The sequence below is a fragment of the Podarcis melisellensis genome (assembly GCF_964234715.1).
Source record: "Podarcis melisellensis genome assembly, chromosome: 3".
In the NCBI taxonomy this organism is placed as follows: domain Eukaryota; kingdom Metazoa; phylum Chordata; class Lepidosauria; order Squamata; family Lacertidae; genus Podarcis; species Podarcis melisellensis.
The window spans coordinates 65,524,304-65,657,791 of NC_138530.1; the positions used below are offsets into that span (position 1 = coordinate 65,524,304).

General features: G+C 41.8%; 4 protein-coding genes and 1 long non-coding RNA gene across 16 annotated transcripts; 2 read left to right on the forward strand and 3 right to left on the reverse strand.

Annotated features, from left to right (window-relative positions):
* The first annotated feature begins 10,822 nt into the window (after positions 1–10,822).
* On the forward strand, positions 10,823–51,427 carry HDDC2 (HD domain containing 2). Of its 4 annotated transcripts, none has more exons than XM_081905488.1 (6): positions 10,823–10,975; positions 12,345–12,466; positions 14,048–14,150; positions 16,558–16,626; positions 17,482–17,620; positions 51,407–51,427. In XM_081905488.1, exons 1-6 carry the CDS (start codon positions 10,931–10,933, stop codon positions 51,409–51,411), a joined length of 483 nt encoding a protein of 160 aa, XP_081761614.1. In that variant the 5' UTR covers positions 10,823–10,930; the 3' UTR covers positions 51,412–51,427. The 4 variants fall into 4 exon arrangements, with proteins under 4 accessions (XP_081761614.1, XP_081761612.1, XP_081761611.1 ...); XM_081905486.1 differs by lacking the exon at positions 51,407–51,427 and adding an exon at positions 22,216–22,490; XM_081905485.1 differs by lacking the exon at positions 51,407–51,427 and adding an exon at positions 19,740–19,890.
* On the reverse strand, positions 21,231–53,570 carry TPD52L1 (TPD52 like 1). Of its 3 annotated transcripts, none has more exons than XM_081905482.1 (8): positions 53,403–53,570; positions 34,807–34,922; positions 32,425–32,573; positions 29,736–29,837; positions 25,899–25,913; positions 24,685–24,723; positions 23,658–23,718; positions 21,231–22,044 (listed from the first exon to the last, which is right to left on the reverse strand). In XM_081905482.1, the coding sequence occupies exons 1-8, from the start codon at positions 53,422–53,424 to the stop codon at positions 21,913–21,915; spliced, it is 636 nt and encodes a 211-aa protein (XP_081761608.1). In that variant the 5' UTR covers positions 53,425–53,570; the 3' UTR covers positions 21,231–21,912. The 3 variants fall into 3 exon arrangements, with proteins under 3 accessions (XP_081761608.1, XP_081761610.1, XP_081761609.1); XM_081905484.1 differs by having other exon boundaries at positions 53,327–53,427; XM_081905483.1 differs by lacking the exon at positions 25,899–25,913 and having other exon boundaries at positions 53,403–53,566.
* A 76-nt stretch (positions 53,571–53,646) lies between these two features.
* On the forward strand, positions 53,647–76,033 carry LOC309366712. Of its 4 annotated transcripts, XR_014166846.1 has the most exons (5): positions 53,660–53,768; positions 64,055–64,165; positions 72,703–72,847; positions 75,177–75,328; positions 75,917–76,033. It is a non-coding gene; the product is annotated as an uncharacterized lncRNA (long non-coding RNA). The 4 variants fall into 4 exon arrangements; XR_014166847.1 differs by lacking the exon at positions 72,703–72,847 and having other exon boundaries at positions 75,197–75,328; XR_014166848.1 differs by lacking the exon at positions 72,703–72,847 and having other exon boundaries at positions 75,251–75,328.
* Positions 58,611–80,468, reverse strand: LOC309366698 (uncharacterized protein). Of its 4 annotated transcripts, none has more exons than XM_081905464.1 (12): positions 80,382–80,468; positions 80,062–80,147; positions 79,055–79,188; positions 76,858–76,948; positions 76,082–76,160; positions 75,838–75,952; positions 71,074–71,258; positions 63,982–64,136; positions 63,241–63,403; positions 62,109–62,267; positions 60,825–60,992; positions 58,611–59,392 (listed from the first exon to the last, which is right to left on the reverse strand). In XM_081905464.1, the coding sequence occupies exons 4-12, from the start codon at positions 76,944–76,946 to the stop codon at positions 59,192–59,194; spliced, it is 1,314 nt and encodes a 437-aa protein (XP_081761590.1). In that variant the 5' UTR covers positions 76,947–76,948; positions 79,055–79,188; positions 80,062–80,147; positions 80,382–80,468; the 3' UTR covers positions 58,611–59,191. The 4 variants fall into 4 exon arrangements, with proteins under 4 accessions (XP_081761590.1, XP_081761592.1, XP_081761591.1 ...); XM_081905466.1 differs by having other exon boundaries at positions 80,093–80,147; positions 80,382–80,434; XM_081905465.1 differs by lacking the exon at positions 80,382–80,468 and having other exon boundaries at positions 80,093–80,375.
* Positions 80,469–84,428: 3,960 nt separating this feature from the next.
* On the reverse strand, positions 84,429–121,440 carry RNF217 (ring finger protein 217; the record flags this gene model as incomplete). The annotated part of the gene is made up of 6 exons (XM_081904765.1): positions 84,429–89,942; positions 98,697–98,768; positions 105,013–105,214; positions 112,246–112,410; positions 118,886–119,119; positions 121,429–121,440. 6 exons carry the CDS (start codon positions 121,438–121,440, stop codon positions 89,863–89,865), a joined length of 765 nt encoding a protein of 254 aa, XP_081760891.1. The 3' UTR covers positions 84,429–89,862.
* Positions 121,441–133,488: the final 12,048 nt, after the last annotated feature.

Below are 133,488 nucleotides of genomic sequence, written 5' to 3' on the forward strand. Positions count from 1 at the left end.
GTTAGCCTAAAGGTCAGCCAATTCCTATTATCTCAAGCAATTATGAATGCCACCAAATGCTTTTCAGCTTGAGCTTTGTGTCACTGCTTGCATTTGCCTGGTTAAGTTAAGTGCAAGCAATGGATATGATTCATGTTGAATCATTCTTAAAGCATTGCCATAATCTTCTGAATGTCACCACTGTGACTTGTCAGTACATGAGGTACGCTGTAATGCAAGACATCTACGTGCCAGTTTATCAAAATATAAATTCCTTCTGGCAGAATCATTTGTCTGCCAAGAGCCTTGAAATATATTCTGGGATCTTTGTATATAGGAAGAAAAATTTGGTACACTGAGGAAACTTTTTTTTTTTTTAATGGTCACTTACCAAATGTGTTATGCCCACCGGTTGGAGTAGTTGGGAAGGGAGGAGAGATAGCAGACAGAGCTAGGCGAAAACAGGGCACAGCTCTCTTGAAATGCTTGAAAACAGTCTAGCCGTTCAAAAGCTAAGCACCCACTGCTTGATGATTGATAATTGGAACATGGTTTCTTCAAACCATGGCAAGCACAGTCAACTGCTGTTGCTATCCTTTGTGTATATGTGTGTGTGCCACAGTTGTTTACCATTCTTGGGATTGCTTTGAACGCCCAAAGACTCTAAAGCAGAGGCAGCTAATGTGATACTCTCCCCACATTATAGACTACAATTCCCACCAACACCAACCATCATGGTCAACAGTGAGAGATGATGGAAGTTGTAGCTCACAACATCTAGAGACTGGAGTGAACCATATTGGCTACCACCGCTCTGAAGTTTCGTAAGAGGGTTGTCTGGAAGTTAATGGGTGCTTAATACCCAACCTAATAATCCTCATTTGTAAGATTGCTGTTCCAACCAAACATTGACAAGGATTGCTAGAATAAGCGTAAACCAGCCAGGACCTAGGGCCCAAGTATGAAGGTTAGGATTATATATATTACATACAACAATGTTCAAAGTCATCCATATATTCATATTTAATAACCAGCCTTTAATACATCCTGTTTGGTCATTGTGAATACACTTGACAAAAATCTTATTAAGTCTTCCTCTTGGTTGCTCTAAAGAACATTGTAGAAGTTAAGTTTTGGGGTTTTTTTAAAGGGTTACTATGATAAGTTTAGCATGTGATATTCTTCACATTCTGGAATGAGAGGGTTTTCCTTCACAAAAGTGACAGCCAAGAATCTCAAATCTAGAAAAGCAGAAGAGCAGCTCATGACCAAAGGTGCCTATTCACATGTCCCTGATTTCTTTCCATCATATTTAGTTTGATATTTAGTTAGAACGGATTTTTACACATTCAATGAGGTACATTTCCGGGCAATTCACTGCTGGCTGCTGGTAGCATATATCATAACACCATGTACTTGACAGTAAGCCACATAAGCACTGCTGTTTTATTGCTGATGAATGCTGATAAAAGTGTTGTTCTGAATTATTCTCACATGAAATAAAAGCAGATATGCTTTCTGTGCACGGGGAATTACAGTACGTTCTGCAGTGCTCTCTACAAACTGGACACAATGTTTTGTTTTTATAAGTAACAGATGCTCACAAAACACTGTCTGGCAATCTAGGCATCCCCCTCCCTTCCCTTTCCTCCCCTGCCACATCTCACAGAGATAACACATCTCCTAAGCAACATATGCTTTACCATGGGGCTTGCTGTATGGAATGGGAATGTGTAAGTGCCATGGGCAGTAGTACTGTAATGTGTGGCACAACTGCCCCTTTCCCAAATGCAATTAATTCTCCAGATATGGATTTAGGCCCATGTGGTTGATTCTTTAGGGATGCGGGTGGTGCTGTGGGTTAAACCACAGATCCTAGAACTGTACGCTGGCTCCCCCGGCCAATAAAGCAAGATGAGCACCACAACCCCAGAGTCAGCCATGACTGGACCTAATGGTCGGGGTCCCTTTACCTTTACTAGTTGATTCTTTAGGAGGTCGCTGAAAGTTCCCTTTCCTCATCAGTTGCAGACCCTCCAAGTGTCCCTGTTCTCCAGGAACAGACCCAGATTTACAGAAGCTGTTCCAGTTTCTTATTTGATCCCAGAATTTCCCACTTTTCCTTAGGACATCCCTATTTTCATCAGAGAAATGTGCAGGGTATGCAGATGCCAAGGTAGGACCCAGCTGGTGTCTGTGAGCTCCCAAAAGGGCCTTTCATCTACTGGAAGCCCCCACTAACTGAAAAGGAGGAGGAACCAATTTTTGCCTATTCTCTCTTCTCCATGCCACCTTTCACATTGCTCTGGGAGCTGCAATGGATTTTTACTTCTTGAAATATGGCAACTCTAGAATACACAGAAACAGCCTCCCCTCTTCTTCCATTAGTGGAGGCATCCGCTGCGTCAAAAACCCTTCATTGAACAGAAGGGCAGAGCAGATTACACAAGGAATACTTTAAATAACCTTGATTCTAGGGTCCACATATTTTACTGAGGGTGAGATATGTCTGCATCTGTGTATAAGCTCAGCTTTTCATTTATCATTAAAAGGAAAAATCAGCACAGTAGGAAATCTCCATGTTGACATACTCACATTGGCGGCTTAAAAAAAAAATCTAATCGGGGAAGGAAATGACCTTACAAGTACAATTTACAAGGCTAGGTCAACAGCCTCCACTAGGCAGCAGCCAGGCATGATTGCCTCCTCATTCAGGAATTTTTACTTCTTTCTAGGATTTTAATCTAGTCAGCCACTTGCAACCTAACAGTTCCAACAAACATTGTCCTCACTCATTTTGGTTTAGAGCTTTTATTGGTTTTACTCCATACCCCCATATTCAGATGATCCAGTATGACCCTCTAGCCACACCCTTTAAAAAAGGTACTATTTGCTTTCAAAATGTACTTTTAAAAATTTTAATTGGGAAAAGATGAAGAAAAAAAAATCTATTGTTTTAAAAGTTTTTATCTCATTATGGGCATTTCCAGACTGCCAATTTTATTTGGATGGGATTAAATTCAAGTTGTGCACCTATAGTTGATTTGAAGCTCTTGCACAACAAACTTGCTTCCCCCAAAGTTCAGACTTTTTGTAATATGGAAAGTGACGGGAAAATCTCCTGCAAAGTGTGGGATATGACCTGCTTTGATTCACCATCTTCTAACCTCCCCACAGACAAATAAGAATGAATGCTCAAGAAACAGACGACATTGTCTAATCTCCCTGCAAACAAATGAGGATCAAGAAGTAGAATTGTGCCTCTTGAGCTTATGTCAGAGGAAAGCTTTTTTTTTTTTTTTTTTTTTGGACAGAAAAGACAAGGCCCATTTCTCGCTCAGGGTGATGCCAGCATTGCCCCAAAATGCTATGACAGTTCTACTTGTTCCTATAGCAACTTCATGAGAAAGGCAAGTATTGACATAAGCGCAGAGTCCATTTTCACGAGCTTCAGGGTTCATGTTGAATTGTGTTGAGCAGATTTGTAAAACAGCCTTCCCTTCAAAAGCCCAAAGGATAATCACACCCTAGAGAGATCTGTGCAAAAGCCTCAAAAAGCTGGTTTTTAAGGAACTGTCCAGTTCCTTAACTATCCCAGAGGTCATAGTCAAGAAAACCTCCTGAGCTTTGGAAGCAAGGGAGCACTACGGTCCCTGAGCTGAGCCACAGAGAAGTCGCTCCAAGTGACTGCTTGCTGATAAAAGCCCTGGAACAAGGCCAATATAAAAATAAATGATGGCAACCCTACTGTTTTAAAGTAAGCCATCAAAGTGAAAATTGTCCCATTTATTGTGGCTGAAAGTTTGCGCCACCCTAACAAGTTTCAGGTTTGTGCAAAGATGCTATCGGTCTGTATGTTTCATGGGATCATTAGCAACCCTCACATTGCCAATGAAAAATATACTGCTGGTGGAGAATGCTGAAGAATGAAGGTTAAAAGCTCAAAGAGGCTGAGGAAAGGAAGAATTCCAAACCGTCACTGTGTGGCAATATTGGGGAAGGAGCAAAGGGTCTCCAGAAATGTGTTACAGCTGCAATTTTACAGCAAGTCCTGGAAGAAAGAAATGCAAAACGGCTGCTATTCCACAGAGAGTGACATCTAGTCCTTCGAGCAACAAGCAAATCGCTTGAGTGGTGTTTTTAATTTTTGATTTTTTTGGTAATCTAGGGACTAGGTGGAGTTTACATTGTTTCATTATACAAAGAGGGTGCAATTTGTAATGACCAGCAGAAGGAAGAAAATCTACCCTCCTCTTTATACAATTTCTAGGTGAGATGGGAAGGGACCTGATGCAGTTTTAAGAAAAAACAGCTTAAAATCCAGGGAATCCTGCATGAGAAGGACCTTCTAAATGAGAAGAGACAAGTTGAATAGATGGATTATAGCACTGCCTGCTTAGCATTATTTGATCTTCTGCTATGAAAAAAAGGGGTTCTTTGCATTTCAAAACATCCAGACTTCTGAAAGGATAGCAGCACTATAAACCATAAGCAAAACCACCTTTTAAAGAAACTGCTGTGCATTCATGTGGCTATACTTGAGTATTTATGATGAACTGGTCAAGAGATTTTTATTTAAGTCAGAACAGAGAATGTCAAATATCAGGCCCAGTTTGAACCAGTGGATAACAGACTTGTTTTGCTACAAACTGCTCTTGCAGAGAAGCAGTGTCATTAAGTTCCCCTTCTCCCCACTGACCTTGAAAAGTGTTTGAAAATACAAAAACATTTTAGAAAATATGCACATACATTTGAGATTCTAATGATTTGTCACCTGAGTTCTGGATCTCATTGTCCAGTTCCCCCCCCCCAACCAAAGAAATAGAACAAATGTATTCTTTAAATTATAAAACAACATTCTGTGGAGCATTATTTTGGTTTTACTCGTCACTGAAAAATCAGCTTCTATTGAGGGTTTTCAATTTGGGTACAAGGAACATTAACAGGAAAAAATATTGACTAGTTGTTCCAGAAGTGTACTGTACTAGATAATGTGAAGTTAAAAAGTTTCACTGACTTGCTCACCCCAAAATCTTTTTCTCTTGCTCAGCAAACCTAAGACATGGATATCATATTTGAGGATCCATATTAGAAGCAATTATTCAGCAGATCACTGTAATTAAATTAAATTTATCCTGCAGAAATCCAGTGCTTAACAGCATATCTATTTTGAAAGCAATGCCACCATGGCATGCAAGGCAGACCAGAATGTGTTTGTGTGTGTTTATTATATATACATATTCATTGTATTTTATATTGCCAATGGTGTGGGTTTGGTTTTTTTTACAAAAAGAGCAGACATAAAGCAGGCACAAACTGTTCCTAGCTCCTTGATAGGTAATCTAATGTAAAATGAAGTGACATATACTAGAATCTAGCTGATGCTCCCATGAGACCAGACCAAAAAAAAAAAAATTCCTTCTGTCTCACAGCGGAAGGTCGTGATACTTTTTAAGCAGGCGGCAGCAATCCATGACAGAATTCATCATGATAATGAATTGTTCTGTTGGCAAAAAGAAAAGAGAGTTTTGTGGCACCTTAAAGACTATGAAATTTATTGTGGCGTAAGATTTTGTGGACAACATCAGATGCATAAAATGCTATCCTCTGCTGCAGGCACATTTATTTATTTATCTAAAATATTTATACACCGCCTTTCCTTTAAATTCAGAAGGCTTTGATCACAAAAGAAATGGCAGCAAAAATACAAAATAAAATATCTGCCAAGAAGTCTGGGCAAAGTAGCGAATACAGTCAACTGTGACCAAAGGCAACCGTAAGCACGGTTGGCGGAAGAAAGAATTGTAAGCAGTGAGGTCGGAAGGAAATAAAACATAGAAAATTACAGACGGTGATAATTATGTTTTTAACATTGTCGATTTACAAAAAAAGAAAGAGAAAAAGACAGAGGTGCTGACATGCAGCTGCGCCAATCCGGTCCGCAAGGGACAGCGCTGAACCCCTTTGGCGTCTCCCGCTCCAGCGGCTTCGAGGCAGCAGCCTGTGGGCAAAGAGCGCCACCTGTCGTCGCGAAGGAGAATGGCCCGAACCCATAAACACCCAGCAGAAACTCTGTTCCGCACATCAAATGAGAAGCATTAAAAGACCACAATCCCCTTTTGTTTTGCTTTTTTGCTAAATGGTTGAACGGTTGAGGGGAGCAAGCCTCCTTCCATGAATCATCCACAGCATTCATGCACCGTCCAGGCCAATGCCCGATGAGCAAAATGTATTATTACTGGGCTTCATTTGCACCGTCCGCCCCCCTTTGATTGTTCCCAGGGGGCGGGGGGGGGCGGACCTCCGGCTTCCTTGGGGACGGGGGTGCACAGGACCTGGGGGTGGGGTGGGGGGCTAACTTCTGAGTCGGTGTGCCTGGGGATCAAGGTGCTCACGCTAGCAAACAAGGCTCGTTAATTAAATCGAATGGAAACCCACGCTGCCATTCAAGGAAACGGAGTCGGCTGGAGACACAGTGGCTGGGTATAGATAATAAAATCATTATTATTATTTCAGTATTGTTCTGGCAACGTTGCAGACAGAAGGTGACCTAGTATACAGAAAAAAGCAATCAAATACAAAATAAGACAACCTTCGCTCGGGGTTCCACGTATAGCTCTGGTGGCAGTGACCCAGTAGTGCTTTATTCAGCTAAGCAGAATCAACAACAGCAAAAATGTTGGATGGGAGACTACATGGCAATCACTGACTCCTGCTGGCTATAGGTGGTATTTCATCACCTTTTGTCTCCACCGCAAGGAGAACTTCAGCCCTCCAAAGCGCAGAGTTAGCCCTCTTTTGGATTCACAGAAGCAAAGTTTCATTTATTTATTTACACCTGTGTTCCAGCTGTTAAGAACTTACTCTTCCTGACCCACAATTCAACCTCCTGAGTGCAGAGCGCTTGTGTACAAGGCTCATAAGACACTGGACAGGGCTTAGATGCAACAGCTGTATGGTACAGCCAGGACTGCATTTCCTGTTTACTGACGGGCACTGGTCTCATCTTGCTGACAACCAAGTGTCTACCAAGATTTCAACCCTGCTGCTTTGTGGTCCCAGGCTTTGACTCCTGTTCACAACCAACTGCTTTCTTACCTATGAGTGTCTGTCATAGCAGGTGGTTAATTTATTTATTATAATTTATTAAATTTCTATACAGCTCTTTATCCAAGGAGCACAGGGTAGTTTACATTTTTAAAAATAAAAAAACACACCATAGTAACAAATAAAAGCAATACCCCTTCACAGTTTGAAAGGCCATAGATTACTTAATTAGGAAAAGGCCTAGGTAGGAGAAGAGAAATGTTTTTGTCTGCCAGGCCAGCTTCCCTGGGGAGAACGTTCCACAAACGGGGAGCCATCACAGAAAAGGCTCTTTCTCTTATTGCCACCACCCACCCACCTACTTCTCACGGAGGAGGCACACGAAGAAGGGCCTCATTTCAAAGAGCTGCATCTCTGAGAGAAAGCAGGATCTAGTGCAGTGTCATAGATGGGGCTGGTCCACCTGTAAGGCATGGTAAGGTGACTGCTTCGTACAACAGTATCCACAGGGGCAGCAAATCCCCATATAAGTCTTTATGGGATGTCACTCTCATAGCTGTGCAGACTGTGGAGATCCACCTTGGTCATCTTGATCAGCAGGCAATCCCCCCTCCCCTGTTTCTGATGTAGATCTTAATCCACCCCTTCTTCTCTGGCAGGGAAGGGAAGTTCCGTTTTGTGGTTCACCTCATGTGCCAAAATGTCTTGGGCTGGCCCTGGTCATAGGCCATTTTCATCATCAGGCTGCCATACCCCTGCACAGAGCAGGTCCTCCTCTTCCTCCTCCTCCTGGTTGCTGCCTGTTCACTCTCCTTCTCCCAAACATGCAAAATCCTTCTGGGTGAGCTGAGCAGGGGTGCAAATGGGGCCCTGTGGGAATGGGCAAGGCGGTGGTTACAGAGCAGTGGTTACAGCAGCAAAGAGGCTCTGTGAAGGATCTCAGCATCTACAGGAGCGCTTCCACGTGGGACGATGACCTGGCAGAAGTTGACCAGTCCTTACAGTAAAACTGGCACTGCATACACTTGTTCCCTGTCCCCCACCTACTGCTGGGCAGCCGTCCCCATTTCCCTTCTGCTCATCGCCACTGTCCTCTGCCTCCTTGTGGGCATCTGCGCCAGCGGCAAACGGGAGAAGGAGGAAGAGCAGCAGCTACTACCCCAGAGTGTGTGAGAGAAGGAGGCCGAGCCACTTTTACTTCATCACCTCCTGCCTCTAGCTGAGGTTTGGGCGGTAGAGAGAAGAAGCCCGAGGAAGACACAACAGTGTGATGTAGTGGTGAGAGTGTGGGTCCCCAGGACATGAGAGAGACCAGGGTTCAAATCCCCTCTGGGCTATGAAGCTCACTGGGGTGACCTTGGGCCAGGAACTGCCTCTCAGCCTATGCCCACCTCACAGGGCTGTTGTGGGGATTGAAGGAGGAGAGGATCATGGAGCCACCTTGAGCTCCTTGGAGTGAAGGTGGGATATGTATGCAATAAATAATAACGAGAGGGGCGGGGAATAACACAAAGGGAAGAATTCTCTGGGAAAGCCAAGCATCACCCTTGACAGCCCTAACTGCTGGCTGCCACCCCACACCCTCCGCACCCCACTGTGCAAGGCCCTGCCTTGGGCTCTGCTGTTGACCAGCAGCAGGAGAGACAGAGGGGAACAGGCAGCAGAGGCAGCCCAGTAGGGCCTCCAGGGAGGTGTGGTTTTTTTGGGGGGGGGGCTCCAGGGAACAAAACGGGAGAAAACAGGGCTCCAAGGCAGCGCAGCACAGCTGACTGCCCCCCCCCCCCGTGGACATCGGTGGAAAAAAGCAACAGAGTCAAAAATGACTCAGTTGCTCCACTAGGCGGCGGCAGCAGGAAGGACTGGCAGCTAACACCTCCAACCCCCCCCCCCCCGGGGCTGGGCGATGGGTGGGTTAAGGAGCTTTCCTGCCTCTCAGCAAGGCTTGCACAGGTTTGGAGGGGAACCCAATTTTTTTTGGGGGGGCGTGTTCGTAGTTAATTATTCTTTTCAGCAACTGATGTCGGTTGCATGGCAGTCCGGTTTTGCTGTAAGAACCGCAAACCTCTGGGCAGGTCACGAACCCCACATGCGCAAGTGCTAAGGCCATCCTCCACACACACACCCCTGCTTTTGCTCCACCCTAACTCTCTGCATATTCGATTTTGTTCATCAGGCTAAAATGCAAAAAATAAATATAGTACTAAGAGTCTTATGCGCTCAGGTAATTCCCAATTCACGTAATGCTACATGCATTATTTGTATGGGTATTTTAACGCACAGAAAGATTATGTTCTACCATGTTGCTGTGATCTGTTTGTAAGCCGCTTTGGGATCTGTTGAATGAAAAGTCGCATAGAAATAAAATCCATCTATCCAAACCCTTTGCATATTTTATATGGTCTTCCAAGCGTGTGTTGACTTACAACACGGGTGGGTGTTTTTTTTAAGGGGCTTGAATTGTGGCGGAGCTTGTTTCCTAATTAAATGTTCTTATACTTGGCATGCTATTAACATTACTTTGTTAAGAAGTTGGTGGGAAAACTCGCTGAAGACAAAAGGACTTAAATATGCCACAGAACAAACTTCTCTCGCGTAAAACACTGTGGCTTCGTTGCAGTGCGCATGTAGTCATCCATTTGCTAAGCAGAAACAGCCCCGGTCTGTATCTGGATGGGTGCCTACATGGGAGTGCAATGTGCTGCATAAAAAATTCTCCCTTTTGCGGCAACTTTTTCTTCCTCTTCTATTTTATACAATTGGCGTTTTAAACACAGTGCTGGCAATCCAATATTTATATCAGGCTAAAATGCAAAAATTAAAATACTTTTTTCTCTTTTTACCGAGAGTGGGGTGCGTTCGGGCAGTTCCTTTTTTATCACAGTAGGAGGCGCTGTGCCAATGTGAGAAATAATGACTATTTAACGGTAAAACAGTCCTTTTTGTATGTTGTTATAATGAAGCCTCCCTTCCCAGCTGAGGGATCCCCGCCCCCTCCTGCTTGCAGGCAAGTAGGAATGGGATTGGCGGTGTTCCGATGGGAAGGGAGGCATCCACCGCCCACTCTCGGCCCTTCTTCTCTGCCTTCCATGCCTGACCCACCGCGCACCGCTTCCCCACCACCACCACCACAGAACCACAACTCAGGGGCTGCCCAGCCTCATGGAGACTGGAGATAGATGCCTCGGAGGAAGGGAAAACGAGTTGCTTGAGGTCGAGGCTGCAGCCACCCCTCTGCCACTGCCATCGCTGCAGAATCAAGGTCCCAAATGTGTAGCAATCAATTAATTAATTAATGCGTTCTCGGAGTCATTGAAAAAAGTCTGGTAACCTTAGGTTATACGCGCCAAGAACCTTGGCAGAAACAACACGATCCCCCCCCCCAAAGCTTCACCTCGAGCACACTGGAACTTCAGCAAAATTATGCACACGCTTCACTTCATTGGGTGTTTTTGCTGCGGACTCGCAAGGGTTTAACCACATGCTACGAAATATCTACAGAAACCAGGAGGAGGAGGAAGGAAGGAAAGTGGGGGCGGCTGCCTCGGACCCTCGAGAGGGAGGAGGGGAAGCGAAACTCCTGCTTTTGAAAACAACGTCCTATATCCTTAGAGAGGAGAAGCCACAGAGACCTCCGAAGGGCTCGGGCTGGCAGAACCGGTGCAGAGGACGCCTCGCGCGCATCCCCACGACCAAGGCTTTCACGCGTGCGTCTCCATAGGCTAGCCGGCGTTCGGGGCCGTAACGCGTCGCCGACCTGCGCAACTGCCAATGAGCAGCCGAGTGGCGCAGGAACCTAAGAGCCGAGCCTGTGGTGTCGTCACTTCCTCCCCACCCGCTCTTGGGCAGGCAGGCGGGAGGCCGCAGCTCCTGCCGCCTCGAGGCTCCTGCACTGGTAGTCAGCACCATGGGCAGCTTGCTGCAGTTTCTGAAGTTGGTGGGGCAGCTGAAGGTGAGCAGAGACCCCGACTGGGTGGTCGAGAGCAAATGCGGGGGTGGGGGGCGTCAATGCACCAGTTTTGCCCATCTTCGCGGTATCGTTCCCCAAAGGGGCTGCTGCACAAAACCCCCACGCATCTCCTCACCCCCCTTTTTAAGCGTCGATTAAGACTGCAGTCCAAACCCCACTTACCTGGGAGTGAGCCCCATTGAATGCGGTGGGACGTACCTCTGAGTAAGCATAATAATAATGAATTATTTCTTTATACCCCGCCCATTAGGCTGGGTCTCCCCAGCCACTCTGGGCTGCTTCCAACAAAATATTAAAAATGCAGTAGAATATCAAACATTAAAACCTTCCCTAAACAGGGCTGCCTTCAGATGTCTTCTAAAAGTCAGGTAGTTGTTTATTGCCTTGACATCTGATGGGAGGGCATTCCGCAGGGCAGGTGCCACTACTGAGAAGGCCCTCTGCCTGGTTCCCTGTAACTTGCTTCTCGCAGCGAGGGAGCCAGGCAGAAGGCCCTCGGTGCTGGACCTCAGTGTCCAGGCTGAATGATGGGGGTGGAGATGCAACTTCAGGTATACTGGGCCGAGGCAGGGTTAGGACTGCAGTTTGCAGATTTTTCCTGCAGCAAATCCTGTTGAACTCAGTGGGATGTACAATTAGACCTGCGTAGGATAAGGCTGCAATCCTAATCACGCACTTCTGCTTAGATTAGACTTGCTTAGTACAAAGGTGCATACGATGCTTGCGCCTGGTCACCTTCTTAGCCAGCTGAAGGACTTCTGTGTTCTGACTCTGGTTTAGGAACCTGGAGACCGGATAGCATAGAAATAATAAGAAATCTGTTGCAAAAGGGGATGGTGGTAAATCCAAGGGACACTGGAGGAAAAGTTGGCCGGCAATGAAAGTGAGGTAGTTTACAAGTAATAGAAGGCCGAAGAGCAGAGAGGGCTTATTAAAGAAGCAAGGGGAAATGGCAGTTGGTGGATTTCCTAATAAATTGCCTCTGTTGCCTTGAAGAACCTAAAGACTGCAGTTAGTAGTTCAGCTTTGCAGTAAGCTTAGTAAGATAGTCGTTAATAGGATACAGGCAGGATCTCTCAAAGTTCAGCATTTCACACCCAGTATACAAAACTATCCACCTGGGGAACTAGGAAGTAAATATTTTATTTCCGGGGCACAGGTGCTTATAGGAATACTGCCTTGGAATGATTTTTTTTGTCTTTTAACAATATTTATAATCAGTAAGCATGACTAACAAACAGTCTGTTAAATGTGGCAACTTGTGTTTCTAAATGGCAGCTGGGTATAAAAAAAGAAGATGCATGCAAGGCTCCCCCCCTTTGACAGTATTGCTTAAACTCTTTTTGACTAGAGAGTCCCACGGACTGGCTGGGTATACAGAAATGTAGCAAATCCAGAGAGCGTTTCAGACCATATGTACAGGATGGCAATCATGGCTATGGTAACTGAAGATAAAGCACTTAATAAAGACAGGTATGTATACTGATTGCAGTGGGTATCTTTAATGGATATGGGGGACTGCACATTGTGGCTTCAGTTTAGTGAAAAGTAGCTGCACTGAAGTTCCATTCTTGATGGGATCAAGTTAGTTGCAACTGCCTTATTTTACTTTTCATTGGATCCAGGTTTGTTTGTTTATTTGCAACACTGAACCATCAGTATTGTACGCTGCCGAACCACACAATTAATAGACAAATAGAAGTGCTGTTTTAATACTGCTTGATTGCATCAACTCCTGTAACTATTATTTAGGTGGGTCAAAAAGGGTTGACAATATTTGATAATCGTGGCTTAATTGTTGTGCTGTTAAAAATGCTCCATCATCACAAGTATATCTGATTGCTTGATGGAACAATCTCTTCTCCCTGACAACCCTCCCCCCCCCATTCTGGGGGTTCTGCAGATCCACACACCTTGAGCCAATCTGAGGGCAGCACAGGGAGAAGAGGGAAGAAACACTAGCAGAAGTCCTTGTGTGGGCTTCTGCAAGCTGGGCCAGCTAGCTGAATTCAGGCCAATATTAAAATACCATAATGTGAAATTTCGGCCATTCCTTAATTTTTGAAAATGAGTGTGTGTGAATTTGAGAGAGTTCCTTGCCCAAGATAAAGGAGAGCTGTAGCCCAGGTCTAAGCCCAAGGGTGTATTCCTCTCCCCTCTCATTGCCAACTTTCCAATATGTGCTTCTTTCTTGGTGGAATGTGGAATTCACATCCACCAATATGATTGAAGAACTTCTGCTGGGTAAATTAATATGTAATGTAAAGCTGTGCAATATTGTGATTGTAACATAAAATAAGTAAATCCAGGCAGGTTTAAAAACAGAATAAAATCAAAAGTTAAATCTCGATTTAACTGGTGATAGCAATTATTTTGCCAGGCTTAGTACTGAAATTGTCAGGTTGGTATATTACTTACATCAAATACCTTTTTATCATGACCTATTTAAACTTCAGAAAGTAGTGAGCAAGCTTTTGATTCAGAGAACTCTTCTTCAGGCTAAACATTTTATTATTGTTGCTGTTGAATAAAAATGTTTCAGAACCTGAACCTGATTAAAACATTTGTAGCTCTAAAACATCTTTTCCTCTTTATTTTGAACTACATACAGCTTGAAGAGGTAAAGGTAAAGGGACCCCTGACAGTATTTGGAAGCTTTGTCCAGTGGTTGCCATCAATTTGATTTGAATTAATTTTATAATGAAATGATTTTAGAATGTTGTATTATTTTATTGTTGTTAGCCACCCTGAACCCAGCTTCGGCTGGGGAGGGCGGGATATAAATAAAAATTATTATTATTATTATTATTATTATTGTCTGAAAGTGACATTTTAATTGATATTTGGTCCTGATAGGATGTTACACTGCTGTTATTTTTGATTTTTATTGGAACCAAACTTAAGGTTAACATAGATATTTAAGGAAATAAATATAATTGCACTAACCAAAATGAATTGCAGAATAAGTTGAGAGGATGCAGAGATTGTTATACAATACTATCTTTCGTAGTTGCCTTTTAATAATCACGTCTTTAAATATTTTCTGCTTCCCAGGTGCATCCGGTTAGCTCTGGTTCACGATATGGCTGAATGCATAGTTGGTGACATTGCTCCTGCTGACAATGTTTCCAAAGAGGAGAAACACAGACGAGAGGAGGTCAGTACGGTGGCACATGTAGCTTGATGGTCTACTTGTAAAAAAGAAAGGACCAAGATTAGTCTGTAAAGTCTGAAAGATCCTTAGAACAAAAGAGTCTTGTGGAAAGTTAAAGACTAACAAAAATATTAAGCCGTAAACTTCCATGGATAGTTTACAGCCCACTTCATCAGATGTATGAAGTGTTATCCTGCGTTGCAGGAATATCTATACAGGCAAGAGATTGTTAGCAGTGAGACCAGAAGGAAAGGAAATACAGAAAAGTACAGACATCAGTTTCATTATTAACGGAAGGCAGTCACAAAAAACACACATCACTGGTAAGTTAGTCAGCACACGTAGTGTTGTAAAAATCTATTGTCCCAGTTCAGTCCACAAATGAACTGCTTCATAATGGTAATTTGGCAGTTTCAGTTTGCTGTTTCCTTTTGAAGTTCCTTTGTTCCAGTATGACCACCTTAAGGTCAGTAATGGCACATCCAGGGAGGTTAAAATGTCCCCCGCTAACACTTAGATACTGCCATTTCTGTTATCTGAATTGTGGCGTTGTTCTCTTGAAAAGAGGCTGGCTTTTCCCCCCGTGTAGAATGCAGTTGGAAAGACACACAGGGTTCAGCCTCATGATACAAAGCTTCCATGGGATTTCTGTTATTTGAATTTGCACCAACTTCATTGATGTTTTCTGTCAACCCAGTTGAAGACAAAATTGTTTTTGTGAAGTTGCTCTAATAATGAAATTGAACAGATTCAGGGTGAGTAGTGTAGAATACCGGTCACTAGAGGGCACAATCTTATATTTTACAAGAAAATATTTCTTACAGGAAAAGCAGTCTAGTTTGTGGGATTCCATAGTGCCTTTCTTTCTAGAAGGGAAGATTCAAACATATAGGCTCTGTCATCAGCTGACATTCAGTTGTCTATCAGGAGAAAAGTAGATGGAAAGTGACTTATTTGAAAACTTCCTACCTCTCATGAAAACTGATCGGCATTCTGTGCCAGGAGCTGACTTGTCAAAGGACGGGTAAAGACTAGAAGGCTCTGAGATATAAACTTGTTATGTGTGAAATATTTAAAGTAAGGGGCACCACACACAATCTGTGGCAGTGCAATTCGGTGAAAATGGCAGGTGTTTCAATCATTTGCATAGTGGATCCCTCTCATTCATATCCATTGGTGCTTTTTGATGATCTCCAGAGGCCATCCTTTGCTCCTTCCTTTACCCCTTTATAAATTATACGCAGGTTGAAAACAAGTTGTCTGCTGGGCAAGACTGTGTTCCTGCTTGCTATAGTGAGCAATGAGCATTGGAGAAGGGACAAGGAGGCCTGTAGTAGCTGCCTCCTCTCCCACTGCTTCAGGGCTTTTAAAGTAGGGGTGGGGGAATTCAGGCTGGGAAGGGGGCAAATGCAGTTCTTCCGGCCTCCCTGACTGGCCCTAGCCCCAAGGGCAACCCTACCTGGCCGTGCTCCCTCTCCCCCAAACACTTGAGTGTTTTTACCTGGCTGCAATGTGCCCTTGAATTCTGATCATGCTTATTATTTGCCTAGATGGTGCGTAGGGAGGGGTGTGCAAATGGGTGTAGAAACCAGCCTACTGTGCAGAAATAAAATTCACATTTGGCTTTGGCCCTACACACCACCAGCATGTGGCTTTCATAGGAGTGTCCAGCCTGGGCTGAAAAGGGGACAGTCAGGATGTCCAGGTTAGCAACCAACGACCTTATTGACTCTTTCCCATGGGTGGTCTTTGGAAATCTTTCGTAATATGGCTCCCTGAGTGAGGCCAGAATTTGGCATCCATAAATGGATCTTCTCAATTTTGTGCCCTCTCGGCTCTGCGCCCTGTACAGGGAAACCACCTGCATTGCCCTAAATCTGATGCTGCTATTCCCATATCACCTTTGTTGTTGCGTAGGAGCTGAGGCAGCATGCGTCTATGTGGGAAGGGAGGGCTCCATTGTGTAGCTTATGCATCTACCAGTGATAAGTTACATCAGTTTCCAGGAAAGGCAGTGCTGTGGGAACTTCTTCCACAGAACTGAAGCTTTTGATGTTCCTTTAGTTGCACAGGAAGAAGCTGGCAAGAGGGTATCCTGCATAGTGCTTGGATTTTCAGATTATTGCTCTGAAACACATCTCACTTGCTTTGTTGTGAGAAGCACCAGATTGCTTAATAGCTTGCATAATTTTCTTCTTTTGGTTAGTACTTAAGATGATGAGGGATGAACTCCATTATGGAGGGAGGTGTGTGCATGTGATCACATTCTTTTTACATTCACCAAGGCCAATCCTTGCAGGTTTTCACTGCCAAGGTGTGTGAGAGCAAGAGAATGCAGCTCATCTCTGCCAAAAGCGGGGAAACAATCTTGGAGTGACACCAAATAAAATGCAGGATTCTATTTTTCTAGGAAGCTATGAAACATTTGACCCAGGTGCTGTCTGAGGAGCTGAGAAAAGAAATTTATGAACTCTGGGAAGTAAGTTTTAAACATCTAAAATTGCTTAAATATTAAAATTCATTTTTTCCCTAAATAGGTATTTCTCTCTACTAAATATCAACTGTAGATCTAAATAATTACTGTTTTTTGGAAGCATTCTTGGTGCAAAGCAGGCTACCAAGCTAAATATGGATATGTTACAGGGAGCACTAGGGAGACAATAAGCTTTCTGAGTTTGCTGCCTGCCTGTTTTTATAAAATCCAGTGGGGCTGTCATGCAACTGAACGCCATGGCGAGCTGCATTGGACTTGGGAGTGGTTTGGAGTAAGGTTTGCCTGAGGAGACTTAACATATTTTGTACTATTGCAGTGACTTCTGCCATAGGATAAACTCTAACCAACTGAGCTATCCAGGGTGTCAGTTGTTAGAAAAAAATGGTTGTAACCATGTAGTTTTGATTTCAAAGTAGAAGCTGGTGTGTGCTTACCAGTAAAAACTCAAAAGTGGAAGCGGATGGATCTCCACAGGAAACTGGCATATTAGAAAGCAAGAACCGGTTTGAAAAAGAAAGTATTTGACAAGCATGTCTAACCAGTAGGAAATTCCTGTGTTCTGCAGTGAATGCATTTCATTATTCAGGTGTTATGAGAAACCTGTTGGCAAGGTATTGGTTTGGCTGATGCTCTCTTCAGCAGCAGCTAATGAGAATTGCTTCTGGACTCATGAACACGTAGTGATAGTTCTCAATATTTGGCTAGAAATCCTTTACATGGGTTAGACCAGGGGGCCCAGAAATGAACTGCTTCCCTTGTACAGCAGTGCATACAGTTGCATTTTCTGTGATTTTTTTCCTTCTCAGTAAAGTGGGTTACCACCTTGCACACCCCTATTAGGAATATGAACACCAGTCAACTGCAGAAGCAAAATTTGTAAAAGAGCTGGACCAGTGTGAGATGATACTTCAAGCCTTGGAGTATGAAGAGTTAGAGAAAAAACCTGGAAGACTTCAGGACTTCTATGATACAACGGCAGGTAAGACATCCCCCTCCTTTTTTTTTCTAAACACTCATTGTGTAGCTTGGTATTATTTTTATAATGGAACCTGCAACAAACATTTGCAGAGTAAATGGAAAATGGTGTTCCAAACAGCCAGACATGCCATCTTAATTCCCACCCCCACCCCCACGCTAATCTTTTCAACCTTGGTGCTCTTTTTTTCTAGTAGCACTGTTTTGGCTACATAGCTGCCTGAAGTCAGCACCCAAGTTTGCTATTAATATATGTTAGGGGTGTGCAGTGACTCTGTATCGAGGGCTGAATAGTGAGGCAAAGTGGGGTGATTTGGGATGCTTTTCCACTCCCTGCATTGAAGCACAATGCTAGTAACTGCTCCCCCCCCCCCCCGAAGTTGGATCAGGGTTCCCTCAAGGGGACCCTTGTTTTTGAGTATTGCAGCTCTGTGTTTTCCTGCATCTCTGTTTCTCTCGGCCAAAACGTTGCCTGTAGAGCACTGAAAAATGCCACGTTTTACTTTATTTCTATTAAAGCACAGCAGTGGAGGATTCTTAGAAGCAAGTTAGAAGCTTCTTCTTTTTTTAATCCTACATTGCTCTGCTTTAGTGGGAAAATAAACACAGCTCTTCAGGGAACTAAACCGCCTCATATTGCAAGGCCTTATTGGAGGACATAAACAAGCACTAGAAAGGAAGGTGTGGAGTTCTTAACAAACAGAATATACAAGGAAGAACACCTGCCAGTTGCCCTCCTCTTACTTATGTCTCTCAAAATTTTTCTACTTAGGAATTTTGGGCTTTTATCTGGCCTAATAAAGGTTTTCTTTAATTCTGATGAGCACCTCTGGGTTCTGTTTTTTTTGTGTGGGAAGAATTGCAGTTCAGTGGAGGAAATAAAATCCCCTTTGCTTCCCCAATGAAAAGCCTCTATACCTATGGCAAACATAGTCTATTCTGGAGGCTTGCCTGTTGTCTGTACATTTCAACTGCTTTTTTTAAGACGGGGGAGTTAAGAGTCCTTTTTAGAGCATAGAGTGACTGAGTTAACAGACTGGAATTTTTAAAAAGATAGAGATGCAGTGCAAATTTTAGAGGCCAGTGCACGCTCCTAACATATATAATGGTATATAACTATAATGGTAGAAAATTTTTGAAGAGAGAGCCAGTATAAAATAATACTAAGCCCTTGGTCTCAAACACCCTTTCATTTGCCACTTGCTTTGAAGATCACAATCATGCAAAGCACCCCAATATAATATGGTTTTGACTAGTATTGGCTTCACCGGCCTATTCACTTGGTGGGCAAGTGGGTTAAGCACATATACTTCAGCTATGGTTGAATTACACCTTGTCCTTCTGGGAATGATGAAATTCCTCCTTGTGATGGACGTTCTCACACAGGGAACTGGCAGGTGCCATTTCTATGATGGCAGTTGGATGCATTCCATTGTTTTATTTGAGCTGCTTCGAGACTTGTGTTACAGGAGAGGCAGGAATAATTTGAGCATCTGAACCACCTTGGGACCTTATCAACACAATGAACTCAGAAAGTGTCTGTGAGCTAGAACAATGACTAGGAAGTTCCATTATTTCCCCCCAGTTATGACTCCTGGGGAAGTCCTCCATCAAAAAGCAGATTAGATAGAAATTGATATAGAATAAAACTTGGGGTGAGTCCATTTAGATAGTGAGCTTGCCCCTTCTCACTTGGAGTGCAGGTCGACATTAGAATCACTAACTGCTTTTGATTCTCTTGTGGGTTTTTGGTAATGCTCAGTCTACCTAACACTTTCACATGACACCCCCCAAGTTTCCTGAACCATTGATGGTCCCCAAATCCTGCTTTGAAAGGCAGGAAGAATGTTACACGCTGCTGCTTCATGCTGCCACCTGGATGCCCTGATGCTTCAAGGATTAAGGAAATCACAGGGCATGAGCATCAGGAATTTTCCATACTTTGAAATGTCCCTTCCTAAAACTATAATAGGGTAAGAGCAGCTCAGTAGAAAACATGAGAGGCTATCCAACATAACAAGAACAAGCATTTCTTGTTGAGGAAGGTGCTTTTATCTCACTGCTATATTCTTGGTACATAGCAGAATGAGAAAACATGTTAATGGTGATCTCTTGATCTACAGGAAAATTTAGTCACCCTGAAATAGTCCAGCTTGTGTCTTCCATAAATACAGAAAGAAATACAAACATAGATGCAGCAAACAAAGATCGTCCATCTTGAGTCACCTTTCAAATGTTTTCAGCTGTATCTATAATAAATTATTTTAAAATCTCTACTGCGTGTTTGGTTGTGCAGTATACTACCACTGGAATACTATTCGTTTACTAAATACATTACTGTATAGAAAAATAATAAAAAGTAGGGCTATATGATGTTGATAGTTTTATAGGAGTCAGTTGGGCCCTTCACACTGTTCAGTAACGTGTAAATTCAGGTAAGTAGCCGTGTTGGTCTGACACAGTAGAAATATATAAGAATTTATGATTATTATTTTTTTAAAAATTGTCTAGTTGCACCAAGTTTTTTCTTGGTATGAGCTTTCGTGTGCATATCTGAAGAAGAAGCAAACTTAGTTGGTCTCTAATGTGCTACTAGACAATTTTTTATTTTTTTATATAGTCATATGTGTAAATTGGATACAAAAAGGTTTCTATGGTTGCTTCTGAGATAGGCTCAGTGTACATGCTAAAAGAAAGCTCCTTGTGAGAAGACAGTGCTGCCTTGCAAGCTTGGACATGAAAACCCAAAATATCAAGATTCGATGAAGCTGTTCATGGGGCCTACTTTATTGAAACATGTACAAATCAAAAAAGCCTACAGCAATGTCCACCCTCCATTGAATCAAACACAGCAAATCTAGAATAAAAGGAGGAGGTTTTAGTAAATGAGGCAAACCAATACTAGACGTCCCCTCCCCCAATGTCCAGTTCATGGGTGTGAAAGCCAGTAAAAGCCCCAAGAGTTCAGACCAGAAATCACTGAATTTGGTTTAAGCATTACCTTTCACTATGCTGCGAACTGCCCTGAGATCTTTGGATGAAGGGTGGTATACAAATTTAAATAATACTAGAGGCTTAGCTATTGTGGCAGTTTGAAGAATATATAGCTTACATGATATTCTAGAATTAGGGTAAAATTTGAAAGTTGTCAAAAATTTGAAAGTCAAGAACAAAGTTAACTTATGCTGTAGTTCAAAGAAACCAGTTGATTTAGCTTACTTTTTCCTCTTAGGCTCTTGTTTGTGCACGGGCCTGAGGTGCATGCAAGGTTTCCTGCACCAAGTAGTGGGGAGATTTCCAGCACCACCTCCCACTCTGCTCCAGAAAGTCTCCCAATCCCCTAAAAGAGCAGGAAAAGGGTAATTTTTGCCTCTTCATCTGTTCCTCCAAGAGTGGTATCCTGTGAATGGCATTCCACTCACAGCCACTGTTTTTTCCCCACATACACAGTCCTCAAGGATGCAGCTGTCCTGTTATTGTGGAAGTCAGCAAAAAGTGTCATTGTACTTTTTGTAGACAGTAGCTAAGAGGTGCTTAATATATAAATCCTCCAACTCTTTCACACCCATATATGCTTTTTGATGCTGAAAAATCAAGTTTACAGACTCCTTAACTAGAGGAAAAGCAAACTGTTTATTAGAAACATAAGTACTTTTACTGTGGCAGTGAAAACAGATAGAAAGGGAAGAACAGTCTCTGTGGAACAGCGGTGGGTGGGTAGGCTGGTGCCTCAGGACAAAATGGCATGTCTCGTGAAATAGCTGACCTTTAAAATAAAGCTAGCTGAAGACAGAAGCAGGTAGAAGAAGGAAGAGGAACCAAAAGATTTGAAAAGTGAGTATTTAAGCAATATATTATTTGAACAGAATGTTCAAAAATTCAGTATATAACATATATACACATATGGACAAATCTCTAAGAGTACAACATTGGTAAAGCCATTTTCAAAAGTGACGAACTTTCTTATAGAAGCTGGATGTGTAAAAGCATTTATGAAGTTAAGACTCCAAGCTTGTTCCCCAGAATAGGACTCGCTTATTTTTTTCCATGCAATCATGTATGTAGGCAAGTGACCACATAAAGAAGTACTTAGAGTTAACTGGATAGTATATGGCAAAAGATAGCGATCATTTCTGGCTTATCACAAAAAACACTGTGGTTCACTCTGGGTACTGCCTGCTTTACGCTAATGTTTCAGCATACAGTCATACTCAATCCTGAAGCAAAAATAAACGGCTTCATGTGTGAATTGGACCCGAGACATGGGATGGAGAGAATGATTAGCATCCCTTCAGTCTAGCATTGAAGCTCCTCTTCTGTTTCTGGGAGTCGAGTGCTCACAGCGGAACTCTGAGCACTGGCATGGGCAGCAGAATTGAGAACCTCCTCAAAACTTCCTCCAGTATGGCTCGCACCTCCAACTTTGGTCTGAAAGGAATGAGCAAGGGCAGTCAGTAACTAACATTCTGCTAAACAATTTGCCTCAATTTTCTTTTTCATTCGCAAGCCAAATAAACTCTTAGGACTATTATAACTCAAGGGGCTCTGTAACCTCAGTTGCAAAGAATGTTAATTCCATGTTGTCTTTTGTTTCCTCAGCTCTCAAGGTAGCAGATTATAACTATAGCGTTAACTAAAGGCAAGGGTGGTAATGAATGTTTAAAATGGTTCCCTTTGTACTAGATGCTAGAAGTCAGTGCCAGATTGAGAATAATGTATTGATATGTACTGACTTCCACAAAAAAGGTAAGAGGCAAGCTTAAAATAAAATGTTGAATATGAAACAGCAGCAATTTGCCCAAGGTTAACTTCCAAATATACATTCTGTTCTGTGTAATTTGACTCAAACCATAATAAATCTATATTGTTCTTTATATGTGGGAAATCGCTCAGTTTATGAGTAAACTAAATGCCATGCCAGTTTGGAATTCAGCTGGTTATCAGTAACATGGGAGAAGACAGCAAAGCTAGTTGGTTAGGTGCTCAGATAAAATAAAAGTTGGTATATGGTGCACTATTTAAGTATTTGATTCTGATAAAGGCCGGATGAACTCTTGACAGCTTGACGAGTTGTATTGAAAAAGCAAGGGGATTTCAGAGCATGAACTTAGTGCAGTCCATCTTGCCTTTGGCACAAGTGCTAGCGGTGACCAATCTGGCATTTTTTTTTTATTCTCTTAGGCTGCACCATATTTGTCACATTTAATCTTGTCCCCCTGTCTCCCAGATGACATTTCATGATCACAGACATTTACTTACTCTTAAATATGTTTAACTTCTCAACTCAGGCCAGTATCTTTTATAAGCCTGCTTAATTTTTAAAAGTTATTTTGTTTAAAATAATCTTTTCAATTAGGAAAAATATTTCCTGAATAGAATCTTTATTTTTAGTAAGCATAAAATGTGGGTTATTAGCAAATGGCGGCTGCTGTGGAAATTCCTTCATCTTCCTTGGTGGTCTTATCATTGTTTGGTTTTACACCTTTTTACAGATAAATAATCACAACTGACAAAGAACAAACATGCACTACCAAGCCAATGCTCATATTATATGTGAACAAACTATTTTGAGAAGTGTGGGAGGCCCAAGTATATATACTCATAGAAATTAGATTAATCTGTGCCTCCTTAGCCTTGACTCATAAACATGAGCCCAAACAGGAAAGTCTTAGTGCTTCTGGAATGAGTTTTGGCTTGACCCTTCAGGAGAAGAGGGCATCACAATGTGACATAGCTACCAATGATAGGTTTTGACTGTGTTGCCGTGGTACAACCATGAAGCTGCTCTACTGATCTTAAAGCTCATGATGGAACAAAGAATAGGAAGTTATTTCTTAGGTACACAGGGCTTAAAGGGAACACTGGTTTCTGCTGCACTGATGATGTACAAATATGCACAGAAAATTCCCTGGAAGTGTAGGAACAATCACGGGTTCATTTTAGGATAAGGTTTGGACTACCCTGGCTTCAGTTATTTTCAGTGACACACCACAAAAATTAGCTAGTCCGGTCATAACCCTTCCCTCAATTCTAATCCATACCTTAAGGCTTGTGACAGTGGTCTCAACCTTTTCTTCAAAGGATTTGAATGTAGGAGAATTCCTAGAATAAGGTATAACAAAGAATAACATGATAGTCTTACGCTTGTTCATGTCCTTAAATGCTTCTGGATGTTTGCAGAATTGGGTTCTGATAACAATGGCTTGTGACGCCATCTCTGGCTTCTAATTACCACCAAGCTAAGGGTCAAACCAGCTGCAACATTATTTGGCCATGTGTGTGTTTAATGAATAGCCAGTGTGTGGATACCCGAGCCATATTGGGATCACAGTTTAAGCTTCAAGTCTTAGGTCATGCTATGATCCAATGGAAATCAGGCACAAGAAGGCTTGATCCTGATTAGGATGCCTTGGGGGGGGGGAAAGGGTTAAAGCAACCCATGTTCTTAATCTGGTTAAAAAACAGCCAGCATAGGAGGCCTTAAACAGCCACCATACAAGACCATATGACATTTGGCCCTAAGGAGGTGTTCTTTAAAACTACATATGCCCTTCATATTACTTCACATTGACTAATGTGACACCTGTTTACCTTTCTGATAAGCTACAAAGTCCTTTCCTGACAGGGCTTTCTACGGAGCACAACAATTACTCCAACTTGCCTCCCAGCCAAGGAGAAAGGACTCTGGTTAGGAAGGAGAAGGTAGACCTGGCCCTCCATTTCCTACCATCCAAGCAAAGTGGCTCATAGCCATAACTGTCTGCCAGCTGAGGCAATTCACAAATGAAAACTGTGGCAAAGCTTATTGGAAATATATTTCAGTGAAATCTATGAGAATGTGGATCAGGAATCTGACTACTCACACGTGAACAACAGAGAATGGTCAATGGTGCCACATTTGAATTTCCTACTTTCTCTATGAAGAACACTTGAACTAGAAGGCTGATCCCAAAGGGTTATGACAATTTAAAATTCAGTACTAAAAACAAATTACTGTCACAGTAATAGTGTGAAGCCTGAAAACACACATTCAAAGGTCAGAATAAGAAGGTGATGTGGAACTTTTACCTCATAGCAGGCATACTTATGGAATGGCGAATAGAGTAACTGCAATTGAAAAACATGGAAGAGAGAAAACATAAAACTTTATAATATGACAAATACAAATAAAATCACAATTGCTGGCTAATTTAGTTTTTAAGTAAGAATTTCTGGCACTCTTACGTCCTGGAAAAAAGCAATCCTGAAACTTACTAAATTAAGATGTGCATCTGTTAAAAAGCCTGAATCAAGACTCAAATGAACAATCAGCCTGCTTTGTACATGGGAGGCACAGTTGCAACTGAAAATTGTTTCCATCTGATGGCTATAACTTGAGTAGCCATCTCACCTACTCACCTAATGGACTGTTCCTAACATGAGATGTCTAGACATCACCAGTCAACAAACTGAGAATGCAAGAGTGTGGGTGGGTGGGTGAGAAGGTAAGGCACAGATGGCAATATTTCCAGTAGTGGAAGAGAGTAGGTACTTGCAGATCAGTATTTATTGTCGAACTTGTACTTCCCAGTGATTAAACCTGGAAGTCTTCAATTAACCATAGTTTCCTATTTTGTTTGGAACAAATTAGAATCTTCAACCACACTTTGAAGTTGTTTTAAAAATCTTGGCTTGTTCCAGTTGGGAGCAGTAGGATTTATTGAAGATTTCCAGATTTAATCACAGTGCACTAAGAAAGGCGATGGCAATGGGTTGATGTGTAGACATAAGAATCTTCCATAGGATAAATAATAAAAGATTGCGGATATTGTTATTATTTATTGAATTTATATACCGCCCTATACCCAGGGGTCTTAGGGCGGTTCACAGATCAAACTTTGGGATTCAAACAATTGATGAAATTAATTATTGTGCTATGATAATACCCACTCTCGGAGAAACAATCAAAAAACAATTTTACTGAATGTTTAGTCCTTATATTTCAATCTTGAGTGGTGAAGGGACGATTGTTGTTTGGTAGAAATGCATTTTGAAAGCCTCCATTATGGGAAATTTGGTCTAATCTAATCAGGAGTGCATTAACAACATTCTGAATTCTATCCAAGGTTTTCTTCAGGGTCTTCAGCAATTTCTTCACTGCCTAATTAAACTATAAAATCAAGATGTCCCGGTTGAAATAATTCAAGTTTCTAATCTTGGACCACAAATGGAGGAAATCATGCTGTGTCCTTTTCCATAAAACAGACTATGCCAAATGCAGCAGCAACATGCATTTATCTTACCCAAGTGAATGTGACCTGGAACAGCAGCATAAGGAAAAAATTAAGAAGAGTTAAGCACTGGTATAATTACAGATCTCACCCCAACCCCCAAAATCCTGAACATGGAACACTCAACATCAAGCACATTTTAAATGTTTAAATTTAGCTAAGTTGCTAACTGTTCATGCTCTCTTTGGAAACCTGTGAAGTTTGTAAATGTTGAGCTTGTTTCCACAACAAGTCACCAGCTGCAATTTCAAATTGGTTTGAAGATAAGCACATAATCCAGTTTGAAAACTAGCCCACCAAAGAGCTGTGTCAATTAAGCATGAGATTCTAAGCAATCTGTGTTTGTTACTGAAGCCTTTGTTTCAGGCACAATGGCATTCAGGCAGAACAACATAACATGAATAGCCCTGACTCACGACTGCCTTAAGAGAACTGGATAGAACACCTATGTATTATCCATTAAAACTAAATACCAAAAGAAGAGTGGTCAGAAGGCCAAATAATGATAATTTCTTTTTAAATAAATAACGCAAGTGGGAAGAGGGAGTAGAAGCTTCAAATAATTGCAACCCCTGGACTTCTGCGTTTCAGCTCTATCAAATCAATTGCAACAGATGCAACTTAATGGTAGTGGGACCAGTTACTTGCAGCTGATAAAATCGGATTACGGAGCAAAATTAAACACAAGGGTCAGAAAGAAACACTGGGAATTGTTTATTGTATGAAGAGCAATGGATCAAGTACTGCTGCTGTGAAACAGATAAGAGAATCTCTCTTTTTCTGTAAATAATTTTTTATTAATTTTCAATAAAATCCTCCAATTAAGGTAAGAGAATCTCAAGCAAACTCCATTTTAATGAACAGAAGTACAGTAGCAGCCCCTGGTGGACCACAAGCCTGGCAAATGTAATACAACTGAATGTGCTAACTGGAGAAACACAACCCAAAAGGCAAAACCTTGCTAATTTAAATTAGATCAACTGAATTCTCTGATGATGCAAGCTCGGTCAAGTCCTAAACTTGGTTGCTACTTAAATATTGTGCCATAAAATCTTGTAAATTGTCTTCCACTTTTACTGTTGATTTTTTATATGTCACTAAAAAGCATATTCCTTTTCTAGACAGACTACAACTTTATAGAGTTGTTCTCTTGATACCTTTATTCAGTACTGTAATGAAACAGAGAGACATGGAAGGTACAGATGACATTTGACAAGTGGCAGCTTACCGTGGCGAGCATAAAACTGGTTGGTCTTCATTAACCTGTCTAGTGATTAGAATTCTACCACACATCAGGGGCATAGTAAAATATAAACTATAACCACCCAATGAATTCTGCACTCCCATTTTTCAGCTGTAGTGGGAACTACACATGCAAAGAGGGACTGTGTAATTCCCAGTGCTGGAGCTTTGCATCTAGCACTCATAGTTGTATATGCTATTCCAGATACTGATTTTATAAAATTTTAGATACTGATTATTGCGACGAGAAGGCGGCTGTTTTGGTTTTAATAATATATGTACTTCCTGAGCATTCAGATCTATGAGTTGCCATGTCCCAGGCCTGATTAGCACTCTTCATCAGGTTTTATAACAAGATGCTCCAATGGATGAAGACCCCAGCCTGAGGGCTTGGCATGAAATAAAATGTACACCCTTGTATAATTCACATACACATAACTGCAATACTGTGCACATTTGTTTGGCAGTAAGCCCCACTGAACTGAGTTAACATGCAGAGCACTGCACTACAGAATATTAAGCAATTGTTTGCTTCTACATTTTAAGTACTATAGATAGCGTTTAGCACCTCTTTTTACTTCAAATAATAGTGAGCAATTATCTGAATGTTTGTACGTGTGGCACAGCCCAAACTTAAAGACACAGCATTGCTCTGTAGGACCACAGCATCTAAACACCTAACGAAGTTAAGAAAGTTAAGAAACACTAATCAATTCAACATAATAAGAAATAGCTTCTGCCCTGAATTTATCTTTTAATTCCCAGGCTGATAACCAAGCTGCAATCAGCCCTCCAGCTTTCCTGCAGAATGAGGCTGGCACACAAATTCCTTCCAAACTACTGTGGACATTTCCCTTACAGGAAACAGAAAATAATCCCCTTTAAAAAGCAAGTGTTATGCCTAAATCAGCAACTGTTATTGTCAAGCAGCTCTTCAGTGATCAAGCAACTTATTAATGAAGTGCGCTTAGACAATACAACATTTCTGATCTAGCCCTGTTTGCAATTTCTTCCTATTTTATTACTGCAAGGGGTATTCAAACATGAAATAAGCATTTTAAACTATTTGTACAAGAGAAAAATTATTCCTATAAAAATGTTACACTCTAGCTTTTAGTCTATAGGGAAAAATAAATATTCTAACATCACATTCCTGGGTTTTTTTGCTTATGTGCATGGGTGTGTGTTTGTGGTGGTAGTGAATAGACAAAAGATTCTCTGTAGTACCTACCAAGTACCAAAGATTTGTGCTAACCAAAGAAAACCTTAAAATGACATGGAAGCAAAGGGTAATTCGTCAATGTACACACTGTGTACAAACAGCATCTCAGCATCTTTTTCACTCATTATTTATATGGCACCATCAGTACACATTATTATGCATTACATCAGTATTCTTCAACCTTGGGTCCTCAAATGAGTTTGGACTACAACTCCCATCATCTCCGACCACGGGCTAAGCTGGTCTATTGGGGATGATGGGAGTAAGTCCAATAACGTCTAGGGACCCTATGTCGAAGAAGAGTATACACAGATAAATTATCTACACCCCAAAGAGCAAGCAGTCGGAAGAGAAAGGAGGAAAAGAGGGAACATGGCTAGGACAAGGTCAGCAAGGGACAGCACGAGCAAATGTAGTTCATAACTGGTTTTCCTTCAGTTGAGGATGAAGGTGTTAAAATGGCAACACGCTATTCAATTAAATAGAACACTCAGTCATTTGCACCTGTAATTACAGAAACCCTAGGAATGCTCTCCCAATTCCTTTAAAGTCACAAGGAGGTTTTCCAATGAAGTCAGTGAAAAGAGGCCAAACTAGGTGTAACTTAAATCAGGATTAGAATTTGCTCTTTTTCCGTTTCTTAGCTAATGACGCCAAGGCATTCAGAAGATTGGTGGTTCTGTGGAAGAATGTGTTTAACCTTTTATCCTGTACCCTCCTACCCTCTTTCCCAATGTAAATCCCTCTATACCACAAATTTGCTGTTAGTTCCAGCAAGTGAGGAAGCAGACACAGTTGCCTTGCTCCCCTGAAAGCAGGGAGATCCTTGCTACCCTACAAAGGGAATAATCAGCAATTGCTTCTTCCTCCAGATTACATTTTGGGAATGAATACTTTGAATCTCTGAACTAATCTACCTTTCCTTGTGTAGAGCATTCTGTTGAGTCAATGAAGGGAGATATGGATAGTTTGACAAAAGTCTTTATTAACATTCCTTGGGAAATTGATAGAACAGTAAAGCTGATTTATTTGTGTTTCAAGAATAGCTTCGAGGCACGCTTCACTCTTCAAAACATTTCTCTCTCCAAAATCCCCGTTCATGAAAAGAATTAGGGGGATGCAATTGTTGTATCCCTGCTGATGTATTTTATGGCATTATTTAGAAGATGGAATTCCAACATGTAATCTCCCTGGTTTCTCTGGTAATGTGCCAGGATTTAAATCAGGAATACAGTTTAATAAGCTATCATTTAGTTCCTTTGTGATAAACAGGAAAAAGTCGCCTTAGCCAGGATTCAATGTAAATCTTGCAATGCTGGGAATTAAAGAACTGTGGGAGGGTGGGATTTAATTTTCTCCCAGAAATTAAATCAAAACGTCTGTACCTCATATCCCCAAACTTCTTGCTGATGACTGTTCCGACATTGCTGAAAGCTGCTGTTGCCTTTTGACCTGCTTGACTCAGAGTCTCTTGTGTCTTCTTGTATCTAAGAATTAACAATTATTACAGTGTAAGCAAGTACCCTTTAAGTTCAAGGCATTTGCTTCTCATACTGTTCAAATCAGAAATCCATTAGAATTGTGACTGCTGTACACTAAAATCATCTGCAGGAACAGCACAAGAGAAGGCGGTGGTTTTAAAATAGCTTACCAAACGCTAATATTCATATATGGGAGTTAAGTGTATTTTATATGGCCCAAACATAAGCTACTTTACCCATAGAGAAATTGGTAGAAATAAAATAATAATATCAGGATGTACCCAGAATTGCCAGGGCATATACAACAGGAAAAGACAAGTCTCCAACATTAAAAGTACTTTGCTGCATATTTCTCTCTAAAGTTTGTTCCTATTCTAGTTAATACATTTTTATACTGTAAGCCACCCTGGGACCTTACGGTAAAGGGCAGGCAATAAATAATACTCATAATCGCTACTACGACTATTAAACCTGTATGTGAAGAAGCATTCAAAATATTTTTACCCTTCTACAGTCTGATGAGCGAGAATGTTGAGAAAAATTCTAAATTCTACTACTGCATTTTGCATAATATTTAGGATGGCTCCAAGATACACGAAACAGAAGTGAATAGCAAGGTGCATAACTGGGACAGTGTCCTTGATCACCAAATTTCATGTTTTTTCTTCCTGCTTAGAACTGCAAAGCACACCACCATAGGCATAGTCAAGCCAATGGCAGACCACCAGTGCTGGCCGGTGGGAGGCATTGAGCCTGATGGATCACAAGCTGTGCAGAGTGTTGGAATTCTGATCAAGGAAACCCAGTTCAAATCCTCACAAAGCCATTACACTCAATGGATGGTGACTGGTAAACTGCTATCTCACAGCCTTACCTACTTCAGAGTTGCAGGGATAAAATGTACCAGAGCTCCTTGGAGGAAGGTGGGGACACAACTGTAATATGTAGGCAAATAATGATAAGCCATTTCAGTAATTTTGCAACACTGCAATTATTATTCTAGGGTTCCTTGATAGTATCTAGACCACAGGTGCGTATCTGAAACAGTTTTGCTGCTTCTCCTAAGAGTCAGATAATGCAAAGAATGCTTCAGCCACAATCCTCTTAAATATGCACATGGCTGATTTATGCAACATGCTTTGACTTGCTATGCTTGCATTCTTCATCAGGGTTGCTAAGCTTTTTAAAATTCAGAGGCTACCTATTCAGCTACTAATCTATTTGCTGAGTGTGCATTTTCACAGTTCACCTTCTCTTCTGCCTGGAGATATATATTTAAGGTACTAGCCTTTAAAAAATGCCATTAATAATATATTGTTCATATTTTCATTACTACTATGAAATAATAAATGAACAAAATGGCATTCAAAAAATAACTATTCAGATTTGCACATGCAGCTGGTACAACCATCACAGTAGAAACCAATGAACAAACGTTACTGCTTGTTTTCTTTAAGCCAGTTCAGGATTTTTTTCTATTATTAGAATGAAGATGACTGCAACTAAAGTTCTCTCTCTGTTGAGTTCTTTTCCTTGTGCAAAATAGTCAGCTGAATTTTATTCAGGTTAGATGCAATGAAATCAATGGACATAATTGTGTTCTTTAATTCCCATGGGTCCACACTGCATAAAACTTAGCTGCATGCTGTACCATGTATAGTTTCCATCCTTGGAAGGGCTCCAGTGTGCTGTGACCAATATATCTTTATGTCTGTTGTGAATAGAAAGAATGCCAGCTCCATCATGTCAGCAGTGACCATCATTAACGCTGGATTTATAGTAGCATGGGCAGTTCCTCTGCATAGAGCACCCAACTGAGGAGACACTAATTGTTATAGTAACAATATAGTAACAATTGTTATAGTAACAATTGTTATAGTAACAACAACAACATCATTTATACGGTGTGTGTGTGCACACCAAATTTTGTCCTTACTCAGGGCGCCATATTAGCAAAGTCTTCCCCTGCCGTCATCCACACAAAGTAGTTCAACAACAATGGCCACCATGTTAACATGGCAGTGTCCACCTGTTTACATGCTGCTACAGCAGTTATATTAGAAAAGAGCCACTTGTAGTAAGCATACAAAGTATGGTGGCTGCAGAGTCCATTGCACATCAGGATACTTTCAGCCAGCCCACTTCTCTGTGCTGACTACAAAAAAGGGGGGGGGGCATCTGAACCATTCATAAAAAAGCAAAGGAAGTCAGGTGGCAAGAAAATAAAATTCATGTATGCTACCTGTAGAATAAAGCATGCAAAGTGACCCCTTGAAGGTGTATTTAAATAGATTTCAAATTACTGGAGACAGCAATGGCAACAACAAAATGGCTTTGGACTAAATGTACTGAATTATTTGCCATGTGTGTATTACATTATATCTCCAAAGAGTTCAGGGTGGCACATTAACTGGCTTTCAGTTTTATCTTCAGCAAGGATGGGGACGAAGGCAATGCAGTGAGCTTCAAAGACCAATGGGACTTGGAACATAGGTCTCTTTAAACAAAGTCCAATACATTAGCCATTGCACCATGCTGCCTTCATAATGAGAGGAGTACAAAGGAACAGGATGTGCAGAAGGTTTTTACTTACGCAGTTGTAGTTTGCACATCATGCCAGCCCTTGCTGAAGTTCTGTTTCAGTTCATTCATCAGGTTGATGCCAAGCTTTTGTTTTATTTCCACAAGATGCTTCTCTTTTGCTGCCAACACTTGTCGCAAAGTTGCAATTTCATCTTCAAGCTGAATAGAATTAGCAGAAGAAAAGTGTGCATTATTCCTCTTCATGATAAACGTAAAATGGTTTTAGGTGACGCAATGTCTTCAAGTACAAAAATGCCATGGTATTTGAATCTTTAGACCTAATAAAGTAGCGTCAAAATAATCTCACATGTATTTCATTGCTTTTCTCATTGACCTATGGACTACTAAATCTACAAATATAAAAGACAGAAATGGCCAGGCTAGCAAACAAGTTAGGGGCAATGTGTTTGCCTGCTCATTTCTGGATTTATTAGCCATAATGGCTCAAAGTTTGTCAGGCAATGAGCTGCACAATGTCATGCGCAAGGATCTGTACGTACATATGTACTGAACAGATGGTTAGGAAGTAATTTGCGTCTTTAAGGAGAGGCAGTGTATGTAAAATAAAAATGGCTCCCATCAGTATAACCTAGAAGAGACAGAAAAAGAGCCTAGTTAAAAAACATGGTGGCAAAGAGAAAGCTATTTTCTTTGTGTTATTATAATAAAACCAATTAAATATAGCCTTACATTTCATCTGATTATGTAAAGCAGGTTGTAAATTGGGAGGAGTACAACACAGAAGGGCTTGGGTGGGTACAACAGTCACTTCACGTTGTTTTTACTGGACTTAGAAAAACTGATTAGTCCCAGTTTAAAGAAATAAACATCTTCAGCTACTTTTCTATTATTGCAAATGTCTCATTAAATAAAACATTGCGATGGATTATACAACGTTTAGTTTCATTTTCAAATTGTAATTCTCCAAGGTAGTCTCTTCAGAGACATATTTATCTTATGATGTGAAAAATGTTAATTCCATACACAGATAGCCCTTTCTGGACTGGGCTATTTTTAACAGAATTAAGACGAGCAACTTTGCTGTCATTTGGGCATTGAGTGCAATTTATACATATGAATATTAAGTTGCAGAACCTACGTTTTCATGGAGAACTAACTGCACAGAAGGTATCAGCTATATACACAGCAATAAGTTATAAATTATCTCCCCTCAGAAGCTACTACATTTTGAATTATATGTTGAATTATGTTCCTTAACATCCATGAAAATCTTCACATTCACTGTACTCTTTGTGGATTATTCAAGAAACAATACAATTGGGAAAATGCAGTTGGGAACTGCAATACAATTGGGAAGTGGGGAATCATGGCTTTGGGGGAAATCTTAAGATGGGAATGTGACAGTTCTAAGGCTTTTAAGGCAATGATACTGGGAAATATTTTCAAAGGCACTGAAAACCAGTAGGCAAACTACTCCCATTGGAAGTACAGCAGCCACTCCAAATAGAATGAATTCATTAGAGCTCCAGAAACTTAGTAAATTCTGAAAAATTCCAAGCATTTCAAAATGCAAATCCCCAATGCATTTCCTTTGAACAATGTAATTATATACCATTTGAATGCTGTGAACAATTTAGGACAGTCTTGTGATCTGAGCCGACCTAGATTCCATTAATTGCTGTGACTACAAACAATACGTATTGTGGGATGTGCCTGGAGGATGAAGGCCTTAACCTCTGCTCACATCACTGAAAAGGAAAGACTGGGGGACAAAGACTTACAAAAGTGAAACACAAAATAATTTATGCCTGCTTTTATGACTCGAAAAGGGGTGGTGGAGACTTAAAAATGAAAGAACAAATACAGTATTTTCAAAGTATTACTGTATATTAATCAAAGAAACCTCATTTGTATATTTTGAACTGATGAGTTTATTGGTCACATTTATATCCAAGCTCTTTCTTCAAATAACTCAAGAGTGACATACATGGAAACACGGAATCACTCCATTTTATTCTATTAGACAAACTGTACGGCAGAAAAAACTGATACATGAAAGTTGCCCAAAGCACTTCATGGCTGGACAGGGCACCCCAAATTTTGGCACACTATCCATTCTAGTGCATTGGTTACGTTCTCAATGAATCCATATGCAAGAATGCTCTTGTTTAAGGTAAAGAACTACCTGGATAGTTATTGCCCTGCCTCCAATTACGTTTTATTAGAAAAAGGTTGAACTCTGCTCAATCCATGCAGGAACCACTTCACACATATGGTGGTAAGGCATACAGTCATGGTATTGGTATTCATGCAATTGCTTTTATAGCAATGTGCCCAAGGGGAATTGCATGGGAAAAGATTGGCATCAGCTGTGATTTCCAAAACCAGCCCTTAGTTTAAGATGATATATTCAGGAGACAAAGAACGTTACCTTGACAAGTTCAGCTTTTAATTCTTCTTGCTCTTCTTCAGAAATCATGTTGGTAAAATCAACATCAGTGACCATGTCTTCATCTACTTCATGTAACACTTGTCTTTCCAACAGACCTTTGAAAGTAAGATGACAAGTTTCAGGGATTTTTTTCCTAGATAGGAAATGCAAACTTGTTAAACAAAACAAAACAAAACAAAACAAAACGCCTTATGCTTGTTCAAATCTCCTTTAAATCTTTTTTTTTCTGAATTAGTAAGGATCTTAACAAAGAGGGACCATCATGTAGAAGAATAGCAAATGCTTTGTGTGCAGAATGAGTCAGATTTGATATCTAATTAACAGGTGATTAGGTTCCAGAGGTGGAAAAGACCTCTGCTTGACAATTTGGAAATCCATTGCCAGCTTCAGCACTGCTACTGCCATTTTCAGCAAGCAACTCAGCACCAAATCATAAAACAAAGCAAAAGAACAGAAGCAAAACAAACAAAAAACCCAGAGCAGCCAACGTCTAAATATTTAACAAGCTGAAATAATGTATATGAGATACACACACACACACACACACACACACACACACACACACACACTCAAACAAGCAGCAACAAAAACATCAGTTTATGTCAATTGTACTGGAAAGATGTAAAATTAGGTCTGATTATCAAAATATCTTTGGGGACTTCTTTATTTGATCCACAATGACTCTTTATTCCCACTTTAGAATATGTACAAGGGAAAACAGTTATGTACATCAGATGAATACCAAATCCCAGCTTGCAGAATATGAGAGTGCAATTGCCCTCCTGTCCCACTTGCAGGCTTCTGCTAGGCATCTGTTTGGGCACTGTAAGAACAGAATGCTGGACTAGATGGGCCTAGATCCAGCAGGGCTCTTCTTTTGAGCCAAGTGGATTATCACACATAGCTCACAGCATGTGCACACCAGTCTTTCGTTTCCAGAAAGGCCATTTCAAGTCACAACACAATCAATTGGTACAGGAGAAATAAAAATCCATATGAAAGAGCTACCGAAGCACCAGTGTACAGTCTACATTGTACAGTCACCCAGAATATAACCACAATGTTACCTTGCTGGAAAATGTGGTGATTTGAATAATGAAATATATACCTTTTAATTACCACTTATATACATGGAAAAGCGAAACACATTGTTGAAAATAAAATTATTTTATTGAGAGCATCCACTCTTCTGCTAGGAGATGTTATAACACAAGTTTTGTCACAAAAAATTAGTGGGAACCAGGCTGGATAAAAATAAATTTTTTTATTTAAATCAGTTTTTTTATTTAAATAATTTTTTAAATTTAAATTGGATTTTAAAAATAAAATGCTTTTGGAGGAAAAATCTTTCTAAAGATGGTTTTCTATTTAAGTTACATTATAGTCCAAAGGCTATTAACATCAGGAAATAAGGATTAGTTTAAGTTTTTCATGTGTGCTAAAACTTTTTTTAAAAAATTGTTTAACTGCATCAGTTAACAAATATGGATACATATGCTATAATGTTATTGTTTTAGTTAAGTAAATTGTTTAAATTGTTATTAAGGAAATAAAGTACAGCAGAAAAGTTGTCCAAATATAAACAGTTAAATTATGAAACCTCACCATAATTTCATAATTATCAGTCTATGTATTTCTAATAGTATAACCAAATCAGTAATTTTTGATATAACTGTAAAAACTGCTCTGAAAATGTATTATTCCAAAAATGAAACCTTCATCTGGTTGTAAATATTAAGATGATACCAGCAAGAATGAGTCTTTCTGTAAAAAATGATTTAAACGCAACACAGAATAACTGAATCTAGGATCTTTTTACATGCACAAATATCATCTGCACCCTGTCCTCCACGCTCCATAGACAAGACCTAAAAGTTGCAATCTATTTTATTTTGTACATAAAATATACTTGAATGATGTACCTAGCCTCTTAGCTTCACATGACATTTCCATTTACAACTTGTCAAAAGAAGGAATATTCTCTTTAAACAGACCTGTGTAAACTGAACATAGAATTTGTTCTATACTCATATTCTTACTCTCCCTTTAAAATATGCTGCTAAGCAACAAGCAGCCCAGTTCCCAAATGTTGCCATCTGCGTGTATATTTCTTGTCTTGACCTAACAGAAATAAGAATGTCATAAGGACACCATAGCACCAATTTGGATGTATTGGTATTCCTAATATCCACAAAATGCAGTTCTAACACACAAAATATGATTCTTTTTATCCTTGTAGCAATCTATACCTTCTGTTTCCATTTAAGATTTCTGCAATTTCACCACCTTGAAAGTAAATACAGCCACTTTTCCCTGTTGTTATTCTATCAGTACCAGCAAGCTGACATCCATTTTCTGTCAAATGGACCGATGATCATGTCCAGCTGGAAACTGAGCCAAATATTTTTAGTTATTTGTTCCTTGTAAAAATGAACCAATAAGACAGATGAGGTGTGTCCCCAACTGATTCACCCCTACAAATAAATAATCTCTAGACATTCCTATATAAACCCTCGGAAACTGCAGGTGACATTTGTTCAAACCCAATGAAGGTGTATTATTATTATTATTATTATTATTATTATTATTATTATTATTATTTGTGTACCGCCCTTCATCCATAGGTCTTAGGGCAGTTCACAACATAAAAATGCAAGATAAAACATACAGAATACATAATAAAAACAAAAAACCAATAACCGCCTTTCCACAAACACATTTAAAAGGCCACAAATTGCAAATTAGTCAAAGGCCTGGTTATAGAGAAACATTTTTGCCTGGTACCAAAATATATGTAATGAAGACACCAGATAAGTCTCCTTGGGGGCATTCCACAAATGGGGAGCTACTGCGGAAAACACTCATTCTCATGCTGCCACCCCCGGATCTCTCGTAGGAGAGGCACATGAGGAAGGGCATCAGATGCTGCTCACAGGGTCCGAATCAATTCATATGATGAAAGACAGTCCTTGAGGTATTGTGGCCCTGAGTCATTTAGGGCTTAATGGTCAAAACCAGCACTTTGAACTGGGCCCAGAAACTAATTGGCAGCCAGTGCAGTCGGGTCAGGATCAGTGAAACCATCTTGCCCTGATGAGCAACCTGGCCACCAAATTCTGCACCAGCTGAAGTTTCCGAACTGGCTTCAAAGGGAGCCCCAAGCACAGTGCATTATAGCAATCTAACCTAGAGGTTACCAGAAACTACATGACAGAAGTTACGCTGTCCCTGTCCAGATATGGGCACAGCTGATGGAAGGCCATGGAGCCTCAAGTGACAACAAAGGATCCAGAAGTACTCCCAAGCTATGTACTGGCTTCTTCAGAGGGAGTTGTCCCATCAAGAGCAACACTCTAGATATACCTTTGATAGCTCCCAGAAATCAAATGAGCCATAATACAGTATTCCTCGAATTTGAAAAATCTTCTTTTGTGAAGTCATCTTTTGTCCCCCAAATCCCCAGAATTGTCTTCAGTATAACATACCGTAAATATGCTTCTCTGCAGCTTTATACCAAGGTAGCTTTTCTGTTGCTCAGTTTCAGAAAACTTAATAATAAAAGGCATCCATATGTCACAGTGCAAACCTTTCTAACCTTCCTCTTGCAAGCAACAGATCAGAATACTATTCAAACATTCTTTGAAATGCATGACATTATGCCTAAATAGCTTTTTATGCAGCTATTTATTTCATAATGATTAGATTCCAGTAGGAAGTACAATATGTAAATGGATGGCAAACAGGAAGCACTTAGTACAAAACACTACATTCATTTCACACTTACTAAGACATATGGTATTTACTGAAATCTAATGCTCACCTTTTTTGGCCAAAATATGTTGCGAAAATTAAGGGGTGCATTAGATTCAATGGCAAATTTACAGTACATTCTCAGCAAATACTTTTTTTGGTTTCATGGTTCTGAAAATTGAGGTGTGCATTAGATTTGATGATGCATTAGACTCGAGTAAATACAGTATTTCTAGGATCTAGGACTGGCAACATGTTTCAAAGCCTAGATGCTAGGCCCAGATATCTATGCACCTGATCAATTGAGGGCTCAATATTTTTCAAGTTCTACTGTTATGATATTGCTTCATTAATGTATTTTAATGCAATGATGACATATGGATAACCAAATTGTCACTTTTCAAAGCCAGCCACTTTCAGTCCGGCTGCCACTAGCCTTTCCCCCACTCCACACATCCACTTTTAAGACATCTAGCCACCAGGAAACCTGAACAGAAATTCAAAAGGGGAGGAGTTGAAATCAGCACACCCAAGTCACTTGAACTATTTGTTTCTATTGTACTAAACTGATCTGCACTGTGATTGCGTCAACAGCTTAGATCCTCTAGATCTGCTGCAGTGTTGATTCTAAAGAACATAGCTGCCACAGAAGGAAAGGAGATGCCTGGACTGAGTATAACAGATCATCATCAACATCATCATCATCCCTATGATGACAACAAAACTCCTTCTAAAGCCGACAACACTGTGAGGGGCAAAATAGAATCAATACCCTTGCCGATCACAGCAGATCACACAGTACTTCTAAAGCCAACATGGCTCCCATCAGGTGGAATGGATCTCTGAGTGGCACGATCCTTCCAAGAGGGTATCAGTAGTACAGTTACAGCATTGTATCAATGGTGCTGCTAATATTCCTCTTAACAGATGACCATATTCTAAATGGCACAAGACTTCAATCCTTTTAAATACCTTGAAGCATGACAATAGAGTTTACCCATCACTGTGACAATGCGATTGGGGGGGGGGGATATCTCTCCAGAGCTCCAAAAATGCCAGCAAGAAAACCTGTCTAGATTTGAAACAATATGTCAAGCACAAGTACTGTGCTGCCACTTTTCATTATCCAGTATTTTCAAGCCCATAAATAATTCTGTGCCTCCCAATAATCATGCCTGCACCAGCCGCAACTTGAAGGCCTCATACTTGATCCCAGTCTGAAAAAACTCAATTCATACCACCACATGTCAGTCTTTTTATCTGGACTATTTGGGAAGGTAAACGAAGCAACGAAACAGGCAGGCTCCTCCTTTCTCAGCAGCAAGCTAACTTTTGGAGAGTGTAGAGATGTAAAAAAGATCCTCCTATCCCCCCTTAATCACATATAGGAAAATAAGCAAGTGGAATAGATTCCTTCTTTGGTATGCCTTTTCGCTAACCACCATCATAACTGGAAGATGTGATAAGCAAAAATAGAAAATAAATTTCAGTGCACCAGTCTTGGAAGCACCATCAAGAATGCAAGCCCACCTCCCAGGAAAAGAAATTGCACATGTGTGGAATCAGTGATTTATGGATTGTGACCCTCCTGATTACAGAAAAGAAGCTGTTTGCTAGGAAATCCTTTATCTTTGAACTTATTTCTTACTCTCCTATTTAGTTGTAACTGAGGGGAAAAGGACTGCCATCTAGCCTTTTACCTTGACATTTGTATTCTGTTGTTCTCCAAAGAGTTAAAGTTTGCATAGATCTAAGGTAATTTTTATCTTCACACCAACCCTGTGAGACAGGTGTGGCTGAGTGCATATGTGATGGGACGATGAGCTGCTTGTGCGTAAAATGCAAGTCCCTCAGAGTTTGATCAGGTTTTCAAACCTCTGCCTGTGACGGAGCCCCTCCAGCATGGCTGCGTCAATCACTAGTAGAATCCGAAAGTGGCTGCTTTCGGAAACGTTTCCAACATAAAAGCTCCTTAACGGAAACACGTCGTCTGGCCTCTCGGCGTGACAGTTTCCGTCGAGGTGTGGGTGTCCCTATAGGAGGTCCTGAGACCTCCCCACTGGTTTCGCTTGAAGCGTCTCTGAGCCATCCCTCCGACTCACTTTCCCTTGGAGTTCTTGCTCGCCCTCTACTGGTTCCCTCTTCCGCTGCTACTGCTCTCTCAACCTCAGGGAGCCTTTGCACCTGCGGCGCTTTAGATGTCAGTTCCCTGACATCCACCTCCCCTCCAGGGCCCCCTTCACCCCCTCCCGTCTCCTCTCCTACTGGCGGTGAGGAGGTAAAACCCCTGAAAGAACCTCCCTCATCTTCCGACGTCGCGAACACTTCCTTCCACTTGTTGCTGTTCCTACTCTCTAGGTACTCTTCGTCATCAGAGTCCACTCCATCTTCCAACTCCGACTCCGCGAACCCTTCCATTTCCTCTTCCTCATCGGTGGTGCCGAAATACTCCCTCCTAAACCTTGCTATAGGCTGAGGTTTCCTCGGGAACCTTTGGTGGAACGTTTCTGTTAAAACCTCGTCATTGACTTCCTCTGCACTTACCCAGGTGTTTTCTGACTCCGGTTCCCCTTCCCACGCCACCAAATACTCCACCTGATTACCCTTCCACCTGGAATCGAGGATTTCCGCTACATGGTTGCGGCGTTCCCTCTCTTCCAAGGCTGGTCCCCTGACGTGCTCCCCTTCACGTCCCCCCCTGTATGGTGACAGTAACGACCTGTGGAACACTGGGTGCAATTTCATGTGGTTGGGTAATCGGAGTTTGAAAGCTACCGGGTTGACCTGCTGAATCACCTCAAAGGGTCCCAATCTTCTGGGCCTCAGTTTCTTACAACCCCCTTTGAACGGCAACCCTTGGGTTGACAACCACACTTGATCCCCCACCCTTATGGTTTCACCTTCCCTTCTGTTCTTGTCTGCCTGCTTCTTATATTGTGCCTTGGCCCTTTCTAAGTTGAGCTGGAGCTGCTGATGGATGGCTTCCATCTCTTCTACAAAATGTTCAGCCGCTGGAACGCTCCATCTCTCCCCTCCTTCCCCTGGAAATGCCCTGGGGTGACACCCGTAATTAGCCAAAAAGGGACTCATCCCTGTGGACACATTCTCCGCATTATTGTAGGCAAATTCTGCCAACGCCAACTTTTCGACCCAATCGTTCTCTCTGTCATTGACATAACACCTAAGATATTGTTGAAGAATGCCATTTGCCCTTTCCGCCTGCCCGTTGGTTTCAGGGTGCCGGGCAGTTGAAAAATTAACTTCCACGTGTAGCAAGCTCATGAGCTTCCTCCAGAACCTGGAAGTAAATTGTTTGCCTCGATCTGAGATCACCCTCGAGGGAGCCCCGTGCAACCTAAAGATATGTTCCACAAACAACTTCGCCGTTTCTTCCGCTGTGACTGCATGTGAGCATGCTACAAAATGGCACATCTTAGTTAACAGGTCTACTACTACCATGATGGCTGTTTTCCCCTTGGACCTTGGCAGATCCGTCATAAAATCTATTGATATCGCTTCCCAAGGCCGTTCTGGTGTGGGTAAAGGTTCTAATAACCCTGCCGGCGCCCTTCTTTCCCCTTTGGCTCGCTGACATTGGTCACACCCTCTTACATACTCCCTTACATCTTCCCTCACCTTAGGCCACCAAAATTCCCTGGTAACCAACCACATGGTTTTGTGTTGCCCAAAATGTCCCGCCGTGGGGCTATCATGCAACTGCTTGAGTACTCTCCCCCTCAATTCACCTTCGGGTATATACAGTGCCCCTTTGTAATACAATGCCCCATTTCTTTCCTCAAAACCTCCGGGGCTCTCGCCCTCCCCCCTGAGACCTCTGAGCTTATCCTGGGCATATTCATCATTTTCCGTTTCCTCCACCAGTTCCCGTTGCCCCACCAGCGCCGCCCCACACACCCAGCGGTCCTCCGGGATGACATGTCTCTCTTCGATCACCTCCTCCCCTTCCCAATATTCTGGTTTGCGTGAGAGTGCATCCGCCCTGACGTTTTCTGGGCCTGGCACATAACAAATCTCAAAGTTAAATTTGGAGAATTCCTGTGCCCATCTCACTTGTCGTTGGTTGAGCACTCGAGCTGTTCTCCAATACTCTAAATTTTTGTGGTCGGTGCACACTTGCACCTTGTGTTGTGCCCCAATTAATAAATGTCTCCACCTCCGGAATGCTTCGTGAATGGCAAGTAGTTCCCTGTCATACACCGTGTAATTCCTCTCGGACTTATTCAGTTTCCGCGAGAAGAATGCACACGGTCTCCACTCCGACGCACTCCTCCCCGGTTGAAGAAGGACCGCCCCTATAGCCCGGTCGGATGCATCTGTTTCCACTCTCATGGGTTTTTGTAAATCCACATGCAGAAGTTGTTCTTCCGAGGCGAAAGCCCTTTTCAGTTCTTCAAAGGCTCGATCCGCCTCCACCGTCCAAACAAATTTCTTCTTGCTGCTGAGGCAGTCGGTGATGGGCGCCGTCAAGTGGGCAAAGTTCTTGATGAACTTCCGATAAAAGTTCCCAAACCCCAAGAATCTTTGCACGTCCTTCTTGGTCTTCGGTGTCTTCCATTCCAGTACCGCTTGAACCTTGCCTGGATCCATGGCCAATCCCTTGTCTGACAAGCGGTACCCCAGGAATTCCACCTCCTTGGTATGAAACTGGCACTTCTCCAGTTTCACCCACAGCTGGTTGGCTTGCAGCCTGCCCAACACTTCTCGAACGTCCCTCACATGCTGTTCCTCATCTTCCGAATACACCAACACGTCGTCTAAAAAGGCCACACAGTTCTTGTAGAGCAAAGGTCCCAGAACGTGGTTTATAAAAGCTTGAAAACAGGCGGAGCCCCCTTGTAGACCGAAGGGCATAACGAGGTATTCAAAGGCTCCCAAAGGGGTAAACATGGTGGTCTTCCATTCATCTCCCTTCCTTATGCGTATCAGATTGTACGCCCCCCGCAGGTCCAGTTTTGTAAAAATCTTTCCCTTCCTTACTCTGGTCAAAATGTCGTCAATTCGGGGCATAGGGAAAGCCAGGGGCTCCGACACTGCATTGAGGGCCCTGAAGTCACACACCAGTCTCGGTTTGTCTGTGTTCTTTTTGTCTACAAAAAACACTGGGCTGCCCCCCACCGCTCGGGACTCTCTGATGAAACCTCGCTTCAAGTTTTTGTCAATGAACTCCCTCAGCTCCTGCATCTCCCTGTCTGACATGGCGTACAGCTTGCCTACTGGGAGTTGGGCCCCTGGGAGTAGGTTGATTTGACAGTCAAAGGGTCTATGCGGTGGCAGTTTGTCTGCTTCCCTTTCGCTGAATACGTTGCTCAGATCTGCGTATTGCGGGGGCACCTTCCCTTTGCCCATCACTTCCATCCCCGCTAGGGTGACTCTGTCTCCTCCCGAGACCTTCCCCTCCTTGCAGTGTTCTAGGCAATGCGCTGACCCAAAGGAGACCACCCTCTGATGCCAGCCCACTAGCGGATCGTGTAGCGCCAGCCAGCTCATCCCCAAAATGATGGGCGCTCCTCCCAGGATGGCCACATTAAACGCTATCTGTTCGGTGTGCCTTGCCACTCTCATTATCATCGGGACAGTCTGTTGGCTAACTTCTCCCCCCAACAGCTCTCTGCCGTCAATCGTAGTCACCTGCAAGGGGTTACTTAAAGGGATGGTCTGTATCTGGTGCTCAGCTGCAAACTCCTTACTCATGAAATTACAGGAGCTGCCTGAATCCAAAAGCGCCTTGACCTTTAGTGGGTGTCCGTTTGGCAGTTCTAGTAACACCTCTATCACTAAAGCAGGTCTGGGAGGTTCTGGCATGGGCACTTTCATTGCTCTTTGGCCTGGCTGCTGTGCCCCGACGGTGGCAGCCAGGCGTTGGCTTTTACTTGCTCCTTGCTTTCCTCTTCCTTTCCCCCAACAGCTCCTGCCATCCCTTGCCATTCCTTTCTTTGTGGGCAGACTCTGGCAAAGTGCCCTGGCTGTTGGCAGAGATAACATCTCTTGGCGCTCTTTCCCTCCTTCTTCCGCCCTTCACTGGGATTTGAAACTGCGCGCGCCCGCGCTGTTCCAACTTCCATCGGCTCTGCCGGCGGGAAAGATGGCTCTGGAATGTCTGGAATGCGGAACTCCCTCCAACGGTCTCCTTTCCCTTCCCGCCTTTCCAAAGCCCTCGCCTCCTGGCGCGCTCCTATGGCCAGCGCAGATTTGGTTAATTGGTCCATAGACTCCGCCCTGGGCCCCCGGGAAAGCTCATCTTTGACGGTTGAAGAAAGCCCCTCTTCGAAAAGCATTTGGATGGGCTCCGCCGATAGGTCCCACCCCAATTTATGAATCAGCATAGTAAATTCAGTCCAGTACTCACGGACAGATCTGCTTCCTTGCTGGCAAGCCATTAACTGCCTTCGCACCACCCCCTGCTCAATATCGCTGGAAAACATCAGGTCCATGGCACGAAAAAACTTCCTCGTGTCCTTTAAGATCTCATTATTCGCTGCCATCAGGGGTCTAACCCAATCTTTCGCCCCGGATTCGAGATGGCCAATCACATACGCCACTCGCGATTCCTCGTCGGGGAAGTCATCAAACTGCAAGTTTAGAGCGTATTGCATCTCTGTTCTAAAGGCATGATAGTTCCTGGGATCCCCCCCGAATTTCTGCACCAATCCTGGTACCTTTCTGGCGAGCGGGGTGGTTTTCTCCTTTCCCTTTTCTGCATCCTGAGCCCTCCTCTCCTCAAGCCTCGCCGTTTGCAGCGCCAACTGGATCTCCAACTCTCTGTACCTTTCTTCCAGGCTTGGACCCCCTCCAGCTGCTCCTGCACCCCCGGTTCCGGCTGGGTTGCTCATGATGCTTCTCTCTGCACAAGCTGGCTTTCGGTGACTTTCGGATTGCTGTGATGGGACGATGAGCTGCTTGTGCGTAAAATGCAAGTCCCTCAGAGTTTGATCAGGTTTTCAAACCTCTGCCTGTGACGGAGCCCCTCCAGCATGGCTGCGTCAATCACTAGTAGAATCCGAAAGTGGCTGCTTTCGGAAACGTTTCCAACATAAAAGCTCCTTAACGGAAACACGTCGTCTGGCCTCTCGGCGTGACAGTTTCCGTCGAGGTGTGGGTGTCCCTATAGGAGGTCCTGAGACCTCCCCACTGGTTTCGCTTGAAGCGTCTCTGAGCCATCCCTCCGACTCACTTTCCCTTGGAGTTCTTGCTCGCCCTCTACTGGTTCCCTCTTCCGCTGCTACTGCTCTCTCAACCTCAGGGAGCCTTTGCACCTGCGGCGCTTTAGATGTCAGTTCCCTGACAGCATATTTAGCCCTAGGATTTCTACAGCTAAGCACCACACTGGCTTTCAACTCACATTAACTCATATTACTTTAGATTGATGAAACTATGGAAAGATATTTGCACAATTAATTAGTTACGCTAGAAATTTCCTTCTCTTGAATGTAGTCATAAAAAACAACAACTGGTCCAATGATCTTAACTGGTGCTTACAGGCATTGCCCAACTATGTCACAAACATAAAGGATTTTAATGGACATGTTGTATATATTTTAGAAAATACAGTGAGAAGTTCTGTGGTGCATGGGGTAGCTCAATTAGAGACATACTGTAAAATGTCAGGTTCAAATTATCCATGAAGTACAGCACATGCTGACCCAGCTAACATATGTTTCTCTGTTGCTGCCTGATCTACATTTCTATTTCTCTCCATCACATGTACAACCTTCTTTATCATCAGCTTGTGCACCTAATTAATTCAGACCTTATGACAACTTAAATGGCACATCAAGTGCATTCAAAAGAAACAACACATAAAGAAACTTTGGAAATTACAGGAGTTCTCTGCTTCCTCCCAAACAGCTGCTTGATTATGGGTAGTTGCCAAATGCTCTCACATTTGCTTAATTATTTTAGTTAAAATGCCACCCTTCAGCAATATGTACTCAAGCCAACTGAACAATATCATTTCTTTACAGGCAGTGGATAGACTTATTATACTTCTTTCCTGCTGCTTAAACTAATATTTGAAGTCAATAGTTCTTTAAAAGCAAATTGCCATTGCTTTGTTGATTAACTGCTAGAGTGGTGTTGTGCAAATTGGGGGAAGTAATGCTACTGAAAATATTCTATTTCAGGACAACGCCGTTAATCCAGGGCCCTGAATGATACAGAGGTTCTAGTCTGAGCAATGGTTCCATTAGGCCTAGAGATGTTAACTGTACCGTAGTTAACAGACGTTAAGAGGAACAGATGAAATTGGAAAGGAAACTGGACTCATTGTCATAATTCACACTTTTTCAGAGATTGAGGACACTTTGTATTAGGCTGCTTCTGCTCTCACTTCTAGGATAGGGCCAATAAAATGTTAGCAAATGTGACATTCTCCCTGACAGTGGAAGAACTCTTACCCAAACCCACAGATAAGAGGAAACAAGAAAGTTATTCATATAACACAGATACGGGAATCTTCACATCAACTCTATAAAAAGAGGAAAGAAAGGCTGATGGCAGAGAATGACAATCTTTATGATTCTCAATAAAGTAAAACAATCTTCTCCTTTTGGATTTGTCAAAACACTTGTTCAATTCTGGTCCTTTCCCTTTTTGGTTGCAGGGTTAAATGGCATTCCTAATACTTATCCAGTGTGCTTGATTCATATTTTGTGGTTTTGCTATTCTATATTGTTTTGGTTGAGTTATTGTGTTTTATTATACCTTTTTATATAATTCTTTTGTATTAGGAAGTGCTGTTTGTATTTGTTAATACTTATGGTTGAGCCACTTTGAGCTGAACTTGGCCGTTGCAAAAGCAGCATACAAATATTAACAACCATTACAATTAACTCTACTCTAAAAATTAAAAAAGAGCAGCTAGTCATAGACTACCCTGTCAACCAAGGGAAAAGTAAACTCTCCAAGTTTAGAAAAGGAATGGAGATAGAGGGAAAGCTCCAGCTAAAACCTTACTACTTGATAAATGAGATTCACAAAGTGCTTTAAATATAAGCTGCATAACAACAAATACAAGAAAGCAAATATCTAAAACCTCAAGGTTTTGTCCTATATTTGCTGGCATATTAGAATGCCTGGGAAATATTTCTATTCTCTATTTTATAGAAAATGTGGAACAAAGAACAAAACTCTTGGTTCAAACTGATTTTTAAGTAAAGTATATGCTGACATAATTAATAATGCACAAAGTGGTTCAACATTTCTTCCGCAAAATGACTGTTTGATTTGGGACAATCAAATTTTGGCTGAATAAACTAGGAAGTGCCCAAGCCGCAGACACCCGCACCACTTCACTCTGCATGCTCCTTTATCCTTCACTTCTTTTTTCATGCAAGTGACAAAATAAACTTGCAAGTACCAATTAAACAGAGCTTCCCGTTCATGTCCAAACTGTGAACTACAATTAACAGCTTCCAAACAAGCCTTAAAGTTGGCTTCTGATTTTAACTTGTTTGGATGCAATTAATGATGATTCCTGGCAGGGCAGTCTTAAGCATATCCGGCACCGTGATGCAAAGATCCCTCCGGCACCCCCCCCCCCCGTTTCCAGGAGCTACCCTTTTTTTAGGGGTAGGACCCCAAAGTCCTTGACCTTTTTTAGGGAAGGTTCCCCAGAGTTGTTGACTTTTTGATCATTGCAGTGGGCTGGACTAGATGACCCTTGGGTCCCTTCCAACTTTATAATTCTAAGATTTAATAAAAGGTCCTTACAACATAATGCATTTAGTCCCATATGATTAAGCAATTAAAAATAAATGTGTCCCCCAACCCTGAAAATAATGCACTCAGATAAACTGGTTTGTGCAGATCTTTTTGAGTAAGATGCTTCAGTCATAATAACAGGCTACATCCAGCTAAAACCTACTTAGGGCAGACCCTTTGAAATTAATGTTTGGATTTTTAATTCATTTCAGTGAGTCTACTCTGAGTAGGACTAGCCTCTGAGGCAAAAATATTATACAGTGGAACCTCGGGTTGCGAATGTGATCCGTGTGGGAGGCATGTTCGCAACCCACAGCACCACGTATGCGCACATGCGGGTCACGATTTGGCGCATATGCGAATGCAGAAGTGCCGAAACCCGGAAGTACCGGTAACCTGTTCTGGTACTTCCGGGTTTGGCGTGGTGCACAACCCGAAAACACGTAACATGAAGCGTCTGTAACTCGAGGTACCACTGTATAGTAATAGCAAACAGAAGCATTCTCGGCACCGTAAAAATATATAAGTTTACAAATTAAGCACCGGTTCTTCCCAAAGTTACATAAATGGTTAATGACCATGTTAAAAATAATCATCAGGGGATATAGTATTTGGGGAGGGGGGAGGAGCCAAATGACAGTTAGTCCAGCCAAGTCAATGGAGGGAGCCTCCCTCACACTATAGAGCTAGACAGTATGGCCACAGATGCAAATTGTTCTAGTTTGGCTCCAAGTACAACAGGCCTATCAAATCTGACATGGCGATAACTAGGATATTTGTGAGATTGAGATATGAACGAATTCAAATTACATGCTGCAGCTCATCAGCTCTTAATATATTCCCAGTTGTCTTTTGTGGTGAAGAATTTAATTCTTCAGAATATTATTGATGAATTCCATTTGCAAAATGGGAAGCAAGCCAAAAATGGGGGGAAACGCATTATGCTGCAATCCAAGCTAGAATTATTAGACAAGCCAAGAACTGCAGTTCAAACCCTTTCATTTTGTTTAATCAGCTTCTTTAAACCACTAAACAAAGGGTTCAAGGAGCATGCCTGTTACTTGAAAATGCTTGTTCCCTGTGTGGGTACCAAACAATACACCAACCTTTTCCTCCCCTCATAACCTTTTCACAACAACAAAAAATTAAATACCCCTTTACAGGCCCCACAGAATAAATAATAATATGTAGAAAGCATGTAAGCAGCATAGGCACTTCATGTATTCTGCGTAATCCCTCAAAATAAGGTTTAACTGCTAAGTCATTTTGCCAACACTATAAGGGAGGTGAACAGAGAGTGCTCTGGCCTTTGATGCCCATTTAGATCTACAATTAATAATTAAATGCCACACACTGAGTAAAACTGCAGATAAGAGTGTGCTGTGCGGTCAGTCAAAAACTTCTCCCAGGCTCACATCTGTTAAATAGGAAAGCAAGTTATAGCACAGCATTTATACACTAATCTGACAATATTTGAGGGAAGGCTGTGCATGAAGCTATCACAGGGCAGGAATGTAGAAAATGGCTCTTGGGGCTAGGGGCTAAAGGGTTTGAACTGGTGCATGCAGTTACGTTTTTGTAGCGATCATCCGTAAGTTGCTGCCCATCTGCCACTTTTCTTACGTTTGAATTCCATCTTATGGTATGAAAGTGCGTGTGCTTCGGCTACAATCATATGTACATAAAACTCACTACACACAGGAAGGTGCTGGGGCAACATTGTGCTTGTGTAGATGCACATAACTGGGATTTACAATTGACAGTGGCTCTACATGCTGACCATTTCTTCAACTATACATACATCTATACACCATGTACAGATTATTGCTCAATTCATTGTACTCAGCTGAGTGCAATGAAGCTTAGAGAGCAATTCTAACCAGTGAAGATATGAAGGGACAACTCTCCTGTGTAAGACAAGTTGCAGCCTAACTGCATCTAGCGGGGGGTGGGGGTGGAGGAGTGGCAATATAATTCATTTGCTGCCTGTCCTATGAGGTGAATTTCGTTACACCTGCATTTTTGATATTGTAAGTTTATTTTATGTATTCGTAGATGTATTACTTAACACCTTAGTCTCTAAGTGGTGCACAGTAACATTAAAATGACAACAAAAATCAGTTAAAAACAAAAACCATAAAATGCTGAAATAAAAAAAAAAGTCTTCCTTAGGAATTTCACCAAGATCTGTGGATGAAACTCACAAATGAACAGAGTTAGGATAGAGTTTGCCCTCTATACCAGCATAACTTGCACTGGAGAGTTGCCCCCTATCCAGTAGGAACAGATATTCCAGGGTGGCAAGGCAAATCAGACCTGAGCTGGCAGGGGTATGTGTTAGAATGGCCAAAGCTGTACTGATGCCCAGCCCTGCTGGCCCCCCACTGCCTCCAGAATGATGCAAGCATCACCCTGCTGGCAAACATCCTTACCCTTCTGCCCACAAGCAGAGCCCAAAAATGGGGGGGGGGGCAGTGAAGGGACAGAGCTAATCTAGCCTGGTATCTGAGCCAGGCCTGTAGGCTGAACCAGCTGCAAGCTAGTGCAACCATCTGTCTGTCCCTCCCCTTCTGCCCAGGCTGCTGTGAGCAGAGGGCGAGAGATGCCAAGGCAGCCCCACCTCCACACTGTTTTAAAGTCATTTATACTGGGTTCAGGCCAGCTCAGCTGTGGGGTGGTGGGGATTTGTCACATCCTGACCTAACCTATCCCAACTGGCCTATCTGGGAGTTAAGATTCCATCAATACTCCTAGATAAATAAACATAGAATTGAGGTGTGGAACAGAGCCCAATTACATTCATATCAGTGTTTGAAACTCCCATTGTTCTAGGCGCATTTTGTGACGGGGAATGTCATTAGTGCAGGCAGTTTCTGAGTTCTGGGAGCAATACAGTGGTACCTCGGGTTAAGAACTTAATTCATTCTGGAGGTCTGTTCTTAACCTGAAACTGTTCTTAACCCGAGGTACCACTTTAGCTAATGGGGCCTCCCGCCGCCACCACACGATTTCTGTTCTCATCCTGAAGCAAAGTTCTTAACCCGAGGGTTAGCGGAGTCTGTAACCTGAAGCGTCTGTAACCCGAGGTACCACTGTACTTTAATTTCAGATTAAAACTGCAGAGTGGAAGGAAAGCAGGACCTTTTTCTGCCACCCCAATTCCAGCTACTCTGAAGACTGGAGAAGAGACCTTCTTAAGAATATTAGGGGAAGGACTAGACAATGTGAAAAATAAACATAATATTTTAGTTGCAGTTCATTCATTTCCAGCTTTTGTATTCTTTTTTAAAAAATGTACACCTAGACATATGGGCATTGTTGCACCCATAATTTTAAATGGGTTATTATGCGCCCATAAATGGCTTAAGGTGCCATTTAGCTCCTAGCTTTCATATCTCAGTTTCTAACACTGATTCAGATGATTAACAAAGACAAGTAATGATCAGTTTTAAAGAACATCACTTGCATTGTCCTTGAGACAAATTACTAGCATATATATTTAATCAACAAGGAGGCTCTAAAATTTTATTCTTGTGATAAGGCAGTTGGAAGAAGTTTATGCACATTTCTCCCCCAAGAAAATGAAATCAAACATTTTCAGATATGTTAATGAGATGGATGATTGCTTCTTTTCACTTAAAAATACAAGGTGGAGAACATTCCGCTGTGATTACTAGGCCTAGAAACAACTCAGCAGTGTGCATGCGACTGACCGAGTCATAAGAAGAGGATTATACTTTCCACTGTGAGGACAGAGGTCATTAAGAAGCAAATGCTGCATGGAAAAGCTCTAATTTTACTAGATATTCCTTTAATAGCAAACATTTTAATGCTACCCATATCGAGCTGAAATGCATGAAATCTGCCATAAATCTGATGTGTACATAGACACAGCAAACAGAGAAAACTATTGGTTAGGAATAAGGTTTATGGAGCAGTAGATTTTTAGGCAGTATTACAACAGTATATTTGCTTTGAATTGCCAAGCTTGTTATGCTGCAATCCAAGCAAAGCCCTAGGGAGATAATACTGCAATAACCCTCATGGAAAGATGGTTTATATATCAACCAGATGATCATTAGCAAAATAAAACTTCAGAAGGTATTGTGAAAGCTGTTTCATCCTCAAAGCCCATGACAGCCTTTAATTAAACTAAATATTTATTGCTTTCACTACATTCGGAGTCAACAAAGAAACTTTCGTTCTGTGAGCGACAGGTAACCAGCACTCCTATCCCAGGAAGAGGACAAAAAATGTTAGTGGAAAATGCAAGTGTGGAGTTGTTGCTGTTGTTGCTGTTTTAGTGTACAAAAAGGGTGCGTTTTAAAAACACATTACTGAAACATTATACACTAAGTGCAAGGAGGAGGATAAAGAATGACAATAGAATTATTCCTGGCTCAGGGTGGTGGCGAATGGATCTTGCTTGGAAAGTAACTGGGATGGCAGCTTAAACAATGCATGCTTACATGGGAATGTATTCTACTGAACACAATGGGACTCAACTTCAGGATTGTGCTCCACAGCTGTTACTATGCACACAACATGCAAGCATGTCACACACTAAAACAGTCCAGTTATTTGGCTTATCAGACTGCACTTTATGAGAAAGAAGTGGAGTGGAGGGGGGCGGGCGATTTTACTGGTTTCTCTTAGGGTTCAAAAGTGGCAGTTTGTTAAGGGACAAAAAGAGAACTGGCCATTCAAGTTGGTCAGCTGTGTTTTGATTCTCAGGAAACAGCTCCGACTGCAGCGAATCACAGCAGAGCAAGACACCTTTGCTCGAAGCACTAAAAAATGTACCTTGAGAATATATATACCGGTATATAGCATCCATAACTCTACCGATCCACAGGAAAGAATTAACAGTGGGACTCACACTTTCCACAGAAAATTCATCAAATTTTGCTATGCGGGTCTCTTCAAAACTTTTTCTACCTCCTATCATGCAGAATGAGGGTGGGGTGTGGATACTAAAACATTCCCCCCACTCCAATATATAGATATAGATACAGTATAGATACATCACCGAGCGCGAAGCTGAGAGGGGAAAGGAGAGCGGCGTGCGCGCCTTTCCGAACCGCTTGGCCGCCGAAGGAACTGACCTTCCTCCGCCTGCGCTTCCATTTCCCCCTTCAGGGCCCTCTGGGATCCGCTTCTTCGGCTGGGGAGAGACTCGCTGCGGCCCCTCGAGCGCTGCGCCGCTTCCCGCGCTTCGCGACTGTTGCTCCCGCTAATCGCCAGCCGCTACCGGCTCGCGCTCGCTCGGCTCCCTTCCCTCTCGCTCGCGCGCGGGGAGGCGCTTCGATACAGCGCCACCTGCAGGCCCGCTTCCCGCCCAGCACCCACGCGCCCGCCCGCCCTCGGGGCCGCTTTTTATACACGTGACAAGCTGCGCGGTGGTCAACACGTTTCTCTCCGCCGCGGCGGGCAGGTGGCGTGGAGGCGCGCACGACCTTCAGCTGGAAAACGTACGTTTAAAATGCCTAATGGTTTTGCATGTACTACCTACTACTGGAATGTGAAAAATGACTCAACAGCCTGGCTTCTAGTTAAAGTGAAAGCACCGCGCTGTTTTTTCTAAGAATGGCTTTTTAAAACCCCTGTTAAGGGCTGCATCAATAGGAGTATAGCATCTAGATCAAGGGAAGTAATAGTGCCACTGTATTCTGCTCTGGTCAGACCTCACCTGGAGTACTGTGTCCAGTTCTGGGCACCACAGTTCAAGAAGGACACTGACAAACTGGAACGTGTCCAGAGGAGGGCAACCAAAATGGTCAAAGGCCTGGAAACGATGCCTTATGAGGAACGGCTAAGGGAGCTGGGCATGTTTAGCCTGGAGAAGAGGAGGTTAAGGGGTGATATGATAGCCATGTTCAAATATAATAATAATAATAATAATTTATTATTTATACCCCGCCCATCTGGCTGGGCCCCCCCAGCCACTCTGGGCGGCTTCCATAGAAACCAGGAAACACTAAAATATCATACATTAAAAACTTCCCTGAACAGGGCTGCCTTAAGATGTTTTCTGAAATGTCAAGTAGTTGTTTATCGTTTTGACATCTGCTGGGAGGGCGTTCCACAGGGCGGGCGCCACTACCGAAAAGGCCCTCTGCCTGGTTCCCTGTAGCTTTGCTTCTCGCAATGAGGGAACCACCAGAAGGCCCTCGGCACTGGACCTCAGCGTCCGGGCAGAACGATGGGGGTGGAGACGCTCCTTCAGGTATACTGGGCCGAGGCCGTTTAGGGCTTTAAAGGTCAACACCAACACTTTGAATTGTGCTCGGAAACGTACTGGGAGCCAATGTAGGTCTTTCAAGACCGGTGTTATGTGGTCTCGGCGGCCGCCCCCAGTCACCAGTCTAGCTGCCGCATTCTGGATTAGCTGTAGTTTCCGAGTCACCTTCAAAGGTAGCCCCACGTAGAGCGCATTGCAGTAGTCCAAGCGGGAGATAACTAGAGCCTGCACTACTCTGGCGAGACAGTCTGCGGGCAGGTAGGGTCTCAGCCTGCGTACCAGGTGGAGTTGGTAGACAGCTGCCCTGGATACAGAATTGACCTGTGCCTCCATGGACAGCTGTGAGTCCAAAATGACTCCCAGGCTACGCACCTGGTCCTTCAGGGGCACAGTTACCCTATTCAGGACCAGGGAGTCCTCCACACCAGCCCGCCCCCTGTCCCCCCAAAACAGTACTTCTGTCTTGTCAGGATTCAGCCTCAATCCATTAGCCGCCATCCATCCTCCAACCGCCTCCAGGCACTCACACAGGACCTTCACCGCCTTCACTGGTTCTGATTTGAAAGAGAGGTAGAGCTGGGTATCATCTGCATATTGATGGACACCCAGTCCAAACCCCCTGATGATCTCTCCCAGCGGCTTCATATAGATGTTAAAAAGCATGGGGGAGAGGACGGAACCCTGAGGTACCCCACAAGTGAGGGCCCAAGGGTCTGAACACTCATCCCCCACACCACTTTCTGAACACGGCCCAGGAGGAAGGAGCGAAACCACTGTATAACAGTGCCCCCAGCTCCCAGCCCCTCTAGACGGTCCAGAAGGATGTTATGGTCGATTGTATCAAAGGCCGCTGAGAGATCCAGCAGAACTAGGAAACAACTCTCACCTTTGTCCCTAGCTCGCCGGAGATCATCAACCAGTGCGACCAAGGCAGTTTCGGTCCCATGATGAGGCCTGAACCCCGATTGGAAGGGATCCAAATGGTCCGCATCCTCCAGGCGTGCCTGGAGTTGTTCAGCAACCACACGCTCAATCACCTTGCCCAAGAATGGAAGATTTGAGACTGGGCGATAGTTGGCCATACTGGCCGGGTCTAAAGATGGTTTTTTAAGAAGCGGTTTAACGACCGCCTCTTTCAGCGGATCTGGGAATGTTCCCTCACAGAGGGAAGCATTCACCACCCCTTAGAGCCCATCGCCCAGCCCTTCCCGGCTTGCTTTTATTAGCCAGGATGGGCAAGGATCAAGGAGACAGGTGGTTGGTTTCACGTGTCCAAGCAGCCTGTCCACATCCTCGGGGGTAACGGATTGAAACCGATTCCATGCAACTTGACCAGACAGGGCTCTAGCACTCTCCCGCCCCAGCCCTGCTCCCACGGTGGTGTCTAGCTCCTTCCGAATATGAGTGATTTTATCTGCAAAAAACTTTGCAAAATCGTTGCAGGAGATCTTGGGGTCTTTACAAGGCCCCGGTGGTAAAGGTGGTTCCGTTAAATTGCGGACCACCTGAAAGAGTCTCCTGCTACTATTTTCTGCAGATGCAATAGAGGCGGTGAAGAAAGTCTTCTTCGCCGTTGCTATCGCCACTTGGTAGGCTCGACGTTGAGCTCTAACCTGTGTCCGGTCAGATTCGGAGTGAGTTTTCTGCCACCGACGCTCTAGCCGTCTCAGCGATTGTTTCATCGCCCTCAGCTCCGAAGAAAACCACGGGGCTGTCCGGGCTCCATGCAATCGGAGAGGGCGCTTCAGAGCCAGACAGTCAATAGCCCTGGTTAACTCCGCATTCCAGCGGGCCACCATATATAAAAGGATGTCACATAGAGGAGGGAGAAAGGTTGTTTTCTGCTGCTCCAGAGAAGCGGACACGGAGCAATGGATCCAAACTACAAGAAAGAAGATTCCACCTAAACATTAGGAAGAACTTCCTGACAGTAGGAGCTGTTCGACAGTGGAATTTGCTGCCAAGGAGTGTGGTGGAGTCTCCTTCTTTGGAGGTCTTTAAGCAGAGGCTTGACAACCATATGTCAGGAGTGCTCTGATGGTGTTTCCTGCTTGGCAGGGGGTTGGACTCGATGGCCCTTGTGGTCTCTTCCAACTCTATGATTCTATGATTGTAAGGGAGAGATTGTTTTGGTTCCTGCACATCCTGCACTTCATACTCCCCTCCCCGCCTCAAGTTCTCTGAGGGAGTCCATGCTAGCAAGGAGCTGCAGTTCCTTTTCTGAAGAGGCACACCAAATCCCCTCAGTTTTTACTTTTAGAAAGTTAGTGAAGGCAATTTTGCCCCAGTAGATCTTCCTTCTTGATTAGTTCCGAGAGTCATTGTTGCTGCTTATGTCTGGAATCGGCTGGGCAGTTTCTTCTGTTTTCTGCTGCTGCTTCAGTATGTCTTTATAACGATGTTGTTACTGCTATGACTGAAAGGTGGCTGTGTTAGTTTAATGCAAATACATAAGTGCACAGATGAGGAAACTTCAGTCATTGGCCTGTTTAGGGAAGTTTTTAATGTTTAACATGTCTTTAATATTTTATTGTGAGCCGCCCAGAGTGGCTGGGGAAACCAGATGGGCAGGGTACAAATTATTTGTTTGTCAGTTTTTTTATTATTGGTGGTGGTGTGGCCAGAGAGCCAGATTTGAATCTGGGACAGGTTCAGATCCAAGCTCAGCTGTGATCCTCACCTGCATGAGCAACTATCCCTTTAACCACTCTATCTCATTGTAAGGATAACTACTGCTTTGTGTTCCTTGTATTTTTATGCTGTGAAGTGCCCTGAGATCTACAGATGAAGGACAGTATACAAATTTAATTCATAATAGTAATAATAATCCATGTAGTAAATCAGTAAAGGATAGCACACAACTTTTCTCATTCTCCGATTATTTCTGTAAATTTCCCAAGGCCTAACCAACCCTTAGCCATGTGTAAAGCAAACATATGAACATGTAATATCCATTTTTTCCTATCTGTTAAAGGACTTAACCAAATCCTAAATCAGCTTCAGGTGAACTGAATAACTTTGAGCAAGTACATTCCATCTGTAATTTCTCATATATGATGAAATGGGGAAAATAACAATGAAGCTCAGAACATAATAACAATGAACCTGCTATGAAGAAAAGCACAGAAAACTAGTATTATATCCCCAAAGGCTCACAACTAATTTCACATGTAAAGCTGGAATCTCCACTTGTGATAGTGGCATTTAAAAAAAATGTTTTGTGTTGTGTGTGTCTTTTTTTCCCAAGGGAAAAAAGCCATATATCCTACTTAGGTTCATGTCAAGTCACTGTCTGGATTGTGGCATATACATGGACATACACTTAAGAGAATGAATATCAATAGCATAACTGCAGATTTCTCTTGGAACAAATAGTTAAGACCTTTTCCTTGAAAGGGTTTAGACATGGGTAGGCAAACTACGGCCCGGGGGCTGGATCTAGCCCAGTCACCTTCTAAATCTGGCCCGTGGACGGTCCGGGAATCAGCGTGTTTTTATGTGAGTAGAATGTATCCTTTTATTTAAAATGCATCTCTGGGTTATTTGTGGGGCATATTAATTCGTTCATCTATTTATTTTTTTCAAAATATAGTTTGGCCCCCACAAGGTCTGAGGGACAGTGGACTGGCCCCTTGCTGAAAAAGTTTGCTGATGCTTGGTTTAGAGTGATATGAGTTTTCTTGATTTAAAGGAGGGGAAAGGCATACCATTACTTAGGTGGGGGGGGGGGTCTAAAATGAGCAACTGCCTAAAGCAGTCTGTAACACTGCACATTGCAAACTTCGTATTGCATCTTAATTTTGTTTCTTACAGATAAAAGTGTGAAAGATCATATAGCTGCCTAGGGCATCCTTCAATTTATACATGTGTAATGATCTTCCTGAAATCTGCCTGTGAACTGGTTTTGAATCAGAATTATTGTGGAATATAAATTATTAATTGCTTTCTTGGGCAAGTTGGCTCCTTTGCAATTTGCATTTCTACTTGGGATAAAGAAGAGATTTGTTATTTATGTGGGAATATGAAGATGCATTTGAGAACCATAGATGTGGGGTTTGGGTTTTTTTAAAAAACATATTTTTAAACAGACACATTTAAACATAAACATAGAAGGGTCATAGAAGCCAGTGGATTTTCACCTACAGATTACCAAAACTTTTTGCTGGCAAGGTATCAGTGCTTAAACTTTATATATAAATTATAAAGATCAATGTATTACCATATAAAACAACCAGCCAAGGAAATGCTTAAGTTGGACCATATCGACTAAGATATGCTAAGACTACCATCGGAAGGTGCTCTAATATGATGCACTGAAGAGCAAGTCACAGACAACCATAAAAGTAACACACACACACACACACACACACACACACACACAATATACATATAAGAGGGCATACAAAATGTTCAATTATATGATGGTCTACAAAAACAGATTAAAAACCCTAAACATTGTAGGTGAAAACCAAGTGTGTCACTCTGCTTGAGGAAAGAACTTTTGATCCAGCAGACACCTTTAACAGTAGAAATGTAGGGGAGTCAATTTCTACTATTAATTGTCTAGGTCACATTACACCATATAAATGTTGTTTAAAATTCATCAGTGTTCAAAATTCTAAGACATCAAAACCCATCTACAATACCAGATTCCTATTTTCCCATTTTGACTACAACATCTGTCATTGACTTGTTGAGTTTCTTCATGGAATTTGCCATTTTGGAGATTTTATCCCATTTTTCTGATTCAAGAGACTGATGTAACACATGCCTTGTTTTTAACGCTGATATTGCTTCATCCAGCTGCAGCATCTTATTGGAAGTCTGTAGAAGACTGCTTTCTTTATCAATGAGCTAAAGAAAGAAAATTGTGAAAGAAAAGATGTTCCTTAGGAACAAATATTAAGCAAACATTTTTTAAAAAATACACTGAATACCTGTTTCTTCTCTTTCCCAACAAGAAAAAGGAAGTGCTTGGGAAATGGTACAGTGGATCTGGGCTGCTACAGTTGGAGGATTCCTCTTTCCTGAAAATCACCTCTCAAGCAACCTTTTGCCCCAAAGGTGCTGCAAACAGACATACTGTATCAGGTGGTGAATGGCTGCTGTGGTTTTTCGAATGGATGGTGCAACTAATATTGTGGGAAAGGCTTGTGAGTAGTGTGCTTTATGTTGATTGGGAATTTGTACCATGCTGCCTAGAAATTTTCTCCAATTTTAGTTATATAGATATAGTTATTATAGATATGGATATTGTATCTATGCATTTGGATTTTTCAATGTAAATCATCTGAAATTGGGCTTATGGTACATCTGTATATTTTAATCATGTATCTTGGTTTTCCTTATTGTAAACTGCTTAGAAATTCATTAATAGTAAGAGACCTACTTACAAAGAAAAAAGTAAGAGGTCTACAAATGGATGAAACAAATGGATAGCAAGGTTAGTTAAGTACATTGGGAAAATGTTAATTTCCTCACGTTGTGGTCGCAATCCAGACTGGGTTCCCTGCAGCTGCTTTTTTTTAAAGAGGAAAGACTGGCGCTAATCACATTTTTAAGCATCATGTTATGCATAAGCATAATACATAGTTTGGCCCTAGGCTTACAAGCAAAAGCAAATTAGGTTTGCAGTTATATTTGTGCTTTATAGTAAGACTGCAAACCTATGCATGCTTTCTTGGGAATACTTCCACAGAATTCAATAGGATTTACTTCCAAATAAACACACATAAGAGTACAATGTAAGGATTACTCAGACTTCATAAAGTGTGTACAAATGGTAGAAATGCGTATTTCTCTCACTTACACCTGCTTTCACTTCCTTCCCTTCCCTTTGTTATTTCATTTATGTCAAGTATTACATTCCAAGCCACCTTGGGGGTACGGTCCTTTGGTACTCTGTAAAGCACCATACACAATGATAGTGCTATATAAATAACGATGATGCATTGTCTACCACATACATCATCAAATAAAGTAGGGTTTGTCAAGGGAAGCTCATGATGGCAAATGTCCCCAAATTATCAGTAAATAACATGATTTACATATTTGTCATCATGACTATATTACTTCTGGTATCAAGCAGTACATTTCTGAATACTAATTGCTGGGGATGTCAAGCAAGTGTTAATATGTTCATGTCCTGTTTGTGGGATTCACAGAGGTATCTGCTTTTCTTATGTTCTTATATATACATAGCAATTATCTATTTGGGCTCCAACTGAGCCCAAAATGGCTTTGTTTGCAGACCCGCAACTTCTTTATAGACTGGATAAAAGAGTACCTGGTTCTGTAGATTAGATGCAAGATCAACCAGCAGAACTTTGTCTCTTTTTAGTTCAACATTGTCCTGCTCCTCTCTGTCCAACAAGGCTCTTGCTTCAGTTACTCGACTGCTCATTGTTGCAATGCTTAACTTAAAAGATGTGTTTCCTTTTTCCAAAATTCTAATCTGTTAGAAACCACAAACAATAAATAAACCAGAAAGAGAGATAATAAAAGACTAAAGTATCAAAATAAAAATGTTTCAGAAATGTTTTGTCTCTGAAACTAATGTCAGTGTACTGGAAAAAGAAAATATCACCAGTGTTGAAGCAATGATTCTTCAACATCAACTTGGCTGGACTGGTCATGTGGTTCAGATGTCTTCCAAAGCAACTACTCTATTCCCAACTTAAGAATTGAAAGCGAAATACTGGTGGACAATAGGTAAAGGGGCCCCTGACAGTTAGGTCCAGTCGCGGAGGACTCTGAGGTTGCGGCATTCATCTCGCTTTATTGGCCAAGGGAGTTGGCGTTTGTCTGCAGACAGCTTCCGGGTCATGTGGCCAGCATGACTAAGTTGTATCTGGCGAACCAAGAGCAGTGCACGGAAATGCCGTTTACCTTCCTACTTGCACTTTGACGTGCTTTTGAACTGCTAGGTTGGCAGGAGCAGGGACCAAGCAACGGGAGCTCACCCCGTCGCGGAGATTCGAACCGGCGACCTTCTGATTGGCAGGCTCTAGGCTCTGTGGTTTAGACCACAGCACCACCAGCACCACCATAAAAGAAGTTTAAAGATGCTCTTGAGGGAAATCTTTAAAAATGCAGTATGAGCATAGATAATTGGGAAACACTGGCCTGCGAGTACTCCAGTTGGATAATAGCCTTTACCAAAGGCTACCAATAGAATTGAAGAAGCATGAACATAGGACAAAATGAGCTAAGAGGAAGGCACATTTGGCAAATCCTCACCGTGATCAACTCCCGCCCAGAAACCTATATCTGCACTGAAAGAATGTGTGGATCCAGAATTGGCCACCACAGTCACTTAAGGACACACCGTTAAGACCATGTTTATGGAAGACAATCTTACTTGGCCACAAGTGGTTGCCAAAGAAAGAAAGAAAGAAAGAAAGAAAGAAAGAAAGAAAGAAAGAAGACAGTTTGACCCAGTCAAGAAAAATCCTTCAGTATCCCTTTATGCCTAGATTAGTGTTCTGATCTATGAACCTGCTAAGAAATGAGTCCTATTGCTCATTTTCAGAATTATAAAGCACTAAGAGAATCTCTAGCATCATACAACCTTATCCTCAAGATCCTGGAAGATGCTATTTTCCTGTTTCAGGAGTTCTTGGTGCCTCTTGATCTCTTGTTGCAGATGTTCTTCACGATCTTTCAAAGTAAGAAACTGAGCAATGCTGGCAGAGTGTGATGTATAGCTCTCCTCCTTGAGTGCTTTCTCCTGTAGCAAGTTATACAAGCAAGGGTGAACTAAGCATGAAATTACATATCTTGTACAGTTCTTGAAAGCACAGCAGTTGATCAATGGCATTTGGAGTAATAACCTTCAAATAATTTAGTTGTGTAGCTGGACCCTTTCCTATGTCTGCCTACACAGGCTTTAACTTCCTACAGCTCCTAGTTAATTGGCTTCCTTAATGAAAGCTCCCAGCAAAAGGTTTGGAAAAGCATGCACTTATAACAAAGGACAACTCAGGAGGCACATGCTTTTAGTGCCTAACCAGTTGTACAAATGAAATTGGTTAAAGCAGGTAATAGGAAAAATATAGAGCACAAGTCTGCTACATGACTGTTTTTTTGGCCAGCATAACTCACAATGGATACACATCCATATTTGTCTACTATGAAGATAAATGAAGAATCAGTTTCAAATCCAAACAAGTTCTGTGTGTCTTTAATCTGTTTGGAATCGGGAGAATCAGGTGCAGTGAATAAATGTATCCAGCTCTTCCTATGTAATACCCTTGAAAACACACTCAGGTCACTCAGATTTTCTTTTCCTTGTTTCTTGGTGTCTGAATTGTCCTAACATTATGCTTTTGCTCAACACTCAAGGGATATTATATAATTATTATTATTTTCCCAGAGTGTTATTTAAACACTGAAGGAAATTATTTATACCCAGATCTCACAATCTAATTTGCATGACATAGATGTATTTTAAAAGTAGTAACATTTTCACCCCTGGAGAGATCGAGGAAGAATGAATATTCAGTTGGCCTACTTCTATCAGTGGCTTTCAGGAATTTACAGATTCTTTATTCGTCAACTATTTTCTGGTTTATGCAAATGATCTATAAAAAATAATTATTTGGCAACTTCCACACACAAATCTATTGAAAAACAGGAACTCTCCTATGTACAATCTTCTGCAAATAGTTTATATCAATTGGTTAGATTGTTTCTTTTCTTACAATGTTTGTTTGCCTGGTAAGTTCCAAGAGCCTGGACCGCAGTGCAGAATTTTCCTTGTTCAGTGCTGTATAATCACCCACCATTTTACTTCTTAAGAAACGATCCTGTTCTGCTAGTAGCTCTCTCTCACGTATTTGTTGATGAAGGAGAGATATCTCATTCCTAACCAGAAAATGTATGCACATTTTATTTATCCAATCATTTATATCCTGCTTTTTGATTCAAGGAACACCTAACTTCCTAACACAGCTTCACAACAATTAAAATCCACAGTAAAATAAGTCGCCACAATAAAAAATAATAATCAAATCAAAGAAAAACTTGAACAGATAAAGGAATGAGTTATAATAGAAGAGCAATAATCAACTAATAAGCATGCTCTCCAAACACGTGGATGGAGCCTGGTCCCTTGTGTGCTGGGGTACCCAATTCCAGGCTACGAAATGAAGTTCTGCAAGGAGACAACTTTCTCTTTCCTGCAGCAGAAACTGTATTACTAAATCACAGCAGTTTTCAAAACTGTAAGGCAGGTCCTCCATATGGGAGACAATATGTTTCATGACTGGGTCAAGAGCTGGAAGTGAATTGGCTCTTATTTCTTTTAGGCTACTTGGATGCAACTAATTATGAATAAAGGCATGAGTGGGCATATGGTCTTGTAACTTTGTGGATATTTGCTGAATTTAAAACAATGCAACCTCAACTAGTCTTCACAATCTGCCAGATTCATTTGTTGATACCGTAGTTCGTGAGTGATTTGTTCTTGCATCGCTGCTGTTTTCTTAAAGATCTTATCTTCCATTTCATTCACAGCAGATTGAACTTTCAATAACTCCTGCCTCTTTTCAGAAAGCTGCAACTCCACCGCCTTCTGCTGTTCTGACCGTTGCTTAACCTTGATTTAATTTCAACAGGTGAAAGAAGGTAAGTATAGTTTATCACAGCTCAAACCTGGTTACATGAATATGTGTCAATATTTGGGGCTTACAAATGGTTGCCATTCTGCAGTTTCCCAGATAGCAACATCATGTATGCAGATGAAGTTTCTGGATCCTTTCACCAAAAAGAGTCCAAAGATATAGCATGAGTAAAACACACACACAAGCAACTGAAGGCTTTATACAGGGGGCTTCTTGCTTTATTGAGTTTGTATGAACACAGCCAAACAGATGGCCTGCTCTATCAACACCAGTCATCTGTTTTTATATGGTGATGACTAATTCTAGGCACCAACAACATCATAAGATGCCTAAGCTGGCCTTCTTTTCAGCAACGAGACTGAAATAGTATCACCGTAACTGTGGTGTAACCCCCAAACCAGACTGGGTAACAGTCTTGAGGCTTTGACCTCCCCTTGTAGCAGGTTGCTTGGTTGACTCATTTAAGACATTTTGGGTCACTTTTCCTAAACTGTTGTCTGAATCATACAGGCACCTCTGGTGTGAGATATCTAACTGCTGTCCTACTCTGCCAGACTACAATGATAATCATACAGTGGTACCTCGGGTGACATACGCTTCAGGTTACAGACTCTGCTAACCCATAAATATTGCTTCAGGTTAAGAACTTTGCTTCAGGACTTCCGGAGGCGGCGCGAACGGCAATGGCTGCCAGCTCCTGAACGGGAGAGGGTAGCTCCGTTGAAACGGGTCGCCCGCTACGGCGAAGCGGGGACCCATCCAGAAAAACCACAGGCAGCAGAAGCCTGTGGTCCTGAGACCCGGCGGGCGCCAAAAGCAGCCCCTAAAACGACGAAGGGACCCCGTAAGGGGCTCCGGACCGCGGAGGGGGTAGCGGCGCTGTGGGTCGTTGCGCGATCAACGGAGCGAAGCCGCGTCGCTGTTGCCGGTGAGCGCTGACCTTTCTTCTTGAAACTGCTAGCTTTGGAAAGCAACAACCCGTGAGTAATTTGGACACTATACTTCTAAAGCCTCTAAAAATTGTGAATTTGGCTGAAAGCGGAGTGACGAAAAACAGGAAGTCCGTCTTCCGCTGACACTGAACTTGAAAGTAAAGAGCAGGAGGAGTGGAGACAAAGAGTAATTTTTTGCATTGACTGATCTGGCATCTATTTAAACTGTTGTTTCTGGCTGATTTAAAGACTTTAAGTGGCTGTTTTTTGGACCTTCATTGAGACAAGGGTACCTGTCTTCTGTTGATCTATTGGATTACAAATAAAAGTAAGAAACCCAGGTACTGGAGCTGCCTGAGTAACTGAGCAGTCAGCCTGCAAGCTTTGGATACTTTGAATCTGAACTTTGGAACATACTGAGTTTGAATTTGTTACTTTGAAACACTTGTGGTCTAAGCACTTTTGGAAACAATGTTTGGCTTTAAGTTTTAACTCTGCTAAAACTTATCTTTGTGAAGATCTTTGGAGATCAATTCAGACTTACTAACTTCAATTGGATTGGACTTCCTCCCCAAAGACATTCTAAGCTCCACCTAGAGGATTTTTGGATTTACAGCAGTGACTTTGTTTTACTTTCTCTTTCCCGGCCTCCTGTTTGAGTGTTACCATCTGGGCTCTTACTTTCTCATGGGAACAATTCAGTTTGACCTTGGCTTTTAGATAACTTTGGAATGAGTGGAACAAGAAAAAGGGGAAGAACCAGACAAACAACGTTAACTTTACCGACAGTCTCACAGCGTAGATCATCTGTGCCTGCTTTGCCTACTACTTTGCCTCCTGAGGCAGAAGCGGCCTCCCTGCTACAATCAGGGGAGGGAGAAACTGAGGAATTACAACTGGAAGATATGGCCTCAGGAGCAAGTGGCACTATTTTGGAGAAAATTTTTGAAAAATTGGAGGCTCTGGACAGAAAGGCTGACCAGCAATCAGCTAAAATTGACTTAAACACAGAAAGTTTAAATAGACTAACTGGACAAGTTGCACAGAATGTTCAATCTATTGGAGAATTGAAGGAGGCTGTAGGTGAAAATCGGAAACTGGCGGAAGACACTAGCCAAAGATTGGGACAGCTTGAAAAAGAAGTAAGACCACTCAGCAAACAAGTAGGAGAACACCAGATCTACTTTTCCATGACAGAACTTCGGAACAGGGAGGCCAATTTAAGGATACGCTCAATTCCAGAAGTGGAAGAAGGTAACTTAACTGAGTTCCTTACCAAGGAATTTTCCAAGTTTTGGAACTTAGAAGAAAAAGACTTTAAAATACTATCTGCTTTTAGGCTTGGAAGACTTATAAAGAAGGAGAAGCCCAGAGACTGTTTGATAATATTGAGATCAAAGGAGGAAAGGGACAAGATTCTAGGCCTGCACTACGGAAAGTCACTGGATATTTTGGACAAAAGAATTGAAATTTATAAGGATATTCCTAAACAGCTGTTGGATCTTCGAGCAGACTACTCGGAATTAGTAAAACTGCTAAGGAGCAACTCAATCATCTTCAGGTGGGAGTTTCCCCAAGGGTTGTCGTTTACTTTCAGAGGGAGGAAGATTAAAATTAGAACGCCGGAGGATAGAGACAAGTTTTTGGTGGCACACGGAGAAGATCTTCATAAGGGACTTGGATTACCCCCAGGGCCTGAACCTCCGGGGGTTCCTGCACCCTCGGACCCCCAAAAATCTGACAATAAGGTACCCCCACAGCAAGAATAACCAGATATATTCAGGATGTCTCTGCAACTTTTGAGCTGGAACATAAATGGCTGTAACATTCCAGGAAAAAGGAGAAAAATCTTTCACATTTTAAAAAAGGAACATTTGGACATTATTTGCTTACAGGAAACACATGTGACCAGGCTCCACAGAAAAGTGTTAATAAATAAAAGACTTGGTCAGGAATTTATATCTTCGGATACAGTTAAAAAGAGAGGTGTGGTAATTTATGCAAAAGAGAGCCTTTCACCTAAATTTCTGTTTAAAGATGAGCATGGAAGAATTTTGGCGATAGAAATACAACATCAAGGGGAAAAAATACTGATATTAGGAATTTATGCTCCAAATGAAGGAAAATCGGAATTCTATAAGAAGTTGCATGAGACCATGCTGGACTATCTGGACTACAACAACATCATTATGATGGGAGATATGAATGGAGTTGTATCAACCAATATGGATAAGTCACAGAGCCAAAAAATTTCTAAAGATGGGAGACTACCAAAGACCTTTTTTGAAATGACAGACAATATGGACTGGATTGACATTTGGAGAGTGAGAAACCCCTTGGGAAGGGAAGGAACATTTTTCTCTGAAGCCCAACTGACTTGGACAAGAATCGACCAGATATGGATAACTAGAGGTCTGGCACCTAAGATCAGAAAGGTGGAAATCTGCCCAAAGACATGCTCCGACCATAACGCACTGAGAATGGACATGACATTGATTCCAACCGGTTCCTTCAGATGGAAGATGAATGATGGCCTGTTTAGAGATCAGGAGATCACTAAGAAGGCCCAAAAAGCCCTAAAGGATTATTTTGAGATCAATATGAACACCACAGTGGAAAAAAGAACTATCTGGGACGCAAGTAAGGCCGTGATGAGGGGGTTCCTGATACAACAGAACACAGTAAAGAAAAGGAAACAAAACGAAAGGAAAGATAAAATTTTGGAAAAAATCAAGGAGTTGGAGAAGAAGTTAAGACTTAATCCGAAGTCCCAGCCGATTCTGAGAGAAATCAAACTTTACCAAGCACAGTATTGTAAACTGATAAATCAGGAAATAGAATGGAAAATCAAACTAATGAAACAAAAAACTTTTGAGTCGGCTAATAAATGTGGAAAACTGCTAGCTTGGCAGTTGAAGAGGAGACAAAAGTTAAACACAGTGACAAACTTAGAGATTGAAGGAAGATGTATCCAGAACCCCGGAGAGATTAGAAAGTGTTTCCAGAGATATTTCAAAAAATTATACACTCAAGGGCCACAAGATGAAGCAGCGATTAAACAATTTCTAAAGACAAATGGACTGGCAAAGTTGTCAGAAGAAAATAGATCAATTCTGAATGGCAAAATAACACGACAAGAGATTGAGCAGGCCATCCAAAATATGAAACAGGGCAAATCACCAGGACCAGATGGGCTGACCTCCAAGTATTATAAGACATTGAAAGACTATTTGATACAACCACTGATGGAGGTCAGCAATGAAATTTTAGAGGGGAAGAAGGCGCCAGAATCGTGGAAAGAAGCTTTCATCACATTGATACCAAAATCGGAAACTGAAAAGACACAGCTTAAGAACTACCGTCCCATCTCCCTTTTAAATGTGGATTACAAAATATTCGCAGACGTTTTGGCAAGTAGATTCAAGAGGGTTTTAAACAAAGTAATCCATAAAGACCAGGCAGGCTTTCTCCCAGGTAGACATATGTCTGCCAATACAAGGAACATTATAGATATATTGGAGCTTTTACAAACAGACATAAATACTAAAGCTGTTTTAATTTTTATAGACGCGGAGAAGGCCTTTGATAACATATCCTGGAAGTTTATGAAAGGGAATCTAAAAGAAATGGGAGTGGGCCGGGGGTTTGAGAATGGGATTGATGCAATATATTCAGAACAAAAGGCTAAACTGATAGTTAACAATGTGGTTACAGAAGAGTTTAAAATTGAAAAAGGAACACGACAAGGCTGTCCGATTTCCCCGTTACTATTTATCTCGGTCCTGGAGGTGCTCTTGAACACGATTAGAGGGGACAGGTTGGTGGAAGGGATACAGGTCGGAGCGAAACAATACAAACTTAAAGCGTTTGCAGATGACTTAGTTCTGACATTACAGGAGCCAGAATCTAGTACGAAAAGAGTACTACAACTAATCCAGGATTTTGGTCGGGTGGCGGGATTTAAACTAAATAAGCAAAAAACCAAGGTGTTGGGAAAAAACTTGACAGATATTGAGTCGGAACGGTTTCAGAGAGAGACAGAGTTAACTGTGGTTAAGAAAGTTAAATACCTAGGGGTAAACATAACAGCAAAGAATTTGAGTCTGTTTAAAGATAATTATGAAAAATGTTGGTCTGAAATTAAGAGAGACTTGGATAGCTGGTCAAAACTGAAACTTTCATTGTTAGGTCGAATAGCTGCTATTAAGATGAATGTATTGCCAAAAATGTTATTTTTGTTTCAGACATTGCAGATTGTAGATAAAACGGAGTGCTTCCGGAAGTGGCAGAAAGATATCTCCAAATTTGTCTGGCAGGGCAAAAAGCCCAGAATTAAGTTTAAGATATTAACGGACGCAAAAGAAAGAGGGGGCTTTGCCCTGCCAGACTTAAAGTTGTACTATGAAGCCGCAGCTTTCTGCTGGCTAAAAGACTGGCTACTTCTGGAGGACACGGATGTGCTGGATTTGGAAGGTTTTAACAATGCATTTGGATGGCATGCATATTTATGGTATGACAAGGTTAAGATCAACAAGGTCTTTAAGAACCATATTGTCAGAAAAGCAATATTTAATGTCTGGACAAGATACAAAGACTTATTAGAAAACAAAACACCGAGGTGGCTGTCACCTTTGGAGGCCAAGGCCCGAAAAAGACCCAATATGGAGGCCAATTGGCCAAAATATTGGGAAATACTAGAAAGGGATGGAGACAATTGGAAACTGCAGAGTTTAGAGAAAATGAAAGATAAAGTGCGAGACTGGTTACACTATGCTCAGATTAAGGAAGTGTTTAAGATTGATAAAAAGTTAGGATTCCAGGTGGAGAAATCGAAACTGGAGACAGAACTGCTAGAACCTAAGACCAAGGTACTTTCAAAAATGTATAACTTGCTGCTGAAATGGAACACACAAGACGAATTGGTTAAATCGGCTATGATAAAGTGGGCCCAGGATATTGGGCACAACATTATGTTTGAGGACTGGGAAAGGTTATGGACTACCGGGCTGAACTTCACAGCATGTAATGCTCTGAAGGAAAATGTAATGAAAATGATATATAGATGGTACATGACCCCAGTGAAATTGGCTAAAATACACCATTCGTCTGATAACAAATGTTGGAAATGTAAGGAAAATGAAGGAACATTCTTTCACCTCTGGTGGACCTGCCCTAAAGTGAAGGCCTTTTGGGAAATGATATATAATGAGTTAAAAAAGGTATTTAAGTATACCTTCACCAAGAAACCAGAGGCCTTCCTTCTGGGCATGGTCGGCCAGAACGTGTTAAAGAAGGATAGAACATTTTTTATGTACGCTACAACGGCGGCAAGGATACTTATTGCTAAGAGTTGGAAAACCCAAGATCTACCAACACTGGAAGAATGGCAGATGCAGCTGATGGACTATATGCAACTGGCCGAGATGACTGGCAGAATCCGCGACCTGGGAGAGGAGAGGGTTGAAGAAGACTGGAAGAAATTTAAGATTTATTTACAAAAGTATTGTAATTTGGTTGAATCCTAACAAGGAAGCCAGAGCAGAAATAACTGTCTACCATTAAATTATAATTTTTTATTTGAGTTTAACCTAAACATTGCACTTAAGAGTATAAACAAGATGATAATTTGCTTGGAAAAATTCGTTTTTAATGATGAGAGTGGAAGCGGGAGACGTGAGGGAGTCCGCAATAGAATGAAAAGATGTTATGAAACCTATTTTGTTTGTTAAATATGTATCTGTAAAAAATCTTAATAAAAATTTTTATAAAAAAAAAAAAAAGAACTTTGCTTCAGGATGAGAACAGAAATTGTGCTCCGGCAGCGCGGCGGCAGCAGGAGGCCCCATTAGCTAAAGTGGTGCTTCAGGTAAAGAACAGTTTCAGGTTAAGTACGGACCTCTGGAACGAATTAAGTACTTAACCCGAGGTACAACTGTATTAGTATTTGCAGTAATTGCTAGAAACAAAGCAACCAGATTACCTTTGCTTGTAGTACAAGGATAGTATGTTCTGTGTTACTCAGGTTCATCTGTTGCTGCTCCAGTTCCTGTTGAGCACGCAGTATCTCTACCTCTTTTGCAGAGATCTCTCTGTCATTTTGTTCCTTCTTTCTCTTTGGTGCTATGATTTCTTCTGCCAAAGCCTGTTTCTCTTTCGAATGACGCTCTAAAGGAGAAAGGGAGGAGAATGTAAAATTCCAGTTCCAATTGCTAGCATAAATAGGAATTTATTTCTAAAGCCTAAAATAGAACATTTAAAAAAAGAAGTCCAACTATTGTTCCATAGTCAAATTAATTGATACACCATTTGAGGAAGCGCTAACTGAAATGAAACCAAATCCAAAAGTTTCATGCTGCTTTCTTTTAAGCATAAGAGCTCAGAATGAGAAGCGGGGACCCCCAACTTCTTTCTGTGACAAGGTCCCAAATCCTCCCGGGATGTTGGAATAAAGACACATGAAACAGTATTTTGGGTTAATGGGTGAAAAAGGCCACAACTTTATTGGTTACAGAATATGAGTGGTATTGGCTTAGGCATTGGAAACCACACGACTATATCTGACTCCTGCCCATTCACAGGAAGTCTTGGAAGGGTTAACCACCAGTAGGGGGAGCCCTGCTGACGCACATCAACTAGGAACTCCCTCAGGATCACCGCTAGGGGTCGTGCCATGGCCCTAGCCCCCCATCTGGGGCTTTGGACAGAGACCATGCCCCTCGGATTCCTTTAACAGAATACCCTTGAATTAGGAGGGGTGGGTGATGGCCACTACCTCCCCTCCCCTTGAACCAAATACTCCAATGCCTAGCCGCCAAACTTTACAAAGGTGTGACAATTTGCTACGAGGTAGGTGAAAAACCAAATGGCCGGTTCCAATTTGCCAAGTGGAAAAAATTCCTACCAGGCTGCTTTGACAGGCAACCAACTGAGGTCCATAGTAAAGTCAAGAGATAACGAGCCTAACCTTAGGGAGGGAGGGAGAACTGAGCAAGCAGGAAGAAAAGGGCAAGAGTCCTCAGTCGTGGGCAGTTTAAATAGCCCGCACCATGCCCCCGGACCATCCAGATTGGTCAGCAAGGGATGACATGTCTGAGGACCCCTCAATGGCGCTGGAGCTATCCCGGCTGTGCACATGCTCCCAGCCCTCAACGTCATTTCCCCAGGAACGGGAAATGGCTTTCTCTTTGTGTGTGTGTGTGTGTGTGTGTGAATAGTCTGCCTGATCTACTCATGGCAAACATTCATTAAATGTATTGCACGTTACCATATGTGCTCCTTAGGGAGACCTTAAAAGCTTCTCTTTCTGTCACAGAATGCAGATCTACATTACTATAATGTCCAGGGTGGAGATGGTTATGAAATTCATTAAAAGTGAGCAAAAAAGTGACATCTGTCAAAGCTTGCATGCTTGCACAAATTGAAGTTCAAAGCGTGATACAAAGCTTGCAGTCAAGTAACTATATTTTCATGAATCGTAACTTGTATAATTCTCGAGATACTGTTCCCAAAGCCCACATCATTGAAAAAAATCACACCACTCTATTCCTGCTCCCCTTTTTATTGGCCTACTTCTCATAAAAGTCTTCATCATTGAACCATTATCATACAGATATTCCTTGTTAAAGAAAGGCTGAATGCATACCGGTGTGATCAGTATTACAAAAAAACAGAACAGAAGAGCAAAGGCAGCCAGCTAAAGGTAGCCACTGACACAGTTTAATAAGATATATATTACAGAAATGATCCAAACTCAGGTAAATAAAACAACAGTTAAGAGATTAAGTGAAGGGGTAGATGGTGTATCAGCAATGCACGGGGCTAGTAGTTTTGTCAAAGGAGAAAAAGCTAAGCTGGGGAAAAAAATAAGTTGCTTGTTTAGGTGTCTGCCCTGCAGGCAAAAAAAGAAAACAGTGCCAACAAGGGGGCTGCTTGGAAGCAGGAGACCAGTGGTGGAGGATTGTAAATAATAATACAGAATATCAACTGCATATAATATTATAGATCATAGAAAGAAGTTAAAAAAACCACACCATTCTTCTGTGTTACTTTTGTGTTTCCAGGGGGATGATAATTTGCATTAGAGTCAACATCAGTCATGACATTTTTGAGCTAGAGACCTACTTTTTCAGCTCAAAGATCTAAATCTGAAAAGCAGAGGAATTTCAAGGTTGATATTCAAACTAAGGGTTGAATTGAATTACTGGACAGTTAGAACACAGCATTTTGCATTCATATTCTAAATTTTAGGCTTCAGAAAGAAAAGCCATTTATCCGAAACTGTCTTTGGATAGAGATGATTTCAAGAAAGGAGATACAATGAAGAAATGTATACATCACCAAAATAGTGTGACACTTAAAATCATACAAACTGAAGTGCTCAACTGGATAATGGAAGTAAAGTGAAAAGGTCAAAAGAAGTGCCTTAGGCAGGAGGAGCTGCAGGAACCACTCAAACATGTATCAAAGTTAATAGTGCAGAAGGTGGGGAGTAGGGAATGTAAACCAAAAGGAAAATGTAATAAATAAAACTATGGTTTTGAGCAGTGCATTTTTTCTGGGGGAACACAGTGGTACGCCTACCCCTAAACATTTTGTGAATCTAAGTTTGGCCTCATTGAGGGGCAGTATTTCAATAGGAATAGGAAAATGAGAGTACCCCTAACCATTTTTTAAGAAAAACACTAGTTTTGAGTGTGTAAAAAGATCTTTGAACAAGCAGTACGATGATATTAAAACTAGAATATTAAACAGTAGTATTAAAAATGGAAAACAAGAAGAAATCCCAAGACTTCTTGAGCAAAAGTAAAGATACATGCTGCTTTTTAGAAAGAGAAATAAAAAACAAAGATAGTATTTAAAGGGCAGATAAATTCAGAATTACACATTAAATTCAAGAATGCAAACATCACCTAGTTAATGAAATGCTTGTGTTTGTGGAGACGACTTGTTTTTCAATCAAGGCTTGAAATATAGTTTAACAGTAGTCAAAGCATGCTCATTATAAGTCATGATGCTGTACTCCTTATGGAGTGGCCTACAACCCTTCTGCAGGGACCAATGTTGTGCTTTTCTATGCTGCCAAGCTTATGCTGACAATTAAGAAAATACTCTTCTGCAAAAGTTGATTTCGGATTTTGGAAATTTATACATTTTTTTACTGTATGATTTCATGTATAATTGTCGTAAAGCACTGATTACACACACACTGTATAGCCGTATATAAATATGTTTTATAAATAAATAAACTTTGCTATCTCAGTGAACTTGAGAAAGAGACAACTTTTAAAGCAAAATTGTCAAAGGGAAGGTAATCTTCATGAAAATTGTAGCTAGGGAAGGAAAGGCTACCTCTTCCCTCTCCAGCTGCATTCTTTACAAAGATCCCGCCCCCCCCCCCCCAAGCTACAATTAGGCATGAAAACAGCCTTCCATTGGCAGCAATACAGAATTAAAGAATGCAAAAATACAATTACATTACAGAAAGGATAATCAATAAACTCCATCACTGGAAACAAACTATACTTATCCTGAAGGCATAATTTGAAGTAGTAATACACACTTTGACCACGTGGTGGTGGTATTCTTTTTTAAAAGAATGGCATGGGATGGGAAGGAGTCTGAACCCTGAACCCCACTCTTCAAAAATGCAGCATTTCTATCTATATTTACACATGATCCCTATTAAACATCTTGCTTCTTTCACTTTCTGTGTAATGATTTATCAATATCAAGCACCACTTGGCTCTTCAGAACTAGGTCCAGTGGTTTAAAAAGGTTTGATTTAACAAGGAAATTATGTATCCAGCATAGTTCCAGATTACCCGAAACCCAGTCGGTTTTGTGTTTATATATGAGATGCCCATGTTCCATTCTTCCTCTGCCAAGGTAATATTCAGTCATTTAAATAGGAAAAGTACCAGTTCGTCTTCATCAAAATTGCAGCCTTTCTTCAATGATATTGGCTATTTGGATTATTTACTTTTTAACATAATATTTCCCTTTTATCTTAAATGTTACCTAAATAAATAATAACACCAATAATTTTATTATTTATACCCCACCCATCTGGCTGGGTTTCCCTAGCCACTCTGGGTGGCTTTCAGAATATATAAAATATCTGATACAGGGCTGCCTTCAGATGTCGTCGCTTCTTGCAGTGAGGGAACCAGCGGAAGATGCTCAGAGGAGGACCTCAGTGTCTGGGCTGAGCGATGGGGGTGGAGACGTTCCTTCAGGTATACTGGACCAAGGCCATTTAAGACTTGGTCAGCACCAACACTTTGAATTGTGTTCGGAAACGCACTGGGAGATGCACTTGGTCTCTGGAAAATGAATTTAGGCTCGCTCTGTTTATAGAATATGTATCTGGGTGTTATGTCTACCAAAAGTCCTTTCTCCCACAATTGCCAACTCATCAAGCCAAGGGCTTTCCTTACTCATAGTGTTCAGAAGCTAAAAGCCTCCAGAATTTCCCACTGTTTACTGTATAAAAAATAATTTTTTTGAGGGACGTGGTGAAAGAAGACACCAGGACTGCATGTCAGTCACAGGCAGTGCTTTTTTTTCTAGATAAAAGGGTGCCAGTACTCACCATGAAGTTCTTACAGTAAGTGCCACACTTTTAACCAGTGTTTTTTTTCTAGGAAAAAAGAGTGTTGGTACTGTGTAGCCTTGAGTAACAACCCCCCCACCCGCCCGCCCAAAAAAGCTCTGGTCACAGGAATAACATAAAATTAAATATTACCATCAGCCATGTTGATCTGGTTACTAAGTTGTTCCCTCTCTGTCTTCAGTATGTTCAAACCACTTTCTTTTCTCTTTAGCTCCAGCTGAAGGCCATCAGAATAAGACTGTAATTCCTGTGAACGATATTTATTATTATTACAGTACTACTACAGTACATTGATAGCCTAACTAAGGGAGCAAGATTTAAGTGTTCAACTGGAAAATACTGGTTATGCCATTAGAGAGATAATAAAGAAAAATACCTGTAGCTTTTGCAGCATTTGTTCTGTTTCAGATGCAATGAGAGGTTGCAGTTTGGTGTGTTTTTTAGCCTGATCACGAGTGATGACAGCAAGTTAAGGATAAAATGCAATTTGAAATTAATGTTAAAAAAGAAAACTGTCGAATTTTAAAATAGAAAATTGTCAAGCTGCTTTCATTCAGCTAACATAGAAATAAAATAATTTATTCCAATGTTTCTTTTGAAGTATTTCTTTTCAATACAGGCACCCCACCACGACTTATATGAATTCTATACACCCGCAACTGGGTTTGTGTGTGTCACCACCAAAGAAACAAATAAATTATTTGAAGCAGGAAATAGGCAAAAATGGCACAGAAAAAGTGAGCGAGCTGAAGAGTGGGCAAATACAGTTTGCATGGCCACTTCAAATGTCTCGCTGCCCCAACTCAACGTACTTTCAAGACTAACAGGGAGAGCACCAACAGGCCCCATAGTGGCTCTGGGCACTTGGAGCCACCCAGCCACTGATCCCCAGCTCAACTTTCTGGTCACCAGAAGCAGACAGGGCATGCATGCGCAAAGGCACATCGCCACCTGGGGAAAGGCATGTGGGGACCTGCTGAGGGAGAGCCGCTTTCCAGCCTCTCTCAATAGTACCCTCCCCATTTTATGTGATTTAACGTATTCATGCAGAGTCCAGGAACGTAACCCTTGTGTATGGGTGGGGGGGGGACTCCTGTATTCCATTCCTGTGATTATTTAATAGACTGGCTTTTAGTTAATAGTACTGGATATAGAAAATTAGCTTCCAGTTCAAGGAAGTAAATTTGCTGTTGGAGGTTCTTGATGTAGTCAGATTCTATGCTTGAAGATGAATTATCCATTTCTAAAACCAAAGAAAATAATTTTCATTTAGTGGAACATTTAATTATCAAGCAGAATAAAATCATTATTATGCATTTTTTTTAAAAAAATATTATTATGAAACAATCTGCCTTCAACAGTCATATTTAACATTTTATGTTCTCCAACAGCTACTTTGATGAAATGACGAACATGACCTATGATGCATTCTGCTAAGTTTCCCTTTCATTCCCTTTGACCTCTGTTTAAATCAATGAGAAAATTCTCACAAAGAGGAGAACTTTGTGCACATCAGAGCACACACTGCCTCAAGAAATTAACTGATCCACTTTTCCAACTCATTCATCTCATACTCAGTTCAGGTTATCAAGACTGAGAGATATGTCCTTATTGTTCAGAAACTGTGCACTGTATGTAAAGGATATAAATGATACCTGACAGATTAACTAGACAGGTTCCAGTTGCAGTATTTCAAGAAAAGGTAAAGGTACCCCTGCCCGTACGGGCCAGTCTTGCCAGACTCTGGGGTTGTGCGCCCATCTCACTTAAGAGGCCAGGGGCCAGCGCTGTCCGGAGACACTTCCGGGTCATGTGGCCAGCGTGACATCGCTGCTCTGGCGAGCCAGAGCCGCACACGGAAACGCCATTTACCTTCCCGCTGGTAAGCGGTCCCTATTTATCTACTTGCACCCAGAGGTGCTTTCGAACTGCTAGGTTGGCAGGCGCTGGGACCGAGCAGCGGGAGCGCACCCCGCCGCAGGGATTCGAACCGCCGATCTTTTGATCGGCAAGTCCTAGGCGCTGAGGCTTTAACCCACAGCGCCACCTGCGTCCCATTTCAAGAAAACCTTTCTCCAAATATCCTGTAGTGTTCTACAATGAATATACTAACAAAGCCCAGCTAAATTAAGTTCAAGTATTTAGATGTACGGCAATCTGATTTTATTGCTTTGAATATAAATCATCTAAATATTTCACAAACAGGTTTTAAAGGAACCTAGCTACAAACTGAGAATGTGCACTACTGCATATCTGGACATAAGACCCTGAGTGATCTAAAAGTGTATGATAATCCTCCTTATATTTCACTTCTACATGAAAAAATAATATAATCAATAATCAATAAGCTTTACACCAATGTATTGTTTATAGGCTCAAAGACACTGGCATATATGTGCATAAATATGTATGCTAATAGCTATCCTTCCATAGTTCTTCTTACCTCAAAGCTGGAAATGAAGCAGAACAGGACATTAGGGGTTAAGTCAGAATAAAGCCAATGCAGAGTATTAAAAAACAAAGTGTTACGGAGGGAGTCTATAAAAGCATAGCTGTTCTATGGGTATATAAGGTACTCTTTGTTCAGGTTATTACAGAACTGGAGGGGAGGGAGGGAAAGGGAACAACAGAAATACTTTAATACATTAGACAGTTGGCCTTATTGGAAAGCTGCACTGAATTAGTGGTTGTTTCAGAAAGCAGTTTCCAGCGCCACCTGGCCTCTTTATTACTACAGATCCTCTCACCTCATAAAAGCAAGCTGAAATTAGTGTGAAGCCAACTCCCCCCCAAATCATTTTAATAATAATAATAAAAACTGAAGAAAGGGTGAAACACCTTCCACATTATCTCAAATTATCTGAAAGTAGAAGGGAAATACTCTCTGGCTTCTGCCACCAGCCAATGGACATAGAGCCACTGGAAAGTTGCACCAAGGTAAGGGGAAGATCAACCTGGTCCCATCTATTTGCCAGAGAAGGAGCAGCTGAAGGAAGATTGCTCTTTCAGGAAGGAAGGAATGTAGGAAGCAAGCAAGCGCTTTGCTTCAGCTGACAGTTGCCCTGGGATGGCAGAAGCAAAGGAAATGACACTTTGGCTCCAACCATTGGCCAAGGAACAAGAGTCAATGGGCCAGATTCACCCAAGTTGTTGAGCTAGTGGAAGCCAGTACCCCAAGTGCAACCTGACTCCCACACCTTGCCCATATCTGCTCAGGAGAACCCCCAGAACAGCACAATGGGGAAGGAGAATGCTTGCATGATGATGAATTTCACCAGCTGTTCAGGCAAGTACACCAGCAAGGGGAGATCTGCCTGGCATGAACTGAATATAAATGATTGTAGCTCACTGCTTTGTCCCTTGTCTTCCTTTTTCCACCACTCCTCTTTCCTTGGGTGTCTTGACTTTTTAAATCGTAAGTCCGATGACAGGGTCTGTGTCTCCTTTGTATTGATGTAAGCCACTATGGGAGGCAATAATGGTCTGAAAAGCAGGATAAAATTTCAGCAAATAAAAAAATAAAAATTGCAACACTAAAAGACCTACAAGTGCAATCCTGTACAAGGCTACTGAGCAAGTTCCATTGGCTTACACCCAGGAAACTGATAACAGAATTGCGCAGTACATAGTTTTCCATTGGTCAAGTCCAGGGTGGGGAAACGACTCGACCTAGAGGCCACATTTCTTCATAGGCAACGTTCTGGGAGCCCAATGCTAGTGATAAAACTGCCCTTGTGAGAGCTGTGGTCTGAGAAGGCGTGTGGCTTGGGAAGAGTCCCAGGGACCAGATAAAGAGATCTGGAAGGCTGTATTTATTCGATCCCAGGTCCCAAAGTGCAGCTGATTGGATAAAAGTATTTCTATCTGTCTTTCTATCTATCTATCTGTCTATCTTTCTATCCATCCATCTATTGGTATGTCTCCAAGTGTTCAACTCACAGCAAGTCTTCCATTAGTGGAGCCGGAAAGGCAGTGATTTTTTGAGAGTCACCCCTTGAAGTCCTCATCTTGTCTAGAGGGTTAGGATTCCCTCCAGAGCAAAGTGGGATGGGGGTGCAGCCGGAGATAGAGTGGGGAGGGATAATCACTGAAAATTGCTTCCTTTCCCATTCTGCATTTTAAAAAACTAACGCATATATATGTATCTACATATACATATATATGTGTGTGTGTGTACACACACACACACAAAAACACGCTTTTAAAAACACATATATTTTAATCATAATTACAGCAAGTATAATCACAAGGATGTATTTATTGGGGGGTGTAATTAAAAAAACACAGAGGAAAATATTAAGATTGCTAATATAACCGGGCAGTTTTATAACCGTTAGAAGCACGGTTGTATTTTACCATGGCGATTCATGTCCTAAAAATCCGTTACCCTTTTCAGGCAGGTGGGCATCAGGGAGTTCACGGCGCAGCTGCTTATTCCAGCACTGCAAGAAGAGTAACAAGCGAGTAACAAGAGTTTGTGCAAAAGCGGTTTGCAAAGGTTGCAACGTGAAACAAGAACTAAACAAAAAAACTTCCCCCGGCGCTCCAAATTCCGGGTTTCAAGGGAGAGCAGGATCTGCCCCCGCCCCCACCGGCTGCCTATCAAACAGCGAAGATCTTTTCCTTTCCTTTAGCCGAGGGCTCCCCAAATAGGAAAGCGCCCCAGGAGGAACCACCTCGCCGGAGCGGCGGTCCCGGTAGCCATGGCGACCCAAGCTCCGGAAACAGCTCCGCCAAGCGGCGCTTCCTAGGGGCGGGCTCGCATTTGGGAAGCAGCGGCGCGGATTGGAGGAATGCGACGCACCTGATTGGCGCGTCTTGCTCTGAGCAGCTGCGAGCCATGGGAACGCCAGCTGCGAGTCTTTTCCCTTTCGCTTCTTGCAGGCGAAAGGCCAGCTGGTGGGTTCGCTCCGAGCCTGTCTGGAAACCGCTCCCTTCCATCTGGATCATCGGGCAGGGCTTTCCAACGCCCAAGCCCTGGCTTAAGCGAAGCCCTGCTCCGAGTCCCAAGCTTTCACTTTTCAGAGCAAACGTGGAAATTCTCCCAGCGAAAAGATTTCTTAGGAAAAGTTAAAGCTCTCTCGACAAATTCTTGTATGGGAAGCTGGCCGCGGGAAAGCGAGGGCTGCACATCTCACCCAGTCACATCTCCTATAGGTGGACAAGTGCAGATTGCAACGTGCCCTGGGGGGTCTCCTGGCGGGATGGAAAATAACTAAGAATTATGATTAACCCGTAGGCGATGCTTACTAGGTGCTGCAGAAAAAGGGATCAGAACAGTGCTTGGTTTAGGACAGGAGATCTAAGCAAACCTGGGAATATTTATACCTGCCTCCGAGCTCTACTTAGCTTTAAAGACATTATAATTCTACAGCCAGGCTCATATTTATATGCTGTTTTTTTCCAGGCAAGTCCACCAGGTGGCTTACAATATATAGAGTAATACTGCTATAATAAAATTAACCCAATGAAAAATCAAGGCAATATTTTTTTTCTTCAAAACTTTATTAGCTCAATGTTTTCTAGGAGATATCTTAATCCAATAGCGTGCAAATAAAAAAAAATCCACTATAAATATATTTGCAAACTCTAGACACTAAACACCCGGAAGATTACAGTTTTTAGGTCAAATTCATATTTATTTTTTCCACACAATTTCTAGTGTCATTATGGTCCCATTTCCTTTCATCTTTATCACAAACCACCATTAATAAAAACATTAAATGGAATGCATTCTCGAGCATTGGATTATCAATTTTACCAGCAGCTTCTGATCTTCATGTGGCAACACTTTATTCTGAAACTGCTTATCATAAAGAGGTTTTCAGAGTGGAAATGTAGTACATAACAATCATAAATTACGGTATCAGCAGCAAGGTAACCAATTTTCAAAACAGTTGAAACTTCATTTAATTTCAAAAGGTCCTGTCCAGCAGGACATACAGCAAGAGAACGCTATTCCTTGTGTTCTAAGTTTTGTATACATGTGCACATACAACCTGTGTATTATCTAATGACGATATTAGATCTATGTGCCAGGACATATATAAACAGTACTAGTACATTCTGCACCAACAAAAGACAATAAAATACAGTGTTTAGGCCATCTTGAAACAAAAGGCACTCGCTTAACAAGGCCAGGCATATGTTACAAAGTGTTTCTGATGCAAGTTAAAGCCAACATGATGTACAAAATGAACATTAGTAGCCTAGTTGTTTAGGAAGGTGCTGGGAAAATAATGCCTTGAGTATGCTACTGGGTTTTTTGTTGTTGTTTGCCAAGCTCCTACACAGATATAACGTCTATAAGAAACGTATTGCTACTTAAGTACTTTGAAACTTTAATCTAAAACACCACAAACAAAACATTGTTTTCAAGATCAAATGGCTGTTCCACTGATATCAACCATAAATAGGTAAATGGAACCTCCATTTACAAATGTTGTATTACCTGGGACAACCAACAAGAAATGACCATGTTCAAGAAATGACCTGTGAGCTTGCAAAGCTAAATGCTGTTGGAGACCAGACTAGATGGACCTATCATGCAATCCAGCAAGGTATTTCTTATGAAAATGGAGAGGAACCGAATATTTTTTTAAACTGAGCCATGTATTATTATATACAGTGGTACCTCTGGTTACGTACTTAATTCGTTCCCGAGGTCCGTTCTTAACCTGAAACTGTTCTTAACCTGTTCTTAACCTGAAGCACCACTGGCACAATGGGGCCTCCTGCTGCCGCTGGAGCACGATTTCTGTTCTCATCCTGAAGCAAAGTTCTTAACCCGAGGTAATATTTCTGGCTTAGCGGAGTCTGTAACCTGAAGCGTATGTAACCTGAAGCGTATGTAACCCAAGGTACCACTGTAGGAAGAAGACTGCTAGTACAATGGTCCATGGCCACACCATTGGTACAAGGAGCAGTTTGTGTTTTGTAATGCCAGAATCCTCACTTTGGATTGTATGAACAATTGCCTCAGTGAAAGAAGCTTGGTGAGAGGACTGGGGTATATTTTGTACTAAAAAAATTAGATATCGAATACTAAGTTGTAGATCTGTTTGCTTGAAGTCTCATATAGAGGGGGAAAATAGTTTGGAATATTGAAATGATTATTTAGGTAGAGGGAATGACTTTGCATAACAGGTTTATGTTATGAAGTGTCACAGTGCTACAAGAATTACAGATCAATTGTATAAAAGTAAAAAGATAACAAGACTAAAGCAGCGCAGTAAAAGGCAGTTTTAAATCCATTCAATTGACTGTTTAATCTGAAAATGTACTTTTCACTTTAAAAGCTACATTTTAAAACTTAGTATCATATTCACATTGGAAATGAAATGTAGCTCTGGAAAGGAGGGGAATTAATATTTCATTCATCACAACCATCCCGCGCCATACCTTATTTTACTCTTCCCCTTTCTGAGCAAATAATTGCTTCCTATTTAAATGAGCAAAACTTATTTTCACATATTTAGTTTTGGTCCTTTACCAGGATGGATGGAAAAGTCAAGTTAATACAAAATCCTACACAGATGTTCAATTGAATTGATCTGCAAGGCATGAACATATTTTTTTAATGTATTTGTGTCATGCTGTAAAACATTTAATTGATGTAGGAACACTGACTAAGAAGGCGTACCCACTTATTTGGCTTTTTGTGGAGTGTTTTCAAGTAATAGCTACTGGCATAATCATTTAGCAACTTCTCTTTTTACTATATGGCTGGCTCACATCTCCTCTACACTAAAAACTGCCCCTGCCCACCATTCTTGAAAACCAAAATGCTAATGTGTGGAACAGCTATAATTCTTGGGAAAGTGCCACCGCAATGGCAAACCTAACATTCACATACGATGTTTCTACGTATTAATCAGTTCATATATGCCATTTACATACATAAACACAGGCATACGCATGTCAGAAGATGACTACTCACATGTAAGAGAGAAATATTTTTCAGTGGGCTTAAATTTTGAATTCTAATGAACTTGATTATTTAACTAACATGATTCTTCCATTCATAACTTTACATGTACTCTAGCAGAGTTCTGTATTTGTGGATGGTTTTTCTGCAAATCTAAATCCAAGTTTTGTGTTTATTTTAAGAAGAATATTTACATTATGCCCCCCCCAACAGGTCACTGGCTGAAGTGCATCAGGGTTTTCCTGCCTTCATACCTCAGAATAAGATACTCCTGAGTTTGGGAACACTGCAGGAGAGGTTTTAAGGTAATACAGGGTACTGCACTGTTGCAGGGAAAGGACAGGCTACAGTAGCCTCCACTGGTTTCTGTGCATTGAGCACTTTGGATCCAAGTCACTGAAATTAATTCTGTAATACAGAATTTCCAAACTGGTCTGCCACCCACAGGTGGTCCAGGGCATGCCTGTGAATTTGTGGTTGAATATGGGAGATGGTACATCCATCACATTAAATATTCCTGTTGATTTCTAACTGCATTTTATTGCTTCTTTTGTTTTGTATACTGTATTTCACTGTATTACAATTCTGTGGAATTCAAATTGTAAATGCAATGCACAAGGAATGAAAATAATGGGAATACAAATAAAAACCATACAGCACTTAGCACAGTGCACGTGCAGAAAATTAAATTTTCAAATGGTGGAAAATGTTTGGGAACCACAGCTGTAATACAAGCTGATTTAGGTGATAGCACAAGAAAAATGAAGGCATTGATGCCAAAACAAAGAAAAGCAAGTGTTTTTTTTTATTTATTTAGCTTTTACCACAGGAATTATACCATTTGATCTTCATTTTGCATCAATCAGTCTACAAACTGAAAGACCAGTCTCTCAGAAGTAACTTCTATTGTCCTTATTCTATTATATAATCCATTAAATCCCATGGAAAACTCAAAAGTACAACAGTTGCAGCTGAAGTTTTACTATGTCCCAATATATTTTAATTTTTAAAAAATCCTTCACACATAATCAAGGGTTATGTACAATTTCTTTAAAAACTTTACAGAAACAGAAAACTGAGATTGTGAGGGCACCACATACAATTGTCAATACATTAAATCATTTTATGAAGGATGGCACACAAAATAGCACACAAGTTCACTTCTTTGTTCTTGCAACTTCTGGCTATGACTGCAATTGCAGGTGAACATTCAAGATTTTCAGTAAATATTAAGTATCCTACCCTTTATGAAACTCTAGCCCTAGCTCTAGCCCTGAACCAAAGATCTCACTGCAACACAAAAAGGTGTCCTTCAAGATCTTCCCAGAGACATATGGTTAGCAATGACAGCTTCTAATCACCTGTTGTTAAGAAAGGGTGTCCAGAATTAAATACATACAAAAACTTAAACAGTACTGGCTAACCTGCCAGAGCGCACATGTGTGGTTTAATCCAGAACTTTGTCTCCACACACAGCATTTTTTGACACTATGGGGTCCCATCCAGCCATAAATAGAAGCATTATTTCAGGCATGAATCTTCCTTGCTAGACTGGAATGTCTGGGATGCGAGGAAAAGTGGCCAACATAAAAGTATATCATTTAAAACAGAAGGTCACCTCACTTGTACTCACAGAATTACTTTAACAATTTTGGGGCAGCTTTGTGTAAAAATTGTTCTTTTAAAAAAGAAGATGAGAAATATTGGCTCAGCTAAGATGAGTTTTCTTTTGCCCTGGGATAGATATTGTATTATATTTCTTATAAATAAATTCATGGCATGTCTTGGCAAAGATTTTACCACAGTGAGAAACAGCATTCTTAAAGTGATTACAACCACCCATTTTTAAAGCAGCCAATGCATGAAAAAATATTACCCTGAAAGGATTTAGAAAAATTGCGCTAATAGTAAGAATCAATATCTAAGCATTTTTCCTGTGCCCATTTCCAAAAGGATTGCACGAATTTCTTACAACCAAAGAACAGCTACCTATTTACTGAAATTAATTCCAGGCTGAATGTCAGTAGTCAAGACCAAAATGGCAATCTATTGCAACCTATAGTTTACACCTACTTGCATTGCAAATACAACTATCTTTACTTGGCAATGTCTGAATACACTGAAAAATTGTCAACCTTCTGAAACTGGAATATGTAGCAATCTGGATAATAAAATACTTTATAGATGCTCTACTTTAGAACAAATCATCCAGTCTTGTATTTACTGTTAAACTAATAAAAGCAATGGAGGTTCTGTCCCCTAAATAGACAATTTCAATTCTTTTTCATTCTGATAAGGTATATTATACTTTTTTTCTTTTAAAGCATTGGATAGAGAGAAAATAGGCACTATTCCCTTACTGTGAGTGAGCTATGGTCAGAGGCATAGGGACATATTTCACTGTAACTGATATCAAGTTACTCCAATTTAAAAGCAACAGATAATAATCACAGAGCAGGATACCAATTGCATAAAACAAATCAAAGAATGTCTTGAACAGTTTTACCACACAATAATCTTTCTGAAACTGTTCAGCAAAACAGATTTTTAAACAATATTATTTCACCCAAGTTTTACTACATAGTGAATCAGCAGTCATTCCAATGGTTGCTAAATGAGTGTGTTTGTTTATCTATTGTTAAAGGAAATTAAAAAATAACCCTTTGGGATAATTATTCAAGAAAATAGCCTTACAAAAGGGGTCAGCAAACCAGTATTCTAATGCACCTCTTCCGTTCTTGTATGATAACTGCTAATGCTCCATTTTTCGAAAAGGCAAGTTAATATAAAACCGAATATAAAATCTACATCTTGAAGTTACACTTAAATACTCAGTGAACTAAATCTGCATAACCATAGGGTTTTATTGATACACATTTCATCTAAGTATTAAAATGTCATGCCTTTGTGTCCGTGAAGCTATTTTTGTATCTTCGTGGGAAAGAGTTGCTTCTATAAATAACTTTAAATTACCCTTATATACACATGCCTTTCACTTTCACTTATCTTAGTATTATAAACCATTTCAAGACAAGAGATATCAGCAGTGGAGGAGGAATTGCCTCCCTCCCCATTCTGCTGAAGGGTGCCTTCTGTCAATGGAGCAACACCTATGGGATTACACCCACTTACAAAAGTAAGCTTTCATGAGCAAGAGTGCTTCAGAATGTGGTCCCATGTGGACACAAAAGTATTGTCTAGACAAGAAAATCTGCACCCACCCAGAAATATCATGTGGCATTCCTGTATCCTTCACAAGCTACTGAAATAATAGTTGGCCATGATGGTTCAAATCCCCTGCTGATCACGTGTATGTATGTGTGTGAGAGAGACCAGTCATTTCCAAGCAAGTGACCATCTCTGTCAAGACTTGAGAGCACTTCCTGTCTCTAGAGCCAATAGTTGTAGCAGAAAGATTCTTGCACAGAACTTGCTGCTGCACATGAAAATTCCTGGATTATGTAAGGGCTATATTTCAAATGAGTAGAGAACAAAAATCAAACATAGAAGAAAGCTCAAGTAGTACATGAATTACGTTAAAATCAAACAGAGGCCTCAAGATTGCTTTAATGCATCCTGTACTACAAACACCAAATCTCATTATATAATTAATATGTTTGAATGTTTTCTAAATATTAGAAAAGCTTTTTTTCATAAGAGTATTTGACATTTTAATGAAGGACTGAAATCCCTGAGTAAACCAAAGAAAATGCACAAGTTTGGCCTGAGAAAATGCAATTTGGGGCTAGGTAAACATATACAATCTTTTAAAAAGTTTAAGGCAGCAGTCAACTCTGAGACAACACAAAAAAGGAGAATCATTAAGCAAGCTCAAAATATTTGAAACAGCATAGTGTATATTAATTTACCAAAAATAATTTCTCTTTGAAATGTTTGCATTCTAATTCATTTCTCTAGTAAGCCAGGTTTCATAATCCACTAAAATCAATCTAATTTTAGTGGATGAAAAGGTGGTAAATTTGGATATTGTTAAAGATTTTCAGCTGCAAGATGACTGATGCTAGCACATGAAAATGAAACATAAGGCAGAGACATATTGCCAGATAAGTAGCATCTACTACCAATTTCAGATGAGGCTTTATGGTCCAGCAATTAATACATATTCATTGGGTTGCATTTTGTACTATCACCAAACTCCTACAGCACTGAAGTGCTGTAATATTTTAATGTACAATGGGCTACAAATAACTGTATGTTGCCTTTTTATATATTTTGTAGAGTCTATTGCCCTTACAATAGAACATAGGACTTTCAAATACTTCACTACTCTGTTGAGTAACAGAACATTGAAGATAACAAGAAACTTCAGCAGATTATAATTCTGTGTCTAGGTTGGATCCTAGGATTCTATAAGCAGCCTCCAGAACAGCAGGGCAGATAGTGAGAGGGACTGCAGAGACAGGAAGGTAAAAGCAAAATTCACTTTCTTCCTCCTGCTAATGGGAACTTTTGCTGGATCAAAGCGCCCTTCCATTCTCCAAAGGACTTCTTCTGAGCTTAGAAAGGCACCTTACGATACAGTCCATCGTTATATAATGGATTGTTTGTATGGTTTTCCTTTCTCTGATATTCTCTTTTGCTAACGTAACAGAAGAGTATAATTTCTTTAAGCCCTTCCTTAATTATCCTTATTCTTAACTTTAAAATCAATGGGCTGCACGTCCCTCACATGTTGAGTTCAACAAAAAGTAGCAAGTTAAAAAAAAAAAGGAACATATAAATAAGACTGCCAGGTACCTGATCCTGAACTAAAAAAAATAAAAAATAGCACTAGTTTTTACTGAATTTATTCATTGTTTAAAACGCATAACACTTCACAGGTGACATTTTAATTTAACTGCTAATGTGCAATACAAATGGGACAATTCATAAATTCAGTAATGTCCTTTCTCTTAGTAGGCAAGAAGGTCTGGACCTTTGGAAATATACATGTCAAACTCCACACAAATGATTTAATGTGTGGGTTAGATTAATACACCTACAAATTGGTGTGTGATTCACCTAATATTGATAATACTCCCAAACCTTTGGGGAAGAACTATGGAAATCAGGCAAACCAGGACAGACATAATTTACATTGGCGTACTGCTCCAGACCTGAGCCTAACAGTAAGAAGGACACAAACAGATCCTGTGTCTTAAGTGACCTTGTGTTATGAAGCTGTCCTGAATGTATCTTCCTAGGAAAAACCTAGAAATGCCTACTCACTTTAGGCATGTATTGGTGCAGGCTAGAAAAACAGTGCACTTCTGGGCTGCTTCAGAACAATTTGCTATTTCCCCAGCTAGATAGTGCTAAACATTCTGAAATATGCTCCAGTAGTTACATTTTTTGTTTCTTTTCTTGCATTTGCCCTGGTTTTGGCCACATTCTTAGTTGCTGTTGCATATTCAGATCTGAACATGCTTCTGGTCTGTAGTGTGTATATGTGCCACAATGCTTTTGGTCAGAGTCCAAAAACAACCATAAAAGGCAGGCTTTGACACCTAACTTAATTCAGTGTATTTGATGGAAGTTAATGGCGTGAACATTTTAAGCCTTGCTAAACAGCTTGCACAGGTCAAAAACACTGAAAATGACACAATGCTCTCCCAAATAACCAAGACAAATCTCTCCGTTGCTTTAATTGGACTAGATACTGTTCCAATCATTCCCCACCAAATTCCCTATAAGGTTCTACAGTAGCTATTAGCACACACATGATTCAGTATTTAGGGCAAAGTTGCATATACAAAATAAGGAGCTACTGAATTCAGCACCTGCCATTATGCAAATGATGTTAGACAGAATAACCACTTCTCCGTATGAAGCCAGCCTTTGAAACAAACAAGTCCACTGAAAACACCATCTGGAAGGCCACCTGAGAGTTACGTCAGTGACTTGGGGTGGGGAAGAGGTTGCCAAATTAAATACTCTTTTCGTGGGCCAATCAGTAGATGTGTAGCTACAGTGCAGATGTAGGCTGTCCAACAAAGTAAACTTGATTTTTTGAGAGAGGGATTAAAAAAACCTTTAAAAATTGAGAGGCCTCCATTTTGTCTGAAGTAGCAGAGCAGGGAAGCAATCTGGTCTGTCTTTAGTAGTGTACAGTGCAGACAAAATATGGCAGTTGCCCCTGAATTTTCTGCCAGGATAGTTAACTAGCACAGCGTGCTGCACGTATTTTCCACAATTCTTGCAGGACTGGCTCCTTTCAGATATATAATGGCTCACTCATACCAGGGCATTTCTGTTCGTGGCCTTTTCCTCTTCTTTTTACAAAGGCAATAGATAGGGAACACAAATAAACCTGCCAAAACCAAAGGAAAATATAGAATGTTAATATATATATGTCAGGGTTTCTGGGAGAGAGGAGGAGATGACAGAGGAGACGGAGAGCGAGTGGGAGGAGGGGCAGAAGGATGAGGAAGAAGATGATGGAATTCTGAGGGAATCCACGAGTCTGAGCAGCGAGTCAGAGGATTCTCAAAAGGGGGTTACCTTAATCAAGCAAAGGGGAGGAGAAGGGAGAAGCGGAGAGGAGCCCAGTGGAAGACAGAGGAAGCAAGAGACGTCTCAGCCGGAACGGAGTAAAGGGGGTGGAGTCGTCAGTCTCTCGGAGGGAGCAGGATTAGGAGAGAACAGAGAGAGGGGGTTGGAGCAGGGTGTTCAGCCGGAAAGGGTGGAGAGCAGAGCAGGGGGTGGTGTAGCGGTCGAAAGAAAGGTCAGCAGCAACGTACGCGCGCCAAGTTCAAACGTAGAGGCGCGCGGAAGTGGAGAGAGCTCAGGGGAGGAGCCCGGCCCTAAAGCCAGAAAGAGGGGGGAAGAGGCGGCAGAGGATTCAGCCTCAGGCGAGTCACGGAGAGAGGGAACCCAGGGGGGCAGGAAGACCCTGCGGAAAAGAAAGGAGAGGAAGAGGTGGTCTAGAGCCAGGCTATTAAGTTGGTGCGGAAGAGGGGAGGAGTCAGAGGGGACTTCAGCGGTCTAACGTGGCAGACGTACGGCCACAATGCTGAACTGTATGAGAAGCAGAAATCTTCAATAAACTTTTCCTGTAAATAAGCTGCAACGGAGTGAGGTCTCTTGTGAGCTGGGACCAGTCCTGGGTGGCCGTGACAGTAAGTCCCCTCTCAGAAAGCAAAAATTTTTTTTTGCGAAGCTCACGAACGGGAGCAGCCATGAGCGCTGAGGAGCAGCTGGTTGCATTGCGGAATCAGGTTACCGCTCTCACATCGGCAGTCATTGCTTCGCAGAAGAAGAATGACGACTTGGAGAAGACGTGCCAGGATTTGCAGGCAAGGTGGGAGCGCGCGGACAAGGCGGGGGCCCCAGGATCCAGAGCGGAGGGCATTGCGCTTGGACGGAGGGGGGGTGCCCTAGTTCCGCATTTTAATGGCAACTTGCAAGACTATCCCAATTTCAGAGCGGACGTTGTATATGCACTGCACTTACTCCGTCACGATTTTAAAGATGAGGAGGAGAGAGTGGGGTTCATTGTTTCGCACCTGCATGGGGAGGCCAGGGCTTGGCTACGCAATTTGTGGCGCGAAGATGGACCGGCCCGTCGCGATTCAACTGCGTTCATCAAAGCGATGGATTCTTGTTTTCAATCCTCTGTGGATGTGGACATTGCGCGCCGTCAAATGCACGGGCTGAGGCAGGGGAAAGCGACTGTGCGCCAATACCACTCTAAATTTTTTGCATTGCTCACCGCCTTAGATTGGCCAAAGGACAGTAAACCGGTCAGAGATCTTTTTTGGGAGGGATTGAGCCCCCCCATCAAGGATGAGATCGCTAGGGGGGACAGACCCCAGACCCTAGAAGACGTGGTGCAACGGGCTTTAGCTCTTGGAATTCGACATGAGGGGCGTCCGTGGCACGAGGAGGACGGGCCCCAAGCGCGTGCGCAAGCAAGGACTCTCCCTTTTGTGCACAGGGACTTCAGCCGTGCGCACCCCTCGCCAATGGGGAAGGACAGAGAGGAGCCAATGGAGATTGGTGGTGCTAGGGCTCAGAAGCCATCCCAGAGCCCTGTCCCTGGTGCAGCCAAAGCGAAGCCTCCTAGAGGAACCAGGAAGTGTTACATCTGTGACAGTGCGCACCATATGGCGAAAGAGTGCCCCCAGAGGCTCCAGAAGCACACTGCAGCGCTGGCAACTGTAACAGCAGAGGTGCAACCAGGGGAGCAGCTTCAGGGAAACGACAGTGCCTGGCTGGAAGCAGAGCTACTGGGGCTCAGCCAGGCGGATCTGTAGACAAGCCCCCAGCATCACTGCAGAGCGTGGACCCTTTGCCTCCCAAACCGGCAGTTCTGCTCACAGCAACACTCCAGTTGCCTGATGGGAGACTCCTCGAGGTTCCAATAACGATCGATTCGGGAAGCAACGCCGACTTCATGGGACTGCAGTTCGTTAAGCAGCACAACATGGCGCTCCTGCCTGCAACGACGCCTCTGAACGTGGTCACGGTGGACGGCAGGAAGTTGCTGGGGGGGCAAGTGGTGCAGCAAACCCCTCCCATGATGATGCAGATTGGCAACCATCGAGAGCTTATTAGTTTCAATGTCACCCACTTATCGGACACACCCATCGTGTTAGGCATGAGTTGGCTGGAGAGGCACAGTCCCGCGGTTGCGTGGTACCAGAGGCAGATCAACTTTTGTTCATCGTATTGTGCTCAGCATTGCTTTCAGACCGATCAGGGAGGAGAAGCTGAGCAGCCATTGCATCTGGGTATGGTGCAAACAGTGCCTCACAAGTACCAGGAATTCTTGGAGGTTTTCTGTGAGAAGGAAGCTGACAAGTTGCCGCCTCATAGACCTTACGACTGCGCGATTGATTTAGTGCCAGGGGCGCAATTGCCTGCTGCCAAGCTGTACTCCATGTCGGAGGACGAAATGCAAGAGCTTCGGGAGTTCATAGACCATAACCTCAAGCGAGGTTTCATCCAGGAATCTAAAGCAGCGGGAGGCAGCCCTGTTTTCTTTGTGAAGAAGAAGGACACGCCCCAAAAAAGGCTTATAGTGGATTACAGGTTCATCAACAGCTTGACTAAGCCCAAAGCTTTCCCCATGCCCAAGATTGACGACCTTTTAGCGACCGTCAGGAGGGGCAAGATTTTCACCAAGCTGGACCTACGTGGAGCTTACAATCTCATCCGCATCCGGAAAGGAGATGAGTGGAAGACCGCCATGTTCACCCCTCTGGGCACATACGAATACAGAGTCATGCCTTTCGGCCTCCAAAATGGCAGCCACGTTTTTCAAGCATTTATGCACCACGTGCTAGCAGGTCTCCTCTACAAAAAGTGTGTCTGCTTTCTCGACGATATCCTGATTTTCTCGGAATCGCCGGAGGATCACGATAAGGACGTGAGGGAGGTCCTGCAGAGGCTGAAGGAACACAGGCTGTACGCCAAGTTGGAAAAGTGCCAGTTTGATGTCAGAGAGGTTGATTTCCTTGGCTACAAGTTGTCCGACGAGGGACTGGCCATGGACAGGGCTAAGGTTCAAGCGCTGTTGGACTGGAAAAGCCCTCGAAATCGGAAAGAGGTCCAGAGGTTCATCGGCTTTGCCAATTTTTACCGCAAGTTTATTAAAGGTTTTGCGAACGCGACGGCGGCGATCACTGACACCCTCAGTTCCAAGAAGAAGAAGTTCGTCTGGACCGAACAAGCGGAGCGGTCCTTCCGGACGCTTAAAGGTCTTTTCGCCTCCGAAGAGCAGCTGCTCCACGTGAATCCCGGCAGACCCATGCGGGTAGAGACCGATGCGTCAGATAGAGCGGTTGGGGCCGTTCTTTTGCAAGAGGATTCACAAGGCAACTGGCGACCGGGTGCGTTCTACTCCCGGAAGCTCAGCAAGGCGGAGCGCAATTATACCATATGGGACAGGGAGTTGTTGGCCATTCATGCAGCTTTCAAAGCGTGGCGACACTTCTTAATAGGAGCCAAGCACACGGTGCAGGTCCGCACGGATCACAAGAACTTAGAGTATTGGCGGACGGCTAAGTTGCAGACCCAGCGACACATGCGCTGGGCGGAGTTCTTTGCGGACTTCGACTTCAAAATAGAATACATCCCAGGAGACTCCAATGTTATTGCAGACGCGCTGTCCCGAAAGCCGCAATACTTGGAGGAAGCAGCTCCAATCGCAGCAAAGCACATTTTCGCACCGCAGGCGTGGACGTGCGCTACCATCGCAGTCGACCTGGACGCGGTGCGACGCGCGTTGCAAAGGGATCAGTTTGCACAGTCTAAGATGGAGGAGCTACGCGGAGGGTCGCGACACAACGATGAGTTTCAATTACAAGATGGACTTTTGACTCGTAAGGGTGCCCTTTACGTGCCCACCGACGATCTTCGAGCCAAGGTTCTGCAACAGTTGCATGACGCCCCTAGTGCAGGCCATTTCGGCAAAGAGAAGACGATGGAGTTGGTGGCTAGAGACTTTTGGTGGCCCCAGATGAGAGGAGAGGTGGCGGACTACGTCGCCAGGTGTGATATCTGCCAGAGGTCCAAACCAGTGCACCAGAAGCAGGCGGGATTGCTAGAACCGCTGGAGACACCGCAGCAACCGTGGGAGAGGGTAGCGTTGGACTTTGTTACAGACCTGCCCAGCTCCAGAGGTAAGACGGCGGTGTTAGTGGTGGTGGACTTGTTCACCAAGATGGCGCACTTCATCCCTTGTGCCAAGGTGGCGACGGCAGAACAGACCGCAAAGCTCTTCATCGATCACGTCTTCAGAGTGCATGGACTTCCGCAGTCCGTCTTGTCCGACAGGGGGCGCCAGTTTGTTTCCACTTTCTGGCGAAAGCTTCTGGGCATCTTGCACGTCAAAATCAACCTGACATCGGCGAGGCATCCACAAACCAACGGTCAAGCGGAGAGGGTCAACGCGATCATGCAGCAGTACCTGCGGTGCTACGCCAACCAGCGACCTGCGGCGTGGGTGGACTATCTGCCGATGGCTGAATTCGCCTACAACAACACGAAACACGCTTCCACCGGGGTGACGCCTTTCTTCGCGAACAATGGCCGTCATCCCAGAACCTTCCCGAGATTTGCGGCACCAGGAGGGGGGGGGCCTCAAGATGCCGACCAGTTTGCAGCGGAGTTGCAAGAGGTGCACGAGGAGCTGCGGAGACATTTGGAGCTGGCAAAACAGGCGTATAAGGTGCAGGCCGATAAGCACAGGAGGGCGGGAGAGGACATCCAGGTTGGGGACTGGGTGTGGTTAGCAGCCCACGCGATGCCGGCCAGGTCATTGGCCAAGAAGAAGTTAGGACACAGGCAGCTAGGGCCATATCAAGTTGAGGCTAAGATCAATCCGGTGGCTTTTCGTCTAGCCCTTCCGGAAGGTTCCAGGGTGCACCCGGTCTTTCATAGGTCGGTGCTCACTCCCTACAAAACCCCACACAGGTTTCAAGAGTCAGGAGCACCCCCAGAGCCACGTAGGAGGGCGCCTGAGAGGGGGGAATCGCCAAGACCAGGACCTCTTAACGAGGTCACAGAGATACTGGACTCGAGATGGGGGGAGGAGGGAGTTGAATATTTTCTCGCCAGGGAGGGCACACCAGCCGCTGCTAATAGTTGGGTGCCAGGCTACGAGTTAGACGAACCCCTTTTGAAAGAAGAGTTCCATGCACTTTTCCCACATAGACCCATGCCAGCTGAGTACTTTGATGACTGGCTTTTCACACCCACATTGTCAGATAGCACGTTCAGGGGTTTCTCTTCCCCCGAGGAAAGAACACCAGAATCAAGCCCGCCCAGGGGATCGTGCTCGGGGGTGGACACGGAAACCCCTTATTGGTGGGAGGAGCAGCCAGAGGAGGAATGGCGTAAGAGGTGGCTGATAGGTCCTTGGCGGGCAGCACCGGAGGAAGTAGCGATGGAAGCAGAGACTGAGAAGCATTTGGGGGAAGAACCCGACTTCGAATACACTTACACAGAACTGCCAGCAGAGAACATTGACGTAGACGACCTGTATCCTGAGCCTACCCCCGAAGAGCCGCAGTTTCCACAACCGGTCCCCGGCGAGCGGGAGGGGGGAAGGGGGGGCTTCGAGGGGGGGATGGATGTCAGGGTTTCTGGGAGAGAGGAGGAGATGACAGAGGAGACGGAGAGCGAGTGGGAGGAGGGGCAGAAGGATGAGGAAGAAGATGATGGAATTCTGAGGGAATCCACGAGTCTGAGCAGCGAGTCAGAGGATTCTCAAAAGGGGGTTACCTTAATCAAGCAAAGGGGAGGAGAAGGGAGAAGCGGAGAGGAGCCCAGTGGAAGACAGAGGAAGCAAGAGACGTCTCAGCCGGAACGGAGTAAAGGGGGTGGAGTCGTCAGTCTCTCGGAGGGAGCAGGATTAGGAGAGAACAGAGAGAGGGGGTTGGAGCAGGGTGTTCAGCCGGAAAGGGTGGAGAGCAGAGCAGGGGGTGGTGTAGCGGTCGAAAGAAAGGTCAGCAGCAACGTACGCGCGCCAAGTTCAAACGTAGAGGCGCGCGGAAGTGGAGAGAGCTCAGGGGAGGAGCCCGGCCCTAAAGCCAGAAAGAGGGGGGAAGAGGCGGCAGAGGATTCAGCCTCAGGCGAGTCACGGAGAGAGGGAACCCAGGGGGGCAGGAAGACCCTGCGGAAAAGAAAGGAGAGGAAGAGGTGGTCTAGAGCCAGGCTATTAAGTTGGTGCGGAAGAGGGGAGGAGTCAGAGGGGACTTCAGCGGTCTAACGTGGCAGACGTACGGCCACAATGCTGAACTGTATGAGAAGCAGAAATCTTCAATAAACTTTTCCTGTAAATAAGCTGCAACGGAGTGAGGTCTCTTGTGAGCTGGGACCAGTCCTGGGTGGCCGTGACAATATATATCAGCTGCACACAGTTCACTGAATAGAAACAAATGCAGCCTGGGTTTCTATCAGCTAAGTGAAGAGAAGAAGCCTACAGTAAGGTAGCAGACATAGAATTTGCCTTATTTCCAATGATATTGTTAGTGCTAACTTTTTTTCAGAATGCCCATTCAAATTGGATATAGGAAGCAGTCACTCTGCATCAAAAGCAGCCATATACCGTATTTTTTGCTCTATAAGACTCACTTTTTCCCTCCTAAAAAGTGAGGGGAAATGTGTGTGCGTCTTATGGAGTGCATGCAGGCTGCGCAGCTATCCCAGAAGCCAGAAAAGCAAGAGGGATTGCTGCTTTCACTGCGCAGCGATCCCTCTTGCTGTTCTGGCTTCTGAGATTCAGAATATTTTTTTTTCTTGTTTTCCTCCTCCAAAAAATAGGTGCGTCTTGCGGTCTGGTGCATCTTATAGAGCGAAAAATATGGTAATTTGAAGTAGTTGAGATTTTAGTTGGTTTATCAATAATAACAAAAATCAGTTTACTTGAATTAGCTTTGTTATCCAAAAAAATGTGAAAATGCAGTTCTGAAAAATATTTTAAAACAAAAGAGTTTGTGAATGTAAGCTAGAACTTTAATGTTCTAAGCTGTCTGGATGTTCCTGCATCTCACATAGTACTTGCCCTTTTCTTGCAAGCCTAACTCAAAGCAATTTTAAAAACCTAGCTGATTTTTTAATTCCAGCATATATGAAACTCTACAAACACAAAACATAAGGACACAGGAAGCTACCTTATGCTGACTCAGACTATTTGGCTCTACGTTGGTATCTATGTTTATTGGCCACAGGTCTCCAGGCACTCTGAAAGAAGATTTTCCACCCCTATCTCAAGATGCTGGGGACTGAATCTGGGATGTTTTACATGAAAAACAGATGCTCTATGACTAGATAACTTGTCCTAGAGCACTACTTCCCTCTGACTGGGAATTGAACATGGGCTGTAGCTGTGAGAGCAATGAATTCTTTTCACTAGACCACCAGGAAACCAAGAGGCTTAATATAATTTTATGCTTTCAGAGGCATATCATCAGAGGCGTGTTTAGGGCAGCACAACCAGTTCTGCCACACTGGGTCACAACTGTGATGCAGTGAATTGAGCAGAACCAAAAATGAGAGGCTGCTGAATTTCGGCCTCAAAAAGGTCAAAATTTGAAGGACCAAAATCAAAATTTGAAGGACCAAATCTGCCTCTGATATCACACATGTCTATGTTATGTAGCACCAATCACTGGCAAAGGTACCTGGAAGGAAGTAGGATTGGATGTTTTGGGGGCACATCTGCACCACAGTTATTTAGGGAATTCCACTTCTGAAGTGGATTGTTGTAACCATAATTGTAAGGCATTGACTAGAGATGTGGGAGCAGTGTGCACATTTCAGGCATATTAAGGTATCTAATCAGCAAAACCTCACCCATCTGTCTATACTCAGTTAAATGTACGGAACCATCTGTTCTCACACAAATCTGCCCAGCTGACCCTTCAGGGCCTGCTTACTGTTCTATCCATACATGAGGCAGGCAAGCACAAAACAGGGCCTTCTGCAGATCAGCCAGATGTCTTCTGGTTTTCAGATGCTTAGTAAATAATAATAATGCTTGTTTTTGTATGTAATTATGGTATGTATTTTTTAGATTGTGAACTGCTCTGTTATCTTTGGATGGAGGGTGCTATGGGCATTTAATAAATATCTTCTGAAATTCCTACCAGCTTTTAAAACTCTTGTTATCTGTGGTGTGGAAATTTATTTTAAACATTATGCTCTTCTGAAATTTTTAGTTTGGATTGTTGTTTAATTGTTTTAACCACTGCTGGTGGTTTCGTTATGCATAATGTATTAATTGTGATGGAACCAGAGATCTGCCTGCAGAAGGTGTTGGGTGGAGGGTGGCTTCCTCACCCTCTTGTCTCCCTGGTCTTGTCTCTCTAAAAAGGATCAGAGGTTTAGAGGACCCTATTTAATGAGGTGAGCTATGGTGGGGACGCTGAGGTAAGAAGAAGAATAGAAAATTGAATTCTATGAGTGGGAGCTCCACATACACAAGTTACCGCCAAACAATTTCCCACAAACTGCCCCATTTCTGTTCATTGCCCCTCTGGCAACAGTCATCATTGAAATGGATATGTTCCTTACTTCAAAATGTTACCTCATACTATTTATAGCATTTTGTTCTTACCGATGATAACAGCTATGGCTCCTATTACCAGTCCCAAAACCAGTATCAGTGGTGCAATAAGCAACTTCCCACCTAAAAAGGAAAGAAAAAAAATTGTTAACATGAGATTTCAAGTAACATCACTCTGTCCCCTATAGGCACAAAACCAATGTATACAGCCTCTGATAGCATATTATGAGCACTTTGGTTGGTTGGTTACTTACCTACATTGGTTACTAATGCTAAATGTTTGGTTTTGGCCATCTATAAGTGTCCCCAACCCCCCAAATGACAGAGAACAATTTAAAATTTCCATTTATGACAATATGCTGATGTTTATAACTGCTTGCAGTTTAGGAGCAAGGATATTGGTTCTTTAGAGGGGTTTACTTAGCCACTTACATGTGTTGTACTGAGACCATCTCATGAATGCCATGAAGTCCCAAACTGACCCATCTGAGGCAGCTTCAGCATAGATATTGAAGGCATCTCTTTGCTCACTAAATATATAGTGATATACAAACACCTATAATCAGTCTCTCTGTAGTAAAGTTAGTAATATTTAGAAAATTATTTTTTGGCCAAGCAAAAGGAGTGAGGCCTTGTGGGAGATTCATCAGCCACAGGGACCCTGGGAAAGGAGTTGTGTGTCTTTAAAATCTCAGACTAGCTGACTCCTCAGCTGAGAGTTTTATTAGAACCCAGGATGTCTTGATTAATGGAAAATCTAACACCTGAGTTCGATGGTGTAAACATCCCTTCCTCCAAGGATGCTATTTGTCCTTGAATTGCCTGGGAATGTGGTTCGGGCTAATTTCCACGGAAGGGAGGAACCCTTTGATTTAAAGTTTAAAATTCTAAATTGGCCCAGCTGTCAAGAGGTAAATTGATTGACCAGCAAGCCGGTCATTGGTGTATTTGAAAATAATCTGAGTCTCATGATTGGCTTGAAAGTTACGACGCAGGGTGCAAATTGTGGATAAAAGATCAAGGAATTGTCTTGCTCTTTGCTCTATGCCTTTGCTCTGCAAACCGCAAAGATGCCAGGCTCTATTGTTCCAGCTTAATAGCCGTCGTTCGCCTTTTGAGATGGAGATCTTCAAAAGTCCTCAACTAACAGCTTCCTAAAGAACTTCAGCTATCCTATTTTATGTTAGAGCTTGTGAGTATGTATAGTTACAATGTATCTTTGTTATTTTGTATCTGTAACGTTTCAAAAGATGTGCCTGCTATTCTAGCATGTTTCTATTGTTATTTTAAAATAAACCTTTTAAGAATGCAACTGTTTTAACTTGTGTGCCTTTCCGGAGGGAATAGCTAAGTCCTAGCCTTACACTTGGTTACGCTCTACCGTAGAACTTCTGCCTGCAAGTCTGTGGATACAGCTTGTGGAGTGAGGGGGCAGCCAGGATAATAGATCATAACCTTCTCCCTGGGTTGTGATTTTGGGCCCCTGGAACATAGGGAGTGGTGGCAGCCCTACCGGGTCGTGTTTGGTTCTGTTTTGCAAAACGTAATAACGCCTCCCAACCTTGCCCTGGGCGTCCTCGTCTGGCCGGAGAGCAGAGACAGGAGAAGGGAGGGGCAAGCGGTTGGGGGGTGAGCATTACTACACGGTGGCAGCGGTGGGATGCCGTTACACCGTACGTTACTACACTCTCCATAAAGACTCACCTGGTACCTTCTTTATGATCTTTTTGGTGCCCTGTTAAAACCTTTATATCCATCCAATCTTTATAGCTGGGTGTTGTTGTTTTAAACAAATCTGGATTGCTGCTTCTATGCAATTGTCTATTTTTAATTATTATTGCATATTGTGTTTTCAATTTTTTTTTGTAATCTACCCAGGAAATCTTTCATCGATGGGCACCTTTGTGAATCTAATAAATAATAATACATTACAACTCTAGCCATGCTAAATCTCTTAGCAGTGAAAGCAACAGTTAAATTAGTTATATGCCAAGGGAGAAAAAATCCCTATAAATATGGGAAAATGTATTCCATGGCTTGTTATGAAGTACACAATTAGTAATGCAGCATGTGAGTGATTACTTAATTCACTTAATTGGATTCAGATGCTGCTTTAACAACTTAATGCATTTAAAAGAGCTGTATTGTGCCTGTTTCCAGGGAATCTATGGGATTTGCAATCTCTGCCAAAATGTCCAAATTGGAACAGCCCCTTACCTCCCCAAGCAGCTGGGTAGATCCTGGCTAAATTAAGAGTTTTGCCCCACTATTTGTATGATGCCTTTTGAAAACACAGTTTCCCTGTGTTGTGTTCACTGGTGACAGGGGATCATAGTTTACAGAAGAGGGACCACAGAGTAAAAATATTTTTTTTGTTTGATAACCTTCCAATAAACTCCTCTATTCCTACAATTTTCAAAAAGGAGTAGTGTTGTGTCCATGAATGGTAGCCTCCATCAGTAATTTTGTTAACCTATCAGTAATTGTGTAATGCAGCAGTCAGTACACTCATTATATATTTTATTGAGTTAACATTTCCAAGAGCTGCTGTGTCAGCTTATTGAAAAGCCAATGCAATTACCATTGCTGCAGCTACTAGTATTGTTATTTGCAAAGATAATCCAACCTCTACACACTGCGCCCTAAAAAGCTTGCCGACTACATACAATGATGCTCTTGCTGTCTCATAATGACAGGGAGCATTCCCCGGTACCAGGAAAAACATATATGGTGGCCACAAAACAACACACATGCTTTTTTTTTTTTTAAGTCATAATAACATTTTCACAATACACAACTCACTCACTTTCCTGTGCACATGTACACACTTCATGGCATACACCTTCCTCTGATAAACCCTTTACACAGGGCAGCCTCTTAGCCTAATGCAGCCACGAACTCCCTTCTTCTGACCTGCACCAGCAAAGTTAAAATGCCAGAGTGAATAAATTAATATTCAGGCCTCAACTGTTCATTTGTCTTCAGCTTTCTCTGGTCTTTGCCTCACACCTTCCTCATCCAACTATTTTTAAATGCCCATTCTTCACTGACTTAGAACTCAAGTCAATCAGTCTTTTTCTTTCTGTGACCAATCACAATGAATTTACCTGATTCACATCCTGTTTATAAATATTAAACTCAATAGTTTCTCCGTCCCTTTTCTGCACCTCTCACCAAGCAGCAACAAGCGGGGACTATTTTGTGCACATCCAATGGACGTGCGACTGCTTATGGGTCCTTTGGGATCTGGAAGTGGGCAGAATGGGGTTGGAACAGGGTGGAGCAGGAACACACGTGGGGGTCAGGAACGTAAACCCCACACAATATGGACGCCGTCTGTACAAGCCTGCAGCATAAGGCCTTTGAATCTTGACAGTTACACTCTGACATCAGCAGAGCTTACATAAATTTTCAAAGCAAAAATACAGACAGAAATATACACAGCATTTCTCCACACCTGAGTTATCCAGAGCAAGGATGGCATCCATCTGAATTTTTTAGGTGGGTGGAGGGAGAAGGAAGTAAAACAATGAAAGGATAGTTTGTCACCCCCATCTACCCCGAAGAAGAGCACCTGCACATTTTGCTTCATATCTCAGGATCTACAAATTCTAGAAACTTACTGTTTTTAAAAAATGAAACCTTGGAATATGTGGATTGTAGTGCATGGGGAGGGAGAACCTCCCCCACAGCGGACACCCATGACAACACCTATTAAATTGTTTTCTAGCATCCAGAAGGGGAAAACGTTGTTTTGCAATATGGCTTCAAACAGCTGAGATTACTGTGAAAGGGTAACGCAAAAAACCCGATCCAGAATTTAAGGCTGTTTAAAAAAAAGCTTATAATCTCAGAATTTTAGCAACCATGAACAATTTTTTTTCTGGCACTCCGTAGGACTGATGAGAGAAAAATATTTTGTTAATAATATCAAAGGAGCAGTGCCTTCCTTTTCCCTCCCTCCCAATAGGTTTTCCTCCCCCATCACTTACGACAAACTAACCCCTATTTACAGTAAGTGTTGAAAGTAAGGTTTTACAGAACTGACATTTCCAGGTACCCATATCCTCTTATCTTGCAGAGATCGAAATCAGTATTTAGTATCAAGTAACAGAGTGACTTTGACATGGCTTAAATTGCAGACAAATGAAGATAAAAATAATCCTTAACACAAAACTTAGTCACCCAAAAACATTGTCCAGGAAAATGTGTTTTTAAAAAGGTATACAGAATTTTTATTACAGTAAATTAACTATCACATAAATACTTCAACAATAAATCCCTAGTAAGTCAAATAACTGCAATATATTGCAACATAAGCCAAACACATTCTGACACAGAGCTTATTCATGCTTACCCTAAGCATTGATACTGTGGAAATAAGGTTATATTTCTTGGCCTGGAAACATTAATGACTATTTTGATGAATAATTGTTTGTCCAGGTTGATTGCTAATAAACTCAATTTGAAGTTAATTATCTCTGTCCTCCTCCTTTGAAGTCTCATATGCAAGAGCCAAGGTCTACTGGACAGTTATGCTTAGTTTCTCCCCCACCATTGTATTATGCCACTATTAAAGATATCTGTGTCAAAATGCATTTAGGATATGTTGTAATATATTGCAATAATTTGGCATGTTAAAGATTTATTTTTGAAAAAAAATTGTTTATCTGATAATATTTTTAATATAATTCAACATTCTATACTTTTCCACATATTTTTCCATAACTATGTTTTTGGTCGAGGACTTAATTTGTGCCAGGATGCAATCTGTTTTCAGTACTAGAACTATGTAAAGAAAGGTATTCTTAGAACTTGTGCAGAGAGCATTGCCAACAGAACAGAGTTAAGGATCGGGGTTAGCAGGACAGATGGCAGCCAGTTAGGTCAGCAACTTTTAGGAACCAAGCACAAGTCCCTGAACATATGCAGGAAACTCTTCACACATCACAAAGTAATCCTAACCAATCCACATAATTCTGCAAATCGGTGGGAGGTTTTGCTTATTTTAAAAATCACTTTCTAAATATTGAGAGTTTAACTAAAAAGCAGTGTCACAGCCTTATCCAGATAAGAAATGCAGTCGAGAGACGCAAGAAGTCACAAAGCTCAAAGGGTGGCAAGCTAGCTAACTTGTGATTCCATTTAGATTAGGCACAATTCGAATTTGAGAAACAATATAGAGATTTTCCCACTCAATAAGGAAACTATGCAGTGCTTACAGTGATCTTAATTGAGCATGCTCAGTTCTGATGTTTCTTTTTTGATGTAATATACTTGCACAGAAAAACCAGATCCAAAACAGACTTGATTGCAGTTATTAGCAAAGCACATTTCCTTGAAATCATTCCATGAACACTGCCTGTCATGTATGAACACACTATATCGAATCAGTCCATTTGCATGTAGAGTTAGCATTACAGTAGTGCAACCACTGCAGCACCAGTCACTGGGCTGCTAATGCTACACATAAAACAATAAACAGGGTGGTGATACAATGGCTACTGCAGTCGACACAAGATAATATCACCATGGTAACTATCTGTAATAAAACAATAAACGGCCATAAAAATGGCCAAAGTAGTTCCCCCCCAATAGGTTTTATCTTAAACAACTGCAAACGCAGTACATAAAGAGTTCACTTGTAATATATCAGTGGTTCAGTGCTCATTTCTTCTCTTTCCAAAATAGATTTTATCTGAACAATTGCAAATGCAGTAATAAATAGTCCACTTGTGCTTTACCAGTGGTTCAGTGCTCGGACGTCATTCCGGTAATCAGACGTTTCGTCACTAAAGAGCTTAGTCATTGAGCTTTGTAATAAGTAATACACAAGAGAAGAGTCTGTAAAAGACTTAAAACAGGGGTATATCTGTCCCCATCTGCATGTTTCCATCAGGAGGAACATAGAAAGAGGATGATGTCTTTCAGTTTGTTAAACCTCCTGCTACGAATAAGCAGGACAACTCAATGTAATAGTCTACTTCAATAATAATGGACACCTAGTTTGCTCCCATTGTAAGCTAAGAGGCTTTGAAGCAAATTCTAGATACAAAGTACAAATCATCGTTACACAATTGACTGTTGTGTGCTTTAGGTATAGAAAATTATGAAGTCTGTGAACAACAAATACATTTTGGTATGTAATTTACACTGTTACAGATTCCACATGCTGTCTGCCACAATATACAATATTGTTTTCTATTTTTCTATTTTGTTTTCTCTAACAACTCAATTTCATCCCAAGAAGCTACACCACTCACTAGACTTCATTTGTTACATGTTTATTTTTTAAAAAGGATTTCTTACTGGTTTAGCCATATGTGTTTATCAAGCATTTCTTTGCAAAGTGTCATCATCCACTCACCACAGACAGAGCCTCTCACTAATCTCCTTAAATGTGGTCGCTCGGGGAGGTAGCGGTATTTGCATCCAAATATACTGAGGTTTGATGTGTGGTCTCCAAAGAAACGGAGTTGGCGGTATCTCTCCCCGCAGCGGTAACAGAAGTTAGTGTTACACTGTGAGCAAGTCATATGGTCACACCCTTCTGTTCTCTGGATATGGATCTTTACAGAAAAGAGAGAAAAGTTATTTTTTTTAAAAAATTAAACAAGTTGGTTCTTAGTTAATTCAATTGTCTTACAAAGAATCATACAAGGTGGAACTCTGAAAAAAAGTTTACTGCCTTATTGTTAACGGACTTAGTAGAACCTCTTCAAATTGCAAAACAGCCTGATTTTCAGAAACTGACAGTGGCATTTAAGAAGCGTGAGTAATCTGCTTTTAATACACAAACAAATACAACAATTTAAAAGAAACTAATAACCTGAGACTGCTTTTGATACTGTTAATGTCTGTTTCCATAATTTAAGAGTTGTTGGGATTCTTCAGCAGTTCTATTATTTCCCAGACAAACCCTACCCATGTGAACAGGGTAGCTGCACCATTTTTCAAGAGAGGGACACAGCTCACTGGAGAGCCTGGTTCAGTCCAAAGCATCTCCAGTTAAGAAGATCTGGTAGCAGATCTGATAGCATGTGCCTCCTTGGAGACTCACTGCCAGTAGGAGTAGACAAGACTGCTCAAGATGGACCATTGGCGAAGTAGAAGTAATCTTTGTGTATATTTGTATAACACCACTGATTTATTTTACAACATAACAACAAAAAGACGATCTCTGCCCTAAATTTGAACAGAATGGGAGACAAAGGAGATGCGAGGACAGACAGAGACAACAGGAGAGGAATTTGTGTGAATTTTGCAGGGGGTTAGATATTATGAGTAAGAAATTTATGAGACTTCACATTGGCAGGAGCTGGCTTCAGGAATTAAGGGTACATTTTACAAATTCCTTGTTTGTATACTGCAGTCTTTTGCATTGCTGTTCAAAATTAAGTCCCTTCAAGTTCAGTAGGATCTACTCTCTGATAAGTGTAGGATTGCAGCAGAAAATGAGTAGCATTCTACAGCTTTAATTCCCTTCATGTTCATGAACCTACTTTAAGACTCTAGAGAAAAGCCCCAGAAGAACTGCCTGAGGTTTAGGGCAGGAGATCAGAAGATCACTTAAGTATTTATACAGGCAGTGATCGTTGGTCACATCTGATACATGCATGATCGCGACAGTGCACATCACGCCAAATCCAGAAGTGACCCAAAAACATCACAAAAAGGGGCAGAATGGGGCTAGGGGTGGAATGGGGTATTTGCAGGCTTTTTCAATTGTGTTTCAAATCTATGCTATATCACTGAAATGTGTGGTGCCTTAGAATGTAGCCCCCATGTAAATTTGGAGTGGCCTGTATAAGCTTCGATATCCCCCTCCTTAATGTGAAAGAGCTGGACGTGACATAGAAGTGGGGGAAAGATAGTTTAAAATATGCCAAAAATTTAAAAGATAGGAGCACAAAGAGAGCAACTGTCAGTTCCTAGGCCAAATCCAAAGCTTAGGCATGTTATTTGCAGCCCACCTCCAGTTGCTACTAAGAGATAAAAGGTGCATGTGGAAAGAACAGATTTGGACAATAAGGAACTTGCTGAGTAAGGGGAGGCAGCTGCCACTTATCTCAGCTTCTCACACTGGCCTAATAAAGTTCATTGGCAACCAGAAATCATGACTCCAAAGAAGCAAGTAATCATAGTCTGTTTAGATGATACAATTAACAGCCTGATCCAGGAACATAACAACCATCTCTTTCTGCTCAAGTTAACAGATCCTTCGTTCCCTTGGGATAGCCACAAAATCTTAAGATCTCAAAATTGCTTTGTCAGAATCTGGTATTAAAATCTGAAGCAGAGTTGAGCAATCCACTGAACAGCAGGGTGTAGTACAGATGCTTATTTGTCAGATCTCAAATGAAGAAACCACATAAAAACGGACACGGAATTCGTTTTGCCCCCTGCACTGCTTTACATGGTGTGTGTTATGGTAGAAGAGCATCTTGGTAATAAAAAGGTAAAATTGCACTTGAGACTCACAGAACTGTATGAGCAGAATGAACCGTAAAAAGCAAATCAGCCAAGGCTAATATAATGAGGACAAGATTTACAGTTTGTATTAACGAACTAGATAATCGTCTACCATAAATCATCCTGAACTTCCTTTGCCTCCCATTTAATATCCTACAATTCAGAAGTATGAAGCCAGGCCCTGAGATGGGGGAAAACTGCACAAACGTTGCCTTGCAAATACAAAAATATGTTCCCTTGGTATTATACAAGCACTAGGCAAGTAGTTAGCTAAGTAAATAGAAGTGGTATAGTAATTTAGGACAGCTGTTCCCAAGGAGAGATTTATAATCTCTCATCTTTGGGAATCACAATAGCCTTGAAGATTTGCATACTCACAGTAAACACAAGGAATTTACATGAAAGCAACGCTGCAAATCCAAAACGTCAGTTTCATATCAGAACAAAGTGTTCCAAAACATACCCTACTTCCTTTTTGAACAGTGAGAATGCAGTTTTGTGAAAACAAGCAGAACCAGTTAGTAGAAATATTCACCATTCCTGACTACCCTAGCGTTTTATAACCCTTAGTGTACAAGTCTGACATAAATTCATGTACTGCACATAAAGCTCAATTATTTAATGCAATTTACAGTGTTATTATATAAAATATTCCTTGTTCCTCCAGAGGGATTCTGGATTCCATTCAAAGTGACTATCAATAGCTGTTTGACTCCTTTGCCTGCTTCTTCAGAGTGCAGAGCAATCAGGTGCTCTCCATTTTAGTGCTATTATTTGATTAAACAGACATGTAACTCTATTCTCTCAATTAACTGCTCCAAATACTATCCACATAGCCACCTCCTTATCAAAATTATCTACCCTAACTTTAGCAACATTAATTTACTAAACCTCTTAGCTTCAGGGATTTGCACAAATTCCTCAAAACAAACTAGAAGTGCAGCAATAAGACTACTAGCACATATGCAAAGCTATGGAGGGAGTGGTATGAGTATTAACTCATTTTATTTTTTATGTAAAGTATCCAGAAACAAAAATGTGGAGTAGTTGATCTATCAGCATGAAAATAATACAGTGGTACCTCAGGTTACATACGCTTCAGGTTACAGACTCCGCTAACCCAGAAATAGCGCTTCAGGTTAAGAACTTTGCTTCAGGATGAGAACAGAAATCGGGCTCCAGCGGCGCAGCAGCAGCAGGAGGCTCCATTAGCTAAAGTGGTGCTTCAGGTTAAGAACAGTTTCAGGTTAAGAACGGACCTCTGGAACGAATTAAGTACTTAACCTGAGGTACCACGGTACAATTGTTTCAGTTGACTAGTTTTGAAACATAGTTAATGAGATGCAACACAATTCCTCTTGTGGAAATAGGGCATGATCCTGCTTTCTTTCCCATGCAGCCTCTGCACCTGCTCTTTAGGGTTGGAGGGTCCTCTGGAGAAGACTGGGGCAAACAGGGAGCTGCAGAGCAGAGGAGATGAAGGGAGAATTCCTACTACAGCTGCTGGCATGATGTTAGATCTCATCCAAAGAGAATTTGACAGCAAAGTAGATAAAGCTGTGATCAAACAAAAAATCCATTGACCATTATTGACTAGCACTTTGAAAGTCCTCAGTGCAGATTTTTCTCAGGCTTGCTATCAAGCTCTCTTAATCAGATATTTGCCACAAGATTTTAAACACGAGAAATGAACTGGAAAATGTCTCACTGTAAACCATTATTCTTTTCTGTGTAAGGTGTCACAAGTTTACTATTTACTAAGAGGCAGAAAAAAATAAAGTTGTAAAAACAACACGCAGGCATCAGCACATGAAAGAGATTTGTGAACACCGATATGAAAAAGGTACTTCAAGATCTTTGCAGGCTATCCTTTTAGAGAAATACAATAATACTGTTTCAGCTGTTATGTCACATCATTTGCCATAATGCCACTGCTGAGCTATGCAACCTGTCTAATAGGAATCACATAGTACAAAGGAAGAGTTAAAGCTGTAGCATTAACATAAAACAAAAGTTGGCATTTGTCCACAGCAGCTGTCATTCCTTTCTATGCGTATTCCACATTGTTCATATAGCTTCATCTACCACAGAATCAGAACTGCAAGGGACCAAAAGCCTTTCTATCTACTACAGGCATAATCCATCCAAGCACCCTTATGCAGTTTCCATTCATTTCAACAGGGCTTACACAAGACAACATCTAGATCTCATCCTGCCCCATACCTTCAAGGGGCAAGCCAATTTGGTCTTTTTGCTTTCTCCTATATATAGAAAAGTTCAGCCAAGTAAGGGCAAGGAGGTAAAAGAAATCTGTATTACTTAAAAACATGCACACCAAGAGAAACAAACAAAAACCAACCCAAAACCAGTTACATCCTGTATGTCAATCTGTCAAATAAATTCTTATCTGAAATGTGTCAAAGGTAAATGAGATCTGGTTTAGAGTAATGACTAAGTGAAAGGCTTTATCAATCTTACACACCATGCATGCCATCAAAAGTGTAGCATTCCCCTCTGGCAGGCATATTAAGCTTTTCTCCAAACTTTAAAGCTGAAGAGATGTGTAGGAATCAAACTGGCAGTGATCCCCGACCCTTCCCCAACAACAAGCTTGGGATGAAGGCTGCGGTCACAACCATTCAGCATCAGCTGAAGCCCATAGTAACACAAGGACAGCCCTCCTGGATCAGACTAAAGGCCTAGCTAGTTCAATATTTGGTTCCCACACTGGCCAGCTAGATGCCTATGGAAAAACCACCAACAGGACACAGGTCTAAGTGTACTCCAGGCTGTGCTCCCCAGCAACTGGAACACAGAGACATATTGCCTCCAATACCTGAGGCAATATAACCATCATGAATAGTAGCCACTAATAGCCTTTTTATTGTCTTGCCCTCTTTTAAAGTGGCCTGAATGGTTGGACATCACTACATCCTGTGGTAGTGAATTCTGTAGCTGCTGCTTGAAGAAGTACTTCCTTTTGTGTATCCTATCATTCACCTTCATTGGAAAACACTATTAACTATTTATTATTGCTTACGGTAAAATGATAGATGTTTAGAGTTAAGAGTTGTACTATGATTAAATACTTCAGCCTGAAATGAAACATGAGGTAAAGCTGATCAGGCCTGGCTTAAACCTCTGCAAATGGAGGCCTGGCAGCTAACAAAAGCCTTGGTTATATTTGCTAAGGGTAGATGCATATTTGGCAGTTAGCAGAACTAGAAGTAAATGGTATCTATACTGATCAGGAGCATTAGAATGGTAATCTGAGGGTCACTCTAAAAACATAATAGAAGGGAGTATCTGTGACCAGAAGAAGACCAAAACACCAGGCAAAGAACTATCAAGAGGCCCAGTTGGAGCTCAAATCAGGCAGAAAAGAACCTGAGAAAGGAAGCGCAAACTAAAGAATGCAGGGAGAGCAGGCAGAGAAGAATAAATGTCGAAGGGGAAAAGGCTACGCCTGAGAGGAAGATTCATAGCCTGAAGAAACTCTTGAAGGGGAAGTAACAGAAGACAGCAGCTGGTGATAGACAGTTTGAGAAGTTTTGTGCTTAAGGAATGTGAAAGACTTCAGCAAGCAACTGGCAACCTAAAGCCACAGTGGTGTTCCTGGCCCATAAATAAATCCTTATTGCAGCTGAAAATCCATCAAGTCAATAAGTAGAAGAGTGAGGGCTGGATCTGTGTGAAGACTTCAATCCAAAAAACAACACTTTTAAATGACAGAGATAACTAGACCCTGGATTTAGGAGGGATTTATATTGACAAAAGTGAATCCTGCATTCCTTAGTAACAATATCAACAATATCAACTTTATGGCAGAAATAACATTCATACTTGTAACCTCACATTATATTGTGATGTTTAAATTAATCTCATTTGTACACATATTAATTCCTATAATAAATATTATTATGTTATGTTTTTAAAGTGTTGTCTCAATTGTAGGTCAATCTCACACCTGCGCTATATCGAACAGGCTACTATGAAAGAAAGATACAAACTTTATTGATTTCATATTTTAAAGGTATATATAAATATATATTGGCATTATATATTAGACCAGGTTTTACCGTATTTTTCACCCTATAGGACGCACTTTTTCCCCTCCGAAAATGAAGGGGAAATGTGTGTGCGTCCTATGGGGCGAATGCAGGGGAAATATTTTTTTTTCTTTATCCCCCTCCCCCGCAAAAAACTAGGTGTGCCCTATGGGGCGAAAAATACGGGTATGTTAGAGATGGGATTTAAGAGTCTACTCACAACACTCCAGCTTTCAGTGTTATATAGAAGAGAGAGATTTCACCCTTTTTCCACACTGCATAATGTGACATACCTCTATCACGTCTCCCCTTACTTACATGCCTACCCCTTGACTCATTAAAAAGCCTCACAATGTAATCTTTTCTCAAAGAAGAGCTGTTCCTTGATCACTTTGGTTGTCTTTTCCTGCAGCTGAAAAATATTCTCTTTCTTTCTTTCTTTCTTTCTTTCTTTCTTTCTTTCTTTCTTTCTTTCTTTTTTGGTGCCGTGACCAGAACTGTACTACAAATGTATTATTATATTGGCAGTTTTATTTTTAATTCCTTTCCTAACAATCCCAATAACAGCTTCATACCAGGTTGACATTTTCATTGAGCTATCCCCCACATCCCCAGGCTCCCTTTCCAGGTCAGTCATTGCCTGGTTAAACTGTATCAGCATCATGTTCACTTGTTCCTTTTCTCCAGTTCTGCACTATTAGTTCCTTGTGCAGAATGGTGCAACAGATTCCCCAGAATCTTGCTTCTTGTGAAAGCGCCATTCCATAAATATCAAACACATTCTTTAACTTGTATTGAAAGGCTTGAGTTCTTTCTTTCTTTTTCTGCAGACCAGCAATGTTAAGCGCTCCGAAACTCAGCAGTTCAGCTACCACAAACATAAATAGGGTGACAGATAAGCACTTTTGTAAAAGAGCAGCAAGGTCAGCAGATGACAGGGATCAAGTTATTCTGAATCTAACAGAACTGATGACACTTAACTTGACGAGCATGAATTTCACTAAGGCATCTCCGTTTGGAAAACTTCACAGAATTTTCGTGCACCAAACAGAAACGTAACTTAGTATGCGCTCTCTTACCTTGCACTTTGGACACTTCTGAGCATTTCTTTGCCCATGTTCAATTTCATTGGCCCAGTGACGTAACAGCTTGTCTCCCTTTTTATACTCTTTGCAGTTGACACCTTCATGCCATGGAGAGTGGCACTTAAAACACCACACCAATTGGCAGGTTGGGCACTGTATCTGTAGAAATAAGAGCACAAAACAACAAAACAGTTTTGAAGATTGCCCGATAAATGTGATTAGGAACCCACAATTCAGATTGCACAAGCATTTTCCCAAAATAACCTATGTTAGTTGACTATGTTATGGGGGATGGCGAAGAATGCCACACTAATGGCTTTGATAATTTTGCAGCTTCTTAGCCAAACCAGCAGTGCATTCATAGAGAAATGCAGCATAAGAGACCTCAACTGTTAGCAAACTGTTTGCTGGTTACTGAACTTATTGGCAGGCCAGTCTGCAGAAAAGGTTTGGAAACTAGGGCGTGGGCACTGCATGCTAATTTTCCAATATGGATGATTTAGCCCCCCCCCCCCCCATAATCCTGCTACATCCCTTTTACTTTCTTTGAAATGTCTCTAAACAACAGTAAGGCAACTTTAAGGCACCTAGCTCAGGAAATCTGGCCTAATACAAACTTAAGATGGAAGCTGTGTCTAACTAACAGTGCCACATGAAAAAAATAAATAAACTAAAATCCCCAGCTGCTTATTGGGAAGGCAGCATTTTCAACATTCCTTACACTGAGCATTATCATGAAGCTCTGAATTTAAGATTAAGGGCAATAACAAGACATTGCAGATTCTCCCCACCTCATGAGAGGAAAAATATCCTTTTCAAGGCTCCATCCTGAAACAGGAGCCTTGTAGTTCTGTTCAGGCTTCATGGTTGGAGAGAAGAGTTTTAGGAGCAGCAGAAGGACAGGAGGAACATTTTTTTCCACCTGAATGAGGCCTTCCCATGCTGTGCTATATGGTACTGTATTGCACATTAAAAGCTGTAAAATGGGGAAAGGGACACTATTGAGATTTAGCTCTATTTCTCCATAATATCTGAATTGGGAGAAGCTGTTCTGCTCCTGGACTAGAGCCTGGATGCAGTATTGGGATAAATGAGGGGAAACGAACTGAGCTTGAATCTTGTCAAAACAGAGGCTCTGTGGGTGAGTGGTTCTCATGTCTGGGAAACTGAATGATTGCTACTATAGACGTGGTTGTGCTCCCTCTGAAAAAGCCGCTATGACAACTGGAGTGCTCCTGGATCCAGCTTTGTCACTGAAGGTCCAAATGGCTTTTGGTAGCTAGGATCACCTTTCACCGGCTCTGGCTGCTACAACAGCTGTGACTGTTCCTGGATTGGAATAGCATGAGCCCAGAACTCCCAAGCATTTGTAACCTGAAGACTGAATCACTTCAACACACTCTTATCTGGGGCTTCCCTTGCACTTGGTCCTGAAACTCCAGGTAGTGCAGAATGCTACAACGTGATTGCTAATAGGAGCAGAAGTCTGTCGGCATAGTACATCTGTGCTAAAAAATGTGCACTGGCTGCTGATTCATTACCGGGCAAAGCACAAGCTGTTACTATTGGTATATAAAGTCCTTAATGACTTAGGATCAGTTTGCTTATGGAACTACCTCATCCTGTATGTGCCTATTCAACCACCACAGTCTGTGGAGCTTGCATTCTTATAAGTGCTACACGATGTTTGTTGAACATTTGCAAGGAATCGCTCCTTTAGCGTGGCAGCCCCTGGGCTCTGGAACGCCTTGCCTATTGACACCAGGTGAGGCGCCTTCACAACACTGTTTTAGACACTGTTTCCGTTTGAGTGGACTTATCAAGACACATGAGTTGGTTACGTTTGTTGCAAATATTTTACTGACGTTTATGTATGTTTTCAAATTATATTTATGCATATTTGTTTTTAACCAATTTGTGCATTTTAGTCTATTTTTAAATATAACTGTATACCACTAGGAGAACTTTGTTTAAAAAAGCAAATAGTTTATACATTTCCAAAACAGAATGAATGAATGAATAAATAAATAAATAAGATTATTTGGATGACTAGAGATGATTTGCCAACCTCTAATAAGTATTATAAAAGTACTGAATATATCTGCTTCCATACATCTCCTTCCCACTAATATTATTTATTTGAGCTTCTGTAGCTAATGAGAAGCAGATAAATTTTTCATTTCTCATCTACAGGATATACTTCCTACAATAATTCAGTGGCAGGCTTCAAGAAAAGAAGGAATCCGAGCTTCCATTGTTCAGCATCTACCAAGTACAATGAGAAAGTTCTCCCTGCCCTTCTATATTGACTTTTCCTCTGACGAAAGAGAATCCCACAGAGTTCATAACAGAGCCTGTCTGCTGGATACTTCAGTAGGCATCCTTGGTGTTCTATTTCTAAAAGCATGCAAGCACACCAAGCCTTCACTTCATCTGTCACCCGCCTTCGTGCTATAGGTTGCAAAAAGGCAGAAATGTACAATGAAAGAATACAAATGAAAAATGAAAATGAAACAAATTTCTGGGCTAGGCAGAAACGGAATACACCCCCCCCAAAAAAAAACTGCCTACACAAGAAATTACTGCAATACAAGTCCATTTTTAGTTTGTGCAGTATAATAAAATATGGAAGGCGATTGTTGTTTAGACCTCCACTGTTGTTCTGCTGGTTTTATATATGGCAGGTGAAGGGTACATGCAGCCCTCCAGCATGGCCAATGGCCAGGGATGATGGGCACATGTCCTACACTCCTGCTGTCTGGGGACTTTTTGTCTTCTAGTTGCTACCAGGAGTTCTCATGCACTGTGGGACAAAGAGGGTTTCACTTGAGTTATGACTAAGAAAAATGCTCACCATAGTAAATACAGGGAATTCTCCAAGGCAAAACTGGATCAAAAGCAAGCCAGGACATTTACCACTTCTGAATCTTATTTTAGAAATAAATATGAACAGTGATCTTACTACAGCAGACATTTATTCTAACTTTCTCATCACACCTCATCACAGCTCACCAGAGGACATGGGAGTCATAAAAAGCATGAAATTCTGATTGTGGACGGAGAGCAATTTGAAAAAAGCATTATCTGGATTCTGACACAGCACCTCCACTGTCTCCCAAAGGATACAGATAGTGCATACATTATTTAATGTTACAATTATATTTATATATAACGAAAAAGAAAACCGTAACATATATCCTACCTAAAGACAGTTGCATAGTTCAGACTTTATAAAACAATCCTCTGAAAGATGGTTTCAAGGCTCAGGTACATAATGTGGCTCAATGTGCTCTCTCTTACACTTTTGTTTGAGTGTTCTGTTCTCTACTTCCTGGTTTTCTTAAAACACAGTTAGTCATAATGTCCAAATTGGCAAACTCTAGCTTGTAAATGTGTATGTCATGACAATCTGTGGCTAGAGAAAGTCAGGATATAGAGAAGGGAACCGTAAGCTGGGAGGGGGAGGAGAAAGCACACAAACCTTTGGCACACTTCCAAGTTCCTAAATTTAATTAACTCTCCAGGTTTGAGGGAAGACCTGCTACTTTATATTTAATTACTTTATTCAGATCCCCCTTTTCAATTTGCACAGCAGTCTCCAGATAATAAATTACAGTAATAAAACACAAAGATAGACAGAACATAAAACAATTATAAAACACAGCAGCCTTAAAAGCAGTCTTTTGAAATGGCACAAAATTGTCATAAAATGCCTTCAGGAGTCAAAAAATGTATGCAACACCCCCCCATGAGAAATGGAAAGAGAGCAATAGAGCTCCCTGGGGAGAAAATTCCACAGCTGTAGTAGACGTCCAGTCCCTGGCAATCACCCAATCAAATATTTGTAAATGATAGGCCTATCATTTTCAAAGCTATAAATAGTTTTAACACAGCAATTGACTTCATTAATATCCACACAGAGATATGAACCCAAGACCCAAACACAACCTGCAAGGTTGGGCGGCAATGTTTCCTACCAGTCACACCTGAAAGATCCAGACCAGGCATCCCCAACCTTCGGCCCTCCAGATGTTTTGGACTACAATTCCCATCATCCTTGACCACTGGTCCTGTTAAGTAGGGCTCATGGGTGTTGTAGGCCAAAACATCTGGAGGGCCGCAGGTTGGGGGTGTCTGCTCCAGACACACAGGCACATTGCTGCTATGCAAGATCTGGCAAGGCTAAGTACACTCCAAGCATTCTAGGTATTTATTCTATGTGCAGGTGTGTAGAGAATGCAGATTCAAACTTTTAAGATTATGTATGCCATCTCCAGTCTGTGCCTGAAAGGGTGGAGTGTAAGTCAAATAAATAAATGGAAAGAAGGACTCGCACATTGTTTCTGGTTTAAACCATTCAAAAGTAAAGAAAGGGCTGGATCCAGGCTTAGTTATGTTTTCCATTGAAATCAACTGGAGTTAAAATCAATGGGACACAGGTTAAACAGTACTAAGTCACATTGGTATCAATGGCTCTCCTCTAATCATGATCAAATCTGGATTCAACCCATGGAAGATGGCAGCAATAAACACTGGAATGCATTTACCTTTAAGCTATCCCGTTATATAATGCACTTTAATCTTATTACACCAGTCCCCAATCTCGCATTATGCTGCTCCTTACACTGACATAACTTAATGGAACAAGTAAAGCAGCAGAATGTAATTTGAAAAAAGGACCAGGAGTGAAAATTCAAAAGGAGTTAGAATAGAATCACTGTCATTCACCAAATCAATATGGAAATGCAGCACTCAAATCTGCTCAGCCATGAATTGGTTGGGTCACTTACTGCAGCCTCAGTTCCCTATCTGCAAATGATAAGGAGAACAACTTACCTTCCATTAATGAATAATGAACACCAAGTGTTTTTTATGGGCACCATACAACAACAACAACAAAAAGAAAGGTGAAGGACCCCTGGACGGTTAAGTCCAGTCAAAAGCGACTATGGGGTTGTGGCGCTCATCTTGCTTTCAGGCCGAGGGAGCCAGTGTTTGTCCACAGACAACTTTCCGGGTCATGTGGCCAACATGACCAAACCACTTCTGGCAAGAGCAAGTGCCAGAGCACACGGAAACACCATTTACCTTTCTGCCACAGCAGTACCTATTTATCTACTTGCACTGGCATGCTTTCAAACTGCTAGGGAACGGGAGCTCACCCTGTCACAGGTATTTAAACCAATAAGCCCAAGAGACTCACTAGTTTTTCTACCTGTTGTAGCCTTTGTAATACACTTTGGTAGATGCAGTATGGTTTTTAATTGCATTTTAATTGCTTCTTTCATTTCTTATATATTATATTTTATTATATTGCAATTGGAATTCATAGCAATAAAAATACAATCAAAAATCAATATGAATATTTAATGTGATGGATGTGCCATCTCCCATCTTCAAACACAAATTGACAGACATGCCACAAACCACCTAAATGAAGCTCACCAACCACTGATGGTCTATGGGCCATAATCTGAACTCAGTTTTACAGCTGCAAATAATAAAAAAATTGTCCAGTAGCACCTTAGAGACCAACTAAATTTGTTCTGGGTATTAGCTTTCATTTTATTTTTTTATTTATTTCGACTGCGTCAGACCAACTCGGCTACCTATCTGAAGCTGCAAATAAAAAGTTTTAAATGTGTTGTAAAGTGCAATATAAATATATGACACTAAATTCAATGTATTTTTCAAAACTTTTTTTAAAAAAGCATTTTCACATTTTTTATATGTTTGTAGATTCCACCTTTGAGAATCCCTGTTCTACCCCAATGTCTACATATTAACGGGAGAAAGATGGGAATACAGACTAGCTATGTAAACAGTAATAACAGGTAATATTTCAATGTGGAACCTGCACAGTAGACTTGCACTTACACGAATGGGGCTTATCCTTCCTGTGCCCCCCAAATTTTCTCTGAAGGCGTAAGGAACCCTCTGGAAAAAAATGGGGGCCTAGGGAACTACAACAAGAAGTAGATGAAGGGTGAGACCTCTTGTGTTCATTGGCATGACATTGGATCTCAACAAATACAAGAGAATTTTGGTCAGTCTACAAAATAGTTTTACAAGTCTTGAAGACTGTATTTACACAGACAGGGTCCCTCAACACAGGCTTATTTCAGTACTCCTATTTAATTACTGAGAACCAGGGCACATGAGAGAAGGTGGCCCATAATTAAGAGTCAATCAACAAGTGCTTGGCCTTAAGAATTTCTAAGTTAGCTTCCACTGCAGTTATCAAACGGCATAGCTAAAACCTACAGAAAGTTCAACCATGGATACATGTAACTTAATACTTACTGAAAAGTATGGTGGTATTCACCTAATGCTTGGTGGAATGTAGGAACTGCCAGACTTCATGAAATATTTCAGGCAGCATGGTTAATTCAAAATAAACAACAATGCAGTACAATAAAGAAAGGAACTAATAGGTTAACTGGCCAGCTACTCTGGAAAGCCGACATTAATTAGCTAGTAAGGGGTATGAAACCATAGATTTGTATTCTAAAAGCACATCTTACATTAGGTTCCAGTAAGAGAAGAAAGCCCATTTAATGCCCACCATATCCTGGCCTACTTTTGCAGCTCACAGCTGTGCCATCTAATCCATAGCTTTGGTGAGCATGCTCACTTTGTACTTGTTCTCCATTTTGGTAGGGGTTGGAATGTGGCCTCTCCTCCTGAAAGTTGTAAAGTGCTTGCATTGAGGGCATGGCTTGGTGCTCGAGCCAATACGGCCAAGTTCCAGGAAGTACTTATATTTGATGATGTCATCATGTGGCAAGTTGTAGAGGACAGTTGTTTCATCCAGGTGTTCGCTACACTCTGTTATGGGACATTGGATGTCTGCTTGCCCCACCTGCACCTGCAAATAAACACAAGAGCTGTGATCAAACAGGTGTGGACACACAAATAATAACTGGATACCCAATTCCACACCAAGTTCCAGTACTTAACTTGTAAATATATAACAAAAACGAATATAGCATGGCTTTACACTTAGCTGCACACAATGCCGTTGTGAAATTACTTCATTTTTAACTTATACAGGAAATATGAAAGCCCAAATAACAAACTATTTTTATTTTGAAGAAAGAAACTGATGTTCTTATAATTTATCTGTTTTCAAGGGATTTTAAGTTAATACGGGTTCAGAGCAAATGTTCTCTCATCAATGCATACCAGCCTTTTCAACCTATAACAGCACATTTTCAGAAACACCTTTTAGGTTATCAGCTGATTAAGATCCAAGAGAAGGAAGCCTCTCTGTAGTTCAAGCGCTTTATCTTAAATGATCTCAGAATGAACTTTTTAGCTCCCTGAAAATTAATTAATTCTTAATCATACACAGCTTCAAAGTATATGAAATCTAGAGTTTGATCCAATTTTCTTTTCTTTGGTGCTGTGTGGTGGATCAGCAGCTAAGCATTTCTCATTTGGCACAATCAGTAATAGTAATTTCCATAGTCTATAATGCCTCTTAGTAGCGCATCTGTGATTCTGTACTGCATCAGAACATCAAAGATACACCCCTGATACTGCTTGTTATGCTGCAGTTACACTGAACGAAGTTGCAAATCTAAAGTAAATCCAGGAATTCAAAGTTTGTGAAATAAGGCTAATCTTCCAACCTTTGTACAACCTTTACTCTAGTAGAATGAAGGCACAATGTGCATGAAGGTACAAGCATCTTATGCAAAAGCTGTTCATATACAAGTTGTGTAAGCACAGGAATTTAATTTCTGAAATGTGTATCTAAAATTAAACACTTACAGCTTTAGCACCTGTAATGGTTGGGAATTCCCCAAAAAGCAAGCATTCATCCAACTTTAAGCAACTGCAGGCTGCTTGGCAAGCACAATATTTAAATCCTAAATGTTTATGCCAAGGGAAATTGTCTTCTACAGCCAATGCTTAACACAGGTAACAGTCCCTCTTGCTAGGACTGCAATTTCCCTTTCAGTCGTCTTTCCATTTTGATGACACATTTCCACAACAACATTTGCCTCCCAGGACTTCCAAGTTCTTTCCACCTATAATCCAACTATACAGTCAGTCAGTAACTTTGGAAAAGAGCCAACAGCTAGTGGGACACAGTAAGACAACCAAATACAAAACCATGCCAAATTCAAGCTGCAAACATTCCTTTGCAGCTATGGCTTGAATTCAGTGCAATTTGAAGCTTTTCCTGTCTCATGCCTGACATCATATGGATGAACAGGTGAGCAGGGTTGGGTAAAATGAGCAAGCAGAACAAAGGTAAACATAATTAGGCTGTGGGCCAGAGGTTCCCCACTGCTGCAAATGAGAGTCCAGCCCCCCCCCCCAAGTTTCAAGCTCTATATAGATATCTAACTATAACTAATGCACAAAACACTCCCCTGTGTATCACTGTACACCTTGAGTGTTGGGCTTAGTAAGCTAGTTGCCTAGGAGTTGTTATCCTGCCCAAATAAATGACTAACTTCAATCCTGAAATAGTTTGCTCCTGTTATTTTTTTATACTCAAAGCCAGTGATTTTGAACACGAATCCTTGAATATGGCACTCAGTGCCAGTGGGAACTAGCACCCAACCTCTCTCAAACATGGAGAACAAGACCAACATGAAAATCACGAAACAGCTTATTTAAGGCAGCAGTCACATAATGCCCCCGAAGTGTTTCTAAATTTAGCAGTGTACCAATACACCAAACTGCACGGCACTTTGTTAGCACCTAAGACTGTCATGGTCTCAGAACTTCATGAAATTTAAAAGTAGCTTATTTTCTGTTATAACACCAGACATTATCTTTGAATTAGACAGTCAGTGTAGGTCCTTTTTCAGCTAGACTGCAATTGCACATTGCCAGATGTCTAGCTAATAAATTGACAATATTTAGCCAAAATATTCCAACACAAAAGAATAACATCTGTAACATGGAACTCTGGTTATATATGGGGAGTCTGTATGGAGATGTTGGAAGACTAACATGTTAAGGAATGAAAGCAGATGACAGTGGGGGAGAGCAACACGGGAAAATAGTATAATAGCTTAGGATGATTTAACATTAATGTGTAGTAGATGGGCACAACCATAAATTAAGTGTAAATACTATTTACACCACAGGTTTTTCCCCTAGCTAGAATGAAATCATATGGTAGAAGGTGAAGTGAGTATTAAGCAACGACAGTACCTTGACCCTCATGGTCAGAGGAGCTCTACCAGTTTTTCTGTTGTGGTGCCTATCTATTGTTCTACCAGCTGATATTCACTAGACCCTCTTTATTGTTTCAGGAGACCAGTAAAAACATCACCCTATTAATTTCAGTGGGTCTGCTCTAAGTGTGATTGAGTTGGCTACTTCTTTGGCTAGTTAAGAAGGCCTCTGGCTGAGCACTTTGTTTGACTGAAAGCTTTTGAGGTTTTGTTATTGCTGTCACTAGTTGCTACTGTTGTTAACATCAACAAGCTAATATGATAGTTTTTATTATAGCTTTTAGCTTTTCTTGATTTGTCAGCATAATGAACTCTTTTAAAAGAAAGAATATATATATATGAAGATAGAATATATATATAGAGAGAGAGAGACCCTTAATGTGTAGCTGTATGTGGAAGACTGCTACCAGGAAAAATTGAAAAGATAGAAGCACAGGATGCTAACTTTTACAGAGTCAGGTTATTGGCCCATCTAGATCAGAATTTCCAACATAGACTGGTAGTGGCTCACCAGGATTTTGGGATGGGTTGTCTACCAGTCCTACCCAGAGATGACAGGGATTGAACCTGGAACCTGCTGAATGCAAAACAGATGCTATACCACTGAGCTATTGCCCTTCCCCAAAAGGGAAAGAGGAGGGGTGAACTCCTTTCATCAAACCACTTTCATAGGGAAATCAGACACCTTTTTCTGTGGAAGGAGTTCTCTCTAGTGGGGTAGGATTACCATCACCAAGGGAAAGAAACCCATATCCATGGTCATCTTTTGAGATTCCTGCATTGCTGGGAGTTGGATGAGATGACCCTCAGGGTCCCTTCCAAAGCTACAATTCTATGATTCCACCTAAATCCTCATACTTGTCGAAACCCCTTCTCACTACACAGTACCTTCCTTCCTGGAGAGTTTCTAAGGTAACTTTGCTCCCTAGTTCTGAAACAAACAGGGCTGCTAACAGCATGAAAGCAGACAAGATAATGCAATACTATTCCAGGATACATCCTTGCGCTATTTCGGTCATCACACTCCACATTAAAATATTCTGAAAATTGGTTGTGCATGTAGCAGGAAAACCCGAGCAAGTTAGATTTCTGTTAATAGCAATCCTTGAAAAGTACACATTGCAAATACCACCTGGATGTGACTAAGGCATATGAAATAGTATCCAGATCTACTCTCTACAGGAACAAGTGAATTTAGTGCACTAGACTGAGCTCTGGAAAAACAATCCTGAATCCAGTAAAGTCCCAAGCTGTGAGCCTGGATTAAAAACAAACAAAAAACCTCACACACTTCCAAAACAGCACTGATGCCTTATTTGGTTTAAGTAATTGCCCAAGAACGTGTAAAAAATAAGAGGTGTCAGGGAGGAAACAGAATATACTGACCAGATACAATGTTCATTTTTTTTGCTATTGGAAAAACAATGTACTCCATAGGCACATAAAACCATATTGCTAAGTGCACTCTTTACACAATGATATTTTAGGCATCTGTTCGTATACACAGAGGCAACTAATTCTTGACAAGTTGAGATGACATACAGAAGTTTTGTCTGGAGAGGCTGATAAGATTATTTGTTTTCCATCCCCAGTCACATGGATACTAGACCTGAAGATTCCTTGGCAAGCAAACAATTCCTCCAGATGTTCAACTGGAAAACAGTTCTTTCTGAATGCCAAAACAATGTATCTGATGTTGGAGAAATGTTTCCTGCGGTTTGGGTGTTCTGATAAATAGGATTTGTCTGCGTTTATTGACATTTCCTAGGCCACTAGAAGGATGACACATATGGACATTACAAAACATTCTGTTGATGGAATTGTAGGAATGTTGTACCATCCAGGAAAGGAAAGCTGTTGTCTTAAAATAATATCTGTGTCCTCCACACAGTTTTTCTTTCCAACGCCTGCCTGAGATGAAAGATACTATATCACATCCTGCAAAGGCACAGAGGAAGAGAAGCAGGCCAGCCATATCGGCTGGAAGGGGTGAATGTACACAGAGAATAGTAAAGGTAAAGGGACCCCTGACCATTAGGTCCAGTCGGGGGTTGCGGCACTCATCTCGCTTTATTGGCCGAGGGAGCCGGCGTACAGCTTCCGGGTCATGTGGCCAGCATGACTAAGCCGCTTCTGGCGAACCAGAGAAGCACGGAAACACCATTTACCTTTCCGCAGGAGCAGTACCTATTTATCTACTTGCACTTGGACATGCTTTCGAACTGCTAAGTTGGCAGAAGCAGGGATCGAGCAACGGGAGCTCACCGCATCACGGGGATTCGAACCGCCGACCTTCTGATTGGCAAGTCCTAGGCTCTGTGGTTTAACCCACAGCACCACCCACGTCAGAGGATAGGCAGATATTAAATCAGGGGTGGGCAACTTCTGGTACTCAGCTAGCATGGCCAATGGTCAGGGATGATGAGAGTTATAGACCAGCAAAATCTGGAAGGCCACAGGTTCCCCAACCCTGTACTAAAGTATCTCCCAGCTCCACTTTCAACCACAGCTAAAACACAATTGGTTCAGTTTACTAACAACTTCCTCGTGGTCATCAGTCAATCTGTAAGAAAAACCTTACTTCAGATTCCTCATACAATGAGAATGAGATGGGGAGTAGGAATTACCGTACTTCACACGACATATAACTGACATGGAATTCACTTGCATAATCTGCATGAACACAAATGTAGTTTAAGAAGACTTTCCTATGGTATCATGAGGCTTGCTATCAAACTGTGCCTTTCATGAAGGTTTAGTTTTGAGTTTTGGGTTTTTCTCTTCTTATATTAAAATGGCGGGGGATGGACTTCCCATTGTGAGCAATAGAGAACATGAGGTTTTGGAGGCAAGCAGGATGCCACATGCATTCATTTCCTGACCCAAGAGACCTCAGCAATTGCACAATCTGCACTACACATCCACTGTCAAAATGAAGCAATGTACCACACTTGCATCAGTCCCTGAATGAGCTTCTCCATAGCTGTACAGTCTACAGCACAGAGGCAACTTTTGCATACAGCTCACAAATTCTCAATGGGATTTACATCTGGGGAATTCCCTGGCCAATCAAGTACCTGTATTTGCTGCTCTGTCATGAATTTCTTCACCTTTCAATGTGTGACAGGAGGCTAGGTCCTGCTGCAATATCCCAGTACTGTCAGGATACTCTTTTCCAGCTCTGGAATAACTCTCGTTCATAGAACCTCAATATATTGTGACGAGCACATCATTCCTTCTATTGGCTGCAGGCTTCCGACACCATAATGATCAACTGACTTTTCGTGTTTGTTTGGAGTACAGGATTACGAGTAAGATAGAAAACATGCTTTGTTTCAATTAATTTGCTCATGTACTTTTGAATTCTGATGCCTGAGAAACTTTTCCTGTACTACAAGATCCTTTAAAAACACTTTATGTTGTTGCTGCTGCATTATGCATGTTTATGTAATTAATTATAAACTAGAGGGTATAATTAATAAGAGCTGGTTTAGTGTAGTGGCTGGAGTGCACAGGGAAGGGCCAGGTTCAAATTCACTCAGCCATGAACTCCTTAAAGAAGTATGGGGTAATGTGTCAATTATTAGACAGCCCTAGTGTAATAAACTCTAACATGTCCTTTGTCTAGCCTTGGGGTGGCACAAGTTTCAATACGGAAGCAATTGGAGATAATAGTAAAATACCATGCTATGTCACAGAGCAGCATTACATCGATGAAACACACAAGGTGGTCAAACCAGAGTCAATTCAGTCATGTTACCTATGGGGTTCTAGTTTTGATAGGGGGCAGGAAGCTAAAAGCAGCAAGATGGCACAGTAGCAAAGCTTCTTATCTGCAGATGAAAACTGCAAAAGCCTTCCACTAATTAGCTGCTGGGCATGTTCTCTCCCACCTACTGAGCCCAATGTGCATGCAGGTAGGAAAACAGGTCTGGCTAAAGAGGCTCTGCTGAAGCAGTGACTCAGCTTGTTATTTGCTCGGTGCTCAGAATCATGCCCAGCTGTACCTGATGAAGACGTGTACCTCTATCCCCAGCCCATGTCTGTTTTTCCTATGATTTTTCTCTGTGATGCTGCCTGTCTCTCTCTGCACCATGAATCAAGTATTGCCTAGTAGCATTTTAGTATGTCAACAAATATGGCCAGATTTAACTAGCAAGTCGCAATAGTGGAAGCCAATGCAAGGCCTTCCCCTAATACAACAGTTTTTTTCCCACCCCCTCCTTTCCTTCTGGGAGTCCCCAAATTGGCTCTGATGTATGTGTGCTGGGGCAACCCCAGAACAGCTCATGTGGCAGGGGGTGCGGAGAAGGGAGACTGAATGTCTGGCAAGCTGAAATGCTTGCACTGATGGAACAATCTGCTGAACACTACATTGAATTCCTCCCTGCAGACTATTTATTTCAAATGTTGATCTACTGCCTCTCATTAAAATCATACCGAGGCAGAGGATACTGTCAATATAAAACAGGAATTCCAAAACTATCCTATATGCAATAAAAACAATCCAATCCAACAAAATTCCATCCAGCACAGCCAACTCAGCTCTCTGCCAACACTATATGCCACCACCAGGAACACAGTCTACAGCCCAAGAGCCATGCACACATATCAATAAAAATAGATATATTGCGGGGATGGGGTGTTTCTGGTGTATTATAAAAAGGTATTTTGTATTGGGTAAAAGCTTTTTGTACATCTTTGGACAGATATGGGAGGGGGGAGAGAAAGGAAAGTGGGAGGCATCTAAAGAAAACTAGCGAGGCTGCATAGGGAGCTTACTTTCCATTATGAAATGGAAGGCAGGAAAAATCATGAAGAATAAGTATACATGAGTAGCCAACAGTTGCAGGGAGATGGTCAGGTGAGCCAAAGCTCAGAATGAACTCAGGCTTCCAAGAGAGGTTATAAATAATGAAAAGGGGTTCTTTGGCTATGTTCAAAGCAAAAGGAAGAAGAAGGAAGTAGTGGGTCCCTTGCATGGAGAAATGTTATTGAGGACAGAGCGAAGGCAGAACTGCTCAACACCTACTTTGCCTGTGTTTTCACCCAAAAGGAAAGCAGTGCCCAACCGGCTGATAACAGAATAAATGATGCAAGGAGGAAAGTGCAGCCCAATATAGGAAACAATGTGGTAAAGGAACACAAACTTAACATGAGTCCACAGTGTGATGCAGCAGCAGAAAAAGCTAATGCTATTCTATGTTTCAACAACAAAAGTATAGTGTCCCAATCAAGGGAAGTAAAAGTACCACTCTATTCTGCATTGGTCAGACCACACCTGCAGTACCATGTCCAGTTCTGGGCACCACAATTTAAGATATTAGGATATTGACAAACTGGAATGCATTCAGACGAGGGTGACCAAGATTATAAAGGATCTGGAAACCAAGTCTTATGAGGAACAGTTGAAGGAGTTGGGTATCTTTCGTCTGGTACAGTGGAAACTGAGAGGAAAAATGATAACCATCTTCAAATGTCTAAAGGGCTGTCACATGAAAGGTGGAGCAAACCTGTTTTCTTCTACTCCGGAGGCTAGAACATGAACCAATGGCTTCAAGTTACAAGAAGGCAGATTCCAACTAAGCATCAGTAAGAACTTTGACAATGGAACAGACTCCCTTGAGAGGTGGTGAACTATCTTTCCTTGGCTGTTTTTAAGCAAAGGTTGGATGGCCACCTGTCATGTATGATTTGGTTGAAATTCCTGCATGGCAGGAGGTTGGACTAGATAATCCTCAGGGTTGCTTCCAACTTTACAATTCTATTATTCTATTCTATGAAAAAACAATGTATCATATATTTATTCATCAACCAGGGATGTAAAACAATTTCAGGTTATGTTAATGCACGAATAAACTTGCATTAAGACTGGGTCTTTATTTTTATTCATTTAACAACATTTATATACCACTTACTCAAACAAAAAGACCTCTAAAACAATACCTTGCTAATCTTTTTATCTATTAAGCTCCTCAAGAAGGGATCTGTCTTTGGCATTATATAAATAATAATAAAAATAATGTGCAGCGCTCTGGTATATAAAGTTTTGCAGTGTAAATATTTACACTTGTGCTAGCACTGCAGAACATCATGATAGAGGATCCTGAAGAATATGCATCGTCAGAATAAATTGTGTCTATTTTAGAGTGAAAGCAGCTTCCCTCAGGCATTCAGTCTGAATGCGGAAAGGGGCAATCAGTAATACATGGGCAAGTCCCACTCCCGCATTGCTGCTGCCTGCACCAGCCACACTCCCCAGTCACTGTGTGATCAGCATCCATCTGAAGGGAGCTACTAACCATGCACTGATTAGGCCAGGGGTCAGCAACCTTTTTCAGCCGTGGGGCGGTCCACCATCCCTCAGACCATGTGGTGGGCCAGTGTGTGTGTGTGTGTGTGTGTGTGTGTGTGTATATATATATATATATATATGCAGGTTTTGGTGTCCTCGGGTTCCTGTACCCGTGAAAATCTACGAAAGCATATATATATATATATATATATTTGGGGGGGGGGAATGAACAAATTCCTATGCTCCACAAATAACTCAGAGATGCATTTTAAATAAAAGGGCACATTCTACTCATGTAAAAACACGCTGATTCCCGGACCGTCCACGGGCTGGATTTAGAAGGCGATTGGGCCACATCCGGCCCCTGGGCCTTAGGTTGCCTACCCCTGGGTTAGGTAGTGTTCTGATGGCCCAAGGATCAACTCACAAATTCCTGCTTGTGTTCAAACTACAGAGAACGAGGGTATAAATTTAAGAGAGTTGTACATTCTGGGATATGAAACTAAAGAGAACACAGAAATCCTGTTTGTTTGCCCATCAATTCATTCTGTACATACATCCATGAAGTTTCTAGTCTTAATAACTGCATTCGTGATCTTGATTCAAGTAGCTTACAACTACGTTTTTCAGTCCTGCCAGAAGCTTTCCTTCTTTCTTCCAGTGCTGAACTTGAGTGGCACAAATATGACTGTTTTTCAAGCAACTGTGAAGCCTTATAAATGACTAAAAATACACCTATTCTCAGTAGTCCATACTGAAGAATAACCTTAGTATAAATAACACCATTTATATAAAATAAAGCATTAGGCACACATATCTATGTGGCTGGTTGTTTTTAAATCACAACACGAAATTAAAAGACATTTAACGTATTATAAAATTTATTTATTTATTCCCCGCCCATCTGGCTGGGTTTCCCCACCCACTCTGGGCAGCTCCCAACAGAATACTGAAAACACAAGAAAACATCAAACATTTAAAAAGTTCCCTAAAAAGGAATTTTAAAAGCAACTTTTAAATTACCTTAACAGTCAATTAAAATTTGGTTTGAAACAATTTATCATAGTACTCGGATCCACTTTTTATTGTGCAAACCGCTCTCTCCCTGTCCCTTAAACATTACCTTGCCATTTCAAGTTGCTGTAAATGTCACTCCTGATTTGGATCTTGAATTCATGTGTTAACTTTATGCAAGCTATTTAAGCCTGAGAGGCAGAATGCAAAGGAAGGGGCTGGCACACAAGCCCCCTCTCTGAGGCATGCTGTAACTGTGTGTGGTGACCACACAATGGAAGGCAGTGGAGATGAGCATGCTAGTTCCATTTCCCTCATCAACATTTTCATTGGCCCTCATGCAGGGCCCACCAAATACACTTTGCTTCCTCAGGGGAAGGACAATACTGTACTCCCCCATTTTGCAAATGAAAGCTGACCAGATTGGTTGGCGAATCTTACTTTGACACTGGTGACGAGACCTCCACTGCACTCAAAGGCTGCAACTGTGGGGTGCAGAGCAGATCATATGGCACACCCATCTCTGTCCACTCCTTGCTCTTCTGCATTTGCCACCCGAAGCGGTTGCCTCACTCTGACTCATGGTAGAGCTGGCCCTGATTCTATGAGTTTAATGGTGACAGTCTGAAGCTGGGAGCCTCCTGTACTCAGAGTCCTGAATTTCTAAGGTTCTAAAATATACAGAGAGCCTGCCTGAGTACATAAGGCTCCCAGCTTCAGACAGCCTCAGGGAGTTGGAAGGTGACAAGAACAAATAGGTGGAGCTAGCATGCTTATCTCACTTCCCCCTTGTGTGTTTACTAAATGAAGCTACAGAACATCCAAAAAGGGCTAGAGTGAATCCAAGTATGCTCCCTCCATGAGGAATACCAGGCATTTATCCTTATTCAAACTTTATATCTTGGTGATGATGTGCCAAGCTCTACAGTAAACACATGAACAGTTTCTAATTTTCAAGTCCCCAGAATGTACTAGTCCTTTACTAGCACTGTAAGAACAATCCCTTTGCCATTCCTGGCCTGAACAACCAGTCTTTTCCTACCACCTGCTTCAAGCCAGCACATGACCAACACATGTTTTCAAGTATGACACTTATAGAATGATATCATGCAGAATATTTTCCCTGCTTCCTCACCAAGCGATTCTGCTTAGTGAGCACATGGTTGTGTAGTGAAGCTGCCACAATTCTGTGCTTTTGGTATGAATCGAAAGGGCACCCAGTTCCTTCATTCCTGCAAGCTCATCTCATTTCGTAAAGTGATATTACTCCTGCCTTTCACCAGCCACACAAAGCACATGCCATAGTCTATGGAATAACACTAACCAAAATAGGGTTTATGAAAAGTGAAGCAGGTGCTCTTAACAAATACTCACCTTTCCAACCAACTACCCCCGCCCTTGCCTTCATTTAGATGCACAGCATATTCTCAGCTAAATATTTGCTGAAGTCTTTGCAAGACTTGGACCTATGGACTTAGCTGTGCAAAAGATTCTGTGTTGATGTGGGTCACTTTGACCTCCATGCATCAGCCCTGCTTGCCAGCACCAGTCCGCAGAGTACAAGTTCTCCAGCAGGTCAAACATCTGAAATACCATTCAGTTCATTTCCATGCATCTGGGGAATGAGATGCAAACTGATTCATTAAAGCAGAGGTGAAGAACCTTGGGATGAGGGACCAAAGTGGTCTGTCAGGCCTTTCTATCTGGCTCTTGGGATTCTCACTAGACCACATCTATTTCCAGGCCACACTTCTTTACTAGGATTGCTCTGTGTCTCAATGGCTTCTGCCTGGCTAACACATGTCCATGAACTGTGACCTCTAGCTTGTCTGGATGGAGATTTGTGTGTGCATGCAGAGACTCTCATCTTTTGCATTGCTGAAATATGGCCTCTGGTACAAAGGAAAACATCAAATCTATGCCCACCTTTGCCTCTGACCCCACCTGCCACTGGTATGTGGTCCATGGAAGGTTTCCCATTAGAGTATGTGGTCCGTGGGCTATAAAGGATTCCTTACTCACTTTGAGCCTTACACTGGGAAAAAGATGTTTGGCTCTAATCAGCATTTTGTTCCATGCACACACACTGATGCTGACTTCTACCAGACCCTCTGAAAAGAAAATGTTTCTAAAGCCGTGAAAATCAGAAATCCAGGAAAAGTTCCCATTCTGTTCAGTTAAGTTCCTCCTTCCTCAGTAAAGGTGGAAAAGGGAAATGACCTGTCTACAATTAAACAAGGAATAGAAACAAAGAGGTATTTTGGTTTTCCATTTTGGTTATTTGGAAGAAATGAACTGTGGATCAGGTAAAAAAAAATTACATCCATTTTAGGACAGAGGCATAAAGTTGAAGATTCAGAACTTTCAATCCTGGAAAAGTCTTATAACAGCAGAAAGAGTTTTGCTGGACCCTGGGTCTATACTGCTAAATTTAAATTTAACTAAAACTATCCTCCCTGGCACCATGTACAGGTACAGATGTGAAACTTTGTGGAAGAAAAAAACAGGTTTATGGGGTGTGTTTTTTAAAAAAACAACAACACTACTGTCCCCTTCAAATAAGTTCCTTTGGACAAGTTGCTTAAACCCTCTTCAGGTATAGAAAAGGCTCCTCACTGCAGAGGTTCAGCTCCTAACACATGGAGGGCTGTGGGAACAAGAATAGTGATGCTCCAGAGAGCCTGGGAGAGCACTTCCTACTCTTTCTTTCATTTGATGGTTTCTTGAAGGTGGGCTTTGAAAGATAGGATCAGCTTCCTAGCCATGTATGCAGATTCTTCCTCCCTCACCTTGATGCTTCCTCTAAAAATTGCCACAAATACCCAGAGAACAGACTATTTATACTGCGCCCTCTCTTGGTCAAATAAAGCATGGAATGCTCAAAGTTGCAAGTGGTGTGCAGTGCAACACTGATGTAACACATCATCCATCGTTGCAGGCCGGGATTATTGAGAGATCAAATATGAAATACTTCTGAAATTGCAACATACTCATCACTATTATTGCTTATGACATACAACTTGAACAAACTAAATACCAGTACCTTACAATTAAATAACCCGCTTGCTTATATAGGTATGTGATCACTTGCTCCTATTGTTTCGCTGTCATCAGTCAGAAATACCACTAAGAAGTTGCAGCAACACATTTAACAAATCTGTTGAGAACCTGTCATTTTAAACAGGAAGACAGATGCAGAGTTGGATTTTTTTTTTAAAAAAACCCTCTAGATAAAAGTACTCCTTTCTTCTTAAATACTTGGAAAAGTGACACAAGTCTCTCAAAGCTACAGGCCTCTCTAAGTTTTACCTTTGCCTCTGTGACACTTAGAAAGGGTGAAATCCCTGCAAGGACTGGGAAATTTTATACAACACAACGAGGAAGTGCACATATCAGTAGACACTATCAGCAAGTCCACATTCCGACAGTCTTGAAAGACCTGAATTTGTTATGAAGCTGAAAAATCACAAGATCAAGCTCAAAGGGGGTGGGGTTCAAACAGAAATAATTTAGCCCCAGAACTGAGCATGGGAATTTCCTATGGATGCTGCTCAACTAATTCTATTCTAGTCAGAGAAGACCCACAGAAAATTACGAAAACACTCTAACCACACACACAACACCACATTGGTGGTTTATCAGTATAGACAAGATAAAGACTCCAAATTCACTCCATTCATTAAACATTCTGTATGACTAACATAAAAAATGATCAACAACAGCTGTTCTTCTTTCTGAAATACATCTCATTAATTTATAGAATTGTAGTTGATCTTAGTAAGGTATTACCCTACTGTGATTTTTAATCCTCCCCCCCCCCCTTAATGATCAGTATGGTAATCCATGTCTTCTTGTATTGGTTTTTTGCAGAAACAGAAATGCAAACAGCAGCTCTGGCATGGAAATATGTACAGAGCTTGTGTACATGTACAAAAACACAAACGCCAGCTAAGATTTCCTACAGCAGTGAGTAAAGTCGCAACAGACAGAAGGCAGTTAACCTCCTGAATAACAGTTGCATTATCTAGTCTTTGTACTGCATTCAATGGCCCATATGACCTTCCTCAGCGATAAGGAACCAGCTGATATTAAATCAACACATTCCCCCACAAAGGAGACATTAGGATCTGAGGCCAGGCTATTGTGTTTGTATCTCCTGGCGTGGGTGAAGGGAACAAACCTACACAGTGGATGGCTTTTTCCTCCTTACAGGGAAATGGAGATGGGTTTGTCCTCACAACTGAACAGGCCAAACACTGACATATGGGAAAGAAGCAGAAGATTTACCCCCCCACACACAACAACAAATCACAATAGTGATTTACAGCACCATCTTAACCATGTCTACTCATGAGACCTACTCAAAGGGGCTGGGTCCCAGGGCGAGTGTGGGGTTAAGCATTGCAGCCTCCATGGGAAAAGCCATTCAGACAATCTTGGAAGTGGCAACTTGCTTCTTGGGGGCCTTGTGTCCCCCCCTTGGGGAATGGCAAGCAGTCAAGGCTTAGGAAAGGCACTCTACACATGTTCAGAGCTCTAACATCTGTTCTAGAGCTGAGCTCACTTGCTTCTGATCTGAGGTGGGGAGAGGCTAGACTAGGGCATAACCTTGGAAGTTGCCACGGCAGGAGAAGAGTGGCGTTGACCTAGTATCCTTGGAGCAAGGCGGGAAGACCGCAGGCCTGCAGGCGAAAGGAGCTGAGGGGGGAAAGGCAGAGCCACGGCAGA

Excerpts from the sequence above, each read along its gene's own strand:
- HDDC2 (XM_081905485.1), top strand. The coding sequence starts at position 10,931 with ATGGGCAGCTTGCTGCAGTTTCTGAAGTTGGTGGGGCAGCTGAAG. Across the intron at positions 12,467-14,047 it reads AAAGCACTTAATAAAGACAG|GTGCATCCGGTTAGCTCTGG; the intron begins GTATGTATACTG and ends TCTGCTTCCCAG. Across the intron at positions 14,151-16,557 it reads AGAAACACAGACGAGAGGAG|GAAGCTATGAAACATTTGAC; the intron begins GTCAGTACGGTG and ends CTATTTTTCTAG.
- TPD52L1 (XM_081905482.1), bottom strand. The coding sequence starts at position 53,424 with ATGGAAGCGCAGGCGGAGGAAG. Across the intron at positions 32,574-34,806 it reads TAAAAGCTGAACTTGTCAAG|CTTGAAGATGAAATTGCAAC; the intron begins GTAACGTTCTTT and ends AATTCTATTCAG. Across the intron at positions 22,045-23,657 it reads CCACTGTCACAAGCCTTAAG|ACCAAAGTTGGAGGTGCGAG; the intron begins GTATGGATTAGA and ends CATTCCTTTCAG.
- LOC309366698 (XM_081905464.1), bottom strand. The coding sequence starts at position 76,946 with ATGGATAATTCATCTTCAAGCATAGAATCTGACTACATCAAGAACCTC. Across the intron at positions 76,161-76,857 it reads GAACTGGAAGCTAATTTTCT|TCGTGATCAGGCTAAAAAAC; the intron begins ATATCCAGTACT and ends TGCTGTCATCAC. Across the intron at positions 62,268-63,240 it reads TTACCAGGCAAACAAACATT|GAGAAAGCACTCAAGGAGGA; the intron begins GTAAGAAAAGAA and ends AACTTGCTACAG.